Source organism: Psittacula echo (genome assembly GCF_963264785.1).
Source record: "Psittacula echo genome assembly, chromosome: 7".
Lineage (NCBI taxonomy): Eukaryota > Metazoa > Chordata > Aves > Psittaciformes > Psittacidae > Psittacula > Psittacula echo.
In genome coordinates this window covers 34,203,301-34,347,479 of record NC_137740.1, presented here as the reverse complement: position 1 = coordinate 34,347,479, position 144,179 = coordinate 34,203,301, and the positions used below count along the sequence as shown (strand labels likewise).

The window sequence follows — 144,179 nt, the reverse complement described above, 5'->3', positions numbered from 1 at the left end:
AGAATGCAAAGGAATTTCCACTGTGCACCACCAGTACTGTCCACTTCAGCTATAACCATAATAGTGCTAAGAAAACAAGAGACTAATGGCCAGTCCAGTGGTATCTGCAATTTTTCCTAAGCCCTGATAACATTTTCTGCATTTTCCTAAGCCCTGCTTACATATGAATTTCTATAACTGTAAAACATAAAGTTGCATTTCCAGCCTTTCATGTTGTCCCCAAGAGCTTCAAACTCTAAAGAGGTTTTTACGTACTGAACAGGGAAGAGGGAGGTCGGCTGGAGACTTCTGAATGCTCGAGTTAGATACTTAATAAGGCATCATATTCCCAACTAATGGCTTTGCTCAGGGACAAACTGCAACACCAAGGAAAGTATTATCATAAACATTTATCAACTGCAAGATGTGCCGGAGCAGAAACATCCCATCTTTTCAAAAGACAATGCAAAGCAGGAAAAAAGTAAGAGTCAAGCTGGCAGGATGAAATAGCTTTCTATCTGCATCTCACTGCTGCCAACATCAGGCTGGCCTCAGAGACCCCAGCAGAAGAGATGATGGTCACTCCCAGCACATCCCCTCCACTCAATGGACGTCAGCACCAGCACCAGGCAGGAGCCCAGGGATGCTGGTGCTGCAGCCCGGGGATGGCATACTGTGTTGCTGACTCCCACAGATGCCACCAGCTGCTCAGCACTTGGAACCACACCACAAACTAAAGTCCCAACTCAATGTGTTTTGTACGGATTTTTTTCTTTGTCATGTAAAAACAGTGAAATATTAGTATTAAACCTAGTAGGTCTGAATGCGGATACAATGGTGTTGGAAAATGTGGGCAGAGACCTGAGCAATTAATGAAAAATGGGACTGCCACCATGAACATCCCACTGCAATGACTTGCTTTTCTTTCTGCTCCTTGGCGTGAAGCGACGTAGCTTAATTCACAGCAGAGACACATGTGGGATTGCTCTCCACAGCCATACTTCAGCTCTGGCTCTCCCAGGAAAGATCCGTCATGTGGAATTTAAAAGGAAGAAAGTTTGAAAGAAAAGTCTGCTTCAATTTGTTTTCTGTCACTGAGGTTAACATGTTCAACCCTTCAACAAAAAGTCACCTATAAGTTTTATTTTGTTTTAAATGAAAACCAGCACTGCCACACAAGATGCTGATCCTGCTGCAGGCACAGACCCCCACCAGCCCTGTACCCTGGCCATTACACCCTCACTGGGGAAATCAAGGATAAATGGACAAGGCGAAGGAGAGGCCTTGGAACAAGGTCCAAGTTTTCCTTTCCAACCCTGCGCCTGGCACACTTTCCACTTCTTACACAACAAGATTTCTGGAGAAGGACCTCCCATTCCATCATGTTGAGGCACCCACAAGAAATCCCTGCAGACACCCCAGGGTTGCTTGCCCGGATGGAGGAACCACCCTGAAGTCCACACACCAACAGCTATTGCAAGGAAAACACAATGCCAACCTGCAAGGAATGAGTGACACAAGGAGGCATCCACAAGTTAATTTTTTTTTTAATGTAGCTGGTTTACTGCATAAGCCTGATCTCATCTGATGTACATCCCATGCAGGCAAACATAAAATACATTTCTTCAGGCTGACCCTGTTAATAACTATTTCTCAAGGGAGTAGAACGTCTCTAACGAGCTAACACTACTTGTTTATTTGGAACTCAACAGCTAGACTTATTGAAAAAATATCCCCACCCAGCACTAACTGGGGAAAAAAAACCATATATATATATATATATAAATGCATATAAAAGTTGCATCAAGCTAAGGTAACATCCACTGAAATGCAATCAGACAGGACAGCAGTGCATTGCCCACTCCCTGCAGTCGAGGTGCAGCATCACCTCCAGCACAAGAGGCATGTAGTGCTGACTGGTCTCACCCAGGTAGGGTGTTTCTGCCTCTTGTTCTTTAGTGCCCATGAAGAGCTAACAAAGCCAGCAGAGCTTCCAGACTGGGCCTGTGGGCTACTTTGTAATATTAATTATGGACATCTCAAATCAAATCCTCTCCTTTATGCAGCTCTCTCCCCTCTATGGCTCCCATTTTTAAACACATTGGGCTGGATTAACTCCCTGCCCCTCTCTGCCCCTACATGCCAAAGTATCATTTGCTGTCAGGTTCAGATTTAGAGTGGATTTAAAAAAACGCCTGCAGAATGCTATTAATTGTGGGACCTCACTGCCACAGGTTGCAAGCACCCCTATAGAAGAGAAGAAACTGGGGCAGAGCAGCATCCCTCCACTCCAGGAGCTCCTGCTGTCTATATCGCTCTTGGTGAGCCCCCCCAGCCACACAACTAGTTTAACCTAATGACCCCAGAGGTTCCTACCCAAGTCCAATTGCCACACTTAAGCAGAGATTCACACCAAGAGAAAACCTGTCCAGCACCTAGGTTTCTCATCCTCTCACAGACCTGTGGGCCATAGCTGAGCCCAATGGATGCACCCCATACTTCACACCCTCTCTGCTGGGAAAACTAAGGTGATGCATGAAAAAGGAACATGTACCAACACTTCTTTAACAGCACTGATCTGCCTCAGTGGAGAGTAAAAAGTCCTGGGAGGGGGGAGGTTTGAGAATACAAGCAAGCCCTAGGACATCAACACACAGGTCTGTAGCGCAGGCTAGCCCCAGGGAGATGACCAGCGGCAGGGACCAGCGAGCCTTGGGACAGCATTGAGCACGCAGACAGGAATGCTCTGTACCTACAGATAAACATTAAACTCCACATCCCCACTGGAGCACAGGAATGAGGGGTGGCCATAGCACCTCACCTTGCTTCTGGTACCACACAGGAGCCCCATATCCATCACCAGCTGATTTCAGTGCAGGCTGAAGGCCTAAACAACCTCCTTCTCAGCCACCTATGCAGGAAGCCAACGGAGACACATGCTGGGGACAAGTGCAGCGTAGTGAGGATGTGGGAATGGAGCTGGGCTCCCAGCCACACACTTCCATGAGCACATTCAAACACAAAAATTTTGAGACCTAAACACACACATACACAAATAAAGACTTAAACAAGAAAAAGAAAAAAAGTTAGACCAATCTGCCATTCTTAGAGGAGGAGAAAAACCCACAACATTTGGAAGCAGGCTGTGTTTGCTTGGCACTTTCCATCTTTAGGTAATTAGTGTAAAGGGCTTCCCAGGTAAACCTAAGAATAAACTGCAGATTTCAAGAGAAACACACTTCTCTCTACAGCAAGGCTTCAAAGCATAACCAGGAGAAGAAGCAGAGCTCCAACTGGCTCTCTGTAGGCACTGCGTGCCTTCAAGTCTTGAGGGTCAGCTGCAAGTCAAGCTGCATCAAAATTTTAAAAGATAGATAAAAAATGACAAGCAAGAAATGTCTCTGAAGACAAACACTCCAGCATCTGTGAACACCTCAGATACACAGCCTGGACCAACGTTTAAGGCACTGCTTCCCCCATTACCTTCTGTAAACCTTCCTAAAAGTCCTCTCCTGCCTTCTTAGCTGAGAGCGACACCTTAGAGGTAGGAGGAACAAAACACATCCCCATCCCCCAGGTTCAGCAATGCAGAGGGTAGCTGGGTACCCAAGTGCATCACCATGAGCAGACCCAAAGAGCCTGACCAAGTCAAGGGACTTGGAGCAGCCTCAAGAGCAGCCACACAAGCACAGAGCAGCCTGGCAAGTCACATGAACCAATTTCTCCTAAGGAGCTTGAAGACCTCTAGACAGTGAGTCTTCTCAGACCTTAGTATTAAATATAGCTATGTGCACCCACATCCTCTCCTTCCCAGGCTGTTCTGCTGCAGCTCTACTTTCATAAAACAGGACCCTCATCCAGCAGCACTGGTCCTCAACCATGAAACCTACAGATACTGGGATTCTCCAGCCAACCTGTGAATTGGCCTACTTTAGGTGTCCTCACAGAATACATGAGAAAAGACAGGTCTGAGTTCCCAGTCCAGTCACTCTCACGGGATAGAAGGTGGTACTGGACAGTGCTCTTCCTCACATCCTCTGCACAGCAGATGCCTGTACAGATCATCTTTCAATGCCCACAAGTGAAGGAGAGGGCTCTCCCTCCATCCCTATTCATATCTGGCACACACACAAACAGCATTCCAAGAACCATCACCGTGTTCCCCATGCTGTACAGTGAACTGTTTACTTTACTTAGCATCTTTGAAGTTTGCTTTTTCCCCCCTATGTCACTGTAGATATTTTTTGTCCTGCAAAATTGTGCAGTATTTCCAGAAGCAGAGCATCCAGTAATGCAAGGGACAGCAGACACATGTCACTTCACAGATGCATTGCTCTGCTCCTGACCTTCACCCCGCCCTTCCCCATCACAAACTCTGGAGGCAGGCAGAAGGGAATGGAGATTAAAAGGAAGGCAATACAGGAACATTTTTAATCACCTTTTATAACCCGTGTTCTATAGGATTGAAATGTAAAAAGCACCTTTAACAGCGAAGCTAATGTGACATATTGGTGTGTAGGTGTGTGTGGGCTGGTTTCTTGGGGGGAGGGAGGGAGAGCTGAGGGCTCTGTGTTTCAGAGAAATGAAGCAGCACAAGATGTACCAGTTGCTCTGGTAACAAAGCTTTTTCTTTTTTTTAGAGAGAAGAAAAAAAAAAAAAAAAGAGAAAGGAAGAGTGCAACATCATTTCATCATTTTAAGCATTTTCCAGTTAAGACTTCACTGCCTGCATGGCAAAAACAGCTCCCCGTTTCAGAAATACACACACCCCACTGCAGTCAGCAAGGAAAGGACCTTCTCTTCTAGAGGTATTTAAACATTGTGGGGAAGCTGATAAATTGATTTTGCCCATTTTCCTTCTGATAACGCTGGCACACGTTATCACACACCAGCATGCCAGGCCAGCCCGGCCCCTTCCCATGACCCAGTAAGAGCTGATAAAATCCCAGCACCATACGCAAGCTGGTGTGTATGGGAGCAGCAAAGAGCCCCCAGCCCCAGTGAGAATCCTCACACGGCAGCACCACTATATCCTCTCCGCTGGCATAGGGAGCCAACCCACCAGAAACAACGGCTTAATATTTAATACTGATCTTATAATAAGGAAGGATTATAAGGCAGCTCGTAAATCTTGCAAATCCATTCACACTCACATGGCCCTTACGTGACCTTGAAGATACCAAATGGTGACTGCCCGCCCACGCGGGGCTGTACTGGATATGGATGTGAGCGGGCCCAGCCACCATAAAAACCATCCCAGCAGGAAGAAGAGCCCTGGATGAGGCATGTCAGCTCAGCTCTAGCTAACTGCTCTGCTGCCCAGGGTTCTTCCTTGTCCCAGCCCCATGAAACAGGCTCTTTGTGCAGCACCAAACCAGGGGAAAAGCCAGGGAGCTACCAAATCAGAGGGGACCATACCCTCACGTGCTTGCCTTAGTCTGCAGTGACCATCGGACCACAACGAGGATGGATGTATACATACCCACACATGAAGTTAACACTCAGCCTGCCCTGCCATGCAGCAAAAGCAATCTCTGAAGAGGCTGAAAACAAGATTAAGGACCCAAAGCCAAGGACAAGACAGTGAAAGAACCTATCCAGCTCAAGTCACACCCAACCCCGCTATACCACATTGCATTTTATAAACAAGGGGGTGGGAAAAGAGAAATGCTTACAATACATCTTCAAATGCAATAGCTGACTGTCTAGTGTTAGAGGTGTTTGTTTAGACTGCAAGATGACGGAGCTCTGAATTCCTTTAGCGGCTCATGAAAGTGAGCCTCAGGTGCCCTCAGCATGGTCAGGATCACCACACAGCAGCCACTACCGCAGGACACTGTTTGGAAGATGGGTGGGCAGCAGCATGGCCCCGTCTGCAGTCCACATGCATGGCTTGTGTGCATTCAGCCTGGTCTCTCAAGCAAGGCTCAGCAGTCAGTCCTTAGCTATAAAAAGCTGTGTATGTAAACCAAAATTAATTCTTTACAGCAACAATCCCCAGGGAATACTGTGTGCAGCACGGTAACTTCTTCCACACAGCTAAAAGCAACAGTGATTAATTATCAAACCATTGACCATCAGCCTTTCAGAAAGGGAGACAATAAAACAAGTGATTATTAATGTCATTCTTGACTCAGGCTAATTATCTGAACTGCTAATAATGACCCAGGAACCTGCAGAGTCTCTATTCTCACCAGGGCTGATGCAAGGGCCCAGCCCTTGATCAGCAGCAGTGGGGCTGAGCCAGAGCTCAGGCAGGCTAAGCACGGCACAGACTGCACATTAGTTATTTTCTCATTCCTTCCCCCCCAAAAAAAGGTAAAAGAAAACAAAAAAAAAATCTCCTAAAGGCCTTTCTTTAGCATATTCACCTGCTACCTCACCAGCCTATAGTGGTGGAATGCCCAAGGGTGCCATGAGGAAGGATGCCACTGTGCAGGGCAGTGCACAAACAGCACCCAGGAGGGCAGGACACGCATTACCATCCTCATTCGACATCTGCAAACTCCAGGACAATATTACTGAGAATAGACTTGTGCCTGGGACGTTCTCAGGGGTGATTTAGGGATCAAAGTGTCCCAGCAGCCCTGCTGCTCCCAGCTCCCCAGCAACAGGCGACCTTGGATTTTAAATGTTTTATTCACTTTCTCATACCCACAAACCTTATTATCTTCATCTACTGGGTCAAACCTGCAGATGGGGAGCTGGCGGGGCTTACCTCCACGTGGATTGATCCTGGCTTCTGGAAAATGTCAGCTGGGTAACCATTAAATAAAACCTCACAAAATACCTTGGGATGCCCCATGTATTGTACCCCAAACATGACACAGCACAGCAAAGAACAACTGCTGGCAGAGGACAGGGACTGCTTGTGACCAGTGGCCTGCCTAGAGGTGTCTCATGGGAAGTGACCCCCTGCTCTGTGATGACGGTGGACAGGCTCCCTGGGGAGTGACAGCTGAGAGACCTGCGGCTTGAAGATCCCACACGCTCTAATTTAGAGTGCAGAGTGCTGCTGCATAATGACTTAGCGATTATATAGCATTTACCAGCTAATTAAACAATCAATAGTTATTGTGCAGTTATGGAGTTAGCCCACAGTACTCTATCTTGTAACCTGTAAAATAAAGGCTTGCAGTAAAATCCTTCTTTGGTGACACTGTGCACAGGCTGGCATGTGAATGCCCACGGCTAAGCAGGTCCAAAACCATCAGGGGATTGCTTTGGGTTTTAACATATTCAGTGCACAATAAGCAGCACACTGCATGTCTTTCCCCACCTTGGTAACCATCTGCTGGAAAGGTATTTCTGAGTAACCTAGTGTCCTTTTACTTTCAACCTCTGTATTTACTGGTGTTTGACACACTGGCAGTTGTGGCCCTGATTTACTCAGGCAATCTAAGCATACACAGTATTTTAAGGACTTCTTGCTTGCCTTCTAATGCAAAGTAGAGATAAGCAGTAATAATAATGTTCTGTAACATAAAACCAGCATTTCCTCACACTTTAGACAATGCTCTAAAGGATCTTAGTGATTTCTGTGTTTACAGTTTTGCTTTCAGCCATCAGCTACCTGCTAAAATAGCAAAGAGGCAATGGCTCAATTCCCCAGGTCCAACTCACTGTCTTTCTGTTAGTCATTTCTTTAAACACTTTAAAAAAAAGAGAATCCAAGGACACAAAAATCCACTACTGCAACAATATCTGGCACGGGAGCTAGCAAGCTCTCAGCCTTTTATCAAAATCAGTTTACAATCTGTAACATTAGATGCAGGATTATTAGAAAACAAAGAAAAGCTTCTGATTCAATTAGAGAGATAAACCATCACCAGTGCAGCCCTGATCAAAATAAAAATCAAGCTATTCACAAGAGATTGTTAAGCATCGAACAAGGAACATTATTACTCTCTGCATTTATCTGCAGTGAAGAGGTTGCGGTTGGGGTTACAGGAGGGAGAGCAGAGCGGGTCACTGCTGAGGGCTCCTGCAGCGTTCAGGTGTCACTGCGGTATGGCCAGAGCTGGGAAGCACCAAAGACACGTTTTAACCTGCTGTCCTGAGCAAAGAAAAGCCTTTACTTGAAAATACAGAGATCAAGCCAAACAAGCTACCTCTGCCTCTAGAGCACAAGCCTCAGAGACAAGGCTTTGATTTACAGAAGCACTCTGCACCACCTTGAAAGGGATCTTCAAATCATGGCCCAGAAAGCAGGACCAAAGAAACTTGTGCAGCAAGCTTCATCTCAGTGTCTGTGCTTCAGCAGAGGGTGCATTCCCTTTGGGAGCTCTTAATGTGCACCAGACTTAGCCAATATGTCTTTCCTTCTACAAGCCAGGAGCAGGCATGTGCTGTGGCAGGGCTTCAACCCTCTCCAACACAGCGGGTCCTAAGGCTAACTCCACGAACCACTGCTCTCTGATTGCTTCTATTACTGCAGTACTACCAGACATTTTCCAGGCTTCCCACCATGCTGGGCTGCCATATCATTCAATCACCAAAACTTTATCCCATAGGATCAATAGGAGGTTTGTGCCTCACACATGCCCCTCCAGGTCCTAGGCAGGCCAGGTTACCACCAGAAAACCTGTAATCTCTAACACAAATATGGCCATGCAGCAGTAATAGAGCTGGCTGCTAAGTCAGGTTTTCTGAGGGAAAAATCAGGGCTGCATCCCTGTTTTGGCAGTCTTGCAGCACACAAACAGGACACTCTCCTCTGCCTGGAATAAGCGTCTCACTTCTGCCTCTTCCCAACAGAAGAGTTGATCCTTTTGCTTCAGAGAAGCACCAGCCATGCAAAGGGGTGGTGATGCTCACGCAGTAATCAGACCTGGCAGAGAGGGCAGGGGTTGGACCTTCAAAGCTTGGGCTAAGAAGCCAGCATCAGAACACGCATCACAACAAATTATGCTTCTCATATCTGAAAATACAACTAGAGGCACACACAGTTTCTAGGAGGACAGCAACGGTGCACCTCAGATAGCACGAGCACAGAGGAGTGGATCACCACTCCTGAAGGTATTTAAAAGATGTGTAGATGTGGCACTTAGGGACATGGTTTAGTGGTGGACTTGGCAGTGCTGGATTAAAGGTTTGTGATGGACTTGATGATCTTAAAGGTCTTTTCCAACCTAAACAATTCTATGAATACCCCAGCCCCACCTGAGATGGGTTTGAAATGGCAGTGGAACAATCATCTAACTATAGAGAACACTGCCCCTAGGTATGGACCACTTTTAAAGGCTGTTTTAGAAGGGAGGCAGCAGGTCTGTGTGTCTTGAAAGTTGATCCATTTGTTTTACTGCAAGAGATAAATACAGTGATGGTATCTGGAGGAAAAGAATCACAGAGATCTTATTTCCGCCCTGGGTTTAGGGTGGGACACCATAAACAGTTATGTATGCTTTATATCAAAGTCTCCTTTTGTTTATAGAGCGGGTGCTACTTCAAGACTTCAGCTTAAGGGAGCTCTGAAGTCAGTCTTAGCCTGAACTCATACCTCAGTGCTTACTAATTTGGTTTGGACAGAAGCGTTTCCCCCTCCACCCCCATCACCATCCCATCTGGCACCAGGACCAAGTGAATCACACCAAGGACAATCCGATTGCTCCAGCAAGTTAAAAACAGTTAAGAGGAAAATTTGTTTTCCTATACAGCAGGAGAAAAGTGGAACACAGAAGTGCTCAACTCCCAGAACACCTGTACTTGGGGTATTTCTGGGTGGTTTTTCCCCTCTTTGAGGTAACACACAGACACACCAGAAGAATCAAACAGCAAGACGAAACCCAATCAGCAGAGCCCTGCAACCAGTAGTGCCAGCACCAGCTAGCTTATTCCCCTTTTCTGCTCTCCACAAAAACATGATGCTTTCAAAAGGTTGTTAAGGGCACATAGTTTCCACTGATTATTAGAAATATGCACCAGTTAAAATTAGGTCACCTTCTACCATTATTCTAGCAGCTGCGAAAAGAAACAGTTCAGAAGGGAGCTCTCATGGCAGGGAGCATACCACGGAAAAACAAAACGTACCAGAGGGGGAAGTTCCCTGGAATATAAGCTTGATAAGAACAGTTTTAGGTGGTTTGGTTTTCCAGTGGTCAGGTTGGTTTTTGTTTGTTTACTTGGAGTTTTTTGGTTGGTTGCTTGGGCTTTTTCTCTTTTGTTTTTGGAAGGTTTTGTTTCTTGTTTTTTAAATGTATTCCAGTTCAAATATTCACATATTTAAAACTCCAGAAGTTCCAGTTCATCTTCAGTTCACTTCAGTTCCTCTGCCCTCATACTGATGGGATTGGCCTACCGCAGCAGGAGGATGAGGAAACCAGAATCCAGAATAAATATTTACTGACAAGTAGCTTTTTAAGCACCCTTCTCCTCTTTAGCAGGAGCAGCTCACTGTCTTTTGCCACATGACAGGGAAGAGCTGTGGCTCCAAAGCAACAGTAAGAGCATGTGAATATACTCTTCTCTATAGTCAAATGATAATAAAGGCATGACAGATAAACAGGCTCCCTGTGTGCGTGCACACGCACAAGTACACGTATATAACAGAACTTGTGCCCGTGTGTACACAAGTTTTTGGAGCTGGGGGAGCTACTGTCTCCAGCAGACTCAAATATTTGGCAAATTCCTCATGCAACTGTGCTGAGAACCATTTCCCCACCATATATTAAGTGTAAATAAACCCAGACTTTGAAATAATTCAATCCCTCCCCAACTCAACAGTAGTCATCCACAAAAAGACCCTACCAAGAAAACAAATCCTTAAAGTCCGGACATCTTAAATATTCTTGTAAAGAAGTTCATGGGTTTGAAATTCCATTCTCCATGGTGCCCTCACTGTTCTCATTGGGAGAGCTGCTTCCAGGTGCTTATAGAAATTTAAAGCAAGCCTACTGACTATTGTGTGTTTAATCCTGCAGCAGGTTTCTGCGGGTGGAAAGGGTGGCAGCCAGCCCACGTGTGAGCAGAGCACCAGACTGTAGCAAATTCATTTGGCAGCCTATTGCAGCTGTAAAACTCAGCTTTTAGAAGAGATCAAGATTTATCTATTAAAGCACAGACTTTTCACTCTCTCCTCATCATGCAATCAATAAAAAGCATGGGGGAAGAGGGGAGGGAGAAAAAAGAAAAAGCTATTTATTTTTTGCGACAGTTTCAGAACTATTATGAATTGCTTATTCTAAAAGAGCTCGGTGTGCTACACGGTGCTTGCACACAAGACCAAAAAGCCAGAGTTCAGCAAAGCTTCTTGTCAGGCCTGAAACAGGTCAAACCCAGCCAAGACGATGTGCTAGGATGCTCCGCATTCAACATGTAACTAAGGCAAATGGGATGACTTCAGGTGAAGCCCTTACCTTATATACCTGCCCATAGGTGCCATTGCCAACAAGCTCCACCAGTTCAAAGATTCCTGCAGGATCCTAAAAGAAAAGGAAGAAAAAAAAGTAAACACTCTGTGTGTTTTAAATGTACTAGGAATTACCTGCTATTAAAACTTAGGTTTTCATATGTATCAGCTTTGGAATAAAACAAGCTAACAGGCAGGATGCAATTTCCAACTTCAAAACAGAGTTTTCCAGGTATATTCCTGAGGTCAGCAGCATTAGTGTTACTTGGCCTAAGCGTCATTTTTGGTTTGGTGCATTCTGGCCTTTGACATTCTGGTTTATCAACTGAGACAAGTTGATTAGGGCAGCACTACACGAGTACACGGTGATTCGGAAGGTAGCACTGAAGCACCAAAACCTATCTCCAGACCTCCCTCCGCCCAGCGTGTGTCCTGCTAGGGAAAGGCAGTCGCACACAAGTGCACGCACATGTGAAAGCTGGAGCACAGCCACCAGCACAGTTAAAATGACGATACAAGCAGAGAGGCACAAGGAAAGGTGGGGACAGAATAAACCAGCGCTGCTATTTTCTCCTCTAGGTGGGTTTTCCCCTCCCAAAAGCTTTATTTATACTCTTCTGCTCCTCCTCCTGTACTCATCACTCCAATTTCAGATAGCGCAATCCCCCTGGAAGCTGGCAGACACAGAGGCATGACAGCACTCGGGGGTCTGTGCACTCGCCAGCCACAGCACTGGTGAATCTGGCTCCTACCATCCACTCATCATCCCTAGTGGATTTTTAGTCCCTTGAGCTATCAAATGACTTGGCATGCCATGAGCAAAGGACTGCCAGCTGCAATTTGAGAGAGGGCAGGCGGGTCAAGTAATGGCTCCAACAGGCAAAGAAGGATCCTTAGGAGACAGGAGAGGGACACCCACCACCACGCTACGGACATAGAGGCTTCATTCATTACAGAGCCTGCATCAGCTTAAGAGGACTTCTGGGTTCAAAAGTCAAACACTGGCTCTTTGTGAGCAGCTGAGGAGCAAGGTTCAACATACTAATACTGCCTCAAGTAAATTAACCCAAGTCTTGACATGACTGAGGCAGCTTTCTGCCCAGCCCAGAACATGTACTGCCACATACCTGCCTGGGTTCGGCACACCTCCACAGCAGGGTCACTGCAACCCCCTGATCATCCTGTGCGTTTAGAAATGCCACATCCCACTTCTGCCTGTTCCTCCATCACATGAGCAGCTTCCCCAGGTTGCCATGTGGGAAGCCCCAGAGAGCTCCAAGGGTAGGAGCATCAGCTCAGTCTCTGGTGGGACCGACTGTAGCAGAGGGCAGGGGAGCAGTGCTGGAAAAGTTTTGGAGACCACTGAGGACACAACTGCCCTGACACAATGGGATGCAATTCCCCAACTAACCATCAGCCAGACACTTGGGCACCACATGTGAAGCTGTGGCACAACATGTTTCTAGCATGCAACATCCATGTGGTGGCTTTACTGATTTGGTACCAGGCAGCAAAATGCCATGAGTTTTGGGAAAGGGAACCAGTGGTACCCTGGGCTTCCATGCTGGGTGAGAAAGGAAGGAAAGGAAAACATGGCAGCAGCTGCTGTTTAGACCTTGAGTTTCTCTCTTAAGGGTTGCTCTCTGCAGTGCTGAAACAACTCTGAAAGAGGCTTTTCCAGTGCTACAAGTACATCTATTTCTGAATATTCATTAGGAGATTAAGGGAGAAGAAAGCTGTGCCTAGGGCAGATGATCAGGGGGGTTGGAGAAACATTCAGGGATGCAGCTGGCCATTTTTGATAAAAAGAACTCCTCTTCGCAATGTGTTTCAAACCTCCTTCCACAAATCCTCAAACCAAAGAGTACACCCTCCCACCATTCCAGGCCACTTCTCACTCCTCTAACATGCGTCAGATGTGGTGCAGCTCTATTAGGTTTATCCGAGTCCATCCATCACCTGCCAGCCTCATGCCTGTCTCCCCTGCCATCGTCTCGCTTTGCCCAGGGCAGCTGTGTGCTGGCCAAGGGCAGCTCAGGCACAAGGAAAGCTTTCCCCCACGGCTCCCACCATCCACAGCTCCTGCTCCAGCTTCCACCTGCAGAGCAATTTCTCTGCTACACGTCCCCCTTCATCCTGCTTTCTCTCTGCATTTTTCCAGAAGCTTCGTCAAGGTAACTGGGCACCGGCACATTGCTGAGTGACACTTCTCCCCTGACTGCTGGCACGAGCAGCCCAATCTCAGCACAGCCATGGCAACACACTGGGAATGCCAGCAACACACCGTCAGCGAGCAAAGCCATGCTGCCCTCCTCGGCCTTGCTCCTTCCCATGCAGCAGGCAGCTGAAGGGACAACACTTGTCCCCAACAGCTACTGTTAGTGCCCAGGAGTAATGTGTCATTAATGGCCCTTCCAGAAGATACACAGCAGAGGATCGGGTGGGCGATCAGGGGGAGATATCCCTCTTTCCACTAGCCTCCCCTGGACCAGTTCTTACAGAGAAGAGCTTCACATTTCAATAGCTGCTGGGGAGTGGGGAACAGGTTGTCCTGGTACCTTGTGCCCCTCAAAGGCCCCAGCTCAGGTGCTTCAGGAGGGTACCAGAGAGCAGTGACCACAGCGCAGGCAGGCTGGAGTGGGCAGCAAGAGAGGAAAACATGGAGACACACTGCATGGAAGCTCTTCTGTTAGCCAGGAAAAAGAAATCCACCCTGCACAGCTCTGACCAGGGACCAATCCAGGCCAAGCAGGGAGTAATCCCAGACCAAATATAGCCTGTGCTGCAGATCAGGGCTCGCAACATTGTGCTGCTTTGCACTTGGCTGGGGGTGGCCTCAAAGCTCATTACACACAGCTGCTTCCAGCCTAGTGATATCACCTTCTGCTGATGCCCTCTTCCCCAACGAAGGAGGACACACACTCAGTGGGGCTGCAACCCTCCTGCCACAGCAGCCTCTTTTCTCCACACGCAGACTGCCTTCAGAAATACTGATTTCAATTTTTTTACTGAAAACATCTGAACTAAATAGGAAGCACACAAATAAAAGGAAAAAATGAGGAAAAGAGGATGCACTGTTTAAAACAGGGGAAAAGAACCAGCATTTAAGACAAACTCGCAATAATTTTCAGCTGTACATTAGCTTCACAGAGAAAAGGATTTGTACAGTTGTAGTAGCACAGGGCTCTGCAAAGAGACCTTATACCAAGGTACAGTCCTTCCCTCCTCCCTGCCCGAACAAAGGATGTGACCAGAAAGGCAGGCAGGAGCAAGAGCAGAGGTAAAATTCAGCACCAGCTGGGGCTGTGTTCAGGAGACCCTGACCCTCATGCACCTCAGCAAGGCAGGGCTGATTTCAGACATTAGCTCCAAGCACTAGAAATTAAAACCTCGTCCTGGGTCCACAGGGGCCAGCAGCACCATTTGCCCCCATGACAGCCCCAGGAGGGGCAGCCTCCAAACCCAGGCAGGGGCTGCAGATGCACACGGATTCCAAGGGACATCTGCACATCACCCGCTACCAGCCACTCCTGTTTTAGGCCTGCAGCAATGCACAGCAAAACCATTTCCTGCTAAGGAAAGGAGTTTATTTTTAGTTTAAAAAGTAATCTTTGCAGGCTCAGCACCCTACTCCCAGAAGAGCCCAGCTGCAGCTTTCTCCATAGGAAGGTGCCACCGGCCCCAGCATGGCCACTTGCCCACCCTGGCACACAAAGCCCCGTTGAGGAGTTACTCAGGATTTGTGCCAGAAGACACAGGAGCAAACTGAGGCATGGGGCTCTTCACAAAGCAACAGAATAGTCAACAAGAGCATCTTTCAGTTGCTCACTGGATGGGAAATGTTCTATAGTGGCACCCGAGGCAAGGGCTGCCAGACCCAGTGGTCCTGCAACCAGGAACAGGCTGGCACTCGAGCTCTCCCGTGCTGGGATCTGACCCTGCTTCCACAGCTGCAGCCAGAAGAGGCTCAAATTCAAGAAGGAAATTGTTATGCTCCTCACCCACCTCCCAGGAAAAATCAGTGGTACTAAAGTCCTGGTGGCTATAACCAGTCTGAGATGCAGAACAAGGCAAGAGCGTCATCTTTTCTAGCAATATCTTGGGGGAGGGGAAAGAGGGTGTCCACTTTATTTCAATAAACAGTATATTTAAAACTGCTGCATTATCAGAAAAGGGACTTCTGTACGTGGATGATAAAGCAGGATGCATCCAAATTTCAGCAACAAAACACGCATCCTTTTTAAAGGGCTTATCGGCATGGAGCACGCAGCAGCGAGGCTCACAGTAGTAGCATGCTCCCGGTTAAAACCACTTGCTCTGTCTAACCCAGACCCCAGCAGAACTAAAGCTGACAGACTTCCTTGCCTACACTGTGATGTCTCAACAAGTCCAAGGCACAAGAGAGCCAACACTTTGCTTGAGGAGACCATTTAGAGAGTAATAGCTATACCCAGGGCTATGTCAGCTAAGGTTTGAGGGCTGCAGGTGTCTACCAGTGTTGGCTATGGTGACCACTGAGTTAGTCGATCGTCAGTTCGCTGATCACCAGTTAGATGTCCTTAAATAGTCCTTAAATATAGCCATGCAGATATCCACAAACAAAACGTGCATTTATACACAGTTTACACCAAACTTGCTTGTTTTCCTTGAAGAAGACTCATTTTTCTCCCTTCTAGCCCACACAAAATGTATGTAACAGAAAGGGTTACATGAGGAGATGTATGTAACAGAAAGGGTTACATGAGGAGACAGCAGAGAGATGCTCGGAGGGAACTGAGGGGCACATCAATTAAACCACGATTGCTGTGAATGGATCAGAGCGGAAATGAGAGATCAGAGGCTCTATAATCATTGTGCACTTAGTCCCCCAATTCTGAGCAGCTAATGACAACTTCCAGCCAAAAACCACGTATATAACCAGTCATTAAGCAAATGTTATAACCCTAGAGAAGGAAAATGCATTGTTAACTGGGGGCAGCACACAGTTACGGGTCAGTAACAGAGGAGCATCCCCAGGCACTAGTTAGCTGAAGCAACTCCATGGCACTAGAAGGGGCTTTTTAATCTTCACTAAGAATAAAGCCTGTGAACTAATGTTCCCAAACATCAGGATTTTACAAGCCTCTGCCTTAGAGCTCCATAATAAACCAGCCTCAACAAGAGACCCCATTAAACTGATCAGGCATGCTCAAGAACCAAAGAAGGCTTACAAAGCCATTTAACTCATGACCCTCAATACTAGACCCAGTTAGCTCCATCTGTGTACAGGTGCCTCCGTTTAGACAAGTCCTGGTGGTCAAAAGGAGAGATTCTGGCATTGGGAAGCACCGAGGGGTCATTTTACCCAAAGAGCTGGCTCTTGTAAATCAGTGACAGCACAGGAGAGCTGTAATCCCACCCAGTATCACACAGCTTGGCATGACGGCAATGGGCAGCACTCTCCATACAAGCAGCGTCTTGAGATCTGGTGTAGGTACACAACTGCCTGGAGAAAGTCGAGTCTTCTAACCCCACCAAGCTCCACACGAGAGAGGAAGATCATTAATTTAGAGTGTGAGAAAGGCTTTGCAAGAAATGCAGAGGAGACAAAGCTCTTCAGCAATACAGTCCGATACATAAAATTGCCACTGAGGCAATGTATTTCTAATTATTCAAAACATCATTATGAGACCACGTATAACGATCAAGCCTTTAGTTCTCCTACTACATACTTGTCTAGGTTCTGTTTCCCAAGGCCAAATGCCCAAGCTAGGCCACGCTCTAGGAAGCCATCCTTCACGCTAGCAAAGTCAAAAGCTCTGTACACAGCCATGTGTATCTCCCAAGTATCAGGACCCAAGCAACCTCAAGCTCTATCAAGTCAACTGCTGTTCTTTCTAAAGACACATCAACTTGCTCATTCTGCCATACTTTTTACACTGGCTTCTACAGCAGGAATTGAAGCACTTGTATAATTTGAAAAAACGAGGTCCAGATCTCCCTGGGGAAGCTACCCCATAATAGCATGTAGTTCAGAGAAAAACTGAGGGGTTTGAAGGGTACTTGATGATATAGTTGCTTTTTAGTTATCAACTAGTTGTCTCCATCTTCAAGGCACTTCTGATTAACAGCCCTGTAATATGAAGATGGACTGCACAAGCCAAGAAAGAATTGCTAATATAGCTGCAAAGCAGAAAGGCAGAGGCCAAAGCAACAAAATATTGATCCAGTTACCAGAAACTTCCAGAAACGGATAGAGGACATTACTTTTTTGCTTCGAACACTGCCTTCCCATCACACAGACATCGCCCTAAGCCTGCCCATTAATTAAAGCAGTGCAAAAAAAAAACCACTCAACAGGCTGCACAGGTATTTTTGAGATATTTTGCTTCAGCCAAGTAATGAAGCAGAACCATGCTGGACTACTAGGTGTTATTCAGCCCTCACAGGGATTGCTTCACCTCATGTCTTCTCCTCCTAGCTTTGTATTCTTCCCCTCCTTCGCCCACCCATCCAGAGACTCACAAGACAAGCTATCATCAATGCCATCTACCACTGCACCTCCTGCCTACTCAAGCAATACAAGCTGCTCTACTTGGAAGAGTAATAAGGAACTCGCCAAGGGTTTTGTTTTCATTTTGAAGAAGCAGTTTGTCCTCCCTCACCCCCAAACACCCAGCTCTCTATCTGAAATGAAGATGTTAGTCCAGAAACAACACTCCTATATAGCATAAGAGAAACTGTTGTCAACGGTAAGTTATTAACAGGAGAAAAAAATCTCCACTTGACAGCTGAGAGAAGCCTGTTTACAAATCTATTTGAACCAATCCTCTTCAGCAGCTCTCGAGGAGCCATTCCTCCAGCCCCTGCTGAGAGCCATCTCTTTTTCCGAAACCATACATCAGCTCTCCCGGGTCTCTCTAGCTTTACACGGCAGTAAAGCTTCAATTACCACATGTGCACCTCTTTCCTTTCCAAAATGTTAAGACCTGCCAATAGTTGGCAGCAGCAAAATTAAATGAGACCTAATCACCACACTGGGCTTTTCAGTCAATAAAGCTGGATTACTTCTTCAACCATTACCAGTTCGATTTAAGAGCTAAGTGTGGATTTGTAGCCACAAGCCAGCAAAGGTATAGCCAACACCACCACTGAAGGAAGCACGAAATTCCCCATGTACATATGCAGTCCAGTCCCACTTGGTCCTGCTGAGGCCAAACCAGTAACACTACAATATATTGGCTATTCCAAATTTCCTGCTCATGGATTAGGATTTGCACACACAAAATTAGAGTTCATCTGACCTAGCTTCTCCTTCCTATCATGTCAATGGAAATAGCAGCCATTCTGTACATCATCCACAAATAAAAAACACGGGAGCTCCAAGCCAGTAAGGAACACATCCAGGCCTGGAACAAAGATTTTTTTCCAAAACAAGGTGATGTATTTGTACCACTGCAAACAGTGGGTCCCACAGCACAAGATGCAGCACTGATGCAGGGTAACAATGACTACACAGACATACACAAAGCTAACCTTCACCTAACAGGGCCCACTGGAGCAGTCCAGTCTAAGGAAAAGCCATTCACCAGCTACATACATTAATAAAAACAAGGGTCCAAGCCGCCCCTACATGCTTCTAAAGCCTGACCTAAGCATCACTAGCAACAAGGTGACTCCATCTCATCCTGATGTCACTCAAGCTATGAACTTTAACTTGAAGTTAATGGAGATCAACATCTGGCGCCCATGAGTCTCACCATGGTAAAATGATGCTGACTGAAATATTCAATAACCCTCAAGACAATACAATTCTACTTATTCTTCATTTGAAGTTGGACTTCCTCCAAATCAGACAATCCTCTCTCATTTTTAAAGCTCTACAGCACATCCTGTAGATCCCTAGGACAGACTCCACTAATTGTTTGCAGTTGTATGATAAGCCCTCTTTCCAGTTCACAGAAGACTGTTCCTCTAGAAGAGTTAGAAGTCAATCAGTCTAGAAGCACCAGCGAAAGCACTACTGCTAAGTGAACTCCGAGGTTTTCCATGCAGCGTTAGATGAATGCAGCCTCAGTACAATCAGCCACTTCAACATATGCCTAATTCAAGCACACAACTTCAACAGGACAATATATAAAAGGCCTGGCAAAGCTCAGTGTCTCTAAAAAGCAACAGTGCCAATTATAAATCATACCTATAGTCCCCAGAAGATCTAAAGCCACTACTAGTATTGTACCACACTTCTTCGGATGCAGACATCAATTAGAGCACGGCAGCTGGACACTGTCCTCATTGAAGTCACTTATCTGCAGTTTCAGACCAATAAGGTATTATTCCTAAATGTTTAGATCTCATCCCTCTGAGAAATTAAGAGTTTCACCTTGGCCAGCAAATGTTTGCATCAAGCTGAAACTGCTACCTACTAGTAAATGCTGTCAAAGGGTTATGAGGTCTCAGAGGAGCTGATTTAATTACTTACCGAAGCAGCTGTTTCAGGAGCTACAGCTTCTTAACATACCACTCCTAGAGTTACACTCTGAAAAGCAAGGTTGCTGTCAAGCTCACACCAAAAGGAGAGAGCCTTCCCTCACATCCAGGAGAAAACGAAAACCAGTCTCCCAACAGCAGGTCACGTTTGTGGTTTCATCTGTGGATGTGTGTAGGGCTGACAGCTCACAAGCCAGTTTGCACCTTTGCAAGTCACTGCAGACTGAACACCTCAGCTTCTGAAGGCCTCTCCGGAGACGCTAAGGTCTGCCGTCTGTGATTGCTTTTGTCAAGAAAAGACAGCCTTGCTCCATCCTTGTAATGAGAGCTGTGACCAGAGCAATTCCTTAAAATGGGAGAATGTCTCACTTCCAGATGCATTTAAGAGCAAGAAAAAGCAAATCTATCTTAACACCCTTTGCTTTTTAAAAGCAGGGTGGCTTTGCACCTCTATGCTTCTAAGTCACGGTTGAGGACATGGGCTGAGACAACCAGGGAAAAGTTGACAGGGATAAAACACTAGTGTCATTGTGGCATCAGCAACCTATAGTCTACAGCCTTCAACAGCAGAGATCCGTGCAACAACCATCATGCAGGTTCAGCAGGTATGCATGCATGCATGCCAAGGAGACTTAAAGCCAAGGGAGAGATGAGAAGTCATCTGGGCCAGAGCTGTGACCATTCACATTCATCCAACAGCACCAGATGAGCATCACGGCCAAAGATACTGGGAGGGTTTCGTCTCGTGGAGCAGCCAGGAACCCTTCATGCCATCTGAACACAGCAGGAGTTAACAGGTCTTAAGAGAGACAACATGGGTGGAGAGCTTTGCCCATCACGAATCAGTACATCCTGGTTTAAAGTGATTGACATTACTTTTTAATGTTTTGTGGAAAACAAGGCAGAATCCCTACAAACATGTCTGGAGAAACATCACCTCCCTGCTGGATTCAGGTGAGTTTCTCACACCAATCCAATTTTCACAGATCATCTGGAGATGGAATTATCTGATGGTTTAGTGCTTCTTGAAGAGTTTACCCGCAGCCTGTCACTTGCCATCAGCTTCTTACGCTTGGCTCTGTAAGGGTTGGTTAGCAGAATCATAACTCTCCAATAGTACCAATCGTTTCAAAAAAGACAAAATGGGCAGAAAATCACATCAAATTATTGAGCATTCAACTACTTGGAGAACTCTGCAAGGCAGACTGTAACAAAACCAAAACACTATACTCAACAAGCTCCCAAAACCATGCATTAAAAACACATTTTTACACAGAACTGTCTTGACAAAGTAGCAAAATTATTTAAAATAATATCAAGTATGTTGATTCGTGTGTTTCACATCTGGACCTTTCTCACCCAAGAGTTAACAAGTTGCAGGGAAGGGGGAGGGAAGGCTTCTCACCTTTTTCCTACATTTCACAGGCTGCCTCCATTAATGACAGACTGTGGGGAGTCTGAAAGTTTGGTCTTGACAGACACTCACTCAAGCTGGGGAGAAAATACGGTCCCACAGCAAAAAGCAAGCTCCTGCCTAATGTGTGCCAAAAACAAATTAAAAAAGGTCTGAAAGTCAGGGACAATCCAGAGTTGCTGGAATTATCTGCAAGAATTTTTTGCCAGATCATAAACTATTTCCCATAGCAAGACTTCTGTATTTCTTGGTGGCTTCTTACACTGTGAATCACTCCTGTAAATTCAGGGAGATGCTTTTTATTTCAAATCCCAATGCCTCAAATTACAAACAGTGCAGCGATATGGCACAGATTATCTAGTTTCGTTCATTTGATACATGCATTACAATAGCGCTACAGCTAAGACAAAGTGGAGGGACCTTTCTCACACAGGCATCCTAGGAAGATGCAAAGCTGGTTTTGCTTTGCAAGTCATTGTGATGCCTCATAAATCCAACCACCACCTTTTCCTTTACGGGATCAGTTCAGCTCCCTGTCAAATTACAGTCCTGTGACATCTCCCTGCCTTGGGAGCTCTCTGCTGGCTCCGGTCCCTGCAGCCAGCCGTGACAGACTGTGGCCTCTGCCTAGCTAAGAGCTCCATGTTTTCATTAGCTCACACAAGCAGGCTGGAAACATCAACACAGCATGCACACAGCAGCAAACCAAGCCCTGCAAGACCACAGGTACCAGAGTGCTCAGGGCCAGTACAAAACAGGAAAACAAAACAGGTGGTGAAATCCATAATACTTATATTTTCAACAGAGATGTTCCATCCAGCCGCAGACCAAGCTCTCTAGCAGGCACAAAGTGCCCCAGGAGCTCAGCATCCACTGCTTGTCCATCTCACCCCTTCCCATGGTCCTTCCCCACCTCAGGCACGGGGCAGCTCTTCAGGTGCACTTTCTCCAACCCAAGAGACAACTGCACATACCCAGACAGGATTTGGCCCGCAGTCATAAGTGCTGAGATCAACCATGTGGGTGTAAGGATGTGAAAAGGGGATGGGAAACATTCATAACTACTTCTAAATTAATTGCTGTTATTGTTACATGATTTGCTAAACTCTCCGGGGCTAGGTTTTATTTTAGAAAACTATGAACATATCAAATTAATCAACTTAAAATAAATGGGCTTGATTTATTTATTTTTACTGTATCTCCTCCCCTTTAAGCCTGGCAAGTCACTGCATTTTTTCCATCCCGTGAAAGAAAAAGAACAGGGGTTTTGCTTTATTGTTATTTTAAAGTAATCTCTGCAAAGCTTATGAGTTCTGCAAGTTGAAATCATGGCAAAAGTATGTTGTAAAGGAGGACAAGTACAAGGCTGGAGCTCATTTCCATGTGCTGCAGACACGGGCTCTGTGCCAGGAGCCCACCAAGTCTCACCACACAGTCCAAGCAAATTAGATCTATTCCCCAACAGCTCAGACATCCAGAGAGTTGAAAGATACCTTACCACACAGCAAAGCCTGATGAGCAAACAACAGGGGCCACTCCAGCGCAAGACACCTAGTCAGAAAAGTCCTGCAAGCAAGGGAGAAATTTCATCTCCTCTAGCCAGTTTTCACTGGTTTTGAATTCTCTGGAAGTTGGGTCAGCATCCTTCTCTCCTAATACCCTTCCCTCAACTTCAGCAACACAGCAATGCCTCTGCCAGCAAGCTAAAAAGAAAAGCCCTCGCATATATTATACTAAAGAAAATTAATCTTGTGTTCCACAGAATATTAAGTGGATTACATCCACAGCCTCAAAGGAGAAAAACACTGATTTCCATGTATCTTGTGCTGTTATTTACCCCTATTATTTTTTCTACCAGCCTAACATTAATAATGATAGTTTCCTGTTATTTAGTGCAGAGCTCAACTGGCTCAACAGACCAAGCAACAAGAACAACAGTGGGATCTGTCAGTGGCCATGAGGAAGATCCAACCTCTGTGGCACTGTTGCTGCGCAGGACAATGTTCAACAAAGCCAGCTTCACTTTTCTGGATGACTTCATGGCAGGATCACCTTTGAACATCTGTGTCTCCTTGTAAAGGTAACAGAATAGCACAGATCCTTTAAAAGAAAATTGTTAACATGCTATGAAATGTGCCATTAAACTAGATCCACCAGAGATGGAGAGAGGGACGTTTCTGACCCCTGGGGAATGACGGGGGAAGAACAACAAAAACCTGAGGTGCCTGATCACAGAAGGCAGCCCTGACCCCCGGCTGAAGGAGAATGCCACCTCCCCGGGTGATCCCTGCCAGGCGTGGGAGCATCAGCTCCCTATCCGTGGGCACTGCAGCCACGACCAGCACCCTTCCTAAACACCCTCACCAGCACAGGAAGCCCAGCCCTCCATTCCCAGCACCCTGGGTAACTATTCAAACCACTGTGAAGTGCCACCAGCTGACACCAGCTCTACACTGTCTTTGCAGAGGTGCTAATGACTCCAAAGCATAAGCCTCAGATAAGCAGCTTTAATACCATTTAAATGCTTACCATTAGGAGAAACTGAGAGTTTGCAAGGGCCACACTCTCAGAGGGAGGCATATCCATCGAGATGCTGCTCATGTGGGAGGAGTGTACATTACTCAGCATGGAGTAAGCAAGATCAAAGCCTCTCCAAAAGGATGCAACCCACTGACAGCGATACAAACTCAGCCCAAGCTTTCCTGAATATTTCACGAGCAAGCTGATGAGTTTAAAAGGCCAAAAGGAGAGTTTTGATGATGCTGCACAAAGTAAGGAAGGAAAGAAAAAGAAATCTCAGGATATGTGCTTCTTTCTAGACACAATACACAACCAAGAACTCAGCCCTGGCTTGACACATGGAGAGATTCATACTTTACATTGAAATCTTGTTGGCCTATACAGGGAAGAGGAACTCAACTTTTCAGCCGTAATTCCCAGACTTCATCCCCTTTTTTAAAGTTCCTAGTATAATCTGAATGCTATACAAATGTCAGAGCTGATAAGAAAAGCCTTAGCAGATGAAGTAACTTACAGCTTCCGATGTGGGGAAGACAAAGAGCTAATGGCTACAGAAGCAGATAAGGGTGCTCATAACCAGAAATCAAATCCATGCAAGAGTTCAGCAACAACACACTGTCTCAGAAAGTAAAATACATAGCACAACAAACTCTGTCAAGAAATCCTAAATCCTCAGAGAGCTGTCTGCAGCATGCAGCATCACCTCATTTCACCCAGCAGACCTGACTGGACCTCTTCTGGTCAGAAAGGAGAGCAGCTGCAGCAGTTTTATTGTAAGCCAGCTGTGGTGTGTGCTCAGCTGAGCTCCAGTCCACCTTACAGCCCCAGGCTACAGCAAGGAAGATAAATTACTATGAATCGAAGATGCCTTTGTAATCCTTTCCTCCTCTGAAGACCTGATGCATTGGGAAGGAATCTCTCATTACGCCAGGAAACCAGATCTGCAAGGGCTTTAAAAGCCAGGACGGACTTTTCAGTTGAGGTGACGCAAAATACTATGCTACTACAATGCACACTGTGAGAAAATTCAGAATTCTGCAACTGGATCCACCAAGAATTCCAACATTCAGGCCTAAAGTTAACCCTGTTACCTTCAGCATCTATCCCAGGGCCCAAACAAACTCCAGCGTCACGACTCACCATTGCCAGAAATCTAGACTGTTCATATTCCATACTGAAACTCACAGCAGGATGCACAGTTGCAGGCTGCATTCCCCATATTACCTACTCTAAAGCAGAGATGCAAGATGTGATCCTCACCCCTGAGTCCTTCTAAGAACTCTAACCCATTGGGTATTATTATTATCTTGACATCTGATTTACCTCCTGAAATTGACACCTGCAAGTTATTTCCCTTCTCTCATGTCCCAAACCTCACTCTACATTGGCAAGTATACAAGAAAAGCATTTATTCAAAGAAATTTGCTCATCAAGTCTTGCAGACACCAAAACCACAAGTTATCTAATCTTAGAGGAGCACAGTTTAATGGCTACAGCACAGGATGAGAGGCCAGCGGGTTTGACTTCTACTCTCAACTCTGCCAGGACTGCATCGCTTGCAAGTTAATCTAGGGAAGATGCTTGACCCCTCCTCACCTTAATTTCCCCTGCTATGAGACTACCCTAGCATTCCTTTCCTCACAGGGGATCTTATCTATAAACTCTTCATTAGCATCTGAAGAGAGTTACGCATCTCCGGATGTGAATGTAAAACAAACTATGAAAGAGTGGGGAAGCAGCACTGGCCATGGAGCCTGAAGACACATCCTCTTCAGTGTATTCAGGCAAACTGAACTGCATCACACTCCACATCTGTGCTTCAAGAAACATTTTAATGCTTTCCCTGTGCAGGGAAGAAAGAAATCCAACAATTTCTTCTTGAGAAGGCTCAGAGCAAAGATCAAATTCTGGGTCTTTAAGTCAAGAAAAATCATGCAAGATTCTTCTAACAAGTACCAAGAGACCGCACCACCTCTAGCTAGTCACCTGCTGAATTACCCCACAGGCAACACCACCACAAAACCAAACAACCTTCCTTTTCCCCCTTGCTGAATCAGACCAATCAGAAGGAAAACTAGAAGTCTGCTCTTACTGTCCTGCAAAAAACTGGATTTTGGAGGTGAGGAAAATCCAGACACAGCACAGATGCTCCCACAGATAAGATCAGATCCCAACTCATGGAGCCTTGCTTACAGCATGACTCCTGCTTGGCTCTGCCCTGGCAATGCAGCCTTTGACAGGGGAGGCACTCTAAGCAGGGGTGCAGACAGGGCTTCTTCTGGTGTTAAACAGAGCTTCCTGTTGGAAAACAGCTGAATATTAACAGTCAAGGTAATATTTTAGCTCTTTGGGGAAGGAAGGAAACTCACGCCATCTGGACCTGTTCCCCATCTTTCTCAGTTGCCCCAGCTAACTCTGTAAGTAGGCCACATCAACTGTACCAGTGCCAGCAGCAGTCACTGCACCAGTATGGCAGCAAGACCTCTGCTCCCAAGATGGGTCTATAAACCTCCTGCTTCCTCCCAGAGCAGTGAAAAGACAGAAGATGTATCCACCCTAGTCCAGCCACACGGAACAGAAAGGTCTCAGAGGAGCAGCTGGCCCAAGAACTTGAAGAAAGAGAAGAAAAAAAGCTCACCTCTCTTAAAAAGAGAAGAGAAAAATGTCCTGTTGTTCTGTAATTAATGGAAAGCAGAAGAGGTTTTATGGACTCATTGAGAAACAGAGGGTGAGAATTAGAAAGCACATTTCAGTATTTCATGATCACAAGGTAAGCTGCTTGCATAATACTGACAAAGAACATAAATGCTGATATCACAAGGCAGTTATGAAACTTGGGTTTTAAATGCTGAATAACAGTAACTCAGTAATTAACTCTCATAAGTTATTCCCCCCCACAACTGCAGAGTAGGTGCTGAAACCTTCCACTGAGGTGTGACTCTCTGACAAGGTGCACACTGACAGATGCTCCCTGCTCCCACCACCTCACAGCACCAAGGATCCATCCCACCCCACAGCCTCATCACTAGTCACATGGCTTCTTCAGACCTACCCTAAGGAGGCTTCAAGATCACACCAAGGGAAAGGCTCTGAACATGCGAAGAGCAGCGAATGAGGGGATAAACCTGAATTACCGCACTTTGCAAGCTGCACTTTGCAACCCCTGAACAAACTTCTGAGCCTTCCTCCCCAGTGGTTTTTGAGACAAGCACGTGCTCTTTTGAATTGTTCCCGTGTGACCAGGACACCCGGTCTCCCTACAACACACATAATATAGAGCAGCAAAATGTCATGAAAATCAAGGGCAAACGAACACAGAAGACAGTCCCTCCCCCTACCACCACTTCTATTTTTAGGCAGCCAGATTAGCTTGGAGCAGTTTTATTCATTTCTGATAATGAGCAGGGCTCTTGCATCTTCTCTCGAGGACATTTCCTCTGCACAGGCACTTTGCTTTACGCCAGCAGCATGGAAGAGGTCACATCAGTTGGCAAAAGCAAAACCACAACTTCTTGTGAAAGGGTCTTGAGAAAGCAACTCCAGCTTTGAACTTATGCCCCATCTCCCTTGTCAATCACGCTGGTTTGGGGTTTTTTGGGGAGGATGGTCTGTCCCCCTACAGGGCACCCCTCCCTTTAAACCACACGATCTGCCTATTCAAAAGTGTAATGCTTTTACTCCACTCACTTCTCAAAGGATGTCAGCTGGTACACTTTGGAAACACAGGTCTCTATGGAAAGAACACTTGGCCTTCCCAGGTCTGAACGTGTGGAAGATGTGATGGAGGAGCAGCCCAGCCATTCCAGTAGTACTCTACCCCAGCACAAAACCCACAACTCCACTTATGGCAAAGAGACTATGGTACTCTCAGGGCACTGTCAGGTCTAAGGGCAAGTCAGGAGATCACCCCAGGAAGAGACGGCACCAAGGATGCATGGAAGATTGAGGTTCCACTGTTCTGGGAGCTTCTTTTCAGGAAGAGATGTTCCTCCACCCCTCAGACATCTGCTCCTAAGGTACTACACATCAATTTCCTGCAATGTAACCATTTGTATGTTCATTGTCCTTTAGCTGCTTCAGATCGCCTTGACAGCAACATCCGTGTGCAAAGCTTCCCTCCTTCAGCTTCACCCCTTCAAGCCTCAACCTTACACCACAGCCCTTCATCAGCACCCTCCTATTTCCTTGAGGACCTTACCAGTGCTGCATAAGACAGCAAGATCTGGTAGTTCAGTCTGGACTGCGAACAGGCAAGGTCCAGAGGGCAAAAGACACCTTGTGGAAGCAGATGGCAGAAGTGAGCGACAGTGGAGGTAGACAGCTTCTCACCCAAAAAATGGAAGTGTGGCAGCAGCAGTCTGGGTATCTCCAGCTGCTATGCTGCATCACTTGGGGAAGAAAGAAGGTGAGGCCTCACATATTGTTCAGCCTGGAGAAGGGAAGGCTCTGGAGAGACCTTAGCACAGCCTTTCAGTGCCTAAAGGGGCCAACAAGAAATCTGGAGAGGGACTTTCTACAAGGTCCTGTAATGACAGGACAAGGGAGAATGGCTTTAAGCTGGAAGAGGGTAGGTTTGGATTAGATACACTAGGAAAAAGTTCTTCCCTGTGAGGGTGTTGAGTCACTGGCACAGGTTGCCCAGAGAAGCTGTGGCTGCCCCATCCCTGGCAGTGTTCAAAGCCAGGTTGGATGGGGCTTCAAGCAACCTGGTCTAGGGGAAGGTGTCCCTGCCTACGGCAGGGGGTTGGAACTGGATGATCTTTAAGGCCCCTTCCAACCTAACCCATTCTATGATTCTATGTGATTTATCACCACTTTTTCTTCTGAAATTTCAATAAGATATTAGAAGTCGACTTGCCCTTTGGCTTACAATCTTTCAGAAAGGCTTTTTTTTTTTTCCCCTCTCCCATACTTCTCTACAGTGATGAGATCTAGGAACAAAATATTCCCCACTCAACTTCTGAACTTCACAGGAATTCACGACCACAGACAAAATCATCAGGCTTTTGACAAGTTAGAAACCCCTTCCCAGGAGCAAGATGTCCCTCTGCCATACCTTCCTCTTACCCCTTCTGCTGCATGAAAGGGCAGAGAAGAGCATGCCTGGGGCAACAACACCCAGGCTGAGCCCAGGAGCTAGTCTACCTATCCCTTCTTGGTAAGCTCCTGCCCCTGGTCACAAGCACCTTCACACCAGATTCTTGCTTTCTGTGGATTGCAAAACCTCATTTATTAGAGAAAAACATTAGTTCAATATAAGGAAGCATTTAAGACAGCAAGTAGATGATTAACGAGTACTCAAGTCAGTTGCTACAGGAGCACCACAGGTTTCTTACAGCCATAAAAACCTCATCATGCACCTCACCTGCAGATATCAGAGGTGAGGAGTTCACTGAGAGATTGTGCCCGGCAGAGCCATTACTGCAGGAGGCGACACAGCCACAGATCCCTAACTGCAGGTCTCCAGCCCAGGTTTCCTCATCAGCGGCACGCAGGGACCTTCCCACCAAGGATCTTGTTCCCACCTCTGGGTTCTCCCATTAGCCAGGCTGACCCCAAGACCTCTCTCCCCACACTAAGCCCTTGCCAGGCAGCCTTTGTAAAGATGGCCATGGCTTTCCACACTCATCACACAACTTCACACCTACCCACCTCCCTCCCACCAGCACTCTGCAGGCAGCTGTGCCGTCCGGCAGGAAGAAGACCTACCAATGTCTCCATGCTTGGGCAGCACCAGATCAGTGCAGAAGGCTGGAAAGGAGAGGTACAAGGCGCGTCATGTGGCAGCTTTAAACCAAGGCCAAAGAAGAAGCAGTACTTCTGTTCAGGCTCTTTGCCTTTTCATGCTAGAGCCAAGTAAAGGTGCTTCAGCACTCTTATGTATCACCTATTTTTAGGCAACAATACCCTGAAAACCCTTCTTCATCCTCACTTTTACATCGCACAATGAAGAAGTTACAAGGATTTGGCACTTTCTCAGTAACAGGCCATCATTAACAAGTGACTCATATTATATTGCAGCATGAGTCATCTTGGCAGAGGTCACCATCATAAGTGACAATTAGTCTTCAATTATTTCCTTCAAGTTGGATTAAAGGTATATTGTTATGCTAATTCTATATCTGCTCCATCTTATCTTTCCATCCACTGTCTCCAGAACAACCTGGCATTTCACCTTATGGCCCAAACTTCCTCTGGAAAGAACTCTTCCACTGTGGTTAGTTACAGGTTGTCTCAAAACATGGGGATGGCAATGGGAAGCCTTCTGGATTGATTTTCAGCTATGGCATCTAACAGGTAAAGCAGCTCTCCACCCTTCCTCCCACTGCTGCTCCACAGGGACAACAGGCTGCTGTCCCTGCCACCTTCCTGCTTTCTTCACGCTTTATAATGACAACTTTCCAAGGATCTGGAGCCTGCTCAGTGATCAAACACAACCACCTTCAGGCTGCCAAACCACACCATCACCTCCAAGAGCAGGTACAAAGCCTAACAAACAAAATCCATTCGAACTATGCCCAGCGACACACGGACATTAAAGAAACTATTACAAACCATGAGCAGGGCAGCTAAAAAAAGAGGCTTTTCCAGCCATTTTCTAGCCAAGCAGTCCTACATTTTAAGAGGACTCCTGATCAGGTCCCCTGATTCCTGCTCCCTTCACCGACCCCCACACAATGTACCCATCACAGCTCCTACCCAGGAGAAGATAGCATCCCTGTCAGGGCCCAGCACTGTCACTGCAGGGCACTTGGCTCACAGAACACAGTTCTGCCCATTAGAAAACATGGGCACTACCAGCCTGATCACCAGTGGAGCACTCTGTGTTTGTATTTATAGCAGTCAAGCACAGTCACGCTGGCTGTAAGGTTCACTTTGGAGAGCATCAGTAAACTGCTCTCACTACTGGAATCCCATTTAGCCGTTACAGACTCTTCAGCCATACAAACACACTGATCCACACAGATTAGCAATAAGAAGAAGAGAGTCACTGCACTATTTACTGAAGCCAATCAATACATAAAGGCTGGAGATTTATTGCAATGAAGACAGCCTGTCTGTGTCGTCAGAAAATGCATTTAAATCCTGTTTAATTTTATTGCCTGGCCTCTGGTTTTGCTCCAAGAACACGGTTTCCTTGCACACCCATCCTTCTTTCCTCCCTAAATGGTGGTATCTGCAGACATGAGAGAGAAGATCCCCACAAATACCTACCACGAATACTCAGTGAGAGGATATAACACAAAACCCACAAGTTTAAGGGCAATGACCCTTTCTTTTCAGCCAGATTTCATGTACAGTGAAAGGTCTATAGGTAATTCAGCATCTCCCACATAAGTAAGGAGCTCAGAAAATTTTAGCCTGTGTTTTGGAGGTCTGTGTACCAGGTATAGCAACACAGGCTGTGCCTTTCATAGGCACACGTTAAGCCCACATGCTGTCCTACTCCACTCAAGAGGGAATGGTCAGACCCACACTTATTTTTAATATATATTTTTATATATGTGTTATGTATATTTTTATATATATATATATATATATAAATAAAAGAACTTTCTAAGTGCCTTCACAAAGCATAGCACATCTGACTTGCTGCGTTTTGGGGGAGACCACCTGCAAAGCTGAGACACCACTTTGGGTAACATGACTAGTGAGCCACAACTGAGGAGATCCTACAGATTGCACCAAAGTTTGTTCTCCAGTCTCATCTCGGTTCATGCTTTGGGGAGCAGAAGCATGGCAGGCAATAACCAGCAGGCCTAGTGCTGCTGGACCACCAGCATTAGAAGGACCACCAGCTATCAGGTAAATGCAGTTGTTGTGGGTACTGTATCATCTATATGACCCAAAGAGAAATACACCTAAGCAAGACGGCAGTGAGGTAGGGAGGAGATCTGTGCCTTCGCTTTTGCTAGTTTATCTCAAGATCACACTCAGCTTTTATGCTTGTGCAAGAGACAAAAAGGAAGAGGCAAATATATGCTGATTTACAGGGAGATTTCTATTGTTGCCTGGACATCAAACAGCACCTAATTAGTCCTGCAAGGATGTGACCCACAAATTATGAAAATAAAAGCCTCCAAAGCTTTGATCTCTTGTCTTTCTGTAGCATGCTACAGCGATTATTAAGAACATTTTATTAGATTCAAGCTGTGAGATCTCTTCCTCGGGAAAGGCTCTGCCATGTCCAATGCATCCTAAAGTCACTATCCTGCAGATTAAGGTCATGGTCCCAAACAGTCACTTCTGCCGTGCACCAAACACATGACTCAGCTGGCAGTAGGCTTTTTCCTGCTGAGTTACAAAATTAGTAGCAAAGAGAATATTTATAAGGAAAGGGGGGAAGAAGTGTCAGCCACCTAAATTAAATTTGATTCCCTGTTACTTTATAAAGGAATATACGTCCTAGGCAACATCCCTGGCTTCTAAGAAGTGTTGCTTTCAGAACAATTCACTTCTTTTTTACACTGCAAAATGCCATTACTGGAGAAAGCAAGCAAAAACTGTAACAAAAGGCTTCATGCACTCTGAAGCTGAAAACCACACATTCACTCACGTGAACAGAAACCCATCCACCCACCCTCACTGCAGCAGCAGCACTTAAAACCAAGAGGATGTTAAACTCTTACTGCTAAAGCTTTACTCAGAAGCACAACTCACTGTTCACAGCCCGCTGCACAAACTAAGCAGCTACTGTGCTTGCCAGAGGCCACAGTTGTTTTCAGCCTGAGCGTGTATGTAGGAAGGATGGGAGCACATCAACCGCTCTGGTCTCACTTACTGGCAAGAGAGTGGTGTTTGCACGAAGCCATTATCATCTAATGGGGTTTCTGTAGCAGAGAAGGGTTGGTTATCTGCAGCAGAGCAAAGTGCATGCCTTCTGCTGCACTCGGGGCAACTCTGCAGCTGAGCACAGGGCAGTACACACAGTTTGCTCACTTAGTATGGAAAGAGGAAATGTCAGTTCTCAGCCATGCAAGGTGCATTTGGATACTCCAGTGCTGCCTGCCTGATTACAATCATCCACTATTTACCATGAACACACAACCTTGAACTTCTGGCAAGCGCTGCAGAAAATTAACATGGAAAAGCAACATTCTTGATCAAAGGGGAGGAAGGTTTTCTGATTTGCCATTACGAAACAAAATTGGGCGTGCAGAGAGACATAACCAAGTTCCAATTTCTTATCAGTGTTTTCCAACCTTGGTGGATTTCCTCTCTTTTCAATAACAAGCCCCTGCAGGAGCAACCAAGGGCTGAGGCCCTACATGCTGAGCATCCTCGTCCCTCTATGGGAAAGGGATGCTTGGCCCTTTGCAGGGAAACCACTATGGAGGGGGAACAGAGAAGGGGAGTCTCTGCTTCCCAAGGACCATGTTTCTTAGACAATCCTCCTTAGAAATCTAAAGCAATTTACACAAAGAACATCACACCTCACTTATATAAATTGTTTTCCTGAGTCCAGAGCAGACAGCCCATCAGTCTCAATCCGCAGCCACAGTTCAAAGTGACAAAAGGGAACAGAAGGAGAGGACATGGTGGGGAAGGAAATCACAGCTATTGGCTTTATTAGTGGGAAATACAACCTCCCATTTAATGGAGTTATCAATGACTTAAGACTAGTGGTTTTTGACCCACACCCTGCTCTAATGGCTGTGTGAAAGGTTAACAAAGAGAATGCCTGAGCATCACTACATGAAAATCTCATGTGAAAGAGGCTCTGTGCTTCCTACAGGAGAGCAGGGCACCTGCAGAGCTGCCAGAGCCAAAACAGCTGCTGGTGGGAAGAGTCAGTCAAAGCCCCTCCCAGCACAGCTCTGCCGTGTGTCTGTCCACCCCACAATGCTCCTGGTCTCTTCTGCAGCTGGCATGTGGAATAGGGTACATATGCTCCCCAGATACCCTCTGATGAGAAGCTGCCTTCAGGAGGTAGGTCCTGAACCCAACCCAGCTCCATCCTCCCCACCCCAAGACACAACAGCTTTTAGCAATACTGGTCCTCCATGCAGTGCATCCTCTTGCCTGTGGGTAGCTTTTTACTGGGGAGAAGCATGAGAAATCTAACAGGATTTTCCCCATTTATATTTGAGGCATGAAGAAAGGAGACAGGGATCAATACTCTGACCTTGGTCTGCAGGCCAGAGGTAGAGAACTCCTGCTGATGCCTCTAAGTACTCTTACAAAGTGACTGGGGGTGCATAAGGAGTCAGGCAAGGATTTGCAGACAGGAGCTCAGAGCCTGAGCCCAGGAGGTGATAGCTGCTTTCACGTGATCTGGCCCTACATGAATGATGACTTCCAAGGACACCTCTTCCTTAGCTGGAGACTCATTTGTGAAGATTTACATGCAGATCAAACAGAAACCTTTCCCCCTCACCTCGTGCAAACTGTACCAGTACCTCTACTAGAGCCTTGCAGATAAAAAGTAGGTAGCAAGGATAAAAGCTCCTTCTAACTACCCCTTCTTGCATGGCTTAGAAATCACACACTTTATTTTAAATATGCACACCAATCAAATACTCTTTGTTGCTTCAAACCTCAGTGAAGCGAAACGCTCGTGCTCAAACTTCAACCTGCTCAAGAACACGCTTTCTATAAATTCACTCCAAATTACTAATTTTTATGGCTGCCCAGCACAGGAACACCAGAAAGAACATATTCTCTGTGGATTTAAAAACACCCTACGCTTTCATGCTGTGGAAGATCTCCAAAGATGAGGAACAGTAACCACAGCATCAGTGCTGAAGGACACAGAGAACTGCAGAACAGCAGCATCTGGGCTGCGTGCCTTCAAAAGGTGGGAAAAATCCCCAACAATTAAAATCAACCACCCAAAAGGCTTAGACAGAAGACAGCCTTGTTTCTTTTCATGAGCACATACAGAGAATATGGACACATGTGTAAAAGATAAATGTAGGCACCGGTACCAGCACTCCCCGCTCAAGGAATGGAAGTGAAATGCTGGAAAAAAACCCAAAAGGGTTAGAGTGGGGCAGTGTCATCCCTTTGGGATGATTCACAGATAGATTTGTGCTGCCAAGGTTTTACAGTGAAAAAGAAAAAAAAGGCTCAAAAATATATACGGACACAGCCATGGTCCATAGCTTACACATGCACTGAATCACACTGGAAGAGGACAGATGAAGTCCCTGATGGAAGACCCCCGAGAGTCTCTATCCTCAGGAATTATGGCTATATACGTTGAAGATACGTCTCAAATTTTGCACGGTAGCATATCATGTAAAACACAGCATAAATAACCTTTTAATGCCTTTTTTTAACCTTCAGAACTTATCTCTAGTTCCTCTTTCTATTTAGGAAGAAGGTGACTTTTGCAAAAGCTGCCCAATTTATGTTGGGCTAGAGAGTTTTTTTAAAAGGTGCTGGAAGAAGAAATCTAACATAATGCTACCAGGATAATGCTCCTGAGTAGAGGCTTGCAGTGCTTATCCCCCCATTAGAACTTCTCCTAAATCTTTAATGATGCTGAAATATGCCATAAAATGATGAAGTTCTGGAAACAAGACAATGCCAGCACATTTGTTTGAGTTTTGTGGGGTTTTTTAATATGAGAGCTTTTATCTTCATTGACAGTGATCAACTAATGCAAACAAATGGTCACTGAAACTTCACTTCTATACAAAGCAAAGCTAAAGGAAGAGTAGTGACATTTTTGGGTTTCATCCAATTCTTCCCAGCAACAGCTAATACCCACCGGCTCCTTAATTCTGTGCTGTCTCCACTCCAAGCCTGAGCGTTAAAGGCTCCAAACAACTAACAATTTTAGGATCCAGTTCCCACAGTGCAAGGTCAGCGCTCTCCTAAAGCAAATAACAAAAGCTTGGGTTTTGTTAAGGAGCTCAAAACAAAAGCAATATCCAGGTACGTGAAGAAAACAATTCCTCCTTCCCTAAAAAGGCTGCTTTTAAATTCCCAGGCTTGCAGGAAACCCTCAGTCAAGCCATACAACCAACATGAGCCTTGCAAAGCTTGTGAGCAGGGGGGTTTGCTTGCCCCACACTGGCCCCACCCCAGGGGTTATCATTCCCTTGAAAAAGGCTTTCCTCACCCCACATACATCTTGCAAAGCACCCCAAAGCACCTAGCTGCGCCAGCTACTGCAGAAGAGCCGGCTGCCACTGCTGGAACATCAGCCAGGGGCTCAGCCCTGCAGATGGATACAGCAGAGGAAAAGCTATTGACCTGAATATTTTAGAATCAAGGATCAAGGCCACTGCCTTCAGCAAGAGCTGACAGGCTCTTGCATTTACTGAGACAAGAAAACCCACCCTAAACCCAGCCCCATCTTTCTGCTTATTCTCCTACAGGGATCAGCTGTGCATTTACCAGAGAACATGGCCCACTGCATCCCTCTTCACATTTGCTTGCTCTTATTTTATTGCAAAAATCTGCTCCTCAAACACAGCTGTCAACAGCCTGTGCGAATCCCCCTGTTAATCATTATTCTACTAATAGCACTGCCAGGTCACCCGGCTATTAAACGTGCTGAGTGGACTAGCAAAAATATGTCCTTGCCCGCACAAAAGAACATTACAATGTAGTTTATCTTATCCCCTTGTCAGTATAATATGCAGCACTACCTGTTCAATGGCCTCATCATTTTAAATTACAGTTTTCTGCAACATTAACAATACTCATTACCAGCACCACCACCAGCAGATCTCCATTTCGAGAATCCTCTGATGTTGAAGGTTTCACCCTATCCCTTCCTCTTAGCCCTCTGCACTGACACAGGGACATTTGGGTACCATGGCAGTGAGCATGCTGAACAATGACGGGTAGAAACATGTCGCAAAGAAGGCAGGAGCCAGCCCCAAGTGTGCTTACTCGATGCACCAGGCTGTGCATTTTAATCAGAAATCAGTGCTTTGTTCCTGTCCCAGCCACCGGCATGTCAAACAGATGCACTGCTATGGTGGAGCCTGACTGTGTGGTCAAGGAAACTCTAGTGTGGCAAGAACAGAAGCTTCTACTACCTCCTATGTTACTTTTAAACCCAGCTCTACAAATCCTACCCTGTAAACTAGCGGGCAGAGGCAAGCCAGATGAATGATGGTGTGCAGGGCTGTGCTTGTGCGAAGCCACATTCAGCCTTGAAAAGCAGAGCATGGTCTCGTCCTGCAAACCTACCTTCTCCCCCTGTGAGGGAAGCAGGGAAGCCAAAGCAAAGGACAGGGCGAACTGGCAGGCAAAGGTCCACCTTTTTTATATGCATTTGCTTGTTCATAAAACCCAGCCTCCTGCAACATTTCAGTGACTCAAACTTGGAGATAAGTGGCCCAAGCATTTCCTTTCCCTGCTGCTGAGAACAAATCATCTCCTCAGCCAGATTTTGAGTCACTACCTAGCTCCCAGCATTTCACTCAGCCATCCCTCACCCCTTCAAAGACGTAGGCACAACAGCAGCATCTCCTCCATCCAGACCCATCTACAAACCCGCAGCCGTGACACTTCTAATAAATGGAATTTTGCACGGCTTGGGGAATTACTCCTCCCTGCCATGTTTTATGCTCAGGCAGCAAATTTACTATTGATTACTGATTCAGACCCCACAGAATGATTCTTGCCCTATCTGCTGAATTTATGACCTTTAACAATTATTCTAAGTGCTAAAAGAGCTCAGTTTAGAAGAAGATCTATTCCTTGGCAAATGAAGCTCCTATTCTTGCCTCGCTTACAAACCAGCACATCTCTCATCATTTACAGGAAAGCACTGTAGCAGATCTCTCCCGTTGAGGGAGGCTGAGGTCCAAGTGGCAGAGGCACCATGCTATCCCCGGGGTCCTGCCAGGGCAGACACAGCTAGGCAGAGGACACAGCTTTGCACTCCCACCCCGACATCAGTCGGGATTTCAGGTCCCCCCGTCTCTGGTTACCCTGAAACACCAGCACTGCTCTGCTCGCAGACCAGGCACTACCAGTGGGTCTCAGGGGGAGGGGGGGAAGGAATATACATTTCCTCCTACAGTGAAAACAAACTCCTGACTGTATCTGGAGCAGATCGCTATTTAAAAAGCCACAGATACACAGAAAAAAAAACCAAAACCAAACCACTAAGGATGTATGGATATAGTTTTAAGAAGAAATGGTGCTCTACTTCAAATAAACTTCTCAACACAGATGTTAAAAAGAAATATAAAAATCTGATTTTCAGGTTTCAGAGGGCAGGGGAGGAGAGGCCCCCCACCATGATAATGTTTTCCTGGATTAACTCCACCAGCCTCAGCAACCTGTCTCCCAGGGCAGCTACTAAGGGAAACAAAGCTCCAGGTCTGTTTTTAAGGTGATGTTTCCCCCCCCCTCCATTCCCATCTACACCGTGTATTGCTGAGCAATCATTTACACCATTAATCAACCGGACACTCACCAGGAAGAAAGCAGGGCAAGTGAATACAGAATTTTTTCCTTCTTGCACTGAAGCAAATAATATTTCTAAAAATACACTTGTGCAAGTCTTCAGGGGATTCTGCTCAATTTTATTTATTTCTCTGTGCCTGCAGGTTGAATGAAGCAGCCTTGCTGCCACCTCCCGAATAAACGCTACTTCTCTAAATAACTCCCCATGCTCGTTACCGACCTGCTGTTCTTACAACCAGAAAGATGAAGAAAGGGCGAAAAAGAAGAAAGTTACCGGAAAAATAGACCGGGGGGGGGGGGGGAACAACATCAGGCCACAGCCCACGCAGAGGCTGACACGTTTGACGAGCCCGACATTTCAAGGGTACACGACGAGCTTCATTTTCAGAGGGGGGTGAGGAAGAGACAGGGCGAAGGGACACACCAGGAGATGGATGGGAAGGCTGCGGAGGCCGCGCCGGTGCGGGAAACCCGGGCCTGGGGGGCAGCCCCGCACATCGGAGGTTAAGGGCTCCAGAGTCCGTGTGCCCATGCATGCTGCGGCGCGCTGGAGCGGGGCGCAGGCACTGCCCAGCCTGCGGGGACGATGTCGCCCCTCCCGGTGCCGGTGCCCGAAGGCCCCGCAGAGAACACGGGCGGGGCGGGAGCGGGGGAGGGGGACTGTCGCAGCCGCGCGCCCGCACACACACGCGCGTGCACCCGCTCCTCCGCGCGCGTGTGTGTGCGTGTATGTATGTGTGTGTGTGTATGTTCGTGCGTGTATGTGTATGTGTGTATGTGCGTGTATGTGTGTGCGCACACACGCACCTGCGCACCCCCGCCCGCTGCGCACGGGTGCGCGTGCCGCTTCACGCACGCGGGCGCACACACACATGTACCTGTGCACATGCACACACATGCGTACACGCGGCTGCCCGCGCGCACATGCACGAGCGCAACCTATGTACCCCGGTATGTACATACGTGCCGGCGCACGGACATACACAGCCCCGCGCCCCCCCCCATTTAGCCTCAGCACCCCCCCCCACCGAGGAATGAACAGATGCACGGATGGATGGATTGGAGGGGTGCCTCCCGCATCGCCCCGGGCCCGGACCGGCGCCTCACCCGCAGCGCCGAGAGGTCGATCTCGTCCAGGCTCCGCGCCGGAGAGTCGCTCGCCATGTTTCCGCCGCCGCCGGCCAGGCGGCCCCGCCGCCACCGAGCGGGCAGTGGTGGCGGCCGACACGGCGCTGGCGCTATTTAACGCCTCTCCTCATGCGGGGTGCCGGGAAGGAGAAGCCACCGCCCCTACCCTTCCGCCTGCAGCGCGGCTAGGGGCGGCCTCGGGCTGCGCCGGGATGGCGGCGGCGGCGGCGGCGCATCGCCTCGCCGCCTCCCCGGCCGAGCGCGCCGCCGGAGCTGTCTGTCACAGCGCGGGGAGGGGGCGGTGGCACGGGGCGGGGGCGGTGCCGGGCCCCGCCGGCAGGGGGCGGGGGCGGGCAGGGGGCGGGCAGAGCCCCGCGGTGGCCGAGCCCCCCCCCCAGCCCCGTCCCGGGTCCCTCCCTGAGGGCGGGCGAGGGGCACCGGCGCCTGAGCTTCCTGCGCCCGCCGGGTGAGGAGGGTCGGGGCCGGGGCAGAGCAGACGCGGCAGCCGCACCCCCCCGGGGGGTTGCGCGGGTGCGCCGAGGAAAACGCCTGCGACAGCCTCCCTGCGCGTCCTGCGGGCTTCCAGCCCCGGCGTGCCGCTTCGCAGGGCCCCGCTGCGGGGTTTGTCCTGCGTGCAGAACCCCGTGACAGAGAGCGGGGGGGTAAAAACAGCCGGACCCCTGCCCCATACCAGAGCAGTTGTGTCTGCCAAATCTGATGGGAAAAGCTGCCAAATCTCAGGTGCTGAACCCGAACCCTCCCAGGCTGGAGTGTCAGTGCTAGGGCCTGGTCTGCTTAGTGTGAAAGAAGTGGCCTCTGCTTAATGCACCCCGGGATGCTCGGAATAAGAGATTTATGCTGTCTTTGCAATTGCCCAAAACCCCTCCAAAACCAGCAATAGTTAGGTAGATTAAGCTTTTACTATTTTCCCTATTTCCCTTTTTCGGATGTGGTTTTTGCCAAACCAGGTGCCATATATATATATGTATAAAAAAAATCTGTTGCCTTTGAGAGAACCGTATGGAAGCTGTACTTACAATATCAACTTGTGTCAGGAGCTTACAATATGCAGATCTGGGAAGCGGAAACCCTACACATGAGTCAATTGGCAGGCGGATGGGATTTTCTTACACTTTCTGATTGGAGATGTGCTTCAAAAACAATCAATTGCATTACAAGCAATGGTGCAGTTGCAGGGAGGCTGTGTGCTGCAGTGGATGACAGGGGTGCCAGGAGGGACAGACAGATAAAAGGCCAGAAGAAGCTGACAAAAACTCCCCAGAAGCAGCAGTATCCTCCAGGGCAGTTGCAGAAGTGGGTGCCACCAGTGCCTCTGCTTTCCGCTCGCTGGATAGCCCGCAGCAAAGGGACTGCATCAGCAGCTTATTAGCGTTATTAGCCCCGATAGCAGCAGGGCTCGCAGGGGCTGGGGATGGCAGCGCCAGCATTCCGGCTTGCAGGGTTGCGAGGGTGCAGCAGAATGTGATTTTTTTTTTGTAATGAACTGCTGAAGCGGCAGGTAGCGGAAGCTGCCCTCCGTGGGTGAGGCACACAGGGCTGCACAGCAGCAGCAGCCTGCATGGATAGATCCCCTTTTCCAATCATCACTCCTTGATATCTTGCACAGTCATTAGTCCTCACTTGCATTTGAGGAGGCAAATTTGATCAAAATGCTAAACTCAATAAAATAAACACCAGGGACCATCTGAGCACCCTCCTGAATCTTTGATGGGGTGTTTTTTCAAAACAGATGTTGCCTGTGTCTGTTCAAACCTAGGTATTGCGATGTTTTGCTTATAGTTGTGAAGCTGGAGCCAAAACTGCCTGGAAACTAGCAGCAAACCAATGCGAGACTTCCTCCTGCTTTCATTGTTCTCAGGGAGAGAAGGGAGGAACAAAAAGGATGAGAGAGGATGCTGGCTTGCTCTAATGTGTTTTCCATCCAGGAATATATGGGATTATTTGTGAAACTCATAAGGATTAACTATATACATATATATTTATGACCCTTATGATATATATACATGCCTAGTCTTCCAAATAAACAGATTGCCCTGCTCCTCAGCATGAATGCAAAACCCCAACCTAAACTGTGATTTAATTATAATCTACCCACTGTATCAAGATGGTAAAAATGTAGAGGACCTTTCTGTTATCACTGACATCAGAAATGCACAAAGGGATAACAGGGGGTGAAAGCAAGATCCTGGTGGGGGCTGCTGTTTCCAGGCTGCTGGGGAAAAGGACTGGCCTTAGTGTGGAGGTGTGCCCCCTGTGACCTGAGATGCCAGGACTGCCACATGGGCTGTACCAGTGGCTGGCCAGGCTGCAGGAAGAGCTAGAGCTGGTCAGTCCTTTTCTGCAGGAAGCTTTTTCTATGGAAAATGAATTTTCTGAGACATCATTGCTTTTTTTTTCTTTGTTTTTGTTTTTTTTTTTGTTGTTTTTTTTTTCTGTGTGTCTCTCTATACTTTTTTTCTTCCAGGGGCATCTAAACACAATCTTGCAGTGGGAGTCACTGTGACTCAAAACAGAGTACGCTGCTGAATTGGCTCAAAATATTTTGCTGTGAGTCAGTCCAGCATGAAATTGTGTTTCCACCTAGTGGGTCCCTGCTGGGAATGGCTCTGGAACCTGTTGTGCCTCATTGTGGTCCCTCTCGCTGCGTGGTTCCGGTGCTTCAGCCAGCCTGGCTGCAATGCAGCACTGGCATGGCTATACGTGAGCCACAGCAAGGGCGAGTGCTGCCAAGCCAAATGAAGGTATGAAGCTGCCAAATCCCATCCTTCATGAAGCAAGAGCTGTGGAAGAGGAGTACAGCCCCTCCTAGCTCTGCTTCCCACGTCTCTCAGTAGCTCCGTACCTGGCATTTCTGCTGCTGTGGAAGCTGGGACCATTTTGTGGCAAGTCGGTTTTGTAATTTATCCCCATTCAGAAAGTGGGGAAATGTGAAAATCAATTTTTTCCCACAGAGTGTCAGTCCCTCGCCTTGATCAGCCCCGGTGAGCAGCAAGCACCTTAATGAACCAAAGCTCCACTGCTGGCAGTAGGGGGCTAATGTCAGGGTCAGTATTTTTGATTTATTCCTAGAAGCTCATCAGTTCACATATCAACTATACAGATAATTTGACCTCTGAATAAAACCAAATTTAACTATCTAACAGTGCCACCACTGTTAATTATATCATGAGGGGGTACATGTAGAATGAATAAATCTAAATGACACATAAGGCCTTGTCTGATTAGCAAAGTGCACCAATTAGCAAGGAAGCACCTATCCAGGTACTTCAGGATCTGGATCATTCTCCAGAAGAATAGCAAGAAAAGGGATGAAGCAAACAAGAAAGCACATTTGGGCCCAATTTTGGGCTCTGACTCTTGATTTATTCCACCAGTACATTTGGGTCACTTGTTCCCAGTAATTCTGTGATCATTCAACCCCATGGCTGGCATCAGCGTAATTTTTCTGTACCCCAGGTTTGCCCATGTAGTGCACTACTTAAAGGACTCTAGAAATGAATACTCTGTTAAATGCATAATAATTTGGGTTCAGGCTAGCATGACAATGTGCAGCTTTGTTGAAAAACACTCAGAAATGAATGGCTACATGTGTCCTAACCTGTATCTATTGATCTTCTCAAATGCACTTTAACTGATTCATGGTCGCTTACTGATTGCTCAGCCTTCTGCTTTTATGGCTTCCTCTCCAGGGAAAGAAGTGTTTTCCATTGCATTCTTGGAGCTAAACAAGACCTTAGGTGTGAACCCAGTTGCCAGGATTTTTCCTGTAGCTATATATAAAAAAATAAACCTGTAAATCTTTGTAAATCAACATCTTTGTTGGTGACATGGACAGTGGGATTGAGTGCGCCCTCAGCAAGTTTGCCGATGACACCAAGCTGTGTGGTTCGGTTGATACGCTGGAGGGAAGGGATGCCATCCAGAGGGACCTTGACACGCTTGTGAGGTGGGCTGATGCCAACCTTATCAAGTTTAACCATGCCAAGTGCAAGGTCCTACACCTGGGTCGGAGCAATCCCAGGCACAGCTACAGGTTGGGCAGAGAAGAGATTCAGAGCAGCCCTGTGGAGAAGGACTTGGGGGTGTTGGTTGATGAGAAAATGAACATGAGCCGGCTTCAGTGTGCGCTCGCAGCCCAGAAAGCCAACCGTATCCTGGGCTGCATCAAAAGGAGTGTGACCAGCAGGTGGAAGGAGGTGATCCTGCCCCTCTGCTCTGCTCTCGTGAGACCTCACTTGAAGTATTGTGTGCAGTTCTGGTGTCCTCAACATAAAAAGGACATGGAGCTGTTGGAACAAGTCCAGAGGAGGGCCACGAGGATGATATCAGGAAGACAGGCTGAGAAAGTTGGGGCTGTTCAGCCTGGAGAAGAGAAGGCTGCGTGGAGACGTCATAGCAGCCTTTCAGTGTCAGAAGGGGAGCTTATAAGGATGCTGGGGATGGAATATTCATCAGGGACTGTAGTGATAGGACAAGGGGTAATGGGTTAAAACTTAAACAGGGGAAGTTTAGATTGAGCATAAGGAAGAATTCTTTACTGAGAGGGTGATGAGGCACTGGAATGGGTTTCTCAGGGAAGCTGTGAGTGCTCCATCCCTGGCAGTGTTCAAAACCAGGTTGAACAGACCCTTGGGTGACATAGTTTAGTGTGAGTCCTCCCTGCCCATGGCAGGGGAGTTGGAACTTGATGATCTTAAGGTCCTTTCCAACCCTTGCTATTCTATGATTCTATGAGTCTATAAATAGTTAATTGCTCCATCACTTGAGCATTGTTCAACTACAAAACCCTGTAATCACTGCAATGGGGGAGTAAATGGAAAATCAGCAAGGGCTCTTAGAAAAACAACCTACCACCACAGATTCATACCCAGGGAACAGCACAGTGCATTTAAATAGCAAAGTCCTGGGGCACTGCAGGGAAAGAGATGGTAGATGGTACACTTCCAGGCACTTAACTCGCCCACAGCACCCCTCCAAGCTGTGTTCTTCCTCAAAATATTTGGCACCGAGGCTCAGCACAGAGTTTCCTTTATGTCCATCCCACTGCAGTTGCACTGCCTTCTCTTGAGGGCTGCCACCATGGACCAAAGTCACCCAGGAGAAAACAGCCTCGAAGCCTTCCCCAGCAAGGCCAGCAAGGTGCTAAAAGAAGCAGAACTGCTAGCTGTGCCCTCCCCTGGTTTATGTAGATCAGGCTCGCTATCTGCGTTGCATGAATTAAAGGAGGCTTTTCCAGGGTAGCAAGCTCTCACACCCTTTGAAATGCCACTGTATTATTTACCAGAAAACCAAAATTTGAATGTAATTTTTAGGTAAAGCAGAATTGCATGTAATAATGCATTGGTCTCCCCAGCAGATGCAAGCAGGCACTGGTGCCTTTGTTGGTCTCCCATCAGCCTGGCTATAGCATCTGAGGCCTAAAACATTGATGATTTGGGTGATATGATTCCATGTTGCTATTTGGGAACATGCCACACTAGCGATGTAGGATTTTCTGTTGTCAATTAACCTCTTTTCTTTGTGCTTATTCTGCAAAGAAAAAGACATCATCAAAGGGCAACCCTGCTCTTCAGGAGGGTGTCAAGTCTTTTATAGTAATTTAAAATGTGCCAATTGTGACTGTTTAGAAACCAATCAAAATCCCATTTCTGCACTGCTTACAGAAAACCTAATGCAGCCTTGCACCCAGCAGACTGTGTTCCACAGCCCTGCAGAGGAATACTAATTTCTCCTTTCTTTGCTGAGATCCCCAGGATAACATCATTATGCGTAATGTCCGGAACACTGAAGCTGCTGGATCAGGGATGTTCTCCAGAACCCACCTGCCACAGCAGGAAAGTCCTCTGGGGGCCTCTGCCCATAAATACCTGCTTTACAACCCTGTCCATGGGGTGGAACAGCTGCTCTGTTTTTCAAGTGCCTTTTATCAGAATTATTTAGCATCCCAAGATGTTTTTTATGCTGATCAGTCTGGAGCTGATCTACCCTAAGACAACCAGTATTTATACTCTTTCTCTCCCTCATCTTTCTTGGCTTGCCTTGCAAACAAAAGGCAGCCCCAGGCCTGGGAAACACCTGACCCGAAGCCACCCCCATCTGGCATTAAGCACAGGTCAGTAGAACAAGAGGAACAGGCTCTGTCTTTTGTCAAATGCAAATTGCTGAGAGTTAATTAAGACACATTTCAGGAACAGTGAGGTGGTTGTTTTGGATTATAATCTGCCCTGAGGTGTGGGTAGGGTTCGACATCTTTCCTCGGGAAAGGGGTTACAAAACTGGAACTGCACACTGCAGTTAGCAAAGGTGCTGATAAAGAGGGTCCCACAGGGCTTTGGCAGTGGCCAGGCATACAGGGTGTTCAGAGACCTGTGCGATTGGAGGCAATCTCAGTCCAACATCTCCTTGGCATATGTATTTTTCCACATTTTCATTTATTTTTAACGACTGATGTCTTCACCATAGCTCGTGAGATGTGTTGTTCTGCAAAGAAGGTAGAGCCACAAAGGCCACTATGCTTCCACCTTTTTGGAAGCATGTTGAATACTTATCATTTCATCCTGCAAAAGGAAAAAGTCTTTAATGTGGAAACAAAAAGAAAGGTTAAACCACAGAACACACTTTCCAAGTCTGATATTTCAAGCTTTCCTCTCATCATCAATGACCAAAGCAGAAGCGAGTCAGAAAACAACTGAAGGTACTTAAAGCAACTTAAAGTCACTGTCTGAGTAGTGTTGGTGTATGAAGAGTGAAACAGGGTTTGAGCCAACTGCTGTTGCCTTCCTGTGGAGGCTTCACTCAGAGGTGTTTTACTTCCTCATGCCTTCATGGAAATGTGTCAGTCTATGAAAGGATTCCTCCTGGAATTAGACAAAAATGGTTTGGAAAAACCCAAAAACTGGGGAGAGGGGGTAGAGGATGGGAAGGTTCTAGGTCCTGTCATAACAGGGGAAACCTTCAAAAAGCTAACCCAGATGTTCAATGAAGGCAAGGCATGCTGTACTTTCATGAAATGGATGGAGAATTTCAAAGGCATAGGACTTTCTGACTTGCTGAAAGAGAAACTCATCATCTCATCATCAGAGTACCTAAAAATATCACTTCACTATCTCAGAAAGGAGCCACTTGAGTCTGGATTTTATGTATGGAAGGTCTTCTGCGGCATGCTGCTGCATGGCAGGGATGTGAATGGAGGCTGGCATCAGGCCCAGGAAGTCCTGTAGAGTTCGCATACTCTGATTTACAGATCATATGAGACAACTCTGCAGAACATCAGACTTCCTTCAACATTGGTTTTGTGACCCTCAGAAGGTGTTTTTCAGCGTGCAATATAGAAGAACCTTCATTACTACAAATTCCAGCTAAAGTCATTAACATCACATACAGGTGGAAAAGCCTCCAAAAGGGTGAAGAGCCAGAGAAGAGCCCTGGCTTATATGGCCATTGCCATTTGGCCTAATATGTAATGCTGTTAGCGCAACTGCAAACGTAGCACAAAAGGATGGCTAACGTCTCAAGATTACACCATGACACCAAGAAATACCTCCAGAAACCCACAAAGACAGATAAGCAGACTCTGAGAAATTATAGCAGAGGAAAAGTCCTTGAAACACAAGTGTCAGACAGTACTAGGAAGAAAGTCTGTGAAGAAGGGACAAGGGTTCACCTAGTTGTGCAGCATGCCACTGGTCAGCAGAGATGTGGAAATGAAGTGACACCCAGGATGGGAAAAGCACGGTCAACACTTCGTTCAACTCAAGTAAATACAGGACCAAAAAAAAAACCCCAAACCCACAACCAAACAATGGGTATGTTTAAGGATGAATTTAATGTTAACACGTGATTTCTGAGAAACTACCAAAACAGCAGGCAGGAAACTAGGTAGTTTTGAAAATATCTATGAAAAGCGTGCTGCATGTTGAATGACTCCATCTTTAGTTAAGAAAGCAGAAAAGAGTGGGCTGATCCTCCTTGCAGGAGGAAACCCTGCCCACATCTTAGACTGCAGTCTGGGCTCTCATGAGTAGCTTCTCAAAAGGAAGCCATCAGCTGGGAACTAAATTGGATACTCAGAAAAACCTTGGCAAGAAAGGTAGATCAACCCCAAAAGACAAAGATGTGATCAAGCCCCATTTCCCCTGAGCACCAATGCTGAGTGGGAAGGATGAACTGGAAAATTTCCTTTGAAATTCTGGCCCCTTATGATCAAAGTAGCCAGTGTGTTAGAGAGACTTCCAAAAGTGACAGTATATATTTAATTAATCTTGGGGTTTCAGAAGTTTGTGATTCTCAGTTTGTGGCTCCTGGCACTGAAATTTCTGTCTTATAGTTTAGTTTGGAGGTAGAACCACTTCTTTGATGCTATTGTATTAACACAATGTTTGTCCATATATGTCACTGTTTCTGGTACTTTCTAAAGCAGCCTCTGCCGATGAGCCAGCTGAAAGACAAGAGGCAGTGGCAAATGCAGGAGATACTTTTGTGCCCTTGTCTACTGGACGAACTCACATCTGTTCTGACCATAAGTGTCCTCGTCCCTGGTGCAAGTTGCACTGAGCTGTGTCCTGCTGTCCCAATCTGCCGTGTGTGTGGATGGAGGAGAGGCACAGCTGGGCTGCAAGATGGGCTCTGCAGTGCCACAGCGGTGAGCAGTCTGTCCTGCACTCGACACTCCACCTAATGGTGGTGTCCCATGTCCTCCTGCCCTGGCTATCTTCTGCACATCTCAGTGAGAGACATCCATGGTTTTGTGGCAAGAAAGAAAGGCTGCTGAGAAGGGTCCAGCCGCAACTTGAAGGAAACTGAAAATACTTCCCAAACTGCTTCATTTATTGCCATCCATTCTAGGCCACTTGACTTAATAACATATACACCATGCACTGAACACAGCAGAGAATAACAGGAAGAGAAAGAGTCCCAAGTAATGAAAACATGCAATTTCCCTTACTTGGGATAAATGACAGCCCAGTAATGGCCTGAAGTAAAGTCACAAGGTGTTTCTGTAAAATAGCTAATACATTGTTAAAATAGAGGGAACAATCTGCATACGTGCCTTGACTGGAGGGAGGGAATGCACTGAGTCTGCTCTGAAGAAGTGCAGAATGACTGCTAAGGCACAGATTTGGGCTGTCACAGCAACAGGAGGTAAACAGAAGACACAAACATGGCTGATGCAGTGAGACAAGCCAGGTAGGAATGATAAACTGGAGTGATGAGCAAGTGGAGGTATTTTAAAGATACTGAGCTGTATTCTCCAGTAAACAGGTCATTTAACACATGGTGGGCAGATGAAATGAGCCCCTTAGCGCTGCCCAGCCTTCTCCCTTTGCAAGCCCTGACTGCCCTGCCACATCCATCCCATGCCTTGCTCCCTGTCCCACATACCCTGCATACCCTCCACCACTCCAGATCCCAAATGGAGGTGAATAAATAGGTATTCACTTCGAGATTTCCACCTGGAGAGACATCAGTAGGAGCTGAGTGTCATCTGGAAAGAAATACTCACAGGATTAAATACTAAAGCTCATTTCTTGCAAGCAATGCTTGCACTGATTTCAGCTGGTCACCAGGGACCTAACCAAAGAGACTCATTGCTGAAACTCGTTAGTGATATCCTCAAGCCTTAAGACAACAGCAGGCTGCAGACTTATCTCCAGTGGTATAAACCTCCTCTGTATCACAGCATCTCACCAAAGTGCATGGAGAGCACCTGCTGAAAGGCCTGCAACAGACCTCTCTGCAAAATTTCTCTGGATTATTTAGTTGTTAAGGAAGATTTCAGTGCTCTACACAATATCTTAAGAAGCAACTTAGCCATATCCTAACAGAAAATCCGCTATCCTCTATAGAGGCAGGTGGTGGATTTAGCACTTCATGAGAATCATGCTTTCAGAAGCACCAAATGACACATACAGCAAAGTATGAAGTTTGGAAGTGTCACAGCTGACAGAGGCTGTGTGCTGAAAGAGAATTAGCTTTTTCCTCTGCAAAACTGGGCATTAAGAGCTAGTCTGACTGCTAGTAAATGGCAATTAGGCTGCTACATTGCCATTTGGAAAGCCTACATTGCTTTTGGAAAATAGGATTTGAGCTCCTGAAACGTTCAGGCACTTTTTCAGCCTAGTTTTTCCTTTGTTTTCTGTTGCTAACTTGAGCTAGTGTAAGAGCTGGGATGCAGCTGACCTGAAATTACCCATTAAAAATACTGAAAAAACCTGCAAGACAATTGTAAGGCAACAGTGTCTCCCAGGCATGCAGAACAGCCGTGTTTGCCCTTCCCAGTATTGCCTGTGTTTTGTTTCAAGCCCTGGCATTGTGGATTGAGCAATTTAGGCAAGTAATGAGCACGTCAGCCTAATACTGAGTTCAGATTAAACACTGTAAAACCACCAACAGCCGTAGCTGTTTAATCAGAAAGAAAGAAGCATATGGGGTCAAAACTACATTATCTCATGTAGCGTTGGAAAATGTTCACATCAGTTTTATCAACAAGACGCGGGGCACCAGCTAAGCACACCCGGATGGTGAAATGTGCAAAATCAGCAAACTGGCTAATAGCCTGTGTATCAGTGAATCTCCCATTAAATTCTTTTTTGTAGAAGTTATAATGAACATATGTTATAATGAATTAAAGAAGAGTGCACCAGTCTGTTCAGAAAGGGTGGGTTTTTCAAGTGGCCGGTCTGGGTGTTACCATGGGGAAGGGATGAACTTCCTTGATTTTTTTCCCAACTCTCACCATATTCAGCACTTTTGTAGTTAATGGAACCACATGTCCACACATGACTTTTAGTCTTATTTAAAAAGTAGTAACAACTGAAAGTTGTACCTTTAGGAAAGGAATATGATCCTAGAGAGAGTTAAAGAAATAAAGGCAAGTTCAGATGACCTGAGGGTGGAGGTGATGTGATCTGTGAGGTCTCAGGTCTGACACCATTCCATTCTGTGTGAGGAGGACTCTCCGCACCTCAGCTCCATTCCTGCTTTGCTGTAGCCTTACCAGGAGTAAAACATTGGAAACGTGGGTGACAGCTTAGATTACACATAGTTAGAAACAGCCAGGATAATCTGCCGCCAGCTCCCTAAAAGGAAATCTTTAGCTAACAAGTATGCTCCAGCCTTTTTGCACTGGCAGATAATGATAAAACAGTGAATAAAATGTAGCTGGACTTCAGGGAAGCGGTTGACATGGTGCCATGCAGAGGGCTGCTCCACCAAGCCACAGCGAGTGGTGTGGAGCAGGACATCTGCTTCTGGTGTGACTTGGTCAGGAAGAGGAAGGTGGTGATTGTTTCGTGGGGTGTTGCAACGTGCCACATTGCAGCCCTGGCACCACAGCTGTGCCAGTGTCCTGCACTCTGGGACAGTCAGCATGGCCAAATGGGCTTTGTGCTGTTCACCAGGGAGGTTTCAATGTGCTTTGTCCCCATGTCCCTCCCATGACACTACAACACATGTTTTTGCTAGCAGGATCCAATAGTGGGTCAAAGAAAAGCATTATTTTATGTATTTGGAGCAAAATAACCTGTATGTGAGGCCTCTACCATCACAAGAACAAAGCATCTCCTTCTTTCCAGTCAGCTCTGTCCTATATCAGGCTGTTAGATTTCCAGGGCAGGGAAATGCTGTGGTTTTAGGTCCCTTTGCATCACAGGATTCTGGGAAGGTGCACCACAGTGCTGCAATGCAAATGCATAATAGTGCTGCCACTGCTGCCATCACACAGGACAAGCAATACTGGTGTGTTCTGAGGACAGGAACCTGGTGGACAGAGACAACTGGATTTTGCTCCTGATGAGAAAGTCTGTTTGAAACTGCATGTCTCTGCTCAGGAAGACTTCTCCTGCTGAAACATTTTGAATAAATTCTGCATAAGCCTTTCTGATACGGTAAAAATAATAGTAATGAAAAGGCAAGACACAGAAAGCGTGTAGACCCAGTGGAAACCAAATTTGGAATGATTTCGATGATTCAGGCTTTTTTTTTTTAGGATAATAAGAAGCTGGTGCAGCTCACCACATGCTCGCACAACCCAAGAGCTTGAAGTCAGTGCGGAGGTTTGAATGAATGATTCATTATTCCGCACACGCTCCGGCTCCTCCGCCGCTCTAGCCTGCACCCAGCTGGATCTCAGGAGAAATTCCTAGAGTGTGTAATTGTGTATAATGTGATCATCCTGCAGCAGGAAATAGGTTTGTAAGCATTCTTAGCCAGTACAATTGATGTCATACAGATATGGCCTGCAAGGAAACAAAGTGGAGATATATATTGCAGCAAGTCAATTGAGAGCTAATACAGCCTTCTAGGAGTAACAATTTAGGCAGGGAATGTGTTTAAGCCTAAAAAGCAAAGGTACATGTAGTATTTAATTTTAAAACGGCTCAGCATGACCATGCTCGGAGGAAAGGGGAAGGTGCTGACCTGCAAGCACCCACAGCAGCCCCTCTCTGGTGCAGCCAGCCAGGGGAAATTTGAGGTGCACCCCACGGGGGTTACATCCCATGGAGACAGGATGGGCCAGGCTTCCACTGGAGTCGGAGCACCGTGGAGGAGGGAGCCCTATGGACTTACGTGCTGTAGCTACATGCTGTGGCCGTCGGGTCGCAGCAGGACCCAGCACCTCAGGGTGAGGCTCGTAGCCACCCTGTAAAACGGGCACTCATCGCCCGTCGAGGCCGCAGCACCCTCTAGAGGACCACAGCCACTCTGCCTTGTTTTCTGGGAGGATTTGGGTGCGCTGAAAAGTACCTCTCTCTCTCCGGCAATGATTTCCCAGGGGAGTTTAATCCACATGTGTGCACCAGCTCGTCTTGGCGATGTGTCACTGCTGAGCCCTGCGTATCTCTGGCGGACGGCATCAGGCCTCCAGCTTGTCCCTCCTGGTGCTGGAGGGGATGGAGATGGGCAGTGCGGAAGGCAAAGGCTGGATGGAGAGACAAGTGGAGCAGAGGCTCCCCACCAAGCCAGGGAGCAGCGCTCAGGGAAAAGGCCTCCAAGCTCCTGCCTTGCAGGGTTCCATGGCCCCAGTGCATCTCCAGCTGCAGCCAACGTTGTCAAGATGGCAGGTTTAGCCCAAATTGGAAGTGGAGTCCTAGCATGTGTGGAGATGGACACTTCACTCCCATCAGGCAGTCCCTAGAGGGCTGTAGGCTGCAGTTCAGTTTAGCCTAGCACCACTCAGCCCCTGGTACAGCATCCCTGCACTCACCTAGGCAGAGCATCCTTGGATTCACTATGGCAGGGCAGCCACTCGCCCACTGGCTGTGGCAGGCTCAAGAGGAATCAGGCTGAATGTTACCTAAAAGCGACCCATCAGTGAAATCACACTTTAGTGTTGCCCCAAGGAAACATAGCTTAAATTCCTTCGTGTAATTAAATTCACAGGTTACATTCAGGCAACATAATTCTATTACCTGCTATACTCTTTCCAGTCGGTATGTGCTGGTCAACACACAGTCAACAGATACATGGGGTCCATCTGGGATTTGCTATAGAGAAGACGAAACACCTGAGGACAAACATCCTCCCATGGCTGTACTGTGTTGGTCTGTACCTTGCGGCTGTAGCTGCCTTCCTTTCTGGAGTTTCTCAGGTCCACATCTGCTACTGGCCAAAAAGGGTCTTTTCTGTATAAAGAAAGCCTTAAACTTGCCTACAATTAAGTCCGTATACAGAATCTAGTTTATATTTCTGAAGTTACTGTGTTTTATGTTTTATTTCATAAACCATGTATCCATTTTAAGAGAAAGCATGCCTGAAACATGAAAACCTAAAACGTAAAAAAAGCCCCAAATCTGAACTCTCAAACCCATCTTTTGAGTCAAAATCTAGAACTGCTGGGCAAACAGACCCCAAGTCCTCTTCAGAAAGACACATTTTCTGCTTCTGTCTGGCACGTACAACATGCACTTTCCAGCCTGTGAGTCTGCAAGGGCTTGGTTGGGGTTCTTCACTGTAGGTTTGGTTGGTAAAGAATGAAATAAGGAAGGCAACCAAGAGAAGAGAATATGCTTTTCTGTTTTGTGAGATAAACTGGAGGAATCATATAAATGCCAATTGCAGTACACCAGGAGCAGGACAGAGCTCCAAAGCTGTGGGCAGGAGGGAGCCAGGAAAGTTGATGTCTCCCTGAATGACAGCCTAGCCTGCCTGTCCCCTCTTTCCCCGCTGGTCCTGGTTCCCTCATCCCGCGAAGAGCCTGGGGTGACAGAGCAGCTGTCTGTCTGGAGACACTGGTTCATCCATATGATATGCCTGCTTTTTAAGCTGTGCCTTTGCAGGAATGTAAGGGAGTGTACAAAGACCTGGCAAGGGTAAGAGAAACTGAAGACCAAGGTGATGAGGTAGCATCTGCCTTGACAGAGTGGTGCACCCAGGCGTGCCAAATCCCAGGTGTAACCCCTGTATAGCTTGGCCTGGTGGTTCCTCCAGCTGAAAAGATGGGTACAGCTCTGAACTTCTCTTGTGCCCACACTATCTTTGGTGTCTCAGCATCCCTCACCTTCCATCCCCAGTGGGTGACTTCCAGCATATCTGCCCCAGCAAGACGCCAGAGCTCTTCTGCTTTATTAAATGCACAGCCTTTGGCCCAGGGCAGGCTGAAAGAGCATAGATTTAGATCAGATATTAGGAAGAAGCTCTTTACTGAGAGGGTGGTGAGGAACTGGCACAGGTTGCCCAGAGAAGCTGTGGCTCCCCCATCCCTGGCATTGTCCAAGGCCAGGTTGGATGGGGCTTTGAGCAACCTGGTCTAGTGGAAGGTGGCCCTGCCCGTGGCAGGGGGATGGAAGTGGATGAGGTTTAAGGCCCTTTCTGACCCAAACCAGGGATGTTTAATTATCGAGATCAGGCTGAATGTGGAAAGATTGCTCATCGCTGATCTTGGGTATAAACAGTTTCCTTTGCAGAATAATTTCTTTTTTAAAAACTTCCCCTCCTCCTCTCCAAATTAATTTCCATCCCAGCCATGAGCCTCAGTAGAAAATCTTGCCATAATAATTTTGAGCTAAATATCAATCAAAGCAGTGGAACCAATTTTGAAACTGTCACTTTTAATTTTTCCAATGAAGAAAAAAAAGGAGTATTTCACTCAGTGCAGTTGTGATTCACTGTCTTAAAACCTTCGCTCCACCGCATCAGCGCTTCAGAGATGTACTTGAAAATCTGGAGGGCCGGCACAATTGCAGAGAAACTTAAGCAGATTGATTTTTAGCAGTGAGAAGAAACCTCTTTCTTCACATGCCCTTAGGCCTGTGTCACAAAACCTTCTTTCTTCCTTCCCTACTTTCATCCTGTACAAAATCAACTATAGCATATTAGTAATTTCATACATGCAGAAGGCTGGCACTCACTAGAAAGTTGACATGTTATTGACAGCTCAGTGCATAAATGCATGGCTAACGAAGGCCCAAAGAGTACACATGCTCAGTGCTGGAGTGGAGGAGAGGATTTCTCCATCTGCTGGCACAGGATGCCTGTGGACACATAAGCAACAGAGAGGCTGAGCTGTGGTAGCAGGCAGGAGCAGCCTCCATACAAAAGTTGCTGAAGAAATCTCTCCTGGAAAGAACAGGTTTATTAAACATACCAGCAATTGCACTTTGTGTTCAGAGTACATGTGGGCTGCACCTCTGCTCAGCAAGGAGCCATCCAATTAGAGGCTTCGCAAGTAGTTCATCAAGTGAGTGCTTTGGCTGTAGGAAATTCAAAGGGAGTTCTGCCTTGGCCAGAGGCAGCATGGTCCCGCAGTGGTTTGTGTCAGCTACAGCCTGTAAGCTGCTGTTTGCTTATGTTTTTAATGGACTGATGGATGTGGATGAAGTTGTGCCTGGTAAAAGCATTGCATGCCTATGCATAGGAGAGGGAACACAGCAAAAGCAGCAACAGTGCCCTCAAGTTGGGCCCCTACATCATATAGAAATGGAAAGGACCCTTCCTCCAAACTGATACCTACTTTCTAGATCAGGACCATTTCTAGTTTCACATTAATTTCACACTGAGATAAGCTTACATCGAGAGGCCATGGCTCTCCTGCGCTGCTTGCACCGAAACCACGTGATGCCAGCTAGCAGGAGCCAGCCAGGGCTGACTGCCTCTGCTGCAACTGTCACCTTCTCACCCGCCCTGCTGCCAGCAGCATCTCTGCGCACAGCAGTGCCTGGCAGGTCTCTGCGTCGCTCCTGTTGCTGTTATCTCCGCTTGCAAGTCCTCGTAAGCATGATGCAGTGAGCATGTAATTACTCGTAAGCATGATGCAGTGAGCATGTAATTAGCTATGAGATGTCGCAGCAGAAGCTGACAGTGTCGATCAGCAGCTCCCCAAGTTCTACCAGCACACCCCTGCCCTGAAGCTCCGGCTCTGTTATCTTGGTTTACTGTGTTTATCAAGAGCACAGATTGGATTTGGAAGTTCTGAAGATGCAGAGAGCCCTTTGGCATTTGAGGAAGGAGATGAGAAACCTAAGAAACACAGAAGTTAATATGTTTTCAGCTTGCAAGAGAGCTTGGAAATGCCACTGATGCTTTATTAATCTCTCTCCCCCTGGAGGACAACAGTAATCTGCTTTTTCCTCTACGCTGAATTTCCTTTACTGAAAGTTAAAGGGGACAGTGGCAAGTTAATTCTATTTTGGAGACAGACAATTCTGTGCCTTTCATAGTGCTTTTGGATTACTAAAACTCCTTTAAGACAGGATTTTAAAAATCAAAGAAGTCCAATTTTCTCTTTCAGTGCTGTTTCATTTCAGCAATTTCTCTCTCCTAGGATAAATGACTCAAGTCTTGCCCTTTTCATTGCAATTCTGACTCCTTTCCCATCACGTCTTGTCTGCTGGGGCAGCACTGCCAATGCAAGATACAGAACTCGGCCCACAAGCAGCATGTGCGCACAGTCCTCAAAACAAGCAGAAATGAGAGCAAGGCCAAACATTTTGATATGATGATCAGCTGTATTTTCAGTCCATTAATACATATTCATTTACCAGATACAAATGGAGTGGAAAGAAGAGCAATCGTTAGCAGGAACAAGGACACAAAACTCAATTCCAGCAGCCTTCACAGAAGGGATATTCAGTGTTCGCAACCGCACTGTTGGAAGGTAGAGGCGCACAGATACATATCTGAAGTGGAAGATCCTTTTTTGTTGATTAGTTTAGCTAGATACATGATTTAGAAAAAAATCCAACCCCAGTAATTCCCAGAACTGTGACTTTTGACACTTTTTCCATTTCCCATGTGCCAGGAAAGAGGTAAGTTGGAACTGTTTACATGGAGGAGATTTTAGGAAAACATACTGGGAGGGAAAAATAGAATAATCACAAATACTGGAAGATATAACAAGGAAACAGGGAAGGAAATTTAAAAAAAATAAGGGAAAGAAAAGAAATCCCAAGAGGATCATGGCATTCAGTGGTCGATGGATAGTCTGTGGGTCTGTTCCACTTTGATATACCTTACTTTTGCATGCTTAATTTGATTCACTGCTATGGCGTTACACTCCTGGTTTAAGGCTTGATTCTGCAAAGCTCCTGGTTTCAGCAGTAGAAGGGGTTGCTGATTTCAAGCCACAAAATGTGAGTGTATTCCCATCCTGTAGGCCAACCTCTGCTCCTGTACCTGGTCTGGAGCCCACTTGCTCTCCTCACCTTGGCCACCACTGCACCCTACAGACCAAGTCTTTTCTGCCAGAAAACCACTGCAGCAGCTCTGCAGCTGATGGATGTATGCCAGTTTAGACCAGCATGGATTTGGGTCTTTACATTCCGCAGGAGAAGGAGACGGCATTAACCTAAAGGACTATTCAGACTTTTATTTCAATGTTCCACAAACGCAATGCACAAAAGACTTGTTACATTGAAATAAAAATAGAAAACCACATCTGAGCTTGATTGTACATGGTCGTTTCCTTGGAAGGAAAAAAGATATTGTAAATTATTAATATCAGGGTCCCGGTGAGGCAAAACCTACACTGAGGTTTCCCCAGAGGGACAGCACCAGGATTGCAAAATTATGTTCTGAAACCTCATCAAAAGACATTAAAATGGAGCATTTGGGGCTTAATCTAGCAAAGCTCACATCAAGTCAAGCGACAAACTGAGACCAAGAGACCAGAAGCTGAGCTGAGCACTTGGCATCCGCCATGGAGCACTGGAGTAGTTCTTCTACAAATCATTTTCTAGTGAAGTTCTAACATACGATGATATTTTACCCCTTGTTTTTTAAACCATCCACTAACTTTGCAGTGGAACATTTATCCAGTCCAGCACCTGTACAACAAAACACATTTTAAAATATCAGACTATTAAAAAGATACGATAAGGAGTACGAGTTCTCAAAGTGGCATGTGTTAAGGAATAAATTAAAAGGAGGTTATGGGGGAGGTGTTCTACTCAGGTCGAACTACAAAATAAAGACTGAGCCTGGGAGAAGTTCTCATTTCCTATAGATCTAACAAATAAATGCCACAAGAAACAGTTCATGTTCCTGGGTTTGCTAGTGCTTGAAACCACATTGCTTGTTACAGTACTGTATATTTGTGAGCAATCCTCTCCAGCTTGAAGGTATTAAACTCACACTGGTATTACAGACTAAATAGTAGTGATTGTTTAGGTGCAGAAATTAACCCTCTCAAGGTGCTCAATCTCACAGGCTTTTTAATATAAGAAGTAAACCTCTAGCTGACAGGATGCAAGGAGCCAGCTTTGCACAGCACAGCCTATGTGTGCCAACAAGTGTTGTGCCTTCACTGGAAATGGCTCCAGCCTCAGCATCTGTTTGAGGTGTGCAGTGCCACATCCATGGGGGGCTTCAGTGGCCCCTTGAGGTCTGGAGGATGCCAGGCTCTCTGCACTGTGCCAAGGCTGTCTTGCACACCTTGTCAGCATTTGAACATTACTAAATTCCTGGTATCTGGAATTTAGCACCAACACATGGATGTTCAGCACAGCTCCTCTGTTCCCACCAAGGGAAACCTCCTGGACAGAGAGCCAATGTGAGGCTTGTCTGCTATTTTAATAACAAAAGACCTTCTTAATTAGCACCTTTTCATACATAATCAGCCAACTAAACCTCTCCTCCATGGCTTTGCTGTGTTGCTTGGGACCAGCATCCATCACGCTGTGGGCTAAGTGTTGCAGAACCTGGGTGGTTTTTTCCCCAAAGGAGCCTGGCAGAAGGGGACTTAATGCCACTGGAGTTATGAAGCCCCAGTAGTTAACTACCTACCACTTTGAGAGACAATATAAGGATAATTTAACACTTACAAAAGTCTTTGCTAATATGAGGATGGAGACAATAAGAGCACTTAGAAGATGACAGGAGTCTTGCACTTCTTCAAGGTTCATGTGTAGGGGTGGCAGGGTTGAATGCTTCCTTTTCAACTATGAGTACAGATCTGTGTGACTTACAATGATTCTTTGACAGGCTGTAATTGTTTGAAGTTAGCAGCTTTGTTCAAACTAAAACAGCTAAAAACATATCAGGAGAGGAAAGCTCTGAACTTCCACTGATGTAAAATAACATGAGAACTTTGATCTTTCTTGATTGCAAATGGTCGGAGCATGTATTGCTCTGGTTCTGCAGCAGGCGACCCGAGGTCAATTTTTTTTAAGGGAAAAATCAAAAATCAAGGGAACCTACTTATCTGCTAACAGTGTACCAGCTAGAAGCACCAACCCCCTGAACCAAAGATCATCACATAAAATGCTGCACATGCACTTCCATCAGGCTAGCCAGACCACAGAAGAACCAACCAGAAAGGAGTGTAATATGCAACTGTATCTACAAAACATAAGCATAAAACAGTGGGAATTGTAGGAAAGGGCTGGAAGAATGTCTGGAGTTGTTACTTACTTGGGTGATGCAGTAGGTACAGAATTATCTGGTTGCTATTTACACATCTGAAGACACCAAAGGCAATGAGCTAAAATGTGCCAGCTATGTTTCACGAATAGCTTGGCGACTGGTGTGATTCTTTTCCAGTTAAAAAATGAGTAAGACTGTGGAAGAGGCAGGCAAGATAAAACCAAATTTGCTTGTGAATTAAAGTAAATAGTTCACCTGGTCTTTTGACTAAGGATTGTTGGGCACAGGGTTAAATGCAGCTAGCAAAGGGTTTCATCCATACACCACAGCAGCCGAGGAGCTCAGCCTCCCACTTTTCCAGATACAACTCTTCATTAGGCATTACTAACAGTCCAGTCTCTTAGAGTTTGACATGGCATTGCTGACTGCCAAGGAACACCTCTCCTGGGATTGCAGTTGGAGCTGGACATGAAATCGGGAGACATGGCTCACTGCAGATGGAGCAAAGACCCAGGACAGCACCCACCATGTGAGGTCCTGAGCGAGGAGTGGTGGTGTTTTGCCTAGGGATGCTGAGTGAAATTGCTGCTTCGCTGCACAGTGAGATGCAAAATAGCTTTGGAAATTGTCTTACAGAAATGGAAAACAGGGTTGGGCATGCTGAGTTTTCCCTGTGCTTAGGAAGACACATCCTGCATGGCTGAGCTCAAAGATTGTGGCTGGTCTAATAACAAAGTAGACCACAGTGAAGGCTTTGCTAACTGCTTCCCTTCCCCCTTATATTCATCCCACCTACAAAGCGATATGTCAACTCAGTTTGAGCATGGCATCAGCTCTAGCTTAATGGCCTTTCTCTTCCTCTAAAGGGAGGAAAGGGACAGAAAGAAAAGTCTACCTATGTACTGCAAATTAAATGCATGAATGGAGGACGCAGAGCACAGAGCTTTGCTCGGCCCATGCTGGGTTTGGAGTTTCTGTCCCATTACAGGAAATGCCTCGCTCTCTTTCAGCTCCAGAGATGATCTAAGGCTTGAGTTTAAACCTTGATCCTCTCCTGAAGAAAGCATTCACACCCAGTCTCAACAAACTGATGTGTTACATGTCTGCAAAGGCCAGCAAACTCTGGTGATTTTCAGCACCTCCATCGAGGCTGCCTTTTGCCAAGACATAGGCAGTGCCATGTACTGCACGTGAAGACTGCTGATTGCTCTAGCTGTGATAGAAACATTTCGGGTTTTTCCCCTCGAAGGGGAGAAAAGACTGAAATGCTTATTCTGATACAAGATTCTTAGTCCATTTCCATTTAAGAAGTGAAACACCTGCAAGTGGTAGGACAGCCCAAGGCAGCACCAAACAGCACTTCCTGACAGCACCAGAGCTGTATGACATGCTCTTATGGCATATGAAAGGGGTGAGACGGGGGACTCCAGCAAGCCAAGGCACAGATACCCGAAAGCCTTAGAAGCACATGCAGCCCACGATTCCTGCACAGCCACAGCACGATCACAGTACGTATGCAACCACAGTATGGAGCTGGCAGTAGTAACAACAGCAACTGGGATTTGTTTCTTGTCCTAGGAAGTGGCCTGCATCCTTTAGGCACTCAGAACATGCATTAAGAAGTAACTCCTTCAGAGGTTAAACTTCTCATCTGCTATAATTTCTAAGTCTTTCTGCTCCTCTCCTTCGCTAGTGTTGACTTGCTTTGAGTTCCTCCACCAAAATCCTTAAGAAAGGCACGTTAGCTTGGTGGAGATCTGTCACCTCTCTCAGCAATAAAAGGCTTTCCAAAATCCTGTATTGTTCAACAACTTGTCTCTAGAGAACCAGAGTTTAAAACATAAAGCAGTCTTCTTAAGTCCAAACCTCCATGGGTACCATGGACTCCTTTGTTCCAACGGAAGGAAGCAAGTATTCTTCCTCCAGAAAACGAAAGGGGAATTGTACTAAAAACCCACGAATCTTTTTCAATTCTTCTGCTGCTTTTGCAGGATCATCGTTCGCTAATTTGGGCTTGTTGATGAAATCACGCAGTTGGGTTAAATTATTCACCTGGTCACTGGGAAGGCACCGAAAAACCTGATCAAAACAGAAAGTGGCATGTCAGTGCAGGGGAAATACTGCAATGCAGAGCTCCTGAGAAGGACCAAAACATCTAATACAAATTCCCTGGGATGGTAGTGACTTAATTAAGAGCCTGGAGAACACAGAGGGAAGATGCATGCGCCTATCTGTGATATGGCTGGAGCAGGCAGAGGAGAAGCTCCAGGGCTTTTTCTTATCACTGCAAAAGCTCATTAAAAAACAGAAGTAAAATTTGCTTCTACTCCAGTTACGTCAAGTAGAAGCAGTAAGTACACCACAGCCACTCACTGGAGCTACAGCTAACATAAATAAAAGGAGAAATCAGAACTGCTGCCTTCTCGGGCTGCTGCCACATTTCGAGGATGCACAAACTCCAGTGTCTTGTTCATAGCTCTTGCATCTGATACTACTCATTCCTTGAAAGCATCTCTGAAGGTCCCACCCCAGGAGCTGGACCTGCTGCACTTGCCCTCCCTGTGCTGCTTCTCCCATTGGCATCTGCTGCCGCTGCATGGGAAGGAGAGAAGGGAAAGGCATCACATTCCGTTCCTCACCTTATCAAAGATGGTGGCATTGCGAGCTGCTGTAGAAATCCACACCTCCTTGAAAAATTTGTCACTTACAGGATCCTGGTGTTCTGGACTGAGACTGGAGCCACCAAGGACAACCCTGAGAAGACAAAGCGATTGATGCTCATGGAAGCTCAAGCACTGGGTACTCCCCCTCTTGAGAAATGCTAAGAGATGAAAAATTTCCTTGGGACATGCCAAACCCTGTGTGCTCCCAGCACCCTCCTTCTCCTGTCCCCTGCAATAGTCTGTCAGCTGTAATGCTGCTCAATTTTCTACTTTTTTTTCCTGTGCAATAATTGTCCAGATGGGAAATGAAGAGGAAGAAGGGAAAAAAGAAACACCAGTGAAACAGCAGCAGAAAACCAGGCTAAATCCAGGGCAGGCAATGCTAAACCTGAGCAGGCAGCAACTCTGTTTGTCTGAAAGACTGCTGGCAGGCAAAAGCCTGAGCAAGCCCTGCTTGCATCCTGCTCACTGCCAGCCCTGTGCATCCCACCTGAAGCACCGCAGCCGGAGGGACTGGGCGAACTTCCCAGCGCTGTAGTCTTCCCCATCCATCACAGAGGGAACAGTCTCAGTGTCCTGCACGATGATGGCCATCTCGCTGTCCCTCTTTCCCAGCATGCTGCGGTCATTTATGTTGGCAGAGCCTGGCAAGGGGGAGAATGAAGCACCAGTAATGCACCACGGCTGCATGGGATGCTCCTGCACACCCCATCACCACCCTCTGCATCTCTCATCTCCATGGAGGACTATCTATGGCTTCACTAGGTAAAACCCTGACCAGAGGCCTTCCTTATGGAAACACAGAGCCTGAGAGCCAGGATTTGGGGAAGGGGAAATACCTCCAACTAATTTTTGCAGGCTTCAAATGCTCCAGGTTTGAAAGAAGGTTAAATCATAGTCAAGCTCAAGCCATCACTTTTAAAAGTTTACTCTCTCTGAAACTTCCCAGATACTTTTGCTGAAGGATGCCACAGCTTTCAAAGGGCTTAACTGCATTTGGTTTGGATACCAGGTTACCTGACACAGGGTGGGCTTTATGGGTAAATCCGCTCTCATCCTTAGTAGTGTAAAGAAAAGCAGCTTTTCATTTGCATTTGTGAAGGCCATCTCCTTGCTGTGGGCTGCATGTCTGCAAAGGCAGCCTCCTGTCCTGCCAGGACCGCACTTTTTGTCTGCAGACACAAGAGCTCAGGCATCATCCCTGCTGATGCAGCAAGGCAACAGCAGACCCCAGGACTCTGCGGGACCTTCACACTACAGGAGATGCTTCTTCTCTACTCCTTGCCCTGTGCTTGCTACCACATGCTGTACAAGACCCAAATTCCAGGAAGTGGAGGTGTGCTTTCCACAGGGTTGCAAAGAGGATCCTTTCCCCAGTGGTGGGACCCATGGGTGTCCTGTGCACAGTTCCTGGCTCACACCTTGGGAAACAACCACTTCTGTCCCCAGTGCACTGGAGGGCAGCAGACATTTGTTCTGCTGCATTTCTTCAGCATGGCTCTGGCCGTGCCTTTCAGGGGGGGTCCCTCTCCAAAATGCATCACCATGCTCGTGTAAAGGTTTGCATGCACTTGGCCCCGCATGGCAGCTCCAGCCCTGACACTCTGCACAGTTCTGAGAGCTCCCCTTGCAGGACCTGATCAGTTGCTTGAGAACAGGTGAGGCTTTATACCCAAACCAGTTTCTCTGTCCCATGCAGCCATCAGAAAGAAAGAGCTGGGGCCACCACAGCACCTGCTGGCTCCAAAGGAACCACAAGATGCAGCCAGTGATAGGAGTCATCAGGTCATTAACCCACAGAAATGACCAAACAGCCCCCAGCTCCAGAAGAGACCCTCAGGCACTAGGTAGCCATGTAGCTTTCCCAGTGACTGAACTGACTCAAGGGGACCTAACACCTCCCAGAGGAAAAATGAGCTGAGCCTCTCTCTCCTGCACAGTGGTCCCATTAGCATTTTATTTCCATGCATGGTCTTTCATAAGTGGAAAAGGGATGACACTGCCTTCCCATCTTCTCGTCAGCTGGCACAGATGCAAATGCTGCATAAAAATCCATCCTCAGGCTTATAGATACAGAAAACAGAAATAAAGAGCTGTCTCAGCCCCCTCTCTCAGATCACAGTTGCAAAGTCACTGCTCCTGCTGCAACACTGAAACTACTTCTGAGCTGCTCTGTGTACTGGAGATGAGATCTGACCCCACAGAGGGTAACAACAGAGGAGCAAACCTAACCACAGGTCATCCGAGACTACAGCTGAACTGCTGCATTGAAGGAAGGAAGTATTCCGAGTCCTACAAAATCTGGTATTAAGTTATTCTCCAGCAAAGTTTCTGTTGCTGATACAACAGATAAAAAAAGGTTTCTTCAAAGGAACAGGCCAAAAAACTGCCTTTCTGCTGTGATATAGAGCTCTGAGCCTGAAGTCTCTTGTCTTTGCTGCATGGTCTCATAATAAATATGGTGAAAAAAAAAAAGAAAATGGATGAAATTTTATCTATTACTTGTTATAACATATTTCCCTATTCTTAGGAAATGGAGCTGATAAATGACACATGTTGTCCAAAGCTTCCAAGTTTTACGGCACATTCTGTTCTTTAAGGAACAGATGACAAGTCTCACAAGTCTTCCTGTTAGAGCAGAGTTTGATACAAGACAGATGGACAATATTCCCTGCACTGGGATTCTCTTCACTGTTACACTGAGATTCAAAACCATTTTAGAAAAACAAATTAAATGACAGTCCCCCAGATCCTTTCCTCCCTCCTACCTACCTTCCTGATGAACTTACGCATCTGGTTTTTGGGCGGTTTTTTTAAACAACAGAATATCTCACAAGAAAGAAATCACAGCATAGAAAAGCACACAGCATCACAGCCTGCACTGATTACGGGGCAGAGAAACAAAGGGTCTAATGCAGACATAATGAAGTGGTTCAAAACCCTCCCACAGGCCCCCTGCTCACCGATTATAACTGTGTTGTCATCAGCAATAAGCAGCTTGCTGTGAACATAGATGAGCTCTGTGACTAGTTTTCCTTCCAACTCGGCATATGTTCGAAGTCCACAGAACGATATGTAGTTTATCCACTTATCTCCGACTGAAAATTAAACAAGATGAGGGATGAGGAAGGTGGAAAAGAGAAGAAAGATAAAAGACCCTTTATATAAAGACCCATATGAATAACAATTCACTTTTGACTTAAAATAAATAAGAAACAGATAATGGAAATTAGTTCATAAACAGACTTTACAAGCTGCCTGTGGGCTTTCTGCGCTGCTCTGATCCACTGCCTGCTTGAATACTTCCACTATGGCAAGAAGTGACCCCGACCTCCCTTGTGCAGCATGCCAAGTTCTCACAATTGATCCAAATGTCTTAAAATAACTGGACCATGCGACTGCTGTTTTGCAAATCCTGCAGAAAGGAAGCTGGAAGCAGGTGTTTTGTCCATGCACAGTATAGAAATATGTCCTAATGTACTTGTCTGCAGTTCAGATTTATGCAAAGACCCAGAAGGAATGAGGCACTATGTACAGCCCTGATATTTGTGACAGGTAGGTTTTCATGGTGCTCTGATTTCAAGCTGGCACCCTCATGGCAAGGAAGCAGCTCAGAAACGGCATTCTGCTTAGGCAGCCTTTCCCTCTTCGTGTTTGACAGCTGCCAAAAACAAATGCAGGGTGGGATTCACAAGAGAGGCTGAAGGCTTGTCAATCCCAAAAGTGGGCCCCCAGGACATTTTTCAAACAACATGATCCTGAGCAGCTGCAACCTCTGCTGTCTTCTCCCTGGGGTCCTCCCCTCCTCCGGATCAGGGCTGCATCCAAGCATGAAGTCTGACAACTGGCCACAGCTCGCATGTTCCGAAAGACCTTGCCATGGGATAACAGCAGAGGAGGAGGTCATTCACCAGCCCCATGAGCCCATAGCACATGATGCTGTGAGATGCCCCAGTCACAGCAAGCCATGTTAATAAGAAGCTGGAGAATCTGATTTGTGTGTCATAGACATAGACATTGAACAGCAGCATCCCAAGACTGAAAAACATAGAGGAGAAAAATAAAGCTCTTACCCTCTGTCTTCAACTGGCCCAGAATTGAGTTTTCTCCTCGGCACATGGTCCTGGAAAGAAGATAGGCAGCCGTCAGCACCACCGTGACTCAAGGCAACAGCATATGCTGAAGCAGAACCAGGCGAGGTAAATCACAAACACAGATGCCTCTTAAATACCCTGTGCAAGCAAAAGAAACACGGTGCTTCCAGAGCACACAATTTCCCCGAATGACTGTTGATATATCATGGACTGCTCATTTCCTATAAGAGCTCGTACCAATCTGCACAGAAGCTGGGGAGCATTTTTGCTTTCTAGAGCACACCTCAATGATGGTAAATGTCTTACAAACAGGGCTGCTACTGTGTCTGTGCCACAGGTCTGGATGTGAAATCACATTAAGAAAATAACATGTGCAGAACACCAGGTCAGGGAGTTTGCATGATTACGGCTGGGCTGGAAAAGCCACAGCCTGCATCTCATTCAAAAGAGCCCAACCCATGGGCAATTTCTCAAGACCTATGGTTGCCCTTGCAGAAGAAAGCTCAGGTAAAAGGGCCTAATCAGAGAGACATGCAGCTTTCCTTCTGCTTGTGTCTCCTGTCCCGTTCATCCTTCTGGATGTGCAGTAGGCTCCCTGCAGACCAGCAGACAAGGAAGATTTCTTCTGTCTCCACAGACATACCATAACACAGCAGCTTTCCAGTAAAACCATCTTGCCTTGGACCATTTCGCCTTTCTCTACGGCCCATTTCTAGCACAGGGCTACCTGGCACCACTGTGTCTCATTCCTTCCCATGAGACTTGCAACTAGGGTTGCAAGTGTCCCTCAGACACATGCATGCTGGAGCAGGGGGATCACATTGGGGAATATGCTGTTGCTAGCAGAGCCAGGCAAAGTATTGGCCAAAAAGGCAGATTTGGAGGCAAAGCCTGGCTAAGGAACCTACAGGGCCGCAAGCTCCATCCTGGCTCCAGTGGTGATGGGGATGCTGCCAGAAGGAACTGTAGCACCATGGGAAGTGCCTACAGGAGAGCATGACTGTAGAGTGGGAGGGTAAAGAGCTCAGAGGTGAAGAGGTCCTGGTCTGATGAGCTAAAATGAAAGTATTATGCTGCACATGGGCAGTAACTGAGAGTCAGGAATTGGTGGGTTTGTGTAAAGGACTGGGGAACCCATTGTGCCAGGGCAGAGTGGGATTTCCTCAAATCTGTGAGGGTGTTTGCCTGCAGGAAGCACTGAAGTTTACCCACTGCACTTCCCCACTCAGCTAGCATTGCCTCACCTCCTGATGCTGGCAAATATATGAGCTATAAGTACTTAAGTGAAAGCTACACAGTTTTCTCCTTTTCCAAACACTGTGTACATGGGAACAGCATTTAGTGTGATGCCATGCGGATGGCAGCTGGAGCCTTGGGCATCACCCGCAGCCAAGCAGAGGTGACCAGGGAGGTCTCTGACAGCCTGCCTGCAGCAGGGCTGCCTGCAGTACCTGTAATTGAAGTGCATTATGGCCTGCAGCGCACTCCCCCCACCAGTTGAGATGTCTCCTTCAAACCCAGGCAGCAGCGGGATCACCACGTATACTCGGAAACGCTTGTTCTCCCTGAAAAGATAGTATGGAGTAATATGCAAATATTACAGCTTCCTGCAAGGTGAAGGCCTCCTGTTTTCACTTTCCTTGCACTAACCAACTTGGTTTTCATCCAAAGCTACTATGCAAATTTTAAGAGAGCAAAAAGTATGAAGTGTATTTCCAGTTACATGTCTTCTTCACCTGTCAGCAGTACTTCAGTGAGTGTTAAGGCCATCAGGAGAAGAAGCAGATAGCAAAAGAAGCTAAAGGAAAAGAAACGCATTTTCACCAAAGTTCAAGGGCATAGTAATTGTTTTACAGACTATGTCTGCCACTATAAAAGTTCATTTGAGCACCTCGATAGTCCAGTCACACCAATACTGCTGGAGACTGGTGTGTACAACTGCCTAAGATTACAAAGCTATCACAGGCAGAAAACCAAAGTCTAACATGATGTTCTCACTTCATCCTGGTTTTTAGAAGCCAGAAACATCACAAAGGCTGGAAGAAGCTCAGGGCACAAACAAAACATTTATCACTCAAGGAAGGCAAGTATATTACTGATACATCATAACCCACAAAACTCATTCCCAGATTTTCCCCAGACTAAGCTGTACTGTATAACCATGATCTGACTCAGAACAAAAGCTGCAATTGTGGCACTGCCTGGGGCTTTTCTTAAAGCCCACCTTTGGGTTTTCTTTGCTGACAAAAGCTAGACGCATCTGCTCTGCCAGCACTTTCCAGGCACCCTGGGGTACTGGCAATCCCCTGCCCTGTGCACCGGAGGGAGATGTTCTACTGCAGGGTGTTGCCACTAGATGGCAAACACAGTTTAACCAGGACAAAACCATTTCGGCAGCAGACTGAAGATAGGCCAGCTTGCAGCTTTTGTTAAAAGTATAGCTTCGTCGGGCAAGTTGTGCCTGTGAATTTAAGGGCACGGGAATTATGAAGCACTGGGGTCTCATTTGAGCTGAGAGGGAGACAGTGGGGGCTTGTGTTTCTTTTATTTCAACCAGCGCTTCCTTATACTGCATGATGCTCTGTAAACTAGCCTCAATTTGCCAGCTGACCCCAGGAACAGCTAATGAGGTCTTAACCGTACACAACGAGACTTTGAAATGAAGCCTGTCTGTATCATGAAAAGGATCTACCAACAAAAGCATTCCCCAAAAAGCAGCTTGTTTGTCCAAAGCCCAGCGTTTACTGAACTAGCAAGAGCCACCCATGGAAAAAAACAACACAAAAACAAAAAAGAGGAAACCAAGAAAAGAACATTGCTAGTTACATCAGTAGCAAATGTTTGGTCTAGAAGAGTGAGAAGTATACAAGCTTTACTAAAGACCTTAATTTACAATTAAACATCTGTGTGTCACTTACCCTGTCTTCCCAGGGCAGTTGGAACATGAACATTTTGATGCAAACCATTTATGTCCGAGTTTACTTTTAATCTGAGGCAATGCCAAGCACTCTGGAGCATGCAGAATTTAAATCTTATATTCAGTGAGATCACCAACATTAAGCTGGCACAATATTGGCATAAAATTGGAGTAATACAGATGTGAGCATCACATCTGAAAATGGGTCCCTGAAGAATTTGTGTGACTCCCTTTTGTGCCAGACTTTTTGACATCTGGACAGAAAGACACCCTCTACATAAACTTTAGATAACAGGAAAATCTTAACAGATTACCTGGAGAATTTGCTGCTACCTTAGTAACATTGTTAGAAGCAGGCAACAGATGCAAAGGGCCCATAGCGTGAATTCCCAAAAGCAGGAAAGGCAGTCCGGAGTGGCTTTCCAGGAGGACACCAACCAGCACAGAGATGCTGTATCCGGCTGCCTGCAAGCCTCCAGATTGCAGTGCAAACATCCACAACACCATTTCCAGCAGCACTGGCACCACTCCTCATCTACCCTGTGTAAGAAGATCCACCCCATCTTTTGATCCTTAGCTAATATCAATTATTTGGGCTATGCACTGCAGCTCAGAATACCAGCAGCTCCACCCTGTTACTCTGCCCTGTTGTTAATGGCATAGCAGATAACACCCATGCTCTCCCAGTTTTAATAGTGCTCTTTCCACAGTGCCTCTGAACAAAGCCTGGCTCATGGCAGCTCCTGTGGCCTTGCAGATTCTGCCTGTTCCCTGGTGACTGTCTGTCTTGGGTTAGCTGACTCTACCCAAGTGGAAATTTCCAAGCTCAAGTGTCAAAGAGAGAGAAATTTCTGTGACTCTGGAGAGAATATCTCTGAGAAAGCATTCCCTGCATAGCTCTGGACAATTACAATATGGAAAAAACAATTGTTTCAAGAAATGTCTCCATGCATGGTGAAAAAGCACGTGAGAGATGAAAGAAGTTTAGAAAGCTTTCTGTGTACCAGCCCAGCAAGGCCAGGATACACGTTTAGACTATGACATCTATGTACCTTAAAGAGCAACCTTACACAAGGCTGTACAGGATAGAAACAAAAACAAGCTTTATTAATATAAATTAATTTTTATATTTTAATTAATTATTAATTAATAATTAACAAGTACCTGTGATAGTAATGTTAACAAGGGGTTAATTGTGCTGAAGTAAAAGGAGTATCTAGAACATGACTGGATCTGATCCATCCAGGAACAAATGATGGTTCCCTTGCAATGGGGGTTGTAAATACCCACCAGCACTCACCAGAAAAAGTTGTTCGAACAATAGCTGGACCCTACAGTCAAATCCTTGCAATGTGTTTGCTTCCTCTATCTGAAGCCAATCCTCTCTACAGATAATTTGAATAAACCACAAATCCTAGTTCAGTCTTCTTACCCATTAACTTGCCTTACCACACACACAGTGTTCAAGACTGGTTGGCTATGAAGCAAAGGTGTCTCTGAACCAAAGTATAAAGGACTTGCTCTTAAACACGTTCCATAGTTAAAAATGTACTTGCACCAGGATAAATCCAGAAAAATCACTTTGTGAATGCAAAGAAACCACAAAAGTCTCACTGCCGCAAATACAAGCAGATGTTGGACCACATTGGTTCTGCTCTAGGTAAGCTATTGTACAGTTATGTTCATTAAGATATTATTTTACACCACACCATATAAATACACCTGGAAGACTTCCATTGCCTTGTTAAGAACAGGTTACCTGTGAGCTTTAAGAATCCTCTGTGCAATCGCATCACCGATCTTGTTCCAGACAACTTTGTCATCAGCACAGCTAATAAAAAACTGGTTCTGCAGGAAAAGCAAGCAAAGTTACTGTCAGACACTGTCAGTGAGGAACAAAAAGATACTTGCATGCTTTATTTCAGACCAAGAGCCACAAAAGATAGTTGGTTTGTGTGCCACTTCAGTGGATGCTTTTTAAAAATTATCATTAAACAATGTGTGCCTGTGCTCACTTAGGGAATTAACTAGTCCTTATTAATCACAGTCCTTAGAAAATTCATGTAACAAGCAACCGAATAAGAGGCTGGGGGGTGGAGGAAAAGACAGAGAAAAAGAGGAAAATAAGCATCTCCATTCAGCCAGCTCTGAGAGTCACTCCAACACAGGAGATTCCTTCTGCTCAAGGCTGTACAGGCGCAAGACCAGCTCTGTGAGTGAAATGTTTGGGCATGAACAGGGGACACTGCAAAGCCATGGAGAGCACAGAAGACGATTGCACAGGCCACAAAAGTTGCTGGCAGTTTCACAAACAGGCTTATAAAAGACATCTACTTTTTTCCACCTTAAGGTCAGAAGGCTGTCAGGGTACATACTCATCAGCCTGGTTCAAAGACCACTGAAGTTAATGGAAACAGTTCCAAAAATTCAGAGCAGATGCTGTATTAATATCCACGTGCATCTAAATTCATAAAAAATGAAGACCAGACCTCAAGAAGTAGCATTACCCTCCCGACGGCTGCAAGCCATGCCCAGAGCATCAGGACCCTCCTGCTTTTCCTCATTGGCACTCACTTCTATATATATGTAGTGCTTGCTGTTTTCTATCACACTGATATAGGCATTGTGGATGGACTCCTCATGGTATTTAATGCCAGCCGACCAGTCAGCAGCAGAACGGATCACCTAGAAAGCAAGAGATGAACACCTTCAGCTCTGCCCCATCCAGGACACCATAGCCTTGCAACTGAATTTTTTAAAAGGCAATGCTCTTCCTTTGTACCATTTGCCTCTCAGGATTTCACTAGTAAGGTAGTATGTACAACAGTTACCATTTATTTATACTGCATTTGTAATAAGGAGAAAAGCTGATCAAAAATAGTATTAACGCTTAATAATGTTGTGATTAAAACTTAAGAACTCTGTCCCACTGCTGTGTTACTGCTGTCCCACCTGGGCAGCTCTAGGTGAAACAGAGAATTGAAGAACAGAAGATCTGTTCTTGCTTAAGGTCTTATGACAAACTGCTTTTAAAACAACCACATTTCGAAGCTTTAGGTGTGCACATCCAAACAGTGATCTCCTGTCCAGCATATTTTAAAGTCAGCATCCAGCTGGGGCAACGTCTTTTTCCCACAACCATGCTACACCATTACACAGTCTGATAAAGCAGGATGTGCCTTTGCCCTGAGCACTAGAGGTCACTTACTACTTCTGCCAAATTCTTGCATAAGCCATCCCATTTGTGATGATACAACTTTAAAAATTCATAGCAGTTTGGCTGCTCACACTTAACCATTAATTTTCACTGTAAGTCCCCTTTCCAAGTAGATACTCCATGATCCCCAGGGCACATTCTCCCCTATCTCCTGCAGTTCTTGTGCAAGAGAGCCAAACCAATATGAAAAAGAACCTTTCTTCATGCTCTCAGCCAGACTGAGCAAGCCCCACAGCAGACAACTTCCCATCCCCAACAGCCAGAGATGCCACAGCATCTCCCTCTCCTGCGCTTTGAGTCAAGAAGCAACCGCGCTATGCCCTCAGTGACATTTTCTTAGATGGAAACGTAGTTTTTAATTAAGAGGCAGAGCACATGCTCAGGGAAACTATTACTCATTCTTAGTGTCTGTCTTTAAACATTCTCAACATTAGCCTTAAAAATAGCTTTCTACAGCCATTATACCAGCACTCAGGGCCAGTCACACACAGGACAAGATCCAAAGGCTGAGAGGATCTGTGGAACACGTGTGTCAGTACGTGCAAAATCCCCATCTCTTTCAGGACTCAACATGTTTCCCTGGAAATTCCTCCAATGGATTTCTTTTAATTCTCTGTGTCCAGCTTCTGCTTGGCTCCGTGTTATTCTCCCTGTCCACTTAACACCCTCACCCTGAGCTCTGCTGTCATACTGTCATCACCAGTAGTGTACCAATACATAAGGATTTGGCCCTTTGGTCCAGGTGCTGTATGCCTGGACTAAACCAACCTTCTTGTCTCCAGAGCATCTGTGGAGGAGGCACTGAGGGGCATTGCTGTTAAGTACCACACAACTCTTGAGCCAGTTTCTCTAACTGGACAGAAGGAGCTTTCTCCCACAGGTCACTGAAAAACTGCAACTCTTGCCATTTAGTTGCTGTCTTGGCCAACAGAAGGGCGCACACTGCAGACTCCCAAACTGAGCATCGGGGTCACAAACATCTGAGGGAGGGAGGCAGCCCGAACACAAGAGCCTTCACAGCCTCTGCTGGTCCCCAACAGCTGCCCTTTGCTTGCACAGACATATGCAAGGTGATGCTGCTCATGCCTGTGTGGTTTTAATCACCCATTTGGTTTGCAAAGCCAAAGCTGCATTTTCCCACACACCTCAGGCTGGGCACTTCTGAAACCTCACCAAACACCACAGCAGACGGAGCTCCTGAACAGAATTCCACTGTGTGCATTAACAAGGACAGAAAAACAGCTTTTCTGGGTAAAGAGCAGTCTAATTCTTCTATAGACACAGCTTAGGGGGCAGCATGGACAGGAGCTTGCAGCCCTTCTACCTTCACCAGCACAGCCGGCAATGAGCAGCTGCCTCTTCCCTGCCTCTTCTTCTGCTGCAGTGAAAACCAAGGGCCATGAAGCATGTCCCTGTGGACTGGGTACCTCCAACAAATGCAATCTGGAATTGTGCTTCAGAAAGCTTCCTAGCGTACGAAGTACTGATATTTAATCCTTTTTGCTAGTTAACTTTGTCCACGCTCCAAAGAGCTGCTTCGCTTTTTTTAAGATAAGCTGCTGAGCCCTGCACTGAACGAAGTCACTTTCACACCCTCATTTACTGCAGCAAGAGCTGAAACTGCTGTGGATGAGGAATAAATGTACTTTTCTGAATTGGGACCTTGATAACACCAAAAGCCCTTGCTTTGAAAGACAACTTTACTGTGAGGAGACAAGGTTATTCTAAACCAGGGATGTCACCTGATGCAACAGGACTATCACTCAGGACCATCCCTTTCCAGCACTATGGCTTCCCAGCGCATCATCCACCTGCCCATTCCTGCCTTCCTCTTCATCCCTCCACACATCAGCATCTCAGCTACTCTTCACACCAGGCTGCCTGCTCTTACAGGACCATCACCCCACAACCATGTGCCATGGCTTGTCCTAAAAAGCTGGCTCAGCATCATCCAAACATCTTATACCAGGTACAACAGATAGTGTCTCCACGGTCCTTTCTCTTCTCTCCCTCAGGCCCCTCAATACCTCTCCGGAAGGCTGTGCCAAGCTTGTCATCTCTTTAACTTCTTTTACTGATACAACAGTAACAATTTTGATGTTTGCTGTGGGCTAGTGCATAACTCCTGAGCAGCACAAGCTCTCATGCAGACTTCAAAGAGGTAAGGGCATTAGCCACTGTCAGAGCATTAAATTTTCATTGCATTTGCATCAGGAAGTGGATATTGCCTCACATCACATCTTTTGCAGTGCTGACTTTGGCCGATAACTCCAAACCCTGGAATGGAGATAGATGGAAAAACCCTCACACTGCCTTTAGCTATTTGACTCTTGCAAAAAATCAATGTGCAATCACATTGCTATTGCAAGCAAAGCCCAGAAGTTCAAAGGAAAGAGGGTAAAAGACCAAGTCTGACTAACCCATGGAACTGCCAGGCTTCCTTCCTTCTTCCCAGCCTCCCAGCCTCCACCTCCACATTGTTTCCCATGCACACTGCACTCACCCTCCCTGCCCTTGTCAGGGCTGCTCCTGTGGTCCTCTCCCGCCTGAAAACATTTTCCTGCTCCTCTTGTTTGACAAAGGAGAGCAAAACCAGATGGTTCAATGAGGTCAAAATGTGTTGCTGACAAGTCAGTGGCTCGGTCATTGCAGCAATGTTGCAATCTCCACAGATACTTTGTGTTTTCCCTTCCTGTGATCTGCCCACAATTGAAGACATATTCCGAACAGGCTCAGAAACAAGAAAAACAGCAGTCAGAAGTTCTTCAATCACCCCGCAGCCTGGAACAGGCACTGGATGCTGGATTTTGCTTCAGGACAGTAAATTCTACCTCTAAAGTCCCTACACAACACCAAAATGGGAATAACATGGGCATGGCTGTTGGCCAGCCAAGGGATTCAATATCAACAACAATAGTGCTCTAGTTTGTCTGGATAAAAAGTTAGTGAAAGGTTTTAAAGGTATTTCTGATTTCTGTGCTGGACTGTACCACTGGAAGGAGACATGAGCACGAGCAGCCCTCTGTCCCAAAACTACTATATTGGACAGGCAAGAGGTTGATACTCCTGTGACTGCAGGAAAGGAGAAGATGGACAGGGACACCCTGATGCACACCCCAGGAGCTCCAGAAAGAGGCGAACCAGGAGAAGGGATACGTGTGTGTAGATCCAGTCTTTCCCTCTCACCACCTCCTGCAGCAGACAAATCTGAAATCTTCATCAGAAGAGCCTGAGCCACTCACTGACCCGTAGCAGAGACTACAGGGATGCTTCAGGGCACTTTCGTCATCTGAGGACTGATGGAAACCAGGCCAGTGTGGATGTTATGGAGAAGGCTGCTAACATTACAGTATGTGCATGCAAAACCATGGCTCAGAGCTTGAGGGGATCATCCAGAAATCATAAGCAAGCAGCCCAGGGTCAAGGAACCTGTATCCAGTGTCAAGGAACCTGTACTCAGGCAGGGTGCACCAGCCTAGGCAGAGGAGCCACCCTTGCCACTTTCACCATGCTTGGTGCTGCAAATGCTCTTCCTCACTGTCTTCCCTCATACTGGGAAGGCTGGTGCACTGCAGGGCAACATGTTTTCAGACTAATATCATATGGTTTTATTTATCCGTCTCTAAGCAGTGCTGGGCTACCCTGACAAGTCTCTCAAAGCTGCAATTTGACATAAATTAGAAATGAGCAAGGCAGTTTCAAGTGAATAATTTACAAGACAAACCTGCTCTCTTTTTTGCTGTTTACAGCATCACTGAAACAGCCCCTCATTTCTGGGAACATATCAGTTATTTGCAATGCCCCAGCAATGTTGTGACAAGGCTACTTTTCAACAACTCACCCACCACTCAGCACTGGTGTATGCAGCATTTAACAGTCATTGTTTGAGTTTCATCCTCCTTTTCCACAGGCTGATGCCCTGAGCCAACAGCTCTGCAGTATGGACTAAAGGAAATCTGGACTTAGACAGTGCTCAGTTCAGTTTCTCCTTAGGGAACTGCTTCCAGCTCTTAATCAGTAGACGCTAACTTTTTGCTACAGCAAACCCCACGACTTAGAAGCTGAGGCTTACGTTGTGGTTAGAGCATGCTCAGGGGACGCAAGCCTCCTCACATTCATGAGAACAAAGTTTCCCAAAAAGCTGGTGTCACAGTCTCAGCTGGGGAGGTGTTTACAGCCACAGGGAAGCATGATGATGCCTGAAGTGAGACTATTTTTCAACAAGCTGTTTCAACAAGCATTGTTTTGAAGGCTGGTGTAACACACCCAAGATCCAAGACAAGATCCCTGTGCTGGCCATCCCTCACATCACGCAGGTTGGAGCAGACAATGCCCTGGCAGTCCACAAACCCAGAAAAATGCATCTTATTACACCAAACTTCCCCAAGTGTTGCTGATATCTGGGGTAGACCACTTTTTACAAAGAGAAAAGGCATGCATTTTGCCTGGTTTTGGTCTAATTGCTTTTATTTTGTACATCTTTCATCCACAGAGACACACAATTGTTTTGCTGCTTCAGCATAACTCTTTTGACTATATTCTTCAACAAGTCCATGTATCTGCTGGGTAACAGTAGTATGCAATATATGCACTCAGTCTACCTAGCTGGGTTTTTAAATATAGGTATCTCTGAAATTATGACTGTGAGGATGATTGCCACAAATGAGACTGTGGGCTGACTGTGCAGAACTGCAGAGGACCCACAGGGCTGAAGGGCTGCATAATAAGATGCAGATGAAGTTCAATGCAACATCTCTGAGATTCCACTTAATGCTGGGCTCTAGATGACCACCAGATGTTCGAGTGAGGCATTGGGGGCCTGGTTAGACTGCTCTAAGATTTGAGATAAATATTCAGTGGGCAACCTCAACCCATCAGACCTTCCCAAAACATAAAATATAAATGTTAGGCATCAGAAGAGCAGCAAAAAACAAAATAGCAAATTACACAGCCATACAAAGTCACGGTGTTCCCACAGCTTGGGTACTGCTTACAGCTTCGTCCTCTTGCCTCAAAGGTGGAGGTATAAATTAATGCATTTCTACTGAAAGAGTTGCATTATTTTATTGTAATTTAGGACATGACCACCTATGCTGTGTAATTTTATAATTTCAAGTTCTGCAGAGGGTCTGTCAGGCATTGACATTTCCTGCTGGAAAGATGCAAAACAAGCTCTCTTAGGAGAATGCGAGCAGACCATCAGCACCCACCTGGACTGTGGCATGAACAGCCTCGGGCACCTCATACTTCAACTCATTAGCAGTTTGCTGAGATTTCGGCAGCAGGAATGGGTAGGACAGGGATCGGTATTTGGGCTTCATAATCTGCCCGGGGAAAAAAGAAAACAAAAGCAACTTGAAGACACTGCAACACAGCAGGATAACATTAAAAATTAAAATGCATGCCTGTGGAGGGCATGTGGATGAGGCAGGGGCTGTATTCATTTCTGTGTCCCCAGCAGTGATGCCCACACCCCACCTTGGTGAAGTTCCAGCGCTGGATGAAGTGTCGTGCAACATCCCGCGCTGCTTTGCCATGTACCACGGAGGAGATGTCATGCCAGGGCATCCTCGGGGTGGTGTATCTGTCAATGAAGTCTACAGGACAGGAAAGCATGCTTAGGTCTTCTCAGAAAAAAGACACAAATGTGGGAAAGCATGGCGTGCCCCCCTCAAATGGAAGCTTCTGGGACACAGCACTGAGGGCTGTGCAGAATACGCATCATGCAACTGCCTGCAGTCCATGTCCACGGACCGTAACGGTATAATTGGCCCTAGAACCTCTCAAAGACAGTTTTGCTGCTTCCTTCTAGCAGCCAAATCAAAATTGCCTCATTACCTCTGTCTCAGTAAGAGGAAAAAATATGGTTTGAGGCTGAAAAGATGCAAAAGAGGGTTTGGGGGAAACGTAATGATTTCCAGGGTGCAAAGGCACTTACCAGCAAAAGGTTTGTCAAGTTGAACCCAGTCTTTAAAGACAAAGTTGCAATAGTCTTTTCCGTGCCAGAACCTGGTTTCCCCAAATAGCTCGCCAACACCTGTCTTCAAGCTGCGGATGGATCCTTTATCTGTCACAGGCAAACAAGACAACAAATCCACACCCTCCAAAGTTATGTCTGTCCATCGCACACTGCTGCTGAGAGATTCGCTGCCATGGAACGGCACTTGTAGGACCTCCCAGTCCCAGTCGGCTGAAGCTGATTTCTCCCTACTCTTTCTGATGCTTTCAAAAGATGTATATTAGTATTTTTTTTCTTCCCTATTTTAATATTTGTTATACCATCAGAACTGGTTATATATAGGAGTCTGTTATGGAAACAACGAGCAGATGCTGAATTCTCTATACACTACACTGAAAACCTCACCCTATAATCATTTGTTTTTTCCACAGTTCAATGAATGACACCTAAATGTGGCAGCCCACTCCCAGCTGTGACTGACCTCAGTGGATATCTGTACAGAAACATCACTTAAATTATCCACTTACTATATCTTACAACACTAATAAAGTAATTCTGACTTCTCTGCTGTAGTATTTATAATTTTGCCTCTGTAGGAGGGTATATCTCATCTGACAGAAGCTAGTCTTTATTAACTAGAATGAGATGATTAAAAAGGTCATGTTCCTTCACTAATGTTTTATTTTGTGTTTCTAAATAACAATGTCATCTTTTCATACAATTCTACATGTTAAACAAACGGATTCTGAATTCCAAATTGGTGATTAAAAATAGTCTAAAATATTCCATCCTAACAGGATCCCTTTTCTACAGTGCGTATTTTGGTGTCGAGTGAATTTTTTTTTCTTTTTTTGTTTTTTTAAGGAAACCAAAAACATTGGCCTAGACCATAAAAATTTAACTAGCATTATTTCCTGACCCTGAGAGCAGTCTTCATCTACTGTATCAAATACTACTGAAATAATTACACAGTAACATGCTAGCAACAGAAGCCTTCTCAACCACACCACCAGGTAATCATGAAAACCCCTTACTACAACCCCCTTTAACAGTGAACAAAATACACATTGGCAACAGCGCAACAAGACTGGTTTACACAAAGCAAGCCCTGTCAGCACTGCTGTAACCCCATTGAGCTGAGCCAAGCCATGCCAGAAACACAATGCAGCAGGTAAGCACCACAGCTGCATTAGGAAGCTTGAGTTTCTAGTGAGAGTCCAGGTGGAGCTGAGGAATCACTGACTCAGCATGCTCAAATGGGAATGGGTGGGACATGCTGTGTGGCCAAAACACACTTCATGGACTGAGCTTTGATGACTATACGCTTACTCGTGAATGAACATGAGGTGACCACAGGGGAGACCACAATTAATTTCCATGAAGCAAATGCTTCTCTTCCTTGTTACCTACCACTACTTTGTAACCAGTATTTTATAATTGGTAATTAAGGCCTTAGCAGAAAACGTTAGCAAGAAGAAGATGTCAAGTAACTGCTCCTCACCCCATACCAGAACTCAAAGGGATCCCTATGAGGTACTGAAACAGGCCCTTTCAACATCAGTCCAGAGATCAGGACAGGATAGTGGTTAAGAGATAATCCTTTCTCCGTGAAGTATGCCTTTACTGACTTTAATGAGGGACAAAAGGGAGGGCCCAAGTCTTCATCCAAACATAGGTCTGACAGCAGCCACTTTGCTGTGTCCCTTCTCTGCATGTCTTCCTGCGTTAGGTTTACTTTAAAGTACCCATTGCAGAAGTTCCCAATTCCAGTAACAAGCTCCTTCCTTTGCAGGATGAGAGCTGCTGAAATCATCATATACCAGAATCAGAGCTATTTCCTCAACTGTTCCCTGTTGTTATTGCTAATATGTTGATTTGTTTGGGGTTTGTTGCTGTTACGGGCTTTTTTTTCATTTTGTAATTATTATTTATCTATGCTGCAGTTTTTGTAGCTTCTGGAGGAGACTCTTCTGACAGGATGTCCTCAGAGGGGTGCTAAAGATGCTGGGAAATCAACAAGCAGCAAAGGCTGATCCTGGCACCCAACCTAACTCTCACCATAGTTATAACACAAACACATCAGCAGCTAAAGCCTGAAGGCACCTCTGCCTTACTCCACTTACCCTCCCGAGGCTCTGTGAGCCCCTGTTTGGATTCACTGTGGTGATGGAAGATTTTCAGATGGGGCTTTAAACTCTGGATTATATTCGGTTGACTTCTAGTGGGGTTATAGTAACCTGCAGGAAGTCGAGATGCTCTATTCATGGCAAAACACATGTCAACTTCTGCTACATTGGTGCCTGATCTTGTCTGAAGACACCTTGCATGGCAGGAGCTCAGAAAAGATGTCAATTCAAGACCTAACTGGTTTTAAACCAGATACATTGAAGCAGTGAAGCCATTGCTATGTCCTGAGCCAACTGCAACCAAGATAAGCAATGCTCCACCAAGGCTCCCTCTGGCCAGAGGCAGGAGGAAGATCTACAGGAGTTGGTGGAAACTCAAGTAAGTTCCCACCACAAGCAATATACAGCTTTAAGAACTGAGGACTTCAGGAACAGATTTCAGGAAGTACTTCATGCTAGAACAAATGTCAAGCTGATCTTTGTAATTTTAGCTCTGGAGTGGTTTTTAATGTGGAGAATTAAAAGCTGCATTCAAATATTCAGCTGTTGAATAGTATCTCCTCTCTAGTAAGCAGGTGAAGTGTGAATACTTCCACATAAGTGAACTGATTTAAACCTAGGTAACACTGGCCTATGAGAGATAATCACATTCAGAAACTGTTTTGCTTGTTACAATAAACACAAGTTGAAAAATGAAAGAGTCAATTCTCAATTTCCCAACAATATAAACATTAGGTATCATGTACACTACACCATGTCATCTGATGGCTCATGACAACTGCTAATTAACTAAACTCAAATCAAAACTTTCCCTGTACATTTTCCAGCGACACAAATTTACATATTGACAAGTTATTATTCATCAACTTTCCTTCCTTACAAAAGAACACGTTACCCTAGAAATCATGTGAACCTGCGTGTACAGACACCCACCCACCTCCACTCACACTTTATATATGTTGTTTAGTTAAAAAACATTACTTACTTGATTCACTGTCGATGCTGCTGACGCTGTCAGCATGGTGCATGCCGTGTTTATGGAGGTGCTTGTAAATACTGAACCTTGAAAACTTTTTGGGTTTTCCTACTCCTTTCATTTTTGATGTGTCTGGGGCATCATCAGCATTTCTCTGGAACGAGGGGCTTTCGGAGGACACAGCTTGAGACTGCAGGGGGACATGTTCAGACTCTGCTGCAGACTTAAAAGACACAAAACATTGCTGCAGGTGATGTCTGGACAGGTTACCCTTTAATTACAGATTATCATGTATATCAATACTCAAACAACCATGAGACGAATCTTGCTCTGTGACAAGGACATATGTCAGTGGGAACTAGGAATGCTTTTGAGAGAGAGTCTGTACTGAGGAGGCACTCAACAGAACAACCCAGTATTACTAGCAATATTTGATTCCATGAATTTACTCTAGATTACTACTCCCCTTAAAATTCTCATAAACCTAAACCTCTCTGAAGTTTTAGAGATATGCTGTTACATACAGACTCAGGTTAGCAGAAAGTTCAGGAAGCAAGGCACTTACCAAGGGCCCAAGTGTCCAGAAGTTCAGGGCACTCTGCAAGTGCTTACCATGCATTTATAGCAGTTTGAGTATGAAAGCAGCCTTCAAACTGTAACTGCTGCTCCAAGCTCCAGAAGCTCAGCTGTCTATGTGCCCTAGTAACAGCTGGCCAGCATCGAGCCCTCAGGAGTCCTTCAATGCTCAAACACTTCCTCCTTCCCACTACTATGCCTCTTTAAATCCCCTAAACCCAGCCCTATGCTTAGAAAAGGACACAGCTTGTTCATCCCCACAGCAAACCTGACACGCAGATGCTGAACATGGCCACCAGCTGGAGCAAGCTCACTTACTGTCAGGTTAGTTGCTGACACTGACTTCACTGCCACCATTCGCTTCACGCTGCCCACATCTGTCAGGCGGTGCTCGTCGTCATCCCACCTGCCATATGCCAAGTCAATGCCACCCACAAATGCCACAGACTGGTCAACAATGACAAGCTTCTCGTGGTGGGCCCAGAGGTACACGGAGGAGGACACGTGGTCTGGGTGTCTCATCACCTGGTAAGAAAAGTCAGCACTCAAGCTCAGTGTCACAACCCAATTTGCATCCCTCCAGCCAGATCTGCCCAGCTTGGTTTTGGCTGCTCAGGACGACGGGGAGACACTGGAGTTTTTAAAGATGCATCCACACAGACTGCTTAATTACTGAAGATACATGACTCCCCCACTTCTTGGGCTCAGCCTTACTGGCAGGCAGGTGCTTCCCCATAATGTAGGTATTCCTGAGCAGCAGCTGTCACTGATGTTGGGGTAGCAATAGTGTTCATAAGAGGACAATGGTCAAGGGAACTTGACAACAACAAATAAAATCATACTTTCAGTAGAGTTGTAATAGCTGAGCTTTCAAACACAAGCCTGCTCTTAAACAAAACAACATACTGGCGAATCTGACTCACTACTTTAGTTGTTGCTGCTACATAAGTAAAATGAGAAGTTGGCTGTCTTTTTCCTCAGCAAGTTGCTTGGCATTTGTTTATGAGATTCTTTTTGACATGTGTTTATGACAAAGTAATTTCTGTATCTAAGCATACAGTATACATATTTTGCTAGAGCCATTAGACCAGCTTCCTGGGGAAAAAAGTAGAGTTTCACCTGGCTGCTCCCAAAACCTGTTACAGAGCTAGTATGTATCTTCCAGTTACACCTTCCAGTCTTGCTGAGAAGACGACGGTGGATGGATGCTGCCCTTCACTGTGATGACTGATCAAGTGACAATAAATCTATTATTCTAGCAGCTTGTTAGCCACCCTCATGCATAACATATATCTTATTGCTCATTAAAATGTATATGTCTCTGATTTCAAGAGACTAGATCTAGCCTTATTTACTGGTTCGTCTGCCACAACTCATTTTCTGCTTGATGGAAGCTCAGCAGAGTAACAGCACAGGACAGTGCAATGCTGTTCATTCATGATGGGAACTTAAACATCCAGCGTTGACTCTTGTCAACGTTTTGTCTTGTCAATGTTTTGAACAGAAACATTGAAATGAGACATTCTCAAATTCTAACTTTCCATTTGATGTAACCCTATTAGCTTCTCACACGAAATATGTTTCCTGTAAATTAGACGAATAGCTGCTTTGGCAAGTCTAAACTAAGCAATTTTATGTTCAATTATAAACTAAAGAAATGAAGTTGCCAGATGTGGTAATCACTGTATGTCTTCTCAGACTATTACCACAGTACCAGTTCACACTCATGTCGGTGTGAGGGTCAGCACTATCAAGAACAAACAAATGCAAATGTCTTTCATACAGCTGCTCAATGCAGAATTACCTTAATGTTAGGATGGAGGTGCATAAGCGTTCGCTTGCTATATTCACTGTTGATACCTAGGGCAAGCTCCACCTCTTTGTACAGCATCACAAAAATCCTCACCCCTTGTTGCTGTCAGAAACAAAGAGAAAAACATGCTATGCAGGTATATAAATGGATACAGTCCAATTACAAAGTGAGGAGAAACCATGGTGAGCCCACAGCATGCAAAGACCCATACTTCTCAGGAACTCTCCAGCTCTGTACGTGGGTTCAAGAGCTGAGCTACGCCAAAACCCATCATTCTTACAGTACCCCCTTTTAAACTTCGAGGGAAGATTTTGCAAACATGATTCACTCCACATTTAATCATGTGGCACACATCCACTGAAGCTCAGTTTTCTGCTGCTTCATGTTGCTCTGGGGTTTGCTTGCAGTTAAAAACCTCTGCAGGACAACAATACCAGTGCAGTCATACAGACATCTCTCTTCTGAAGGGGATGCAACCAGCTCAATGCCAATAAACAAGTTCTTTCTGCTGGTAGAGCTAAACAAGCTGCTGGAGTACAATGAGCAGTGCTACAAGGATGGTCTTTTAGTGGCCAGAATGGTATCCATAGTAGGATTTCTAAGGACGCTTGTCAAAGCACTTTTAAAACTCCCAAGTATCACACACTGAGACACCTTCAGTTGCCATAAATCAGCATGGTTTAAAATCTTGCAGTGGAGTTTGCCAGCTGAAACTTCCCACAACCTTTTAAGTTCCTATTCCCATAAAGCTGCTTCTGAGAGCTTAGGCAGTCTCCAAATTGTGGATGTTATTCTGCTCTCCACTGCACCCAGAGAACTCCAAGGCAGCACCATACATACGTAAAGGACAGCCTTACCACATACCTAGACACTAACTTGCTGACCACCCTGTCAAGTCAAAGAAATACCACAAATGAAAGAGCTGGTAAGTATTTCCAGACACTAACCTTAAAATGCTCCTCATTCTTACAAGGTATTTATAAGGAAAATCATGCCAACACGACAAAGATAAATTCTTCCACCCAGCGGGCATGCCCCATGCCCATGTTTCATTTGCCAGAAAATGACTACTTCCAAATCAACAACAGACACAAAAAGCATTATGTTTTTTTCTAGGCATGTGGAGGGGTGAGGACTGTGCTGGTCTGAAAGGCAGGGTGTCAAAGACTAACTCAGCTTGACCACCTGGAATCCTGCCCTTCTACCACACCAAGAGTTCAAGAGTCTTCCCATCCGTGCTTTGCTTTCTGACTCAGTGCTTACATGGGGCAAACTACCATTCCTAGCACTGGTGTTATCACAGGTTGGGTGAACAACTGAAGTACAGCTCACATTCATAAACACCTCACACTTGGCTTCTCTATCTGCCTCATTTGGCTCCATGAAACACGTTCTCTAGAGTCTGGATCCAGATGCGTTAGTGGAAAGCACAGTACAACCAGCAGCAAAATTAACTGTTCACTGAGATGAAAATGCTTAAAGAGAAACAGAGCTAGTAGTTGCTTGCTCATATCTTAAAGTGCTGCAGAAGAAAGAAAAGCATGTAACAGCACAGAACTGACCAAGAGAGCCAGGACAGGCATCAGCTCAGCAGGTCTGAGCTTTTCTCTTCAGGAGGAACAGCACAGGAAAAATAAAAACAGAGGGGAAAAAGCCTTACAAAGTTTATACAGTAAGCATTTGCTTACTTAACGCAAGCACGTATTAGATACACAGCAATGCAAGTAGAAGTCCTAGTCTCTGAGCCATATTTATCACATTCCTGTAAATAAGTTGACCACCACAGTCCAGCTCTGGGGAACATGATGATGCCTGTATTTGTACACTTTCTTTTCCTCCTGCTTTGCTGAAGCTCTTTCCTCACTTTTCTTCTCCATAGCAATGCACCAGGGCCCTCATGACCAGTTGCCACCTAAGAAGGGACAGGGAGGGAGGACACAGCTGATCTGCCTCATCTTCGTGGCCACAAGAGCCACAAGAATACAGAAAGGGGTGGGTAGGAACAAAGAAAACCAGTAGACATACAGACAGTAAAGAACAACTACCAAAAGAATAAAGCATTTTCTAACCATAAGTTATCCCTCTAAATAAAAATAAGGCAACACAAAAACCTTTCAGGCTTTGGCTTTATATGCTGCACTAAAATTTATTATTACAGATGGTAGCAAAGAGCTATAGCATGAAGAGCTTTGGGTAGCATGGCCCAGGCAGGACAAAGGCAAGAGGGGCTCCACCAGGGGTAATGGGGCTGGAAAACACCAGGATGATGTTTAATGTCAACAGGCACTTCTTTACTACAGCAAGGAACAATGGGTGAACAGCCAGACCATCAGTTCTTTGGTGTTTAGTTTTAGCAAGGACGTTTGCAATCTATCAAGTATGGAAAACCCAATGAGGTAGCCATCATGAGATAGCATGAACCCCTGAATGATGCCAAGTGACTTTTTGCTAATGACACCCTGATTTTCTCGTTGGACTGACAGCTGCAGCACAGACACACAACACACATGGTAACAACAGAAAGGATCTGCACAACACAGCAATGGGCAAAACACCTACCAAGAACCACCACAAAGTGTTTAGTCTCTCCTGTACCTCTCAATTACATATGCCATGTGGACAGCACCGGACAGCAACAGGAGCTGGGGCAGTTATAATGCAATACTGAAATGACCCAAACCTGAGGACTCAAAGGAGCAATCAGAGATGTACCCTATTGCCTCCAAGCTCTTCCAAACCCAAATGGTGGGAGCAAATCAAAACAGGCCATCTGAAATGAGGCTTGGCCAGCTTTAACTCTCATCCCCACCAAAATAAATGGTGCAAGCACTCCAGAGTCCACTATGATTCTGTAACTGTGTGGCATGGGGTTTTCTGCAGGGTAAAGGTTGCAGATGGAGCTCACTTACTGCTTTCCGCTTGAGGATGCAGTCCAGCCGCCAGCGATTTCCTTCCACAACAGGTCGTTTCATGAAGATTTCTGGGCTCAGCCTAATAAAAAAAAAAAGGGGTGGAAAAAAACACATCATGTGCAGTCTGCAAACAAAGCACTGGCCTAAATAATCATCTTGGGAAGCAAAGAAATCAAAGTTGATATAAAATGGATGCGAAGGCTCACATCCCAGATTGACAGATTCTCCACACCATGCTCTCTGTATTTTAATAACAGAGCATTATAGAGGGCAGGGGGTGTGTCCAGCACATTCACCTTAGTATTCAACAACCCCTGAGACCAGGCTTAACAGTGAAGTATAAACAGGGAAACTTGGACTCTACAAAAGAAGATGCAATGAAAGAAAAGCCCAAGATAGATTTGAAAGAAATATATAGACATAAAAAATAAATAAGGTGGGATTTCACTTCTCCTGGCACTTAGGCTATCTGAGTAGCATAGATTTGTGCTGAATTTTCCTTGCTGCCTAAAGACAAAGCAATATGATCTTTCAAAAGGACAATTTATTCATTCACAGCTTTAAGAAATACAGGGAATAATTGAGCAATCTCTTCTAACTCTTGCAAAGCAAAGTGACAGAATTTCATTCCTTTACTTATGTAGTGAGCATGAGAACTTGTGCTTGGATAGAGCATGTAGCTACACCCTAAAAAATATGCTTCTGACAACAGGATTTTTATCTTAAAATCCAAGTTTCAAATAATTTTTGGAATTCTAAGATACATTAACAATTGTCTGAACAAAACATTAAGCAAAAGACGATGGGTCTGAAATGCTGGGCTCTTGCATTCTGACCTGATGCTGCACATGGGGATGTAGTAGCATTGGGTTTATATGTAGTCATGTTAGGAAACAGGTTTACCCATGTAAATGCTAAACTTGTATTTAATTTTCAAAGAATAATTACCACCTAAGAACTAATCCTCCCAGTTCCAATGGTCAGTGGCTTAGTAGCAAGAGGTTCATTTTACAGGTGAACAAAGATGAGCACAGAAATGTGCCCAAAGTTAAAGAGGAGGTCTGAGCCATATCCTGGCAGCCTGCCCTACCATCCCATCCACAAGGTCCAGCCTGGCTCAGCCAGATTAACCTCCTCAAAGGCCAGACACAGCCAGCATCCAGCCAAGAAACTCTGCCCCGAGTCTGAGTTCCTGCCTCAGACAGGAATCAGAGCACTGCATAAACATACCGAATTGCTAGTTAAGAAGCGGGCAGAGCCATGTTCTTAAGCAGCCACATAGCTCCAAAGGGGTGACAAAACTCCCCCTACATTGCCTGGCTCATTTAAGAGCAAAGCAAAATCACACCCCTCCCAAGATAAGGCTTTCCAAGACAGCAAGGAGGTGCTGAAATGAGGATCCCACTCAGAATCCTATGGGAAGAGCACTGTCAGAGGTGTTTGAGTGCCTACGTTCTGTTCCCTTACACACTGAAAAAAAAACCCTGTGCCTCTGGGCTTTGCAGCAATTTACACTCCTGATGAGCACCTCAAGCCATAACATTTGCAATTCAGGTGGTGCTTTCATGCAGTTTCAGGCCTTTCCCTGGAAGGAGATAACCAAGCTGTTGATTTCAAGCATGCACTTTTGCTGCCAACCTTCCTGAAAAGGCCTTTGAATACAACACAAGGAGATGTTTGGGTGTGCTGCCAAACCATCTGGCCACACGGCTAGTTGCCATACTGTAGGGCCTCCAAACAGTGCCGCATTGTTGGGAACATCCCAAGAGAGGCAGCTGGTCAACATCCAAATTATGTAAGTACAAACCACCAATCTGTGATGAAAATTTCTTCTTTAGCAGCTTCCATGGCATTTGCGACATCTTCAAAGTACCACTTAGCGTTTACATACCTGTAAAAGCAAACAGCACATAGATTTGTTTCCCTCCACTCCATTAAACGAAGTCCACAGCTGAAGACTGATGGGCTTCTGTGTAATGCCATTTATATTCTCTTCTCAGAAGAAAACACAAATTTAATTTCAAAAATCAGGACAGCATGCAGAGAGAGCTTCATGCTGCCATTAGTAGCTTAATGAAAGAGCATAATAAGAGATTATTAAGTGCCAGTTGGTACTTCCACGAACCACAGACAATATTCTTGGGGTTTGCTTGATGTGTGAGCTAGGTAGGGCTCTCAGGAAAGGATGGTGGAGTGGTGTGTGTTTAGATTTACAGGAACAACTTGGGCAGCAGTTGCTGCAAGGCAGAAGCTGCAATGAGATCATCACAAGGATCTGCTTCTAGCTAGAATCCAGTTTTTGAGGTGATTCTGGGAATGGCTTAGTGCAAGCAGGTTACACTGTGTATGTATGTATGGATTTCTTGTGTGATTGTTTTGGCATGAAGCCCAGTCACCCGTAGACTATACCCAAATTTGCTTTTGCAGATTCTCTTTCATTGCAAAGCCAGTCTGCAAGACCGGAATCTGATTATGTTCTGACGTTTGCACTGGAACACATTTGTGGTGCCTGGAAAGGCAATGTTGTGCTACAGAATGAGAATCAGCCTTGCCGATGTAGCAAGAAGGACAAATCTTGCAATTCAGAGCATGAAGGAAATGAAGAAATGATTGGTTACAGAGGAGCACAGGCAGGACAGGCTGCAGCACAGCAGCTTTGGGAGGGAGCTATGGAGAAGGGAGTGGCCAAAGAGACAGAGGTTTTCAACAGCACCTATGCTACTATGAGTTTATAACCCGGAGAACAAAAACCTAACCCCTTAGAAAGTAGGATTTCCAGAGTTAGAAACTGTGATAAAATTGAAGCCAGGAATATCTTCTGATGAAAGATCAATTCTGGTTTTAACTCATAAGCATTCTGCCAATTATATGTGCATCAAGATACCATTTTTATCCTTACAATAATAAATGCCCAGACGTTCATATTCAAATGCAACCTGATGTTACAAAATGCATTTAGCTGCAACGCAAAGCTGTAACAGGATCAAAGCACTCCTGTCAACAATACTGCTATTCCATTCCTGGTGGAGAAAACCTCATTTTTTTTCAACTTGTCTAATTATCATCAACCTTTACAGCTACTGAGCACTAACAGCTCTACCCATCAGGCAGATGGTACCGCAGGCAGGTGTGTGCTGTTCCTGCTGCAGGTAACAGCACCCAAGGCACTGAGCCGGTTGCAGCATCGCCACAGTCCTCACCACTTGGCTAGCGTGTTCTCCCGCACGGCTGCGTAAGACCCGAAGCGGTGCTCTGTGAGGAAGTCTTTGCCGTGTTTCCGAATAAACTCGTCTATGCCCTGTCTCCACCACTGGGCATGTCTGTAGCTGTTACACTTCAAAATCAATGACCTGTAAAACAGACGACACATAGGGCAGGATGCTGAAGCCATGTATATTTAATTGGGCTGCTCCTCACCGTCTATACACGTTGATAAACACACATGTATCAGTCATATTTTATTTAAGCAAAAAGGATTTTGATTTGCTGTTCTGTTTGTAGAATACATCAGCACTGAGCTGCTCTGAGTGACTATAACAGGATTGCACTGCCAAGCATAAAATAAATAAAAACCAGATCAGATTTAAATTAACAGCATCATCTTAGTTCAGAGGACAGCTGGATCTAGCTAATGCTGTATTTTTGAAAAGATGAGTTTATACTGCACGCTACCATAAAAATATTAAACATCACTTTATCCCAACTAGCATGTCTTTCGGGTAATACCCCAGTTGGGTTGTCGAACACATCCTGCTTGAAGCATAAAAGGAACAGAGCACCTTGAAAATTATTGTACGAATTGCTGCAAAACAAGACCGTGCAACTCAACAGGCACCGCACCTCCAGGCCTGAGAAATAACCATAAGGATGGACAAAACAACAGCTGAGGCTCCAAAAGACTCATTAAGACATCGGAAATGATCTGCATTACAGGCTAAATCCCCAGCAGGTGTGAACACACCAGCAGTTGCCCAGGCTCTGAGCCCTGCGGGAAGCTGAGCTGCACCGTGTCAACCCAGCACACCTTGTTAACCCCTCCCGGAGAGCAGCATCGATTCCTCCTTAACAAAAGCCAAAGCAAACTGAAAAGGGCCTAAATAAAGTCTGTGTCTTACCTAGAGAGATTGTCAATCTGCAACCCGTATTTCGTTTCTGTTTCTTTCTGGCCTATCTTAATGTTGAATTCCTTATCCACCAGCAGGACAAATGAAATGGCCCCCGAATCTGGCTTCATGTACAGCAGGAAAGAGTCCTTCACCACCAGCCACCTGTATGGGCACAGCAACCACGTAAGTTGTATTCAATGCGAGTCTTCAAAACACAAGCCATAAAAAAAGCCAAGTGCAAATAATTTATCAGGGAAAGGAAAGCATTCAACTAAATGGTAAAATTTCTTTCCAGGGGCTCCCTCAGTTTTCTAGAGCAGAAAAGGACCTATTTTATGAACTGGGGTAATGAGTTTGAATTCAATGGAATACTTTTAGAGTTATTCACATGATTCCTTTTTTACAGAAGTCTTTGAAAATACCCATTTCCTTGTCTAACTAGATCAGTGAGAATCTGCCTGCCTGCAAACCTCCCAGTCAGGTACCCAGCACAGAGCAAAGTGCAACAGGGTTCCTCCACCCCAGATCTTTATTCAGCTTGTATGCTACCCAGAAGTTGACATTTCTAACATAATTAAGTATGGTGTCAGGATCACTTTCACTCCTATCAAAAGATACAAAAAAAGGCATCTTGGAAAGCTTTTATTGCCAAGCAACAGGCATCCTGTTAGAAACACATGATGAGAGATGACCGGCAGCTTTTACATAAATACTGTAGCCTGAAGGCAACTCTGCAAAAAAACCCACATTTTTTTACTGTGAATGGCATTTCTGATTTTTAATCCCCCTGCAGCATCACTGGGATAACTGGCCCCCTCTGTCCCACACAGGTTTCCACCACCAGACCTTCACCTCATTCTTCTGCACACTCAGAAACACACAAAGCAACAGAAACCACCACAAAAATCTGTTCATTCTTGTATCTTTAGTAACAGCCTCAGCTCCTCATCTACCTCCAGATCCCATCGTTTTTATTTTTTTCAGGGCCCTGAAAGAGTTATCCCAGCATTGCCTCTCATTTGGTGCCAAAATACCTCTCCTCTCCCTAATTTGGCCCATAATTTCACCATAAGGTACATTTCCCCTTCTTGTTTCTCCCAGGCAGGTGTGCATGCAGAGAAGTCCTGCCCATGCCTGTTCACAGCATCACCCCACTGTCCTCCTCCACATCTCTTTCCACAGCCCTCGTGGCCATAAACCACTCAACCTACTATAATAAGTGAAATGAATTTGGAGTATATAAAACCCAATGCCTGCAGCAAAGCTGCTGTGGGAAAAGGCTGGCTGCAGTCTGCCTCATGCTGAGGGGGGAGCTCTACTCCAGCTTGATGTGTCCTAAAATTCTTCACTTAAATAACCCTCTCTGGGAAATATTACTGTTATTTGCTTACTTATTGATGCATATACTGTCAGGCCTGGCAGGCATTTGTTGCCCCTCTTGTGTTACTCTGCACACAATTCCACTCAAATGCTTCTCCCATCCAATTTTTAGGTGCAAAAGGAAAATCGAGATCCATCCAAGCTGAATATGCTGGTGTCCCCACTAAAGCCTGAGCTCTGTGTAACATGGGGAAGAGTTAACTGAGGGATATGACAAGGAATAGGCTGCTATTTCCATAAAATTAAAAAAAAAAGAATTGGAGACAATTTAGTGATGTGACCTGAAAGAAGGTCATGTTTTCATCTCCTTGTGCACTCACTGGAGAGATCTTCTGTAAAATGACATTAAGAAATATTGGAAAGACTGTGAAGAAATAGGAACCTTTCTTCACAAGAATGCAAAAATATTTTGTTGGAAAACAGGATTTTTTTAGATAAAATTAATGAGAGCCCATTGCCAATGCTAAAATCCAAAGGTGGATAATGCTCAGGGAAGCTCTTACAGACCAAGAAATTGTTGCTCTAAGGCAGGTACATGCTGTTGTTTCTTCAAAAGGAAATATTTGCCCAGGAAGGGCAAGCTCAGGAAGGATCCCTTGTGGTTTTGGATGCTAGCTGGTAACACACCTACTCCTCCATAGCACACACCTCTCTGTACTGCAGCCCCCGGAGACACACAGATCTAACACAGAAGGTAAACAGATGGGGACAGTAAGTTACATCTGTCTGCAGCAGGAAGGAATATAGCAAGAAAACACCTGCATTTAAGCACCTGCAGTAACAAGGAAGAGGTGACATACTTAATTCCAAGGTTAATTTCACCAGACCGAGCTCCTTGCTGCTACACATCACGTGTGGTTTAATCCAGCTACAAAGCAGGCCAAACTGTGTTTCAATTGATTTATTTTCCTTCTGTAAATTGAGGAAGGGAAGCTCAGAAAACCAGGCTGGAATCTGTCCAGGGTGGCGTCACCAGCCACTTCCCCTCCCGAAGGCAATGCCCCTGAGTGCTCCCACAGCAGGGGAAGCTGGGCACAGACTGAGGGGTTATTGCTATTTCTGCCAGCTCCGGGCTGTAGGAAATTCCAGTTTGTCTGTACAGCAGCCCCTCCTATCATCTCCAAAGCAGAACAAAAACCCTCACTAACCTCCACACAGGAGGGTGAGGAGGGTCCCTTTTCACCTGAAAATCTGTGGCTTTTGTAAAAAAGCAAAGGTCTCCTTCACAGACCTTCTGGGAGAAAAAGGCAAATGAGCATTTTCGTATGCCCGAGGATGACACAGTATTGCCATCTTTGCCCATTCCAGCAGTACCTTTTGGACCATCGGTAGCACATCCTCCCTTGGCCACAGCAGTTCAAGCCAGGTATGCGATGGCCCCCAGAGCGCTTCATGATGAACCCTTCTCTGCAAGGACAGAAACACGGTCAGGATGGGTAGCATGGCTCACCTGGAAATGCAGGGGTCTCTCAGATGCTCGCTGAACCCCCCAGCCTCCAAGCGCAGGGATGGCTCCTGCTGCCCCTGTGCCATGCCCTGAAAGCTGGTAGAAGGGCAAAAATAACCCCCCAGAAGGAAATAATGCAGCTTTTAGAAATGCAGAGGCCTGTTTTATAGCACAAGCAGAAGAACAAGCAGGCTCACAGGTCACAGGGAGGGAAGAGGAGAAACGAGCTGCAGCGCACGCCTCTCAGAGCAGCCCACTCCCAAAGCCCTTTCTTGAAGTTGTAGCATTTTCTGTGTGAACATCAATGATATTTTTCTATCCAGATGGCAAAACATCCCCCAATCAGTTTTTGGAAAGCTATTAATTTTAATAATATTTACTTATAAAGCCATGTTCTTGGTGAATTTTAACTCAAAGACAGGGCTCAACTCACATGCCCTTTGGTCCCAGGTCATGGATGAACGACAGCTGGCTTACTCCAACAAACTCCATCTGGGGAAAGAGAGAAAGATTCCCCCATCTTTCATACTCTGAAATCCACAAAAAGCTTTGCTTCATCAAAGTGACTTGTCATAAAGACAGAAGCTACAGAAGATCCTGAGCAGAAGTAACCTAAGCATCTTTAAGATGACCACATAGCTTGGCTGGGCTGGTTTGTTTGCTAATTTTAAACATGGTTTGGAGAACATGTTTCAGACAACCAGGACAACTAAGCCCAAGTGTATTACAGGGACCCACCAGTATCCTCCATCCTGGATCACTGGCTGAAATGAGGACTCAAGTTTGACGCTGTTTAGGGGTCTTGTGTGAACTTGGCTGGCTGCCTTAATCCTCTCCTCCCTTCAGTAACCCTCACAGGAAGACTGGAAAGGGAATGAGCACACGTCCCCAGGGTTGGGAGCACCCTATTCCCTTTGAATCTCCTACCCCATGGGCACACCATATGGGGGTTCAGCCCCCCAACCCACGAACATCCTCCAAGATGCAGCAAGGTCACTCCCACACATGCCACTGCCTCATCTTGCCCTAAAAGCCAAAACCCCACAGGAAAGCCACAGTGGGTTAGGAGAACATGCTCAAGTGCACTCTCCATGGCTTCTACTGGTCTGCACAGATCTCCACAGTGGGCACAGCCTGGGGAACCTATGTGCCACACTATCAGCTTTACCAGCAAATTCCAGCAAACTGCCTCCTTGTGGCTCCTCCTGCTTCAGCAGAGATTGCAGAGGAATGTAACAACAAACAAAGCCCATGCGAAAACACAGCACCATTACATTCACCTCCAAAAATAGGACACTAGGGGATTTTGACCAAGGACGCTTTTCTTGGCACAGCAGGGCATTCCTGACAATCTGCTGGTTGTTAGCCCTGGGCCCCATTAGCAGGGAGAAATGCTTGCCCCAGGCATCCTGTGCAGGACTGGGTGGGAACAGCCTTGAGGAGCTGCCTTGGATGGCAGAGGCTTGTCTGCACCCAGGCACTTGTAATTTATTATTCATAAAACTGTCCAAGTGCAGGAAGGTGCTCAGGGCAGGGTGAGGGTAGGAGCTGCTCTCCCCTTTGGTCAGGCAGCAAGCCAGAGGGAACCCTCAAACCACATGTTTTGACAATGAAGCCTGCTGGGACCAAACTTTAGGATCCAGCCCACACTCCCAACCACAGCTGGGACATGAGACAGCCTTGGGGCCAGCCCCACCACAGCTCAGATGCCAGAGCTCAAGGAAGGGGTGGCCAAGGTGGCCACTGTCACCTGCCCTTTGGCAAACCCACCTGAGGGACCTCATTGGAAAAATATGACTTTGCACAGGAATTACATGGGTGGACCCGTAAGTCTCAGATATTTTCAAACACTAGGTTTAACAGAGGGTATCAGCAAACCTGGGGCAAGTCTATCTTGCACTTATGGTGAGGCTGACTCAGGCTCCCTTCCCAACACCATCACTTTTGACCCCTAGAAGCAGCAGTAGGACAGAAGATCCTTCCTCCTCATGCTCTGCTGCTCCTGGGACCTTCCCAAACTTCTCACATCAATAAAGCTATGGAGAAGAACAAAAGACCTGTTGTTCTCCTCCAAGTAGCTCAAGGACATAAAATAGCCTCTATTCAGAAGAGGCAAATTTAATACCCTAACTTTTTGGATGACTTCAGCCTGTTTTCAGAAAGTGGCTACAAGAAGTTATTCCACGCTTTTACCAACAATCTTGCTATCACCTCACTTATTACACTCTCTGGAAAACCACCTGGCGTGACACAAAAACATTTCAGCTGTTTCTGCAGTGATGCTTGGGGGTGAGGAGCATCTGAAAACCCAATGTATCCTACAAGCTCTTATCAGAGGTCCCAAGTGGAGTCTCAGGCCAGTTCTTTGCCCAGGATCCCATTTTCATTTCTTCAGAGAATGGCTGGCATTCCCCACCAGACAAATCAGAGAACCAGACATCTCTCTCACAGTGGGCACACAAAAAACACCCAGGTACAACTGTCAAACCCCTTTGAAAACGCTGGCTGCAACCAGAAAGCTGGCAGCCATTTGAGGAGCACTGCATGCAGAGAGGTAATCGTTCTCCAAGAAGCAAAGAGAAAAAACAGGAGGAAAAACTACTCACAGAAACAGAACTACTACTACATTAAAATGAAAAAGACTGTCTGGCAGCGCAGCAACCTGCTCTTCAGCCAAGGAGTCTTTGAAATGTCAAGGATAATGACAGGAGCCCATCCAACATGCTCATCAGGCAGCACCAATTAGAAGTGTTGGTTTGTAAAAGTATAAAAACACCCATAAATAAATTCCACCAGTTAGAAGGAAGAGTCCTCAGTGCAGTAGAACATATCTGATCAAATGATTTATTATTATTATTGCCGCATTAGCTATTTTTACTGTTACAGTGCCTTTCATCCGAGGTGCTCATCATTCACAGAACAACTGAGAAGGGAATGCAGAGCGGCGAGGCGCTTTCATCTTCCTCACATCTGAATTCCTGCGCTGCCCAGCTGCCTCCCTTGGGAGCTGGCATCCCACTCTGGTTTCAGAGCAATTGGCAGCAGGATATTTGAAGTTTGAGATAAGGCCCAGAGAATGCAGCTTCAATGACACTGTCGTAGCAATAAAGATGATAATAATTCTAAAACAAACAGGCAGGAGTGATCAGCTGCAGAAAGACAAGCTATGAAATGTGAAGAACCAGCTGCAAGGTGCACAAGCCATGGTTTTAAACCATCCCATTCTGTCAGCAATGTTGAGCATGCATGATCTGTGTAAGAATTCAGCAGCTCTACATTTTGTTTTCATTTTGACTCGTTTTTAAATTAGTGGGTTTAAAACCCCCCAGAGTTGCTTAGCACCTGTGGCTAGCAATAAAATGGAATCACACCGCTCTTCAGAACGATGCTGTTTAGCAGAAGATGCCAGCTATTCTGTACACAAAAGAATTGGCTTACACTAAACAAAAATTAAGAAAAATAAACATGCTAAAGTTCAAGTGCAATAACTAAAAATACTGAAGGGTTGGGTGGGGACCTTGGCAATGTCTGCAGATCCAAGTGCCATATCAGAGGCAAAACAGCAGCCACTCTCACATACCTGCATTGTTCTTACACTGTGACTGCTTTCACTTAAGATGAGGTTTTTACACTCACTAAAGCTCACGCAAAATGTTAGAGACACGCACTCTGGTTCAACTGAACCTCATTTTTTATTTTGCTTAGGCATCTTTCAACTATTGCAGCTCATACAAAAAATGTTGCAAAATAAATTCTTATATGGAATACAATCAAGCCCACGGGCCCCCTTTTCAAATGTTTTTGGGCTATATTCACACAGTTTCTATTTCCCAGAAAAAAAGCAGGGACAATGAACACATTGAGAATCCCACATCTATTTTAACAGTAGTTGGCTTGAAGCACCTCAGCCCAAAAGTACTGTAAAAAAGTTTTGGAAAGCACTAGAAGACGTGAGATTAAATCATTAGTCACATAGCCAAAAGGAAAAATAAAAATTATATTATAAAAGGATATGAAGTCTGGGGTCTGATCACAAAATATAATGCTTCTCCTAACTTATTTGTGAACTCCACACAAAATACTGTTACAACAAATTATGAGAAATAAAGGGAGATGTGAGAAGGCTGTAAATTTTGTTCAGGGTTACCCAGTCAAAGCAAGGGGCACTTGGTACATGTCTAAATGATGATGCTTTGCTAGGTTCTATTTCCACAGCCTGCATGAGTGTCACCTAGAAAGGCTAGAGATGTACAACCTCAATGATTTCGTGTGGTCACCGTGGACCTGATCCTGACCCCGCCAGGGACTTCAGGTCTGCAAAACTGCTATAAGCTCAACTTTGAGGCTCAACTGTCCCAGTGCATGGCACATCCTTGAGGCAGTGTATAAAGTGGTGATCCTCCCACTGACAAATAATACATCAACCGCAAAAGCAAAATAAAAGAATTTAAGAAGTGAATTAATTAAATTGTGCAGGTCAGGTGTAAAAACAGCTCCAAAGAGATGTGATTGAACCAAGCAGGCTCTTCACAAGGACCAAAGGTTACACACCAGACAGGTTGCAGCTTGCCATTGCAATTGGGTATCTGACTTTACAAAGAATTTAGGATTTAAAAAAAACCACCTTGGTGCACAGATTTTATGACAGGAACATACGGCAATCAAAACGTGCTCCAGTATTAGGACAGTCTCAGCATTCGTCAGTGTCCAGGCAAAAGACTTCTTAACCACAGGAAGAACAAAATGAGGGCTTAGCTCTAAGGAGGACAAATACAGTTCCAAAGGAAATGCCAGAAATCTTCACTTTTGTCTCTAGTCTGAGAATGGTGGGGGTTGTTTCAGCATTGGTTTTTTTTTTTTAAGGAGATTTTTCTCCCCGTGCTTTCTTCCAGCATCACCTGCAGGACCTGCCACACTTAGCAGCGCTGCCACCAGCAACAACAAAGTCCTCACTAAACGCAGCCAAATCCAGTGAAAGCCAACAATAAACTGAGAATGTATGTGCAAAATGACATCTGCCTCTGGAGCAGGAACAGAAGGGCGATTCAGCACAGGATGGGAGCACCCCACAGCTGCCTGGGCAAGGCGGGACTGCTCATCTCCTTTACTGGTCCCTGCCGAAGCAGCCTGCCTTTAACAAGAGCCTGGTCAGAGGATCACCCAGGCTCTTACACCACAGAAACTCTCCAAAATATTTGAAATAAGCAACACCTACCTGAGAGTGACAAGATGGATCCACACTACAAAATAACTCTCTCCCTCCTTGCATATGCTACTGATCAAAACTGCCAAGTTATCCCAATCTTGTCTTCAGAACAAAAGATTACTGTTTTCCACATGTAAACTAACACAGCTCATGCTAGTTTACATGGGCTTAAGCTCGACACTGGACTTAAGCTTCACAGCCTGTCCCCAGAGAAGCATTCTGTAAGGGACACAGTTCCCTCACCCTGAGTACGAAGATTTCTTGCAATCCAAAGCACAACAGTCAGCCCAAAGCATGCCAGCCAACACTGCATGGACTCTTTGCCCCATGTAACAGGCAGTGCTCAACAGACTGCAGTAAGAACACACACAGCTTTCCAGATACAAGCTGCCCAATATCTCTACACAAGTGAAATCTCCAAAAGAGCAGAACAACCTATCATACAACAACAACAGCCAAACGGAAGAACTGGCTGCTACAGAAACCATAAATTCAGTCTACATTTCTGGCTTGTGTGAAAACCAAGTGTTCCCAGTTATCACTCCTTGCTCAGAAATGTCACTAAGCTCTGCAGCTACTCAATGCATGCATCAGGTTTTGCCGATAATACAAAAGACAGAGTAACACAGTCATTATGCAGCCAAGAAAAGGGGAAATAAATTACCATCTCAGGGAGATGTTACAGCTGTGGCTGACAGGTGAGGAATACTGAAGAAACATTCAAGGATGGCTTTCAAATGAAATATTTTTTTTTGCTTAAAATAGGCCTGAAGTAAGATTTGACATCTCTCCCTATTTCAAAAAGACTATTGACTGAGGGAAATAAGCCAAATACCATCTCTCCCTTTGAAGTGACAAACCACCTGCAGAGGTGAATGGGTATCACTCATACACACTCAGCGTCGCTGTGGTCCAGTTGTGGGATTCCCATAAGGAAACCAAGGGGAAGGTGGGGGAGAGGGGGAAAGGAACTTGAAAACTTTTTTTCTTCTGAAATCTCTAAAGTGAAGATTCTTTAGGCATTTAAGCAAACTAACCTCTACTTACCGTTCCATGGTAGTTCCTGTACATTGGCATTTTTAGGATCTTTGTCAAGTAGTCTTCCAGCTGTTTCTACAATTAAAACATTGAAACTTTACATAAGGAACAGGAATTTTCAAGAATAAAAACCCTCACACAACCCAACTATGGCATTAGGAAGCAATCAAGAAATCAGACACTTTTCAGTTTGAAAGTACAAATACATCATTATGTGCTCATGGAAGATTATAGCTGAGCAGCATAAACAGTTTGATCACAGGTTGTTCACTGTTCACAGATCCATGTATGTACCTTCCACCTTGGCACTGTCAACTTTCTTGACTGAGCCCAAGTTTCAGAACAAGCTTAAATACAAAATCAGACCCTGCTGTTTCTACCCACATGAATTAGTGTTGTGAGTAAACACAGCCTCAGATGCTTATTTGGTTAAGTAAATTTTTGTAACCAAAACACCAGGTTCAGGGGAGAGGAGCATGGTGACCATGCTGCCCTGTCCCAAAGCCACAGAGAGGGCAGTGGTGGGGCCACTGGTCGCTAGAGAGCCTGTCCTCCCCAGCCAGGAGGGGAGAAAAGAAGAAATCATTACAGGAGAGAGAACCTTCACCCATTCTCATAGTAACTGGGCAAAGAAGAGATTAAGCTGTTTATTCATGGGAAACTGAGCGGAGTCCTACAGGATACAAAACAAACCAAAAAGAAATGAATGCCATTGAGATCTTCACCCTTTTCAGTGCTAGCATCGCAACACTGAGATATCCAGCTGGTATAAACAGTGCAAACACCCTCATGGTGCAAGCTGTGGGATTCCCACAAGGAAACCAATAGGGGGGGAAGGATCTTTAAAGCATTTTTTCTTCCTCTTTAAAACTAACATCTCTCTCCTGAAGCTTCCCGCACAATGGCACAGTCATGCACAGCAGGGAGGGTTATCTGCACTGCACACCAAGACAACCTTTTGGGACTTGAGGCTTCGGTGGCAGAAAGCCCAGAGAGGGAGTGAAGAGCAGAAAGAGAGCGATAACCCCAGGGTGAACAAACAGGGGATTATTGTACAGGCGCTTTCTTTCTTTTTTCTATTTCTTAATTTTCCCCTCTCCAAACAGCAAAGCTGCAATGAAGAGGTAGGAAGACATCCGCCCTCTTCATAGAAGGGCCCATCTGTTAACATCTGATGAAGTTACACATAACACGTGTGCCTCGGCTAAAATTACCCACTTCAGCATCAAAAGCCTGACTGTCATCTCCTCTTTCAGAGGGGGACAGGACTGAAATCTCTCAGATTTTGATGGCCGAGGGGCTGCCTCCATCACGCAACTTGACTCTGAACTGCGTTTTCTATCTTTAAATCAGAACAGGTGGGAGGAGGGGAATCGCCATTCTCAGCATCGTGGTTTTCCTCAACTGCAGAGGAAAACTTCGGCCATATAAACCCTGGGAGCACCATCTTCCTCTCTGCATGGAGGAGGATTTGGCATTCTGGACTTGTCAAAGCTTAAGTTTGTCAAGCAAAAGACTTGAATCGTAATAAAACAAGGGCTTTGGTAGTGTGCAGCTTTGCAAGCAACCTGCCTGGTACCTCTGCACCTCAGCAGCCTTCCCAGTGCATTGCTCTTGCCCCTCCACACGGTGCCGGGTGCTTACCCTCCTGCTGGAGAAGTGCTCTTCCCGCACCGTGCTCTCCGCTGTGTGCGGCAGACTTGGCATCTGTCTCGGTTCTCCCCTTTTGATGGATTGTCTTCTCACCGTGTGACTGGAAGGAAAAGAAACCCCGATGTCAAGTCTGAGTGCTGCGAGCGTGTGTGCACCTCAATACGTATCCATTCTCCTGCAATGCTTTCATTTTTTCCTACCCAAGCTCTTTAAAACTGAGATGGGAGGGCAGGAAAGCAGAAAAAAAAAGCAAGAATGGACTCATTTGAGAAGCCAGGGCGCTCCAACTGGCTCACAAACAGAAATACAACACAAGTATCAGAGTTTGATTTTTGAGGGTCCCCTTTAGCCCTTATAAGGAAAGTGAGCCTAAACCCTACTTTTAGGGTACTATGTTCCCCCAGCCTTTAACCCCTCATAATTTAATCTTTCTTAATATCATCTCCCCACATTTCATCACGTCAGAAGGCTCTTGCTGACCTACACCACTTTTTCTTCCCCCTAACACTTCCAGCTACCTTGAGCACCAAGACCAGCCTTGGTAGGGCTGACCACCCATACCAGGGACCCCTGTACATCCCACATCCACCCCATGCTGGCAGAGAGCCACAGTACACCAATAATTTTCATTAGCACAACCTTTCTTCAGGTTCAAAGCAAATTCAGCTCTAAAGCTAACGGTCTGGGACCCAGCATGCTTTCTGCAAAAGGCAGAGAGATACCTGCACCGCTTAGATTATAGCTGCTAAATATGTAGAAATTAGATGTCTTTATTATATCTGCTAAGTATTTGTAGAGAATGAATTTTCCTGTCCTTTCCTCCTTATAGCAAAGTAAATGGGATCAGTGAAGCCAAAGCTATAAGCTATTAAAAGAGAAAAGAAGATCACATCTCCCCAAAGCCGACCACATCCAAAGGGCTCCACACTCACCTCCTGGTTGGGATAGGGATGTGCACGAAGGCTTTATACCTCAGCAGCTCCCTGTGAAACTCCTGGAAGTGCTTGAACTTCCTTTTCACCTGCCAGGTGAACTCTCCATGGGTCAGCTCAATGGTGTAAACATTGGGGCTTGGTACCTGCAGAGGAGAACCCCACCACAGGAGATGCAGCTTTGAAATAAGTCATTTTCCTGCAGCTGCTCATCTAAAGAGCCCTCATTCATTTCTACTTAAGGATCACCGTCTCACCATTTCTTGTTCTGCTTCATTAGGTTTTACAAACAGATAGGTAACCTTCTCTCAAGTGCTTTCTGAGACAAGCACTCCTGCTTCTTCAGTCCATGAACAAGCACATGCAAAATTAACCCACAAACATCATTTTAATACAATTCTGCAGAAATCAAATTGAGTTTCTGACCTTCTTTGTGGAAGTAAAGCGTTCAACTTCCAACACACGCACTCGAACAGGACATCCCGTGAGGTACGTCTGTGTGACTGGCTCTTTGAACCCATGGGTGTGATAGATGGCAGAGAAAGGAATACACACTGGAAGGAACACAGACCCCATTAGTTCAACAGCCTTGCAATGGTCAAGGAGGCCACGAAAGCCAGCAGATAGCTGCAACATTTTAACAGGAGAGCATTTACACAGCAACATCCATTCCACTAAAATATACCGGGTTTTATTTAGCAGCTTAAAGACAAGCTTTCACAGAAGGGACTTGACTTGAAGAGCTGAAGTGCTAAAAGTAATGCCTCGTGGTCCTAGAGCAGGGTCAATGGTTGGTAAAACCACTGAGGTACGCTATCTATTGACAGACACGGTATATCCAGGCAGGATGGGAGGTGAGAACACACAGGCATCAACTCACCGGTGCCTTTTGGGTCATTTAGCACCTCTGGTTCAACCTCCTCCCCATCAAAGTGGAGGTCCCTGGTGTCCAGGCTCTCGATGATGTTGCTCATGTCTGCAGCGACTTTCTTCAGTGTCGATGTAGCTGCATGGCTTTCAGCTCTCAGTGACATCTCAGGGACTGGTTCACTGGAGCCACGGGGTGCTGGGGAGGAGGAAGAGGCAGGCCTGTCATCACTCCCTCTCCAACACCTTAACACAGCAGGGCAGAGGGAAACCTCCGGCAGCACATGGCCCGTCTTCCCTGCAGCCCCTTTACCCTCATTCATCCCAATTATCCCCATCCAACACATCAGATACAAAACACCCAGCCCTGCAGCTACAGGACACCACTGTCCGGAGCAGCGAAAAAGCACAGGTAGATTCAGGCTACAAGAGAATTTCCCTCAGTGCCAGTGAGCATAGGACTCATACAGTCCATTTGTACTTTAAAATGCAAAATATGTAATATTTCACTTCCCAGCTACAAAAAAAAAAAAAATGCAAGGGGTTGGTTGTGGCTTGTGAATACCTTCACATATTGATTTCAAAGGGAAAGCAAGGAAGCTTTTACAGCAACTCACCTGCCCATCTCAGCTAGCTCTGCAATAATGACAATTCACCAGAAAAAGCACAAACCATAATAATGCCTGGACAAATCCTAGACTTAATCCACATGACATTGTGTTTGCCAGGTTAAGCTGCACAGACGAAAAGCTCACTTAGAAAATCAGTAGGCTTTTTTTGTGATTGAACTAGTGATATGAATGCCTGGCACTATTGAGATTTCCTCTGTTTCTATGCATTCGACACAACTGCCCATGATATCTGCATGTCTTGTGCTCTCCCACGGCTCCATTCTCTCAGCAGGCTCAAAAGTCACAGCCATGAAGGCTCCTGTGGGGGGAGCAGAGCAGGGTCAGGGGCACCTGGATGCCCACAGAAAGCCTAGGAGCAACACAGGTGGACACTGCAGCTCATCCTTGTGCTCACGCCTCCAAGAGACCCCCAAGGAGCTCACACCCTGTACACAGCACAGGTGTCTGCAGGGGACCAGCCACCCCCCTTTCGTGATGGGGACAGTGGGCAGTGTGAAGGCTGTAGCCTGCTCAGGGCAGTCAGGCAGTGACAGTCGGAGGTGTTTGGGCACTGATGACTACAGCACTTCCCACCTTCATCCCCACCCACCCATGCCAGGAGCCTGACTCAGGACAACAACAGGGAAGGAAGGAAAAAAAAAAAAAAAAAAAGGAAAAAAAAACCCCAAACACGTTATCAAGACACGAGGCACATCCACTAACACTGGTGCAAGTTCCCAGTGCCTGTGAGGATTTCCAAAGCTGCTTCCTCCTCCTCCAGGCTCTGCAACTTGCCATGCGGCTGCAGATCGAGCTGCTGGTCCTGCACATAGCCAATTTGCATTATGTGCAAATGCACATAGCCTCCAGCTCCTGGGCACCTCCATGATAAAAATCTTCAATCTTTGCTCTGCAACAAACATCACAGCTCGACAGCTACACTGAAAAAATGTGGACGGGACAAACAGCCAACGTTCCACAGAAGCCAATTTAGGATGCCCAAATACAAGGATGCCCATTTATACTTGTGGAAGCTCATATTCTGTAAAAGAATGATTAAAAAAGAAAAAAGTGCGACATTTCTGACAATAAATTCTGCAAAGAACACTATGCGATTATTCTTGAGTGAGCTCCATAGAAAGAGCTGGATATGCTGTAATTTGGAAATAATGTAACATTTTAATAATTCATGTGTTTAGCTGCTTTTGAAAGAACATTCTTTATTATCGTTTCCTCTTGAAACAAGTACATAGTTTTATAACTACATAAGGCTGATAGCATGTAAGCTCAAAAACATGTTAAAATGAGCTGTCTTCACAAAAAAAAAAAAAAATCATTTGCATATAGACTTGAATCAAGAAAAATTGGGTCAATCTCTCCTTATTATACCAAAGCAAATGCAGAAACACAGCTTCACCTTGGCAGTGAGGGCTCTGAGGGTGTTGGTGGCTTCGCCACCTTCCACAGATGGCTGGGAATGCCACTGCAGCACAGGTGGCTTTAGGACCAGACTGGGGCTCGCTAGGCTGGCATGTCACTTCAGGAGATCTGCCTGAACAACTCACATGTGTGCTCACAGGTATCTCATTCCCCTTCTGTCTGGGGAGAGCAAAAAGGGAATTTGCGTTCATTCTTGCAGGTGGAGCTGTACTGAAGCACGGGACGATGAAGGCCCTGATGCTACCCAGCCTGCACAGCCTTCCTGCAGCAGGAATTTGTCATTAGCACTGCCCCACACTGCCCTCACCACGGCTCGATAGAAAGCCAGTTCTCACTGTCAGAAGCTTTACACTTTACCTATTACTAACAACATACTGCAGGGAACGTTAATTATTCAGAGCACACAAGGTACATTTTTATTTTCTTCTAGCAGTGAAGTCATTCCACCAGATATAGACTGGCCCTCGGTGTTGGATTCTCTCCCTACAAAGCAGGCACACATACACAGCATTCCCGGGAGGGAAGCCACGCTATCAGGCCTCCCAAATAACCCCAGGAGTGGCAGGGGGGAGCCCAGAACTGCCGCATGCCAGGCAGTAGCACTTCCCCACTCTGCACCTATTTTATTTCCCACTCCACACTAAGAATATTTATGGTCATCTAGCTGGAAATAAAGCAGCATCTTGCTTTGTATTTCTTAAGTGCACATTCACATTTAGAAACAAAACAGAGTTTGGTTATTTTAGGCTGAAGAGATGCTCTTGCTTCATGGAAACTTAATGTGCTTTCCAGAAGAAGAGGTAAAGAGAACACAAACCCAAATACACTTTGTAAGTGCCATGCCAGCAATTACACTTGAAGAAAACCTGTGGACAAATACCACAGCAACAGGGCTGGAGGAAGAGCATGAGGACAGGAGCCAACATGAACAGGATGTGCATCCTCCCTCCTCCTCCTCTCCTCCGTGCCAGGTACAGCCAGGCTCCTCTTGTCAGATTAATTGACGCAGTCACTTAATGGATAAACAATTAACCAGTGTATGCAACGATTATTTGCTGAGGACCACAGCAATGCTGCATAACTGAGGGCTTTTTTAATTATTCTTTTAAAAGCTGCTTTCACAGCTGCCACAGACAAGTCGTGGGATAAAGCAGAGTCCAAACTCAGTTGGACCCAATTCAGACCCAGCAGCAAGATTCCCTCTGCCAAGATTCAAGCCAGATTATGGCCTCAAGCGGGAAAATGTGACTTGCCTCCAGCCCTGCCAAAAGCCCCACAAATCCAGGCAGCAGCTGAGCTCCCTCATCACAGTCGGCCACTGCAGAGCCAGAAGGCATGGGGCAAACGCAGCCGTAGGTAGGGAGGGCAGCAGAGAGGTCAGCCAGAACAATGGGACATACCATGTCCCTCTGAAAGCTTCTGCAAATTGCTTTATACGGTGCTGTTCAGTAAGAGCCATTTAACCTCTTGGCCAGAGTTTCCATGAGGACACTGTTTGCATTCCTATAGATAAGCTGAGGAATGTATCCGGGTTAATGCACAACAGGCTGGATGCAAACACACACCAAGCACAGTTATCCATGATGCAACTGCAAAATAGATATGTCAAGGAGGCCCTGTCTATCCAGTGCCACTCACTGCCTGCACTAATGATGGACTAGAGAATCGGCTTATAAAACTTGCTGATATTGTCAGCTTTGGAGGCTGCAATTATGCGAATGACAGAGATATCACACATGATACTGGCAAACTGCAGGAGGGTGGAAATAATAGGGTGAAATATATTAGAAACATTTGCTACATTTCAGTATTTGGCTGTTGCCATCCAGGAGAGCAAATAAGCAGCAGACAAAAGCAAAACCTGTTCCAAGAGGCACAAACAGGGCTACTGCAAGCCAAAAAGGAAGATAGGGTGCAGAAGACAGGAAGAGTCAGATCTAAAGCACTTGACCCATAAGAACACAGTGGCAGGACTGAGAAGGAAGAGACTAGAATAAAACATGACAGCAGTCTGCAAGCCCCCTGTGAGCAAGGCAGAGAAGAGATAATTACTCTGAATTATACGTTCAAAGCAGAGACTAAGGACAAAACCCCTGTCTAATGGCAAAGGCATGGGACTGTCCAAAGAGAGGTTTGCAGAGTCCCCATGGCTGGAGGTCTGTAAGGGCAGGCTGCCCCTATTGACCTTCTCAGGGCAGGGGAGGTGGAACATCCAACCCAGTTCCGTCTGGCACCCACATTCCCAAACCTGCTGCCTGGGCAGCCAGGAACTGTCTCAGCAACCTGCATATTAACAGAGGGAATGTGCTGCTCCGGTTCTATCTGGCTCAAACTCTCTCTGGGCAAAAGCAACAAGGAGGAAATAAACAGTGAGGCAAAAAAGTCATCTGTAATGAACAGCTTTGGAAAAATGAATGAATAAGGAAAAGGGGAGATGGTAAAAAAATGAAAGAGGAAAGAACCGTACTAAAACCCCTACAAACTCTGCTTGACACCACCTTTGTCCAGCCTGGTTTTCAGATTAATTACTTCCTCTTCCAAGCATAATTTAACCTCTCAGCCTCCCTTCATCGGGCTGTCCCCACAGCACATGGGCCTCAAACCTCTTGAGCTAGCAGAATATATACCTTGAGAATAATCACTGCACCAAGAGTCAATATTTCAATACTTAAGGAAAACAACTATAAAAATCAAAATTAACTATATTAATCCCTAAGCCCCTGTGAATGTATTGCAAACCCCTACCTCAATCCTGCAACTCTACAAGCCTGATAGCTGTTTTTGTTATGTGGCATTTTAGTTATGCTTTAACCCCCAGTTTTTACTTAGGGGATCATACAACAATCTCAGCCTTCACTAAAGAAACAGTGGATTTCTACTTGTTGCACAGGATAACAAAAGCATAGCTTTAAAGACATGGAAACTGGAAGGCAAAAAAAAAAATTAAAAAAAAAAAATGCAAGTTTTAGTAAATATTCATGAACAGTGCTGTGTTTTTAACACATTCAAGTCCTGATGTGAAAACATATGCAGCTGGTAATAGCACAGACTACCTAAAGTTTGGTCAGCCTAACTTTATTCTCTTACATGTATGGTGGCAGATCTGCAACAAGCTCAGATAATTGCTGCTCCTTAAAGAGGTTATGATGCTGACAAGCACCACACAGAGCTATGAAACCATGAAAGCCTTCATTGGGGAAAGAAGGGAGGAGGGAAGAGAAAATACATCCAGTAAAACTAGGTATTTCCTGCTAATGCCTCCCAGGGTTTGACGCTCTACATCAAGTCCTATCCGTATGGTGAGAAACACTATAATCCCTGAAAATTAGCCTCATTCCAGTTCCCATGACATCTCTTCCAATACAGTGACCTTTTAGGGCTGTGACAAGTGACCTCCATTCCCATACTTGGTTTCGTCCTGCAGGCAGTGCCAGTGGCTGCACTCATGCAAGCCTCCCTGGCTGCATGAGCAAAACATGCAGGCTCAGGCTAAAACAGGGCAATGAGATGGTGTTATTAAAAAGGGGAAAACTGAAACAAAACAAAATCCAAACAACTTGAGCCATTAATCTCCTCTCTCCTCCTGCTGCTGCCAGAAGCCTGGATGGCATACAGGCAGTGAGAGCGCAGAAGAGATGCTAAAGAAATCCTACACGCAATGCCCACAACAGCTGTTTGCCCTGCCAGGTAGTGATGGTTCTTTTCCATATAACTATTTCCTAATTCATTACATTTTAATCCTAAAATTAGCTTTGGACACTCCTGCATAGAGAAATACTCTTGACTGGCAAGAGCCCTTTATGAGGAATTATTTGCGTCCCCCAGGAGGAGACAGGCTTGTCATCACCCCCAGATTCACTCCCTGGCACACATTCATTCCACAGTCCTGGGCAGGTGTCAGACATCCACTGAGCAGTCAGGAAATCCCCCAAGCTCAGAGTCCCCACCAGAACCTGCAAAGAAGGTCCTGCTTATCCAGCCCAAGGAAACCACATACGCAAAACACACACACACTGATTTTGTTTTCTAGTGTGCCCTCCCCTACTAATTAATCAAATTCCAAGGGCTCTCGTAGGTAGCATCCTACATTTCCTAAGTAGGTAAAAAAAAAGTAGGGGTTCAAAAATGGTCAGCAATGATTTAACCCTGCTCTCAGGTTCAGTACATGTGAGTCATTTAGCCAGGTGAGCAAGTGGCCAGCATGGCACATGGAGACACCTCCTGAAAAGCTGCCCTTCTGGATGCTCACACTACAGGGACAGAGCAAGAGGATGAGTTTATTTTTTAAAACACACAAAACAACATGTGAATAAGAACCAAAGCACTGCTCCCACCCGGGAAAGATACAGAACTGGAGAAGAACTGAAATGTGATGTTTATTGTTGATTGGGACTCACATTCAGACATCATCCTGACCTCATTTTCTTATCTTTGGCCCAATCTTGATAAAACAAAAATTTTTCAAGACACTGTTTCCACTGTTTCCAGCTCACAAAGCTCCTACATTTAATAGCAATACCTCTAAAAGCAGGAACCAATTTGCACTTCCCAATAACAACTTCAGCATAGTTCCCCTGTTCCACCTTATTGATCTCCATAGTCCTTTCCACGTGAGGCTTACTGCCAAGCCACCAGCCTACCCAGAGGAAAAACTAAGTCATGGGAATCCACACAGCTTGTTTTCAACAGGTGACAGGATGCTTCAAGACTGGGATGGCTGGAAATAAGTGGCAAGACTACAGAAGTCCCTGCTGTGATATCAGTAATGGGGCATAGCTTCTTCTGCCCTTGTACTGGGTTCTGCAGCATCCATCCCACAGCATTTGTACCAGAGAAAAGGCAACAAGGAACCACCCAGGCAGGTCAAGGGAAACTATGAGGTAAGACCCTGGTCATCGCGGCAGGTAGCACTATGATTGTGTGGTGACTAACCCACTGCTGTAGTCAGAAAACCCCTCCCTGCAGCATTTTTCCCCACACCCAGGACCAGCCTGAGCGTCAGTCGCTTCCCAAGGACTCATTATTTGCTTTACAGAACAGTAAAATGAAAACATAAACATTCACAGATGAACAGTGGCTGCTGATCTCATGCTGACATCCTGGTTGCTCTGGATCCTGTTCCCCTAGCACGGAGCTCCTACTCCCCCCTGCTCCGCAGGGCACTCGGAGCACAGGCGCTGCTCCTCAGGCTTCCACTGGAAGCACAGCCTCCTGCTGAAAACCAATCATTAGGTATTTATCAATGATTAATGGCAGCCCTTCACATACTTACTCATCGCCATGTTTTGGATTCCTTGGGCACGGACAAGAGTGCTGTGCATCCTTTGAGCAGCTGCACTCAACCTCTGGATTACCATGAACCCTCCGTTGTCTGATGTGGTCATGGCACACACTCTGCACACCTAAACTCAGGAGCACTGTGCATAACAGCCTTGAAAGCCAGCACAGGGGAAGCCCACAGCCTCCAGCACCTGATTACCTAACTAGAGACCTGCCATCACTGTAGCTGCAGATGGGCAAAGGGAACATGTGACACCACCCTGGATATCAGCAATATCTCGGTAGGCCCAAACTGCGCAACAGAGATGCTACAGGGAACAGCCAAGGGAATCCTGGCCGGACAGAAAAGAGGGACTGGAAAAAGTACTTGCTTCAAAGACCACAAACAGTACGAAGGTGAAAGTATGCAGCGTTTCAGAGCACCGAGACACACACAGAGCTCAACACTAGGAAGGATCATGAAAGCTTCATTAAAAAAAAATATCCAAAGCAAGGAGCTTCCCAGGGCAATAGCATAATGGAAAGTAACCATCTCCACAACAATCAGAGGTGACAGGGACCACTGCAGTGCTCAAGGGATGGTAAGCATTGCTGCTGCTCTTATATATAGATGAACACATCATATACATAAATACAGGACATATTTTCATGATCTAAACGTATAGATGTCTACAAGGCTAATGTCCTGTACATCACTCAACACTACAACTATATAACTATAACTCAACTGGTATGTCCCAGTGCCATGTCTGCTCCAGCAGCCGCCACCTGCCAAGCCACATTTCCGCAGCAAATTTCAGTGGTGCAGAGCCAAGTAGGCATGCTGGAACGCAGCCCAGCACCTCCATTCCACAACTGATAAACACAAACACAGTTCTTCGCATTACGCCTGCCGGCCAAGCTAAACTGGGGAAAGCACTGCAGCCTGTGCTCAGGAAGGGATCTAGGAGACTGCAGTACGGTCTCAGCCATTTCCCTCAGCCATGCTTCCAGCACAGGCACTTGCTCCCACCAGGAGCTGCTTTATATGTAGGCAGAGAGCACAGCTTCCTGTCAGGAGGTGACTATCCCCACTCCAGTGGCGACCTTGCTGCTAATTGCCAAGCTTCCATTAAGTGGGAACATGATTTTAATCTTCTCCTCTTGCTGTTTAAAACCACACGCAAAAGTACATGAAGATGCTGAATTTTTGTCGACCCTTTCTGTGATTTACCAAAGAAATTTCTGCAGGCATCACAGCAACAAGGATTGAGCAGATTGAGACCATGTATTTTTACTAATAATTGATTGCTTTCATAAAATGCTGTTTCCATTGTCTTGATTTTTTTGTTTGTTTCAGTGGAACTCCTCAAACAACTTACATTACAAAAAACAGTTGGCATGAGCAGGCATTTATGATGGAGCAGGAAGGTAGTATCATAGTGCAGGACTCAGAGTGTTCCCGTATGAGGAGCAGCAGCCAAGTCCGGATCCTGGGTCCATGTGTGTGTTTGCATGGTGCCATCCCACGCTGATGCTTCCTGGTAGCGTGAATCAGCCGTGCCACTGCACGCACTGAACATTAACCTCTGCCAGGCTTTGCTTACTGTGCGTGCAGCATGTCAGGGATGTACTCTGGTAAACCCAAAGCACGTGATGAATGTCAAGTTCATGGAAGTGAGAGGAGCTGCGACACCATGGGGACACCATGCACCTCCAGCCATCCCAGCCCTGAAACACTTCCATACCCTACCTGCACACCTGGATTTAGCACCTTTCCAAACTGAACCTCCCTATATGATTTTTTTCTTTCCTTCTTTTTTTTTTTTTTCTTAAGCAATGCTTTTAAAGATATTTCCTGCATTCTGGCTAATAAACTCCACAAGAATCTGATGTCTCCATCCTTGGCTGACTTCCAGTCTACCCCTAAAACTACAGCGCTCAATGCCCTCACCTCCCACCATTGAGCTGAGACACCCAGCATTACATGCTCATTGTACAGTAAGGCATCATGCCCAAACAGGCAGCAACAACACATGCCAGAGGAGATGACAGGCGGGTGCATGCCTACTACTGTTCTGCATTTCCAAAAGCAGCCACTTATCTGCAGCCATGGCCAACAGCAAGCACCAACATGGGCAAACATCAGCCCTCGGCCACCCTTTCACACCCAGAAATCTCCTTCATCTGTGGATCTAGGATAATATTAACGCCTCCCTGAGTCCTGTATTTTCCTTCTTCCTGGCCAGCTATAACAAATATTTGAGAACTTCCAGTTTGCAAGAAGAAAACAGCTGGCTTGGGGAAGTCCCCAGCGTAAATGTGTGAGAAGCTGTGAGCCAAGCTCAGGGGGCAAAGGTGATATTGTCCCCAAGACTGCAGCAGACTTTAGGTGGCCTTGTAAACCAGTCTCTCCCAAGGAGACCCTCCACAGGATGACAAACCAGCACCCAGGACACAGTGTACTTGAGTTACTGAAAAGTTAGTTTTTTCTATACACTGAAGTGTTTGATTCACTATCAGAATTAAGGATGCGTGAACAGTTACAGAAGGTTGGTTCTGATTTCACTTGAAATAACTCTGGAACTATGGCTGAGGTTTCAGATCAGTACCTGGTGAACCAAGATCAAACCGAGGCAAATTCAATACAAAATTGCTCTTGGAAAGAATAGCTCCCGTATGATTTTTGCTTAAATACAACTACACACCTGCAAACTTATGCACATTTACAATATAATAATCATTTATACACATATACAATACTGACAGCTTTCTTAGAAGAAAATAGAGACCTTGGATGTATTTTTTCCTCTTTTCCCAGAGGGAAAAAAAAAAAAAATCCACCTCCATCAAGCCAGTACAGAAGTATGCTGATGGCAGACAGTGAAAGATGGTGCTCGTGTTTGAACTCAAATCAAGCCTCAGCTGCCTCCTCATTCCTCTCCCTTACCCAAGTACCCAGACCTCCAGCACCTTACAAGCAATGCAGGTGTCTGGACAACCACAGACACCCTGCAGCTTTTTCTCATTTTGTGAAACCTCCTGTGTAGGATTTTCCTACACCTCCCTAGAGGAAATCAGAGCATTAAGGTTACAATGTACAAGCTGAACCCTCCAGACCTCAACACAAGATGGACAGCTGCACATGATGAGAGAAGAAATATTACTTTTCCTCCCACTGCCATAACTTCTGGAGCAGCACTGCTCAGAAAAGTGTCTGCAGACAGTTTTACACATGTACAAAAATGCCATTCACTGGAAGGAACAGCAATAGCTTTGGGAGAGAAAAAAAAGACCCTGAACAGGCTCAGGCAGCAGTTCCCATCTTGCTGGTTCTTTCTCCCAGTGAACAAAATGGCTCGTTTGCTACAACTGCTGCCAAAACTCAGTGGGATTAGGTCTAACCACAGAAATTTCAAAGCCACCCTGAGTCATCGACTGTTCTATTCTCTCTTGGCGAGACTTAACGCTGGGTGGGACACTTAAAAAACATTAAAAATCAATTTGCAGGAAACCTCTGTCATGGAAAAACACACTTCAGAACATCTCATGGAGCTACATAGACTGCTACAAAAGAGAGGAAAGAGAGATCAAAGCATTTCTTTACTAAAAGACTACAATGCATTGCCTGCTCTCCAAAGCGTTTCAGCAGCCCTTTAGTTGTGACAGAGAGAGGACAGACAAGCTTCCTGGAAGACCACAGCACCCACGGGTGCTTCTCACTGCACCCAAGAAAACACCAAGCAAGGCAGATTTGTGTTCTTCCCGCAGAGAAGTCAGCTGCATCTTACTTGAACAAAAAGAGAAAATGCAGGTCCAAAACATCCACTTGTTTTACTTCGTGTTTCATATTCAAAGTTTGCTGAGACAGAAAACCTTTTCTTTTGTAAATAAATAAGTTAGAAAAAACAAACAGTAAGGTTGCCTTTAGACAGGTAGTGGGGCACAGTTAGGAGGCACTGCCACAACCACAACACCCCAGGTTACCGAAAGTGTTGTAAATGTGCAATTAATTACACTTGCTGGTTTATTTTTTACCCCAGGGATCCCTGGAGCCTGCAAGCAGGAGTCGGCCCAGCTGATGGTGAGAGCCTGTGCTGTGAGGTGCATCTGATTTGAGAGTGACGCAGTTACTCTGCTTTCACAAGAGGGCTGTGCTCTGGCTGCGGGACATAAAGGCTTGGGCTGGGGAGGGAAGAACAAGAAATCCTCCCAAAAGCCTGGCTGGTAAAACGGGAGAGGTTTCTGGGAGGTGGCTCAGTGACACAGAAGAGCACCAGGACATGCCACTGGCAGAGCCCTGACTGGAGAAGAGCCGAAAAGCGCGGCAGGACAACTGAAACACCAACTGGCTGTGAATCACCCGCTCGTACAGGCTTGGACAGAGCCCATCAGAGAGCTGCTCTGTGGGACATTGTCTGCCTGATACTGCCTTTTGTCTCTGCGCACTGGAACGCTTGTCCCGGAGAAAAGTGGTCCCTCTGTGCCCAGACCACCCTCCCCAGCCGTGGGGAAGGAGCTGTAAACAGCCCCCAGAGCTGGGGAGCAGCACCAGAATCCCCCTGTGCCTGCCGCTGGCCCTGGGGGAGCCCAGGAAATCACCAGGCATTTATCTGTGGGTTTATCTTATTTCACATCCCCCCCACCCCACCAAAAAAAGAATCCTCGTGTGAGGGCTGCACCTGAGCGTTCACTGTAATGGCAGAAATAAAAATCAAAGACAGGCATCAGGCCCGCCCGCAGCATGACCTGGAAAATGCAGTCAAGGAAATTACAATTTCATTCTTCCATCAACAGAGGTGCAAGCCAGAAATGTAACTCCCTGCACCATGAATATTCTGAATATTTGCTGTTGCCAGTATAGCGTAAAGAGGACTCCACATTCAGGGAAAAAGCCTCTTTCTGTTGAGTAAACCTTCAAACATTGATAGGGTTTTTCACCTTCAGCTCTGCACCTCCCCTCCCTGAGGCTTTCCATAGCCTACCCCAGCTTGCTCAGTGTAGGCAACAAAGGGATGCTCTTTCTCCTCTGCAGAATGTCCAGCCCATGACTAGTCACATTGCCTTTTTATTACAGACTTTCTCCCTGAAAAGCTGGTTCCTTAGGGCAGAAGACCATTTCATATTTTATCTATGCCTTCTCTACCAGAAAGAAAAGGGAGAGAGGAGGAAGGGGCAGTGTTATTACATAAAGATAACCAATACAAACTGGCTACTTCGCTGTCAAATCCTACTACAGATGTGGCACATTTTGGCTGCTGGAGCTCAATACGGTCAGCACTGCATCCCCAGACTGCAAAGGGAAAGTTTTAAGGGAAAACAATTGCAGAAACCATCAGAGGTGTGAACGTTGCACATGGCCAACGCTGGCTTCAGCGCCAACTCAGACCAGGCATGTGCCAAGGAGATACTGCCAGGTTTGTTCCCACCCAGCCCCACTCTCAGACGCATTTTCTTGGCAACAAAGCAAGCACATTAGCCTAATAATCACCTTCAGACAGCAATCTCATCTTGATATTAAAAACCTGCATCCCTTTTTGGCAATAACCCCTGCCTGCTTGCTGCGCTGTCACCCTGCCTGCCATGCTGGCACGCCATACTCGTTGCTGGCGCTGCAGCAGGTCCTTCTAGTAGTTGCTCCATTTCCCTCCCTGACCCCTTTTTGGCGAGTTTTCCATCACCAGCATCTCTTTAGACCTGTACTTTAAAACCAGCTCTGGCTCACACAAGTTTTTATGTTCAGAGGCAGAACTCGCCTCCCTGCCAGGGTGCGTGGCTTCCTCTCCTCCCCTGGCGAGGAGACTGCACATGCTGGGTGGACACCTGGAGCCCTCCCAGCTCCTTTTGGGGTCCCAGTCCTCCAGTATGGGAGCAGCAGCCACCAGATGGCTTCTCCCCCCCCTCCTTGCACCAGCAGATGGGTGCCCGGGGGACGCGGCACCCCAGCGCAGGCGAGCTGTCTGACAGACATGAGCCTCGCTCCCACTTCATTACATAAATCCCCAGGTTTTGGTGTTTATCTGCTTTAAGGATCTAGAAAACACTAAATGCCATCACAGCAGCCGTGGGCACAAGGAGAGAGGGATGCGTGAAGCGCTCAGGGCAGTGGCGATAGAACGCAATGCCAACCCTGGCAATTATATACCTCCCACTGTTATTGCATGGAAACAGAACTCCTAATCCTGAAGACACAAATTATATATATACACACACACACACATATATATATATATACACTCATGCATACATATGTATATATATAATTCATGACGCAAATCCATGTTTCCCTCCTGTTTGCTGCTGGGGGTTTTGCTCCTCCCAGGCAGAGGAGCCAGGATAATGTTGTGTGTCCCCTGCCCCAAGGACCACACTGCCTCCTGCCACCCTGAGCACCCCGTGCTAAGCAGGTGGGGGAGCAACATGGCAAATATTTCGTAAAGAAAAGCTGGCAAACAGAGAGGTTTTTTTCCCCAATCCCTCCACCATCCTCTGCTTTCTAGGGTGTCTGCACATGTGCAGCTGGTATGCACATCTGGCAGATGCTCACAAGTGCATGAAAGTGAGTGGCAGGGCAGGGGTACCTGGCAAGATATCTGTTAACAAATTATATATATATAAACAAAAAAATTATAATACATATGTATCTACATCCTGCAGCTCAGCAGGGCCGAGGTCTGGCCCTGCATAGGTGGCTGCAAAGGACCCAGACTGTGTACCAGCTACACACACAATCCAGAACTCAGAGTGCAGATAAAGTATGGCAGCCAGCACCAGGACCAAAAAAATCCTTCTTTCTGGGGGGAAGATAAATAATATTAATAATAATAATAAAGTAAAAAAGAAAAAAACTCTGGCCAGGGTTTTGTGAAGGGAAAGAAAAGAGAACCCAATCGCAACTTCCGTCAAACACAGGGCCATGACCGAATCTCAGCCCCTGCAGGAGGCTTTCCAGGGTACAGGGAATGTGACAGCAAGTTAAAAACACATCACTGTCAGCCAGACAATAGGAGGAAAAGGCACGAAGTGTTCCCTCTTGCCCTCCTCCACCTCAGCTAAAACCAGGTGGTTACTGACATCAGACACTCCAGCAACTCAACACACAGAAGAAAATCAAACTGCTTCTTCAGCTCTGTCATACTCAGATTTAAGGCCACTGTACAATGCTTGCTCCCACTCAAGCCTGGTTTTATTGTTGTTATTTTTTTTTTAAATGACTTGCCACAAAGTAGCTGGTTCCAATGTGAAATTAAGGAACCACCTGTTTGCAACAAAGGCAACAGAAGGGTGCTTCTCATAACAGAGCGCACAGCTTAGTTATGCAGTACTCCGGGCTTCAGTCATTCCAGAGACTGTCTCTCCTTTTGTGCGTTCTTTAGGTAGAGATACAGAAGATAAATCTAGAAGCCTGTATGTACATTAATAACTGATATCTTCTGTATCATTTCATTTCAAGGGATTAAAATCTGTGGCAACACCAGCAGTTAAGTGCATTCCCCTGACGTTTCTTTCCCTGAAGATTTGCTAACTTGCTTTAAATCAATTACCAGAGAAGGAAATACTGTAAAATCCCAAGTTCAGGTCATAACTACCAGATAGAGGAGACGCAACTGCACTTGTTCACAGGGCTTATCAAGGATGAGATTTCTTAAGCCACTGCTGGAGAGCAGACCGACTGTAAAACACGAGATCTTTCCCTTACTGCAGGCACACCCGCAGTCTAAAGATCACTTCATAAATTACAGGGATAACAATGCCAAGTTGACACAAGCCTTTACACTTTGCTACTATTAAGAATAGTAGTAAAAATTTCTAGGCAAGGTATGGGATTTCAGCCCACTTCATGGAAGAATAATTTCATCAGCAAAGATTACCTACTCAGCGCTTATAATTTCATTTACATATATGTAAAACACCATCTTCAGCAGTTTAAGCAAGCTGCGGTTCTGATCCCAGCAAACTCTTCCTCAGCTGTGAGAGCTCGGAAGACACCTGTCAGCATCATTTGTGGGAGGAGTTCAAGCCTCTCAAAGAGCATCATGGTCCCCAGAAGAAATCACTTTAATAATTTTTTTTTCCCCATAAGACCAGAGCCTCAACACTGATTTTCAATAACCCTAAAAAAGAAGGATGTTCTGTGTCTGGACAAAGTGAAATGTGCAAATGGATCTTGAAGTGAGACCCTTCGATCTTCTCTAAGTAGGAAAGTTAAATCTTGGCAAAAAAAAAAAAATTAAACAGATGTACCTCTCAATAAATTTTTGTTTAATCAACTGAACCATAGGTTCCAGGAACCCCTGTGAGTTTTAATAGGTATTTTCAGAGGGATATCCCTACCCTCGATTCTTTCCCCCAGGAAGCTCTGACAAAACCTGGGGCTGGCCCCTTGCTGGAAGGGAGGGCAGTGCAGCACCAGGGCTTGGCCCTCCTATCCAGCTAAACCCTGCATGAAGATGGGCAGTGGGGACACCATGACGACGCAGGCACTGCAGGTCTCCCACATACCGGGCCCTCAGCCCTGGGGAAGGCCAGACATACTTTCCCATCACAAAAAAAACTGATTTCAGCTGCAGTTGAGTGCAGGGAAGAGCGGTTACCCAATGGAGGAGACGATCTCACCCCAGCTCACTCCCCATCTCCTCAGCAGGGATCAGGGATCCCAGCATCCTTGGGCAGCACTCAGCATCCACAGCAACATCCTGAAGGAAGGGACTTACTGCATATTCACAGTGAACGTAGTACAGACAGCAAGCTGAAAAGGAAGGGTAGCCCAGGGCCCACAGGGCTATAATTAATAATTAAGTGCTTCCCAACTTCTGGCAAAGCTGGGCAAGGTTTGGCCACAAGACCCAAGCCACAGAACAAACACTTCTGCGAGCATCATGAGAAGAGGTGGTCAGAAAATATGTTCTCTGGTCACCTGTGAGCCTCCGGCATGAGCTCATGCTATCAAAAGCCAAATGGTATGGGAGGGAAAACAGGAATTCTTGGGCGATTAAAGGCACCTGAAATGGAATTCTCAGCCTGCGAGCTGCGAACACAGGCAGCTATGAAACACAACAGCATACGCAAACAGAGAGCATCTGTCCCAGCAGCCATGGGCGCTCCAGCCTTGCCATGGCATCCCATTACTTATGGTCTTCCACCAAATGTCAAGCCAGCAGAGCTTCATCCATATGATTAAACTGTCAGTGTCTGTCCCCCAAAAGCCACACAACTCTCCTGGCTTCAAAGGCATCATGCAGATTTACTTAAAGGAGGAACGCTAGAGATCATGTAGACCTGGACACATAATACGTGTTGTCCTGCGTACAAAAGAGCCCAGGTCAGCCCTGACCATACAGGCAAAACACTCCCGAAGTCAAGGGAGCTGGATCAGCTTGAATCATTGCCCAGGCAGATTTGAGGCTGAAGATTTCCAAGGAGCAGCCTCTTAGAAGAGAATTGTGCCAAATAAAGAAAAATAGCAACAGGGAGGAAAGGCTTTCATGGCAAGAAAAGGAGCCGGCAGCTCGTCAGAACAGGTTATGACACCTAGCTGCCAGCACGCTGGGAAACTCTCAGGTTTTTCCCGTGTCCCGAAACGGCAGCTGCTAAAAGCGAAAACGCAGAGGCACAGTTTCACCAGCATTAAGAATACACCGACCAAACGCATCTCCAGGTTCACAACAACTGCAAAGCTTCTACCTCGGAATTACCCGATGCAGAGCCCCGACGCTAACCCCAGCCCGGAGCTCGCCAGCCTCACCGCATCCAAACCCTCCCATTTCAAAGCATGAAGAACCAGTAAATCATCCCAAGTATGTCCTACAGGGCTGACGAACACCTCCCATCGGCAAAGTTTGCCGCACAGCCGCAGCGAAGAGTCCAAGCACGGAACTGCTGGGAAATAAGCGCGTTGTAGTAAAGAAACCGCCTCTCCGTGCCCCGAACCGCCCAAAGGCCGGACACAGCTCGGGCCGGGGCAGCTCAAGGAGCGCATCGGCCTCCGCCCGCCCGCCCGAAGCTGGGAACCGAACCGCCGCAACAACAGCGGCAACTCCGGATCTCGCTGTACCAACCTCCTGCCCCCGAGGAAGCGAGTGCCCCATGGCTGCTGCAGACCCAGCGCGGCGGTCCCCAAGGAATCGGCGGCCCCGAGCAGGAGGAGCCTCTCCGTAGCCCAGCTCCAGCCCCTCGGCTCCCGTTCCCGGGCGGGCTCCCCACAGGCGAACTGAGGCACGACCCAGCCCACCAGGCACTCCAGCCTATGAGCACTGCAAAGTACGGGGAAACCACACCCCGCAGCGAAGGAGAGTGTTGGGATACTTGCAGGAAGGGTGGAGGGAGAGGGTAGGATGCTTTCATGGGTTTTGCCCGTCTTTATCGTCGGCACTTCTTCGTAGAGAGATGAAAAATCATAATCAAGAAATAATCCATTAACGCCGAGGAGAAAGTCTGTGGGTTGTTCTTTTTTTTTTTTTTTTTTTTTGTTTCAACTTCCTATCTCTGCAGGGACAGGGGCTCAAAGTGATTTCCTCATGGAAACGCCGCTCTCACGGGGAGCACGGTCTTCCCCCGTCTATGCCCCTCTCACTGAAGCCCAACGACTTCAGCAGAGAGAAGCCAGTTCCCCGCCCGCCACCAAGAATCACGTTCAGCGAGGGAAACAAATGAAAAAGTCAGTGCAAATTAGTGATTCATTAAGTGCACTTGTAACGTTATTTTTAGCATAAGACAACCTAATAATTACGGTCACATATTGTTTGCATCTGAACAGTGCTTGCCTGCATATGCCACATTTTTCATGTTACTTCCCATACGCTGTTTTTAATATGCAAAGAAGCAGATTTTTTAGCGAGACAGAGAGGAAATTTTTGTGCTTATAGAAGCATTGAATTGACAAGCGGAGAAGCAAAATTCCTTCGTAAGCTACACAGCTCTAACTCAGTCTTGCGTACTGGCGTGCTGGTAAAATGCCTGAAACCTGTCTGCAGTACTACAGCTTCCACCCGCAGCTGTGCAGGGGATGTCTGGGTGACTTTTTCCAGCGAATTCAGTGCTCCCACTTCTGTCTCTACAGCAGGATTTCAGTATGGCTGTTACGACATTTTTTTTCCCTATAGGATTTTTTTCTTTTTTTTTTTTTTTTTTTTTTTTTTTTAAATAGCAAGAAACAGAAGCATGGTCCTCAAATGTGATAAATAACCCAAATCTAGTCACTGCAAATGCAGAGAGACTCTCCTCCTCTCTATTCTGGCAGTGCAATATTGAAGCATCTCCACATTCTCTACCACAACAGTACCTGCTTCATGTATGGGCACACCTACAGCACATTAGTTCAGATCATTTACACTGGGTTTACTATGACTTGGCTTACAAACAGCCTACTAAACCCAGTGTGAGTGATGTGCTTCGCTTGTAAAATCAAGCTCAGAAATCTAAGGTGGTTCCCAACAGCATTGCAAAACGGCTTTCTTCAGCTCATGGTGATGAGCTCAAACACTGCTACACTCGGCATCTGTGGAGAGCTGAGTCAAGGCAGCTCACCAGTGCCAGCTGTACTAAGCAAGGAAAAAGACGGCCAGACATCTATAACACTCAGTGTCATGAGAGAGCAAAACAACAGATGTGGAACTCTGCAGCAAAGAACAGGGGCCATGGGAAATATGGAAAGTCACCCTGTATCATTGACACTACCCTCCCACCTCAAAGAGCAGTCAAAGTCATGCTCAAGAAGGACACTTTACCCCACATTGCAGAAAAGTTTCATGCTAATACCAACATATGGGATGGGAATCAGTGGAGGGATGGCACAGGAAGCATCCTTTGTCTCTGCTCTTCTCTCTAGCCTCACCCCTGCTAACCCCACAGCTGCCTCGTGCAGGAAGCCAGTGGGCTGCAGGGAATCTCCACCGTCTCCTATATCTCTCCACACCTCGCAGCACACACTGGTGCAGAGAGGGGACATCTCAGATGCAGAGAAGAAAAACTCTCTCCACAGACAATCCCCTGCCCACCTGCTCAGTGCTCATCACCTATGGCTGGCCTAATTCTGGCAAATCTTTACAAATCCATAAACCTGAGTTCAGTTTATGCATACTTAATTTCTCTGCTGCTAGGTTGATTTTGGCAGATGCTGTGAGCAGGGCTAGACCAGTAGCAGAAGAGAGCAGACACTCTCCCTGATCATTTTGGCCTCTATGTAGCACAGTTTCACTCTCCCAAGGACCATGACAGAGCAGGTTCTTCACTCACAGTCATCACCTCTTCCAGGAGAACTGCAGCTGTGCTTGTGTCCAGTAGTGATTTGCTACACTTCCCATAACCTTCCCTGTCCCAGGGGCAATTCATAAAGTGGATACTTGGCACATACCTTCAGAAATATCTTGAGCTCTGAAGAAATGGTATTGTCTGTCAGGGGTTTCTTGGTTCTCTATTCCCACCTGCTTTTCAGTCTTCAGGAACTGCTGCACATCCCTCGGAGGACACGCTGCTGCCACAGGGGTGTGAGATTTTATTATTTAACAAGAGATGCTAGCACAAAGAGCTTGCTGCATGGCAGTCACACAGGGATCGATGTTGCTGCAGTCTGTAAAACCAAGGTGCTAATGTTAGGAATCTTTTTTTATTATTATTTGGTTGCACTTCATTCATGGTTTTTCTTCTCTTTAAATTTTTCATTGCCATGCCCAATGAGCTGCCCAAAAGTGAGATACATGAGGCATGAAGAGACATCTGCAGGAGGGCTTTCTTAGAACTAAGCCTATACTGCTGTACACCAAACCCAATGTGCCAGCTGAAAGGTAAACCAGGAAAAGAAAAAGGGTTTTTTTTGTTTGTTTGTTGGTTTGTTTGTTTTTTAAATAAAGACCTCATCCTCAATCTTGCATCACAAGCAGGGGGAAAGGTGGGGAGCAGAGGGACAGCAGCTGCTAGACCCTAGAGAAATGCCAAACTACGGCCTCAGAGCGGGCAGCAGATGGCATGTGATGGCACAAGGAAGCCATCTCCAAATTTCTCCAAGCCTCTCAAACCATTTTCTCGCACCTAGAAAAGCACTCGTCCCTTTCATTCAACAGCAAAACACAGTTTTGCCCATGCTGGAGCGCAGGAGGGCCCTCAGCAGTTTCAGCAGAGCCACGACAGGGATCTGTCCAACATATTGAACACGAATGTCATCTAAGTACAGGGGTTTGCCTATAGGATTTTTCTCACCAGGTTGCTTTTCTCTTGTAAAATGAGCACAGCTACACTAGTATAAACTCCAGTGCTGTGTTATTTACAGTATTACAGATAACAGGCTGTATCCCCCAGCCCAGTGCTGCTGAACTGCTGCACTTCAGCTGACATCGTTCTCAGCAAACAACACATTATTGTTAGGTGAAGTGTCAAAGATAGCAAAACTAACAAACCAAACCATTAGTTGCTTCAACTGAGCACTTTTATGCCTGTTTCTCATGCCTGCAGACAACATGCAGGACCTTTTTCCTTCTTGTATTTCCCTTTTAGCTGCACAGATGCTCCCTGGCCCCAAGTGTGAATGACACTCATGCCTCTGCAAAGCCACGGGGACCAGAGGGGAACTAGGGGGAAAACTGCAGGGTAGTTTATCACTGCATTGGGAAGGAGCCTGCAGAGCCCCAGGGGAGGGATGAAGGAACTGGCTCCATCACCTGGCAGTGAGATGATGGCTGGCTTTGGCACCGCATGAGGCCAAGCCCCAGCATGGGACACCACTGTACCTCCTGCTCCTGCGCTCTGTTCCCAACCTCTGCTGAAGCCATACTGCTGCAGGGCAAAGGCTCTTCAAGTGGTGGTGGATCTACTGCTCCTCTGCCAGGTTTTCAAGTCATCATTCACTTGCCCTGTGCAACAATGACTCTGAAGCTCTTTAGGACAACAGGGCTGTGGTACTCTATACCTGACTAGGAACTGGAGGTGTGTTTGCTGTAGCCATCTCAGAGCTGTGCCATGAGAAAATGCCTGAACATACTCCCATAAGCTACACAGAGGGATGTGGCAGAATAGTGCTTACCTCTCACTGCCAAAGACCGTAACACCCTCAGCAGGCAGTGGGGCCTCGTGGATGTGTGCACCAGACACCCCAGGAAAACTCCATGGGCTGATGCCAGGGCAGCCACTGGTGATTTTGCCAAGGATGAAGCAGCCCAGAGATGACCTAAAGTAGGTCAACTGGCATTAAAACCCATACATGCACAAAAAAGTGGGTTTCATTGTTTTGTCCCTTAAGACCAGTATTCAAATAAATACTGCAACACACGTACATGTTTGTAGAAATCATATTGTGAAATACTTCTTTTTCCCCCCTCCTCACTTCAACGACCACAATTGTCACAACGACCACAGATTGACACAACTTTGGAGGAAGAGGCACGGGAAGCAAGTTTTGATGAAATGCACTTAAATATGACGCCCTCGCTTGGCCTTGGTGTCTCCTGGGAGTTGTAGTCATATCTGTTCCCACCCAGATTGCTTTTCCTAGTGCAGTGCCACAGCACAGTAATGCTCCCCACGACACATAGCAGCTGCTGCAGCCCCATCCCAGACCTTCCCACCTGCACTGCACTAACTAAAGACTCCTGGACTTTAGCTGCTACAAGACACCCGGGGGGGGCTGTGCAGATCCAAACCTGACTGGGTTTGGCCAGAACATTTCAGTTTTCTTTCTCACCCTCCCCCTCTCGCAGAATTCCCATGGAAACAAAAACAAGGCTGTCTGTGTTTGGGTTTGATTGGGAGGGGGTTTTTACTTTTCTCGATGGGGTGTGGTGAATGAAATTGGTAAATGAAAAGCTAAACACCATCCCCCCCCCCCCCCAACCAACATATGCATGGAATGAAACATGAGACTCCATTTCTAGCTTGATCTTCCCTGCAGTGGTGCATCTTTGATCGCTGTCGCCCCTTAAGAGCATCAGAGGACAGAAATGGGCCTCAGAGATAAAAGAATACGTCATTTCTTTTCTCGAAAACTTGCCTTTTGGCAGGAAACACCCAAACCCTCCCACCCGTTTCCTCATGGCACGTCATTGTGCAGATACCTGTATGCCACCGTGTGGCAGCTGCCCCATGCAGCCCGCGGCTGCAGGGCTCTGTACAGCTTTAAGGAAAACAAAAGGGGGAAAAAATGAAAGGATCTTTTTGCAGCAATTCACAAAACTTAAAGCAATGCCAAGCACGTCAGTATATGAAGCGCAGTACCGGGAGGAAGGAGAGAGTGCAAACCACCTCCTTATGGTGTTAAGCTAAGACACACACTGCTTTTCTATTTAAAGCCCTACAGTAACATGAATGCCGGGTTTGAGTGAGCTCAACAAGTCCATCTGAAAACAATTCACATGCTCCTCACTACCACAGGATCTGGGCACCTGACAGCTTTTAATGCCTTACCATTCCCACACAGCAAGATACAACCCACCTTTACCTGCTGGAGAGCTGAAATCCGGATCTGGAAAGGCTTTGGGATGGGGACACTGGCCCACAGGGTGCTCAGTGCTGCTGCCTCCCTCCCCTTTCACTCTGCCTGGGAAACGATGCTGAGTGCAACCCTGGCTGTGCTGAAGACAAGGGTTTTGCTACGAATCCTGGTACCCACACATGTGCTAAAGGCCAGGAAATTGTGGCAAGGCCAAACCATTCTTCCCTCCCTACCAGCACTCCTAAACTCCTGCCAGGCAGGAGCAAGAAGAGAGCAAAATGCAACCCAGGGCCAGGGTTTGTGGTATGGCTTATTTTCCCCTCATCTACCTCAACAGAGCTGTTTTTAATGTATTCTAAGATGCAGTTCATGAAATGGTTAATTACACATTTTATCATTTGTCCATAACAGGTTGCCAATTTGGTATGTTATTATTAGCAACAGGAAAGAAACTAACTAAAACATTATTGAAGTATGTAGTGAGCACTTGAGTAAGTGACAAGCGTTTCTTTACTGAGGAATTCAAGCAAGACATGCTCCGCCCATTTTGTTAACAGACAAAGGCTTATATAAGCTGGATGTTACATAAAATCCTAAAATATGGAACCAGAGAACTCCCCCACCTTTGGATGATAGCGTGACTGCAGCCCACATATACCTGAGCTGACACTGAACTAACTGAGCTTACATGCAGCTGATGGCCAAGCCTGGAGTGGCACAGGCAGCTGTGTGCTTACACTAGCCCTAAGCATAGGTCTGGCTACAAGTCTGGATTTGTAGCCTCATACTTCTCCGGAAACAGCCTGTACAGTAACACACTCCAAGCAGCTTGATCATTGCTGTGATGATCAAAGAATATATATTCGTTGTTTCCTTCTCTCGTCTGACACATCAGGTTAAACACCGTCTGATCCCAGGTTGTCATCCCAAGGGAACTATAACTGATGCTCAGGAAGGGGTGTGCAAGTGGGGCGTGGATATGAGGAAACTTCTCCAGGACTCTCCCTGTCTCCAGGGTATTGCAAGCAAGGGATTTTCCAAGCCAGAAGTGCTGTCTTTGCAATTTCAAAGCAACTGGCAGCTATTTCTTTCAAGAAGTGGTGCAGTCAGGTTTCGAGTTCACATGAACTTTCAAACTTCTGCAATATCATGCAAGAACCCCCCCCACAATTTACCACATGTTATCTGTGGAGAAAAGGGAATCCACATCTTGCAAGATAACTACTATATGTAAAAAGGCAGGCTGTCAGGGAGTGCAACCTCCTCATCAGGTCTTGTATGCCTGAAAGCCTGTCTGTCTCCAGACAAATTACCTGCCTCGGTAAAGAAATACTTTTTCTCCTTAGATACCTTGCATTCCACCTCAAAATGCACTGTTACAACACTGAGACAATAGATTCTGCCCACACCAATGGTTACTTCCTAGACACGAGGTCAAAAAAAAGACTCAGAAAAGAGGATTTACAATTCTCTTCACAACCCAGACACCCAATCCGCCTCCTAATGCAAGTATCAGATGCAGTTTCATGGGAAGCCAAGGATACTTATCTGGCTACGGGAAGAGTAGGGGGTGAGAAAGATCTTCAGACACGGGATTGTTGGCCAGGCAGAGCAAAGCGTATCAGGAGTTACTCTCTGGACTACAAGGGTGCTATTCATTACAGTAATCAGTTTGCTCTGCGGTACTTGCAGAAACATGCCAAGGCTGTTATGTGATTCTGCCTGACTTACTTGGTGTTTGTGATTTGCCTAACCTTTGCTCTACATAAATCGGAGCTGCACAGAGGGAATTTTGATGCAACTCCCTGTTTCTAGAGCATCCTCTCTGGCTGCATTCTACAGGCTTTCCTGGGGGTTGTTTCAAGGGAGAGGCAAACAGAAGGCAGGCAGGGGGAGAAAATAAAGAAATGAAATGCAAGGTGTCTGGCCCGCAGAAATCCCCCAACCAACCGACCAACCAAAACAAATAGCCTGGGTTTGGTTTCTAGTGTGTTATTTACCTTACTTCAGAAGTACATCCAGATGACATAGATAAGGCAGTGGTGACCCCTAGTGCCCTCTACAGCTTCCACTGTTATTCCCTGCATCGATATTTGAACATAAACAGAGAAAAGAAGCAGCACCTTCCAGATCTGTTCTTCATTCACAAAGCCTCACTGTCTCTCCCCTTTCAGAAACAGGATATCATTTCCTCTCCCTGCTCAAACTCTGTCACTGCGAGACATTTGCTGCAGCATCCCTTTGTCACTGTTGTCTAGGAACAAAATTAAACAAATTTACTTCTGTAAGAACTTATTATATTCCATTGACTCTTTATCATAGTAAATTCTTCCCTGTGAGGGTGGTGAGGCACTGGCACAGGTTGCCCAGAGAAGCTGTGGCTGCCCCATCCCTGGCAGTGTTCAAGGCCAGGTTGGATGCGGCTTTGAGCAATCTGTTGTAGTGGAAGGTGTCCCTGCCCATGGCAGGGTGATCAGAACTAGATGATCCTTAAGGTCTCTTCCAACCCAAACCCTTCTATGAATGCTTATGGAAAAGAAAGAAGAGCCTGTTTTGCCAGCTTGAGCTTGTCAATAGCTAAGAGCAGTCATTCAAATTCCTGTGAACAGACCTCTGTCTTGTCTAAAATGTATTTTGCAGCTCCAAGCTGCTGAAAGGAGTGAATCTTTCCTGTGACAGCCATCGGTATGCACCATTATGTTGGTTTTTTTTCTAGCAATGTCAAAACTCTCTGTTCCCGTGACTCAGCCCGCACCAGATATACCTTGCTCGCTGAGCTGTGGGATGCTCACTGGGGGCTTTTCCTGCTGTTATCGTGGGGGAACAATACCTCTTTCACAAAAAATCTCAGGGCACCTTCTTGCAGATTACTTTGGGATGCAGGATTTTCCTTGAGGAAATAAGTCATCTTAACATAAGCCTGAAAGATCTTTAGCTTCCTGATAATGAAGGGCTTTGGACATCTCCCCTCTGGCACAGGCTTCCTGCATTGCTGTGTATGGGTCTATGCCCCACCACCACCTCGGGTGCGTGGTACCACCTTGATGCATGTCTCCAGGGGACAGGGCTGTGCTTTCCACCATTTGGCATCTCAGAATTTCGCACATTTAACAGGATCTTGTCACCATCTCCTCAGCCAAAGAAACCACCGCTGACTGGCCCCACAGCGACATTTCTGTCCTCAAGAGAGCAGCAAACAGCCCTGTGCAGCCTTACAGCCTGCTGCAAGTTTGTCTAATGCCCCTTCAGCTCTCTATTTCTTCCCTGACCCTTACAGGCAACCGTCAGCTCCGGCAGCCATCACCCCCATACCCCTCATGCTATACCACACCAAGGCATTTTCCACACAGCCCGGGTCCCCAGAGCTGCCACCAATTCACATCCTCACTGCTCAGGTCCCCTGAATGGTTTAGCACTTCCCAAACAAGAAGTAAGTAACAGCTTGGCATCAGAGAGCCCTTCCTGGGGCTGCACTTAAACCCCTGAGTTCTGCATGGAGCACAGCGTGTCTCCCACCCCACACACAGCCCGTGCTTGCTCCATCGGCCTCACTCCCCCAGCAGATACTCACAGGCCACCCCAGCTTGCAGCGCCATTGCCACGCAGCCAGCACCTCCTTCCCCTTTTGCCACCCGTCATCACATTTCTCCCTCAGAAACAACTTCCAGGTCTCAGCCAGCCCTTCCTCCCCTCAACATCTGAGCTGATTGCTCATATCCCGAATTCGTTCCAATAAAGTCTCCAGACTTCCTGCAACCCTCTCCACCCCTTCAACCAGGAAAGCACCACCACCCTTCTCCCAAAACAAGCCCTTTGCGGGCATTTATACCCATGACTCAGCCCAGCTGAGGATGCAGCAGTCAGAGGTGAGTCTGGTTGATGCTTCTGCGACAAGTGTTTTACTCATTGCAGGGCTAGGCAGGCATGCTGTAACTAAAGTTACTCTACTTTTTTCCAATTTCAGTACAAGTTATTTATCTTCTGGATAAATATGTTCTGGACATAATAATGTTCTGCTTATGTGTCTATTCTCTGAATCATTTTCCCCTGGTTTTATATCTCTAGGTGCACACATCACTTGTTTAAATCAAAAGCAACAGTTTCTGAGTTGAAGCTCCTCCTAATGTTTTATTTTTAAAGTAGGCTTCAAGGAGGGATAGAAAGTGTGCTAGTCATTGCATAATGTTAATTAGGTTTTACCTAGTGTAAATCTCACTTGCTTTTCTTGTGTAGTGCTGAGATATCTTCTGCTACTCATTGTAGCATCAACTCCGCATTGCTCTTGTGTCTCTGGATCCGGCACTGCTCCAACCCTCCCATTTTATTTTCCCCCTCTGTTTAATTAAGTAGATGCAAAAAATCTCATCCTCTGAGCCACTGTTTGCTTCTTTCATAATGTTCCATGCTGTTTCTCCTGAGTTTCTTTTCCTTGTTAGCTTTGTTAAACACCATTTTATCTTTATTGCTGTTCTGAGTGCTTATGAACCCATATGGAGAGGGCACTAAAAAATACCTCTCTGTATAGCACACATATCTCTCTACAGGTGCATTTTTAAATATAGTGTATTTCTCTCTATATTCTCATTTTTGCTTGCTGCTAGCTCTGTGTATTCCAGTTACACTCTGCATCCAAACCAGCTCTGTCAGTCTTACATGTCCCTGTAGCTACTGGTAGTATTAGTTCTGAATATTTTCATTTAAACTCTGGCTTTGTTCACTCACACTGCTAAAATGCTCAAAATAAGCTCATCCCTTTAATTTTTAATTATCACACGAATCAGCTTTTTTGCACACATCTGCAATCAATATGCTATGTTCTTGGTTTCTCAGATCCTTGTTTATATTATTGAAAAGTTATTCTTGTGAAGTGAAATTGCTTTCTTGGATGTCACCTGAATGACAGAATTTGAACCAGACAAAGCTGGATTTGACACAAACCCAGCAAGTGAAACAATCTGTCATGAAGTAGAATCATCATCATTAAAAATACCTTTATTCAATACTGAAGGTTTTTTTCCTTCCAAAGGCTACACTTATTCTAGGAAACTAAAAATCCTGTGGCTTGCCTGACACTGCAGATCAGACCAGATGATCAGAATGGTTTATTCTGGCATTCATACTTAAAAATATCCAGGCAAACTGCAACCGCATCTGGTAGATAGATGGTCAGGCAAGATAAGGCAGTTACTGCTTCTGATCTTAAGTGCTCTGAATCCACCTACAGTCCTGCTGAGACACTCACTTGTCCCACAGCAACTAGTAATGCAGCTGCTTTTACTTGTTTTACTTTTTATCTGAGCTCTGTTCTAAGTTTCAAACCTTTCCTGTTCACAACTTCATTAGAAAACTGGCCTAATACATCTTATACCACTTCCATATTCTTGGCAACAGAGAGCCATTGTTTTACCATGATTATTGTTGCATTAGTGTCTCCCCAGCTTCTGACTCATGTAAATCAGAAAATGACTCAGAGGAGTTTGTTCAGTGCTCCAGAAAAGAGGAGCCAGTGCCAAGCTGGAGCTTTTAGACTTTGCTTCTTAACGTGCTCAGTACTGAGTGCTTCCTCTGAAGTCCCTGTGCTGGGGCCATGCAGCTTCACAGCCAGATGGCTCTGTCCTCTCCTGCCACTGCCCTGTCTCCTGTGCTATGCTGCACACACCATCTCCCTGGTGGCCAGAGGAAAGAGGATTTTCATGTCGTGGATTTTGGGTGGATCGCAACAGGAAAAAAATGGGGTTAAATGAACCTTCAAAGTTTCGAGATACCATTAGCTGGAGAAATCCACAGGCTCTGCAGGGGAGGCAGAAGGAGCAGCAGCTGGTACAGCCAAATGCAGTGGCGTGAGGTGACCAGCAAGTTCCTCAGAGAAGGACCAGACACCCCACTACACCGCACAGCAAAGGAGTGCACGCACACGGTAAGAAAACGCAGGCTGGAGCAGATGCCACAATCCAGCAGAAGACACACACAAAAGTTTATTTTCCCTCATAAATCCATCAGGAAGCATAGAGCTAGTCTCCAAAAAGTTATTTTACTCTTTGACACGCACAACTGCAAAAGGCAATAGAAATGCTCTGTCCTGCCTTTCCAGAGTTTAGACTAAATTCAAAGCTGCCATCAGTCCCAGTTCCTCAGTACTCTGCTCTCAGTTTGTTCAAGCCCTCCATTGAAACCAGTAGCATAATTCTCTATTTGTCTATTTTATCCAGAATCCCAGTCATTTTCCACAGTTAAACGTGTAAAACCCAAGTTTGCCATAGGATCAAAACTAAAAGAGGAAGAACAAGTGAAAAAATCCAAACCCCATAACAACTGAGGAAACACAAAACCTTATATACAGAACCCAGCAGAGGCTATGCAATCATTTTATTTATACTCACCAACACAAGAGCTGCACAGACCTCAAAAGAGCACTGCTGAGGGTATATTCTCACTTTCAATTCCATCCATAAACCTGGGAAGACCAAAGTATTACAAATCACAGCATACTCAGCAAAGATACCCAAGTGTACAACCAGAATGAGTCGTCGTCACATGGAAGACTTTTTGAAGGAAGTAACTGGACACAAATGTTTAGCTGAGGTTTGGGATCAGTGTGCTGAGCAGCATGGTATTTACCTACGTGTACTGCAACGCCCATTTACCTGACTAATCCATCGGGTCCTCTTTCAACGAGACAAATGTTAAAGGAAAAGCACTGAATATTTCTGCGTTTCGTCCGGTTTGTGTATTCCCTCAATCAGTGTTGCACTATAGATTTCTGGAAATTATTAACAAATACATAAAGAACACTAACAAACAGAGCAACCAGTGACATGCAGCCTTAGATGTGTCAGTCACTATTAAACCTTTAAATGAAAGTGACCGTGAAGTGCCATATTACCCTGTTTTACTGTATGTCACACTCACTGAGGGAAAGTAAAGGTGAACCAGAACCGGTTCTTCAGCAATTTAATTGTAAGTATCACATACAGCAGCCTGTAATGCATACCCAGAGATGGGCCACTTAGTATTTACTTTCTTTAGTTTTCAGCTTTCTTTGTTTCTTAATTTTCTGGCAGTCCCTAATGGATACCCGGATACCCAGTTATCTCAGACTAGCCAGAAGAAGGTCATTGCTGTGAGTTTTCTGGTAGATGAACGACATGAATGCAAGATGTTTGGATGGCATCTGCTCCACAGTCACGGCCCCCAGTTTTCATCTGGGGACACTGGAGGTTTCGTTGTCATACAAGAAGGGCTGGCATTTATTTGGGGCCACATCATCATTCCCGGCATGGCTCCAGGCAAGTCCTTATGCAAACAACCAGCATTTACTTGGAATTTGCATTAACGTTTCACTGAAAAGCTGTTTCGGAAGACACCAGTTTCCAAATCTTTGGGTTCTCCCTGTAATGAAATATCTCTAGGCTGGTTATGCGAGTGAAAGTTGCAGCTGGGTGTGATTCAGAGCTGCATGTCTCTATTTAGTATTGACTTAAGTAACTGAGGGCTGCTGTGAGCGAACTGCCCATCCCAGATCCAAAGACCCTTATGTCCTGGCAGCACCATTCCTTCTGCATTTACAGCAAAACACACTTTGGATTCAGGAATGGATTTAAGCCAATGAGGGAGAGGAAAATTTCAAGTCACTTTTTCCTGCTGTTAGTGGAATTCCCGAAATCACACCTCATGCCAACAAGTACCCTACGGAGCCAGCCTCAGCAAACTCCCATTCCAGCTAGCCAGAACTTACCTGGGTCTGAACTAAATGCACTGCAAAGTCCCCAGAAATGATGCGACATGCCATGCTTGGGTGTTAATCCATGGGACACAGCCAGCAGCATGAAATCCCAGCACCACGCCATGGATTCAGCTATTTCTGAAGCCCTTCTGAAGCCTGCAGAGAGGACTGTAGGACCACTGCTCTGGGAGGCAGTTAACCCACATGATGGGTGAAGTGAAGAGATAAGCAAGTGAAGATATGCCAGCAGCAGTGCAGTATCACCCATCACGGCTCCAGCTCTGAAGTGCTTCCTCTTCCCAACGTCACACTGCAGGACCAAAAAGCAAGCAGTTCATGGCTTTTCTTTTTCTTTTTTTCTTTTTTCCTTTTTCCCTAAAAAAAAAAAACAAAACAACAAAAAAAAACAAAACAACAACAAAAACAACAACAACAACAACAACAAACCAAAAAAAACAAACAAAAAAACCCCAAAAAAACAAAAAACAAAAAACACAAAACAACCAAAAAAAACCAAAACCCACAACCGAAAAACCAGTTCAGTTTTCGTTGTTTTAAAGGTAGGAAGAAATGCTTTTTTAGCTCAGAGCAGTGAGGGAAAAAATCGTATCATATTCCTGCATCTAACCATACTAAATGGAAAGGAAAAATCCCCTGCAGTTTTCAGAAAACCAGGCAAAACTAGAACTCTAGCCAGCCTCTCTCCTCTTTAACAGATCCATGCTTCAGGGGTATTATACTACTCTAAAAAGGGGGTGAATAGAGGTAGAGAAGCGAGGGACTGCACAATGACAACAGAGGCGAAGGGGCTTCAGGATTTCAAGTTCTAGCTCAAAAGGCCTGGCCCCTGATACATTGTGCTCACCCAGTATGAAACCACTTGTGTATTTTAAATGTGCTACAACATCTTCACAGGGCAGTTCTGCTTTTCTTCCTCTGCTTCTGGTGCCGGTCTGGTCCCGGGGAACCCACGTGCACACAGCTTCCTGGTCTCATGGGGAACATGGCTGGCCTGGGGAGGCTTTCTAAGAACAAACTGGGGAGGGAGCACACTTGTTCCCCACGATTGCTGAACAAGACAGTTGTGGCATATTTAGGTGTCCAAATACTGATTTTCTTGCAAACAGCCAGCAACTGCATGGCCCCTTCAGGTGATGGTTCCATCACTTACCTGCATTTCCTTGGGTGCTCCTCACCCAGCCATCACATGCCATGATGCATGGCTACTTATAGCCAGTTGCCTTATTATTTATTATAAATATTCATCATTGCATACTATGTTCACTGAAATTACAGCCTTTCAGGGAAGGGGTAGCAAAGGCTTGGGTGGTGTCAGCGGCTGAACTTCAGCAATTTAAACTTGCTTCATCGAAATTGGAGCACAATGAGCTTTCCCTGCCAGCAGCAATTAGAAATAAGCATTATCAGATTACTTTCTGCAGCAATAGCACTTTGTAATTTTCCTTCCATGAGGGACAGGGAAATGTCATCAGTGGTGGGGGTGCGATACCTGTCACAGATCTACTCTTGGCAAGTGGGTATATTTCTTATAAACTCCTCAGAAGTGCTCGATTCCAGGTTTTTGAAAGATTGTTTTTACTCTGAATCGCTTTTCCATCTTCTAGTTCCTGAAACAGCAACTTTTGTGAGGCTGGTGGTTCAGGCTAAACCTGCACAGCAAAGCTCTCCTGAAGCTTCATTTAGCAATGACAAGGGATGCTGAGATTCCTTGGGAGAAACCTGAGTGAAAACCTTGTAGAAACAGAGTACATTCCAGTGGGGGGAAAAACACAGGCAAGGGTAAGTTTTATTGTGTTTAGGTCAGTATTTATATTAGTGTGAGTACTTTGAAGGCCAGTATCTATTTCCATGAACTATTGCTATCAGCAAGCAGCAAAGTCCTCCCAACCTGCCTTAGATGGGGAAAAAGCATGTTATTCTTGAAACACCAGTCTGACTTTTCACGTTTGCACTCCAAGTCCTACTACGTTTTTAAAGCCCTGAAGACATTATGCTGCTCATTGCCCAGCTCCTTTGGCTTACTGAAGGAAGGAAACTGAGCCTAACCTTTCTTACACCACAAATGCAAGCCTTGGACCTTTTAATCTGCTGATGATGTACTTGCTATCTGATTTTTCAGAGGCTCCTCGTGACTTCAGACACAGTCACGAGCATTTTGATGACTTTACTGGCAGACTTTAGAAGGCTCCCATAAAAGGAACACCTTTGACTTCAGGTTGCAAAAGACAGAGATCACTTCAGGAGATTACAGCTCCCACACAAATAGGCTTGTTTAGGGTGGTACCACTACTAATGACTTTATTGACTGAGATAACTCTCTCATAGTCTGGGCAAGCACTGGTTTTAATTAGGAGCACCCAGGCTTGTTAAGGGACCAAGTATGGTACTGAGTCACATCACATGAAACGGTATGGAGACTGCTTAAGGTTATGCAATTAAGTCTTTGCTTTTAAGACCTTTCCTAAAACTGCTCCCCTGGGAAGAGGAAGCCAGCAGGGCATGTGGCATTACAGCATGCTGTTCAAGTGGGTACCACAAACATGTCTGATCAGAGGCTAAAGAGGAGGATTTTGTGGACTGCTAAGGATAGACATGCTGAAATATTACTTCAGTGGAGAAACATGGCCCCGAAAGGCATTTCTTCCATTCTCACACAGTCCCTAAAAACCTTAACACTGGCAGTGCTTTAAATACCACACTTTAGTTTTGGGATTTTGTAATTCTATATAAGTGGAAGCACTGCCTTCAGATAGTGACCTTACAATGCTCTCCCCCCAACCCTGCACACAGCTCTGAGTAGACCTTGTGCTGAGGTGGATGTGGAACAGCAGCAGCAGGCCTGCCTTGTCCCTTGTTGCCCTCCTGCCCAGGATGCCTGCTGTAGGCCACTTGCTCCAGGAAGCCTCATCCCTTAGGGAGGAGGAATTGACAGAGTCAGTGAGCCTCGGTTCCTGGTTTGGGGGAAGATAAGATGTCTTCTGGGAAGTGTAGTTCCCAGGAAACATGAATCCGCAGCCTTCCTCAAAAGGCAATCCAGAAAAGCTGGCAGCTTCTGACTGTTTCCATTGCTCCACTGCAAGGGAAAATGTGCTGAAATTAAGAGAGGGAAATTTTTATAGGCAACTCTGTGTGGAAACAAGCAGACTGCAGTAGGAAAACTCAAACGTGCTTAGGAGAATTAGACACAAAGAAGAAAATCTTTCTGCCTTGACGAGAGTTGGAAAAGAGTGGTGTTTCCTGAACTTTGCAGTCAAAGGGAAACTAGCCCTGAGGTTCACTGGGAGATATGAAGGCTGCTTGAGGAGAAAGCACTGGCTGGCCAGAGACGCAGGCACAGCTAACCCCTCATGGTTGAAGGGGGGTGAAAATATTCTTGCAGAGTTGAAGAAAGGAGCTTTGCAAAAAGAGTTGGAGAGTTTGGACCCCAACCTCCACCTGCCCAGCAATGGCAAATAGCTCCTGTGCCTGCTGCTTTTGTCTAGGAATGAGCCTTTGGGGCAACGCATGCTGCAGAGCTGTAAAACAGAATCTGCAGATGCTGCTAAAAGAACCTGTTGGTATGAACTAAGAATTACTGACAAAAAGTGTACAGCAGTTGTTTGTGGTTTACATATGTTACCATGGTGCTTGTGTACAGAAAGAGGTGAAGGAAGTGTTTCTAAGGATGACTGTGGAGAACTGAACACTGCACAGAAGTCAGGCTGATAAATCAAACAGCAGACGCTAGGTTTGCCCAAAGTTTCAAATACTGTTTTGGGGAAAGTGGCTTATATTATCATTCTGAAGAATTTGTCCTTGTTTGTAACAAGAAATGCAGTCTTCTGGCTATGCAAAATTCAGTGCAGTATGTCCTGCGGAAAGTTTGAATGCAGTATCTAAAAGTCCTGAAGTCCACTCCATCTCATTAATCACTCCATCCACTAATTAATCAGCATTTATTGCCCTGCCCAAACACTGGCATAGCCACCAGCTGTGCAAACCCAGACTCTTTGCTCCATGCCTCTTGCAGGAAAGCTGTATTTATATACACGCAACTCTGCTATGGAGGCCTTGGTTTGGTTACTGGCATTGGTTCACATGCGTCTGCTTCAGCATGTCCTCTGCAGCCTCTCTGCACTTGGTCAGAGGGCTCTGTACACACAGAGCTGTCTGAGAAACTGCTATTACTTACCCTGCTTTACTGGTTTGGGGCACAGCATCGATAAGAGTATTGCACTTACAAACTGTACACTAAATAACTGCAAATAATAACCAGTGAAGACATTTATGAGCTGAGTGGGGCTCTAGGACAATAAAGGATTGCTGATGGTAGCTCACTCACTACCATCTCTACATATTGGCAGTAAAGCTGACACCAGCAGTCAGAATCACGGTCTTACAAAGACATCTTCAACATTACTTTCCACTTTACAAATTTAATTAGCCCTTTCTCCCTCAAGCAGCACAATACAAAATATATTTCCAGGTAAAGTAGCCATTTTCTAGATAGAGAATTGGAGAGAACATTAAAGCAAAAAACCCCAAACAACCCATGCCTAAATTATCTACATGGAAATTTTGGCAATTGCTCTGAAAGCAGCAATCTTTATGTTTCATGGTCTCCTAAACCAGAACACTGATAAATGAATTCTTGGAGATGGAGTTTAAACCAAATCCCCACATCTTTCTCTGGACCTACCAGGCTGGCAGAAGTTTAGACAGCAACAGTCATATTTTCTTTTTCAAGAATAAGCTGTTGTGATCTCTTGTTCTTCTTCCCCACAGCCAGCAGGTCCACAGGGCTCTTGGTTTTTTGGGAGGGGACATTTTGTATTATAGGAGAGTGCTGAACAAAACTCTAAGTATGATAACAACATGTAGCCCAGAAGCACCTTCTGACCAAAGCATCCCAGAAATCAGAGCTGGCCTCAAAGAGTTTGGGTTGAAGCAGCAGCCAAGCGGGGCAAGGCAAGGCAGAGGCAACAGCTCTGTGCATCCTGGTTAAGTTGCTGTTGAAATCACAGTTTTGGGATGCCTGTAGCCATGTCTAGAATGTTCCCAGATAACAAACTCAGCCGAGGCACAGATAGCAGTGCACAGCATAGCCTGGAGCACCCTTCAAGGTCTGGGTTTCTGCAGGGAAAGCTATTAGTTTGTGCTGGTACATTGACTTCTGCATGAAGGTAACCTGTGCTGTTAATGAAACCCAATGTCTGGTTTTCAGAAAAACCTGGTAGCTGAGTAATTCTTTTTGTTAACTGTACTACTCAAATAGAAGTTTATGGATCTGATTTCCTGCTGTTAGGAAGCTGAAAATTAATCAGACCAGTATACAAATGACAAGATTGAATAAAGAGCTTGGTTATTTTACCAGTAGCTCAGCTTGTCTTTCCCAGAAAGAAAGCGTTTCATGTATCCCATGACACTGTGCCACCACGTAGGTTTCCTGGGGTCCTGATTTCCCCAATATTTTGATGCCTGCCCCCAGTTTCTGGTGACCAATTAATTATTGAGTATATTATCTCAGGGGTAGCATTGATACCTTCCCTATTCAGTAGTGTAATATTTTATGTGTAAAGTGCATCTGAGGCTCAGGAAACCTTACTAACCTTACTTCTGAGCCTTTCTGAATACTTAGCAGGATTTGGGAAAACCGGCATTTATAGAGAGGGTACCTCCTGCCCTGAGCTGCTGGTGGAAAGAGGCAGATGAAGAGCCACTGTTGACTCTGTGAGCTCAAACCAGCTCCTCTCCAAAACAGCCTTTCTCTGCCATGTCCAGAAGGTGCTGAGCAAAAGCTGTCATTCAGATGCTGAAGATGCTCAACAAAGATGCTCTTCAGATGAGCTGGTAGCTCTGTGCAGCTCTGCTGCAAGAGGTCTAAGGTGCAAGAAGACAGACACGGAGTTAAGGCTGACCTCCTGAGTACATAGCTTACCTCTTCATTCTACAAGCTGGACTGATGCTTCTTTTACAGCAACATCTGCTCTGGGTTTAAGGACTCCAAGTGATAAGGGTTCCACCATCCTCACTCAGAAACCGCTCTCCCTAATCCTTTCACCTACCATAATTCAGCTTTCAAAGCTGAATATTCCTGTATTAGCCTTTCCTGTGAGATCCTGTTACAACTACTTTTTCATACATAGGGACCTGCTCATACCTGCTTTCCCCTCGTTGGGCTGCATTTGTGAATGAATCATCACTTTACTGTATTCATGGTTCCCTGCATGTAATTCTGGGAGTGTGTGTGTGTGTGTTTAAACTGAAAGCATGGAAGTGCCCTATGAGACCATTGAATGCAGGGCGAACAGGACCAGGCAGTAGGCCACCCACCAGCATCAGCTCACCCCATGGGCACTGCGTGACCATCCTGGGGACACCCTGGGTTTGCCCTCCTGCAGTACAGGGACAGGAAGCACAGAGGCACATTTGCCTTCTACAATAAAAGAATCACCAAAACGCTTCAGCTCTGTCTTTCGTCGATAAAAAGACAGCCAGAGAATTGCCCTCTCCCACGAGCCCCAGCACTCAGCCCATGAGATAATACAGGCTGGCCTTTTCTTTGCAGCTCTATTGTTTCAGTGCTTGGAAAATAGCAGCAGGCTGAGCAATGAGTCATCTGTCACTAGATGGGGTTAAAGTAATTTCCGTTTTCTGTTGCCATGGGGAAATCAACGTCCAAAGATTTGTCCTTTCTCCCACTCAAACACGTGGGAGTAGAAAGCCTGAAACCCAGCAGGGCTAAACACTTTTTGGTATTTTTTATGTATTCTCCCCCCCCCCCCCCCATAAACAAACTTCCCTCCATGGCCTTGCAGCTGACAGTCTGTTCTCGGAATCGTCCGGCTAACAATGTCATTCCCCTTGGATTGCAAAAAATTCAGAAGCAGAGTTTAAGTAAATATTTGACATTCATATAGGAGTTGCTTCATGTTATCACTTAGTTGCTTCATGTTATCACTTACAAGAGTCTCTGTTGCTTGTAAAGTTTTACATGTACATTTGAGGGGCTTACAAACTTGATATTAATAAAGTAAATTAACCTAGCAGCTCACCCAGCATTCAGACTATAGTGTAGAACAGAAACAGGAAAGAGGAAATTGCAGTAAATACCATTTAAAAGCCTTACTAATGTATGGCTTATATGAGTAGCAGCATAGCAACATCTAGTGTTGATCAGGGATATAGCTGAAAGTTATCATCATACTTCATTAATGGCAGTTTGATGAAATCCGCAGACACGTTTTTCCTGGACCAGCACCCCACCACCCAGCCACAACCTCAGCTTCTTTTCCCGTGTGTTTCATAACCTGTCAGTTCTCCATGCTCCATGTCGCTGCCTTCGTTAGCTTTGCAGAAGTCATCTGGTAATGCTCTCAATCTGGCTAGTTCATTATGAAAATTATTGTGGTTATATTTAAGAGCTGACTTAATAGATCTACAGGTTTAAATGTGATTCAGTGCAACAGTGGCCAAAACTTTTAACATCTGAACCGAAATTAAGAAAGCAGTTCCTACCTGACAGCTGATCATGTTACCAGCTGTGTCGTAAAACCTAGGACCAATTAAACACTGCTGTCAAATTGGTAGAGCGGCCAAAATTACTCCTTTCCCTAGAAATGAGCATGTAAGTGTAAGGTTGCAGTGCTAAGTGGTATTTCAGAGGAGGCTGTGTTTTCACTCTCCTGTATTACCCTGCAAACACAGGGATTAATGCATTATGCACAGTTTAAGATAATCTATAGAAAAACTGATTGAGGTACATTCTGAATCTATCACCATATGCCATTGTAGACACTTAATTTAAAAAGACACCTGGTGCTCAAAGTTAAGTTCCTTGCTATTTAGCTCTTTTGTAGTTACGGATTAACGTTAGTTTAGATTTGATTAGCTAAATCTAGTTAAACTAATCAACTTAACCTTAGTTTAGGTTTAATTATTTTTAGTGGCTTCATTATACTCTATCATTTTTTTTTCACATAAGCAAACCTTTATATCAGGGCTCGCTGAGCCTTACTTAAATAAAATAATTTGTCTCCTTAGATTACAGCTCCTATTACATGGAGTTTGCTTCATCTTCAGGAAAATAACATCCTCTGGCTTTTCTCAAACAAAACAAAATTCATGAATGGCTGCTTTCCAAATCTATCTCTGTCTTGCAACACCCTGTGAACAGATTTTTGCCACATTTAAGTTTATTACATGATCTAATTAGCATGACTGTGTAGGTGTGTGGAATGCACTGGGGGAGACGAAAAATACAAGTGTACAAAATGCTGTTATACAATTTGCTATGGGGACACGCTTATTAAAGACAGAGACCTGGATCACACTCTGAATGCTTTTCAGAAGGATTTTGGAGTGAGCACTTAGGCAAGGAAAAAGAAACGATGTTCAAATCTATAGCAGACGCAACGGGTCAAGAGTGAGAAAGACTGACTACCACCTGATTTTTGTGACTTAAAAATACAATTACAGTTTTAAAAAGGTATTAGTTCTATACTCACATTTGTTGGTTTTGGCTCCAGACAAAACAATTCAGTAGAATTCAATGCATGACTGAAAGCGTGGACTGCAAAGTTGTCAGCTACACTGCGAGGCTCGCTCTTCATTGGAAAATGAAATGCATTTTCTTATTAATAGCAAGAAAATACAGATGTTAAGCACTCCAGCCATGAGAAAGGCATTAGGGTATTTGAAACATGCAGCCAGACCAGAGACCAGAATTCTGCTTCATGTTATTAAGACATTCACAACGCCCTAACCAAATTAAACAGAAAGCTAAGCAACATAAAACTATCAGGCTTTCATTCTTCTCCATGCACAAAACAACATTTTAAAGTTACGTGTGATCTTTCAGAGCTTTCAAAGGGGTCAGGCACTGGGCGCATCTGGCATGCTGATCTTCTCATTCAGGAACATGAAGTCATCCTCTGAGTTACATTCCTGAGTTGAGAACGTGTAATTTTCCACGTCACTTTACTGACTTGCACACTGAACAGACATTATTAGTAATTTCATTGAAGATTGGACATATTTAAGAAAACTGCAATTGTGTTTCAATTTAAGTAGAAGTGGAATAGTGTTTGGTAAAGAGGGATGACGATATTTGGATAAACACACTTCACACAGCCTGCTGTGCTATGCCATAAGTCAGCTCAGTTCTAAACCCCACCTGATGGGGTCAACTAGGTATTAAAGGAGGGGACGTTGTTATCACAGCAGCCCAAGGAGCCACCACTGTGCAGGCTGGTTTACCCCAAAGGGTGACTGTCCCTTTCAGGTGTCCTTTAGGAGGATGGGGATGTGCAGTGAGGCACGTGGCAGTACCCAATGCCACCCTGGCTGGTGGCAGCACTCCAGCAGGGTGGGGGGCCACAGGTCTGAAATGAGTTTGATGGTTATCAGCAGTGTGCCTCGGGGATTGCATTTTGTAAAGTACACAACACGATTGCTTTGGCTCTTGCAATCAAAATATTTGCTGTGGCAGGTAGTGAGAAACAGGCTCCAGTCTGACGAGCAGTGGGAGGCACCCAGCCCTAATCCCTTTGAAATCAAGGGCTTTTCCCCTGCCATGCCCAGAAACAGATCCTAGGAGTGACCTGCAGCCTCCAAAGTGCCTCTCAAAGCTCTCAGTGCCCTTATCTTTCCCATTTGGAGCAAAGACACCAACAGCATTAGCTGTGCCATTGTCTTCATTTCAAGTTACAACCTAGAGCCTATTCCTTCCGAATTTCTTTGTTACAACCACAGTACATCAACAATAACTCTCCTCGGGAGGAAGGTGGTCCTGTTCTGGAGGACACATACATGTATTGCAGAGGCTGCTGGCAACCAGGGGTCTGGTTTCATTATACTGGAAACAACAACCCCAGTTGCTGTCAGCAAGTTTCTGTCTCTCTCTGCACTGGGAAGAAGTCTGTCCTCTTGGGAGGGAGCATGAAGGAGTAATTCAGAAATCACAGGATGGACTTTCTGCAGCTGAAAGTAAAGGGCAACTAGTCTGGAAAAAAAACCCAACCATATTCCTGAGGGTGAAGGGGCTTTATTCACCACACTAATACCTTCTGTTTCTGTAGGAACATCTGAAGATAAACAGAATAGTGCTTCATTGTGCCAGGTAAACAGCTCTCACATGCCATGGCTACAGTCTCTAAGGAGCTTCTGTTTATTATGAACAGTCTCTGCCTCAGATTCAGCTAAAAAGCCTTGCTGTGAATCCAGCAGGGAGAGGCTCACAATGAAAATGAAGAACTTGTATGAAGTTACCAAAGGAATACTTATTGCCTTTGGGATTATAACACTTCTTTTTCTGGAAGTTTTGCCTTTTCCCCTGCTTTTTCCTGTAAGCCCTAGTTCTTCAGATGGAGCATTTGCCTCACCAGTCCCATTTGGAATGGAGCTTTGGTAGGCAGAACAAATGCATTATCAAAAGGAAGATGTTAGTGATGCTACAGAGACTTTAAAAAGTCAACTATGTCTGAATTATTTATTTCCCAACTCCTTAAACTATCTTTAAAAAGAGAAATGTGTGGAATTACGTGAAACTAAAATGAAAGGCTTACTGGAGGCTCTTGGTAAGATTTAAGTTTGCTGTAAATATTGGTGTATTGATTATTATCATGACCTGAGAATTTTTAATTTCCCTTTACAGGGAAAACCCCAAACTTTCTCATTCTGAACCTAATTTGGATTGCTAACAGTGTATAATTGTAAATTAATATCCCCAAGGTTATGCTGGTGTAATAGAGATCATTGTTTAGCTCTTCTCTTTGGTTCATTTCCTCATCTC

General features: G+C 45.8%; 2 protein-coding genes across 3 annotated transcripts in view; one reads left to right on the top strand and one right to left on the bottom strand.

Annotated features, from left to right (window-relative positions):
• Nucleotides 1-60,908: 60,908 nt before the first annotated feature.
• Nucleotides 60,909-103,103, bottom strand: PLD1 (phospholipase D1; the record flags this gene model as incomplete). Of its 2 annotated transcripts, XM_080623052.1 has the most annotated exons (26): nucleotides 60,909-61,133; nucleotides 61,694-61,808; nucleotides 62,208-62,361; nucleotides 64,681-64,815; nucleotides 65,791-65,840; nucleotides 67,263-67,376; nucleotides 70,488-70,576; nucleotides 71,303-71,413; nucleotides 77,156-77,269; nucleotides 77,424-77,542; nucleotides 77,884-78,012; nucleotides 80,028-80,141; nucleotides 81,016-81,229; nucleotides 81,901-82,107; nucleotides 83,387-83,497; nucleotides 86,305-86,386; nucleotides 88,115-88,198; nucleotides 89,508-89,657; nucleotides 90,423-90,575; nucleotides 93,108-93,200; nucleotides 93,674-93,732; nucleotides 99,494-99,559; nucleotides 101,129-101,237; nucleotides 102,070-102,215; nucleotides 102,496-102,623; nucleotides 102,950-103,103. In XM_080623052.1, the coding sequence occupies 26 exons, from the start codon at nucleotides 103,101-103,103 to the stop codon at nucleotides 60,909-60,911; spliced, it is 3,225 nt and encodes a 1,074-aa protein (XP_080479178.1). The 2 variants fall into 2 exon arrangements, with proteins under 2 accessions (XP_080479178.1, XP_080479179.1); XM_080623053.1 differs by lacking the exon at nucleotides 80,028-80,141.
• Nucleotides 103,104-143,633: 40,530 nt separating this feature from the next.
• The window catches only part of TMEM212 (transmembrane protein 212), a gene marked incomplete at both ends in the record, with an annotated part of 11,378 nt that continues 10,832 nt past the window's right edge, over nucleotides 143,634-144,179 (top strand). Inside the window, 1 exon segment of the mRNA XM_080624007.1 lies at nucleotides 143,634-143,794. Coding sequence (XP_080480133.1) covers nucleotides 143,634-143,794 — 161 coding nt within the window.